The following is a 144,179-nucleotide window of genomic DNA, read 5'->3' on the forward strand; positions in this document are numbered from 1 at the left end:
CTTTTACAGAGACGCCCTGTGTTTTTTCTACAGTGTGCTATCCAATGAAGCAACAAACCCAACTCTGTTGAACTACTCATGGGTTTCTAGTGATCACCGGCTGGAGAATATTATGTCATAAAGAATTTCTCTTATCTTCCTATTAGGGTGAAGGTACAAATTCTCCTTGTTGTTTTTAATGGTATCAAAAAATACAAATAACCTAATTTCCTATTGTTATTTTGTTACATTCTCTCTTGTCAACTTAGCAGTACCCCACCTCTCTTTAAAAGTCACCACCGCTTTGCTAAGGAGAAGCTTCCAGTTTTCCTTTCCTTAAGATAGTGTTTGCCAAGTGGTGTTACTCTGGAAATATTTGGAAGGCAGAGGAGAGGCAGAAATTATTTATTCTCAGGAGTTGGTTGTAGCCAGATGCTTGGGGAAATGAGGGATTTAGAACAGCTCCTTGGTGAGTGCCCAAGAGCTACCTGCTGGGTGGCTGCCACCTTAGATATTTAGTGGAACCTCTCACAGAGCCTCTTGAACATGATGGCGGTTCCCACATCAGTGCTTCAGGCTGAGATTCTCAGTGTCTCCTTCTGAGTGTCTGCCAGCCTAGTTTCTCTGGCTTCCCATGACATCCCATGCTGTTACCCCAGGTCATTCTATTAAAACCCTCTATCTGGATTACAGAGTGTTTCTCTTTCACTGACTGAATACAGATTAATGTAAATAGAAAAGCAGTTAAATAAATTATGGTACGCATGAGGTACTCCAGCAGTTAAAAAATATGAAGTAGGTCAGTGAGTATTATTGTTAAGGAAAAAATTTGTAAGAGAACACATACAGTACTGTATCATTTAAGGAAGTATTTATAAAATTGCAACAGTGGTTGTCTCGAGAGAGATTCTTTGGAGGGTTGGGTGGGATGAATGGTGACATTCACATTTTTCTCTTTAAACTTCTGCATCATTTGCATCCTTTAAATAAAAATCTTAATGATACATTAGTTTTGTAGTTAGAAATAATATCAACAAAAAGAACTAGAAAAACTAAAACAAAATGCCTGATACTTCTTAATCTCAATGGTTGTTGTCTCCTACACAATAACTTCTGATAGTTATGTACAGGACTACAACTTGTATTTTTATCATTACACACACACACACACACACACACACACACACACACACACATCCTTCAGAAACTGTATACCTCAACATAGAATTCTCCTGACACACAATTCTGACTTTCCATTTTGACATTAACATTAACCCACATTTCAATATCACAGAGACCTGGATGACCAATTTCTTCAAATTTTCTTAAATTCATCAGTCTTCTTGTTCTGTTGCTTATTTCTTTCTATTCAACTCCTTTTACAAAGACAGCCAAACTTCTTAAGATGCTTATATTTCTTTCTTATTTTTCTGTGAAAATTCAAGCCCCAAGTCACTATTTCAATCTGATTCCTTCACTCCTAGACAAGGAAAATGCATTCTGTTGGAGGATATAATCCAACTTTCAGACTATTGTTATTTGAAGCTAATGAACTACAACCATATCTGTGTTCTCAGCATACAGCCACTATTTTAATTTTCCATAGTCATCTCTTTTTCTTTCCTGTCCAATATAATTCTGAACTCTTATTTTGTCACTCAAAATTTAGCATGAGAGTCTATTATTTCATTTCATAAATATCTGTCATTCATTCTCTGAAAAACAAAAATGTGGCCACCAAATGAGGGTTCATCCTATTCTCACCTCCTTACCAAAAATATATTTATAACAATTCAAAATTCTTGTCCTAGAGTGTCAAAGGGTAACTCTTTCTTGCTGCCTCACTTTGACCTCTCCGTCTTGCTTAGTTTTCTATAGCTTGTTGCTCAATAGTTTTCTGTCTTCCTTATCCTTGGTAGTGATGATTTCCCCTAAACACATTCAGATGCTTCCCCATTATAGGACTTTTGACCTTAGGCATCCCTTTAATTACTCACTAGAGGTTCTACTGCCTTTTATCAACACTTCTCAGAGAATACTAATTGCTATCTTCACTCCCATATTGCTAATTGGCTAACTGACACCTACATCTACCAGCGCCTGGTTGGCATCCTCATTAATTCTAAGAAATAGTGATGATAATAACTAATATCTACTGAATGCTTACTGTATTCTAGGCATCTTTTAGGCATAGTACATATTTAAATATTTTTATTCTTTCCAACAGCCTTAAAAGGTAAGTACAATTATAATTCTAAGTTTAAGATTTGGAAACTGAGTTATAGAGACCTTAGGTAACTTGCTCAAAGTCACAGTCAATAAGTGAATGAACAAAAATTTAAGCTCAAATTGTCAACTCCAAAATTCAACATCTTAACTATTTGTCACACTGCCTCTCAACTACATACATTAGTGAAATAATTTTATTCTTTAAATAGGGAGGAGATTGTATTTGATTGATACCTCACAGGAATGGGTGATAGTCGATTTTTTATGATGTACATTCTGTAAACTTTACACATATATAAACATTTTTACATATGATACATTTTTAAAAAATAGCCACATCACTGTGGTTAGGTTAAGGATCATCCTCAAGATTCTAATTGGTTCCCTTGCCTTTGGTTTATATCTTGTCTGAATGGGAACTAAAATTTTCCACATGGAAATTTACCCACTGCGTGTGAAACCCTCATTTTACTTTTCGAGGAGTGATATCCCTAGAGCCATTACGTTTTCCTCAATTAGCGCAGTTTAGAAGCTCTGGGTCTTCATGTCTCAGTGGACATCAGTGGGATGAATATTGACCCTCAACAAAATACCACTTTCCAGGGAAGTTTCTAGGTGGGCGACATTCCAGTGCAACTCTGAACAATACCTAGACATTACTCACATTACCTCCTGCCCTTTATCTAGAGGTGGGAAGCTTTATCATCTGAAGGTAGTAAGACTCTTCAGTAGATTAAACAGGGGTAGCTCACTAGGCATTTAGTGTCCACTGACAAACACATGTGGTAAACACTGAGTGACTTTCAGCTAATAGACAGGTATTCTGATAGATTTTATTACTTTCTCCAGAGAAACAATATAATGGATCAATAGTGAAATCCAATTAGAATTTCATTTTGCCTCATTTGGCTAAACAGATACACTCTGTCTATGGAGACATGAATTAACTGTAAGTAAAGAGAATTCCTAATCAGAAAATTTTAAGCTTTGCTTTTCTGATAATACAGCTGTGTATCATCTTCTAGAGAGTGTGCTGTGACCTTAGCACAATTTGCTTAAGAAAAATGGCAAAAGCATATTGTTCCATCAGTTCCAGACTCTAGAGGAAATTACTGTTTGCTAGTACCAGAGGTATTAAGCAGCATTTGGGAATTTTCTTAAATTTATACCATAATAATATTATTTAAGGAAGAATCTCACTTTGATTCACAAGCAAAGAATAGACTGAACTCTATCTTTGAAATGACACCCTTTATAAACACCTTCCGTATTTCTCTCTCATGATTTATTTTCTCCTGGTGTTATGAGAAACTCATTATGCAATTTTGATTTTTCTATTCTATTCTAACATCAGTATCCAGAAGCAACTATAGTATCTCTTCAGCTTAGAATTCTGTTCTCTTAAATATTCATGTAACGAGCTCTTTTTTGTCATTTACTCATCAGCCTAATAGTTACATTCTTAAAAAGGTCTTACTTTAACCATTCACATTTCTAATTTTTGTTTCTTCATTAGAATGTAAATTCTATGAGAGCAGGAACTTTTCATCTTAACATGATACCTTCAGTGACTGTCTAGAATAATGCTTGTTACAAAATATGTGCTCAACATTGATATGGTGAATGGAAGTATCATCTGAACTACATTTTTTAAAGGATGGGGTTGAAATCTGAACCATTTTTGAAATAATGAAATAACATTGATCAGTTTTCCTTTCTCAATAAATATTGATTAGGTAAATGAAACATTACAAATGGTATTTACTGTGAAGACTGAGAAAAAACTTTGACAAATACATGTGATGATTTCCAATTGCCAGGATTCTAAAAATAACTTTAAAAATATTATGCAGGGTTTTATCCCACATTCTTAAATAACTCTATTATATGAAGATCTTATTTTTTCAATTTTAAACTTTAGTTAAAATATGCATTACCACAACCAGATAAAAGATTCAAGTCTAAATTTGTACAGCACAAAATACAAGATCGGACTAACAAGTTAGTGTAAATAAAAAAAAATAAGATCAGGTTTTCCGTTGCTAATTGAAGTATTATAGAATTAAAATAAAAGTAATTAGTATTTTAATTTTCAAATGTGTTTTGTTAAGATTTCCAATTTAAAATATAATCCCCTATACCACACACAGTTGTGTAAGGTAATATGCTTATCTTTTCATTTAATGAAACAGAAATAATGATTATGATTTGGCAATGAGATTCCCCTTGCCATTTTTATTACCTGCTTGCAAATGCCAGTAGGAATTTAGGTTCTGAGCCCAAAAGTTAAAATCCTTACAAGATGGAAATTATTTCCTGTTTTACATTTTGCAAGATATCTTCATTTTCCATGGAATCAGTAAATAAATCATTATTTAACCATGCATAAAAGTGCTTATTGCTCCTCTCTTCTCTTTACCGTGGCAGAATTTAATAAAAAACTAAAACAAAAACAGTAAAACAAATCATGACATACTTCTTTTGGGTATTCCTTCAGTTTCACACATAGCACTTTTTAAGTTTTCAATTTTTTTTAAATTTATTTATTTATGGCTGTGTTGGGTCTTCGTTGCTGTGTGCAGGCTTTTCTCTAGTTGCGGTGAATGGAGGCTACTATTCGATGTGGTGTGTGGGCTTCTCATTGTGGTGGCTTCTCTTGTTGTGGAGTATGGGCTCTAGGCACGCAGGCTTCAGTAGTTGTGGCACATGGGCTCAGTAGTTGTGGCTCGTGGGCTCTAGAGTACAGCCTTAGTAGTTGTGGCACACGCGCTTAGTTGCTGTGCGGTATGTGGGATCTTCCCAGACCAGGGCTCAAACCCGTGTCCCCTGCATTGGCAGGCGGATTCTTAACCACTGTGCCACAGGGAAGTCTATCACACATAGCACTTTTAAAGTGATGATTCTAGTAAAGATTTTTTTTTTTTTAATTTTACTTAGGGTGGATTTCTGTGGACTTACAGGATCCTTGAGGGCTTGCAGTGGCAAGTAGTTTTATTTCATCATGACATTGCTGGACTCTTTTAGGACAAGAATGACTTCTTTTGGCAGGGTTGGTGACAGGATTAGACAGTAAATTGTGGTGGGTGAAGACTGCCAAAATCCAGTGTTTTTTATTATTTATTTATTTATTTCTTTATTATTGGAGTATAGTTGATTTACAATGCTGTGTTAGTTTCTGCTGTACAGCAAAGTGAGTCAGTTATACATATACATATATCCACTCTTTTTTAGATTCTATTCCCATATAGGTCATTACAGAGTATTGAATGGAGTTCCCTGTGCTATAGAGTAGGTTCTTATTAGTTATCTATTTTATATATAGTAGTGTGTATATGTCAATCCCAATCTCCCAAGTTATCCCTCCCCTCCCTTTCCCTCCTGGTAACCATAAGTTTGTTTTCTACATCTGTGACTCAGTTTCTGCTTTGTAAATAAGTTCATTTCTACCACTTAAAAAAAAATACTTGATTGAATTCTGAGGCTGGAATTTAAAAAACTTTTTTTCACTTGCCTTAATTTGTTTACATCAGAAGAAATGAAGCATGTGACTGTGTTCTTCCAATAACTTATAATATATAATCCCCATCAATAGATCCAACAAAACCTAGGTAGGTTCAAAATCTGCATATGATAAAGTAGAATTTACTCCCCTGAATAATCATTTTGCTAAAAGAAAGACTCCTGGCTTTTCAAAAATCTTGTTCACCTTGACACCTAAAATCCCTTCCCAGGATCTCTAATTTAGCCTGGTTACAGGAGCACAAAAGCAGAAATTTGCTGTAGGTACTATTATTTTCTTCATCAACCACTGATGAATATTCTTATTTCTATGCAATTTGAGCAAATCAGGGGAATGTTATACACAGCAGTGAGAGAGGGTTTTTAGGTAAAGGGAGATTAAGGATACCAGTTTGCAGAATTAATTGCATGAATCCTGGGCAGCCCCATGTTCCCTTAGCTGAAGTTATTAATTACAATCACAGAGTATTCTCAGTCCATAGAATTTGGCATCCCTACTGCAGTACCCCACCCCCATTTCTAAGTAACACTGCATGTCCCTACTGTCACATAGGGACCTTCTTGGCTTCGACCCTGCCCCTTAATAAGTCCTAGGAAGAATCTTCTCACCTCTGATGGAAACTCTACTTCTAACCCCACTTACTGGCTGTCTCCTTGCTCTGAAAGGCACTTCTGCTTTCACCATGTTGGATCACACCTGTTAACATGCCCTACCCACCACTCCATAGACCAGAGGCCACTGGCTATTGCCACTGACACAGATTAAGACCTAGTTCACCATGTTGCTTGGAGGTAGGAACAATACAGTTGGCTTGGAGAGACCAGTGCTTAGTTAAAATGGTGTTCCTGATTTTAGTTCTGTCTGCTCTCAGCTTCCTCCCCTTCTCTACAGGCTCAACTTGAGTGTCCAATAGTTTGGTAGATGATCCTGCTACAGTTATGACAGACCTTAAGACATTACAGATGTTTTTGAATTCCAGGATAAGAAAATTATGAATTTTTGATAGGCTATGAAAAGCTATTGTAAAACTTTGAAGGGGGCAGTAAAATGATTAAAGGTGCTCTTGAGGAAACTTGTTGAATAGTGTGACTTTGCAAAAGGAAAAATGGAGGTGGAAACTTTTTTCTTAGATTCCAGTTGAGTAAAAGTGCTTTATCAACTCCAAAAAACAGTGACTGGTAAAGAGGGTTTTATAACTTTATATCCCTCTGTGGAAAAATTCAGAGAAGCAAATTTACACAAATATTTCAGCGAAGAGTTTTGTTTTAATTTTTGTTTTATTGTAGTAAGAACTCAACGTAAGATTTACCCTCTTAATACGTTCTTAAGTGTACAATACAGTAGTGTTAACTATAGGCACAGCAGATCTTTAGAACACATTCCTCTTGCATAATTGAAATTTTACATACATTGATTAGCAATTTCCCATTCCTCCCCTTTCCCTGCCCTGTCCCAGCCCCTGAAAACTACTATTCTACTCTCTGATTCTATGATTTTAAATATTTTAGGTACCTCATAAAAGTGGAATCATGCAGTATTTGTCCTTCTGTGTCTGGCTTATTTCACTTACCTTATGATTTCAAAGTTCATCCATGCTGTTGTATAAAGTAGGAGTTTCTCCTTCTTAAGGCTGAATAATATTCCATTATATTTAAAGACCAATTTTTCTTTATTCATTCATCTGTGAATGGACATTTAGGTTGTTTCCACATGTTGGCTATTGTGAATAGTGCTGCAATAAACACTGAGTTGCTAAAATGCCTTGGGAACTTGTTGTCTTTTGCATTTTTATATGAGTTTTAGAATTTTTTTTTCTCTTTCTGTAAAAATTCATTTGAGATTTTGGTAGTGATTGCATTGAATCTATAGATAGGTTAGAATGGACATTTCTAAAATAATAAGTCTTCCAATTTATGAATAAGGAATATCTTTCCATTTGTTTCCTCTTTAACTGCTTTAATCAGATGTTTATTGTTTTCAGTGTATTATCATTTTACCTCCTTAGTTGTTTATTCTTATTGATTTTATTTACTGTGTTTTTTTGCTATTGTAAATGGGATTATTTTCTTAATTTTCTTTCCAGCATGTGCATTGTTGGCATATGGGAACACGGGTGATATTTATATATTGATTTTGTATCCTGCCATTTTATTGAGTTATTTTATTAGGTTTAGCAGGTATGTGTGTTTGTGTGTGTGTGTGTGTGTGTGTGCATGTGCTACCTGATAACAGAGTTAATTTTCCTACTTTCTTTCCAATTTAGATGCCTTTGATTTCATTTTCTGCCTAATTGTTCTGAATAGGACTTCCCATGCTATGTTAAATAGAAGTGGCGAGAGTGGACATCCTTGCCTTATTCCAGATCTTAGAGGAAATTTTTTCAGTCTTTCATGATTGAGTATGATAGCTTTAAGTTTCATATCAATGGCCTTTGTTATGCTGAAGTGCATTGCTTGCATACCTAGTTTGTTGAGAGTTTTTATCATGAAAAGGTGTTAATATTCTTAAATGCTTTTTCTGCATCTATTGGGATAGTTGCATACTTTTTCCCTTTCATTCTCTTAATATGTTATATTGCACTAATTGATTTGCATATGTTGAACCATTCTTGCATCTCAGAGATAAATCCCACTTGACCATGGTGTATGATCTTTTTAATGTTTTGCTGAATTTGATTTGCTAGTATTTTGTTGAGGATTTTTGCATCTATATTCATCATGGATATTGGCCTGTGGTTTTCCTTCCCTGTGATATTTTTGTCCAGCTTTGTTATCAGGGTAATGCTGGCCTAATAAAATGAGTTTGAAAATGTACCCTCTTAAATTTTCTGGAAAATTTGAGAAGGACTGACATTAATTCTTCTTTCAAAGTTTGGTAGAATTCACCAGTGTAACCATCTGGTCCTAAGCTTTTTTTTATTTAGAGTTTTTTGATTATTGATTTGATAAGCATACTACTTTAATATCTCTTCAGACTTTTTATTTCTTCATGATTCAGTCTTGTGGGTTATATTCTTCTGGGAATTTATTTATTTCTTCTAGGTTATCCAGTTTGTTGACAAATAATTGTTCATAGTAATCTCTTAGGATCATTTTTTGTGTTATTAGTTGTAAAGTCGCATCTTTCATTTATGATTTTATTTATTTGGATATTTTCTCTTTGTTTCTAGTTAGTCTAGCTAAAGTTCTGTCAACTTTTAAATTTTTTTTCAAAGAAGCCACTCTTAGAATTGATTTTTTTCTATTCTTTTTCTATTCTCAATTTCAGCCTTGAGACAGTGAGTGCAAATTTCTTCCTTGACATTATGGACAACATCAGAGACATTGAGATCAAGTGTTAGGGATAAAAGAATCGGCTTTGGTTTTGACAGATTTCTGACACTTACCAGTAAAAGCCATAGTTGTGTTATTAAATTTTAAATATATCCTTTTATTGGTCTGGATAGCTCCATATAGAGCAAGGAGAATGAGCATTGCTATTATAGTGACATAAAGAAAGCAAGGAACAAAAAAATGGCTTGGTACTTAGAGAAAGAAATCAACAGTTTCCAGTGACTTTTAAAACATTGTTTAGCATGTGAGAGCAATTATTGGGTGCTCATTGTACCTCTTTCCCTCCCCTGGGATAAGCTGAGAGCTGGAGTTTTTCGACTGCTAGCTCTGTACTGGCCTAGAGGGAATGGTCATGGTGACTGCCAGTCTGAGCCAACATCTCTCTTCTCACCATCCCTGGGTGGCTACAATATTGCCTTTTCCTCTCAAGATTCTGAGACAGGTTAAACAGAAGTCAGTCCTCATGATAGCCACTGGAAAAGTTGGGGCATTGGACACATGATACAACTCTTTCCCTCCCAAGGATGAGCTAGATCTGTGGGGTTTGCACAGATAGTAGGCACTGTGTGGGAGAAGGATTATGGCAAGAGGGTGTCTGGAATGTCCCTATTGTTCTTCGCTTGTTTGTTTCAATGTCCCTATTGGTTTTGATGTGGCTGGTTTTACACTCACCCAGGGTGCAGGGACCTCTTAACTAGGTTCTGGATTTCTCAAAAACGGAATATGTTTATGTATTATTGTTGAATTGGTGTATTTGTGATGAAAATGGGGGTTGAGGGCTTCCTATTTTACGATCTTGAAAGGTCAGTATCTTTTTGTCTATCTTTACATATTATTTCCAAAATTACTTCACAAAAGTGAAAAATGTACAATATGTTTGTGTTTCTTTCATGTGTGTGTATGTATAAAATCTATACTAAAGATAATTAACTTTTTAAATTTTAAAACATTTTCTAACACAATTTTTTAAATGGCCTCATTATAAAAACTAGTCTAGGAGTCACCAATATTCAAAGTTTTCATAATTCTCTGCAGCTTAAAATTATTTGTGAATATAAGTTCTCATTAACCATTCAAATCTCACATAGAGCACAAGAAGAGAGTATAGTTAAAGGAAATCTGTGTAAAATATTTGGACTTATATTACAGTTAATGACTACATTTTTCTTTTTAGTTGAGTTAAAGCAAACTTAAAAGGCTTTAAATGTCACAAAAATTGTCAAGGAGAATAATTGTGAATGGAATGAATACGGTAGAAAAAATTCATATTCAATAAGGGGAGAAACAAAAGAAAATTACCTGTCAGTGTTAGAGAAAACCCAGAACTAGTGAAACACTGACAAATAAAAACATTAAAGGTTCGAATATATAAATTTTGTCCTGTATATGAGAATGAGTTCCTCTCCTAGCATGTTTTCTGTAGCATCTGTATTTCATTCCCTTTGTATACATCCCAATACGTACCCTAGTTCTTCCAAGCTGATTCATACTCATAGAGAACACACTTATTTTTGTAACATAACAGCTTCATCTATCTGCTTCTGATGATAGATATGGATGACCCTCATTCAAGTAATTAACCAAATGAAAACTTAATATCATGTCATTAATAGACCTTCTACGCCAAAATGAAAGTAAAATCAGTTTCTTTGGATTACATGATTAAATGCTTAAGGAGTCTAAATAGTAACTAAAAAGACATGATTATTTCTACAACAACTTAACTATACTTTCTCTTACAATATACATATATTTTGGTAAAACAGCATGATACATCAATGACTATAATCACAAAAGAGAAAACATTTAGGAATTTAATAACTGACAGACCAATAGATGAATAGAGATGTAACAGCTACATCCTAAAAAAAATATTCACTGGTACTCCATAAGATGCTTTTAAAGGAAAGATACTAGCTTTTCCAAAATGTATGAAAATGTCTTACTGATGGTGTCAGTTGTGTGTGGGTGTGTGAGAGAGGGATTTGTCTTGAAATTCTTTTAATTATTCTTTGATTTCCAACTACAGTTACAATTTTGGAGTTTGGTTCTTCTCATGGTACTGCTTCCTAATGTGACATTCTGCCTGATGTCTTTTTCAGAGAGTTACCACTTCACAGGTTGTTAATCACAAGGCAATCTTCTGTTTGCCAGGGTCTGGCAAAATACGAGAATGAGTCACTTCACTGTAAAATGAAGCTTCTGCAAATCTTTCAAAGACTGTGTAAGTGTGTGAAGTGTTTCTATGTGTATGTGTACCTGTGTGTGTATAGCTGGTTAGCAGCTTGCCCAGTTCATTTTCTCAAACACTACTTATGAATCTTGTGGTAGCACAATAACGGCCACCATCACAACCCTCTGTGTGCCTAGTGCTGGGCTAAATATAGACTATTTTACCTAATTTTCAAAATGCTTTTTCTGAGAAAACGATTATTGTCTGAATTTTTGTAGTGAGGAAAAATTTTGTAGTGGTCATTCGTTCATCATATATTTATTGAATGCTCACTATGTGCAAGACCCTGTATAGGCACTGGAGCAAAAGTGAACAAAAGATTCATTTATGCCCACATGTGTGTTGTTTACATTCTATTGTGATGAGATATGCAATAAACAGAATTAAAATGATTTTTATATTCAGTTAGAAGGTGATTAAGACTGTGAAAAATATAAAGTGAGGAGGAGAGGTGGCAATCTTATATAGTGTAGATAGGTTGATTTCAAAGAAAAGGTAGGCAAATTTTGAGAAAAAGCTTAATGAGATGAGGAAAATATCCTAGGAAGAAAAATCACCAGTAGGAAAGTTTTAAGGTGGGAGCTTGTCTGATATTTGAAGACCATCCTGGAAGACAATGTATCTAATAGAGTGAACAAGGGAGAGAGTAATAGCAGACAAGGTCAAAGATGGAAGGAATAGGGAAACTTGTAGCCTCAGGTGTGCTTTTGAGTGAAGGGCTGACACAAACTTATCTATGTGCTTTTAAAGGGTCATCCTGGTTACTATGCAGAGCACATTGCTATAAGGAGACAAAGGGGGTGGCAGATATCCACGAAGTAGCTGTTGCAATAATTCAGAAAAAGAAAAAAAAAGATAACATGGTAGTGGAGAAGATAAGAAAATTGCCCAGTTCCATGGTAAGTGCATTTGAATTCAGATCTGCCTTACTTCAAATATGCACTTCCATTCCCTGAGTGTTTGGTCCAGCAGTGCTATAACTCAGCCTTGGGACAGTGAGTGCAAATTTCTTCCTTGACATTATGGACAACATCAGAGACATTGAGATCAAGTGTTAGGGATAAAAGAATCGGCTTTGGTTTTGACAGATTTCTGACACTTACCAGTAAAAGCTATAGTTGTGTTATTAAATTTTAAATATATCCTTTTATTGGTCTGGATAGCTCCATATAGAGCAAGGAGAATGAGCATTGCTATTATAGTGACATAAAGAAAGCAAGGAACAAAAAAATGGCTTGGTACTTAGAGAAAGAAATCAACAGTTTCCAGTGATTTTTAAAACATTGTTTAGCATGTGAGAGCAATTCTTTCACAAAGGGCACACTGCTTGGAATCCTTCTTATTGTTCTGTGGAGCATGGAGACTTGGCAGTTACTATACTTATTTAATTTTTGAGTGAGTAGATAACATTTCTGCACTCCAGATGAAATTTCAAATCAACACATTTGAAGTGAATAGATCATTCTTGAGAGAATTTGGAAGAGGCTATGGATACTGAGGAAACATTTAAAAAATATATCCTGACAAAGTAGAGCAATACCAGATAAACAGAATAAAATATATTCATGAATAGTTTTACTTGTTTCTGGAGTAGAAAAAAAAATAAAATGTTTGATGGATTAAAATCTTCTCATATGAATTTAAGTGTATCTATATCGCCATTTTGTTTTCCAAAAATGAATACTAAATAAGTATTTTTTCAACTAATTTTATATTTCATTAGAACCATTAGGATTGTCTCCTAGAAAATCATAGTAATTAGGCATTTACTATGAGAGCATAGATATGAAATGAAAAGGAAAAGAATGTCTGCATATTTGCCTGATTCAGATGATAGTGAAGCCTCACATTTCCTGACTTTAGACAGACAGCAAGGCGGGGGGGTACTTTATGTGCTTGTGTGCTGTGGCTGTGTAAGTACAAAATCAGCACTCAGTGCATTGAAGCAGGAGATCGTCAGATAAAATTTCCTGTATTCAAAAGACAGAGCAGTTTATAAATGTATCAAGGACACACACATACACACACACACACAGACACCTCATACTAGAAAATACTATTGGAGAACATCAATAAATACGTGCTTATACAGTTCTCAGAATTTAACTATTATGATTAAACAGAAATTCTTCTCCACTAGCGTTGTTAGGAATTTCAAATTAGCAATGAAAGAACTGGCTTTGGTTTTCATAGACTTCTGTGATTTAGAGAGGAATGAGAAATATATATTTAATCTCAGTTAAGTAAATAGTGATAAATGATGTCTTATTTTTCCACAGTTGTATATGCTATACATTTTTAATGCAAACTTACACACCTAAATTATTATTTCAGTTTACCCTTCTTAAGACTTCAAGAATTCCAGATCACCCATCACTGGCCCACACACAGCATTTTTTTCTTCAACCTCTATCCTCCTCTATTACTGGTTTAAACGCACCCTTTTTTTCACAGACAAAATCTACCTCCTGTCTTCATTTCCTCATTATCCATCACTACTCAACTCGTTACAGTCTGGCTTTATCTTATCAAGACTCTATTGGGGGCTTCCCTGGTGATGCAGTGGTTGAGAGTCCGCCTGCCGATGCAGGGGACACGGGTTCGTGCCCCGGTCCGGGAGGATCCCACATGCCGCGGAGCGGGTGGATCCCACATGCCGCGGAGCGGGTGGGCCCGTGAGCCATGGCCGCTGAGCCTGCGCATCCGGAGCCTGTGCTCCGCAACGGGAGAGGCCACAAAGGTGAGAGGCCCGCGTACTGCAAAAAAAAAAAAAAGAAAAAAAAAAAAAAAAAGACTCTATTGGAACTTGTCTCACTAAATCTCTGGTATTTTCCTAACTGCAAAGTCAATGAATCCTTTAGTCTTGATTTTCCTTAATTTCTCAGTAGCATGTCCCTCCCCTAGATATTCTTTACTTCTTGAAAAGTCTTTCTGATGAATTTCTTGCAAAGAACACTCCTGATTCTCCTATTATTCTGATAATTCATGTTACACTCTCTTCCTCTTATATACACCCTTTATATTTTGTTTCCCAGATCTCCATGAAGAATCTTCTTTTCCATCTACTTACCCGTACATTTCATGGGACCGTACCCATTTGTTTCTTTCATTTATTACCAAACTCAGGGAAATCCAAATGTCAATAAACAGCCTGAAGTCTAGTCCTCTAACCTGAGAACCAATATGTTTAACCCTCTGCTTAACAAGGGCTTGTGGATTGTCCCATTACCTCACACACATTTTCTCTAATAATAAATGTATCTGTTCTCTCAGAATGATCATCCTCTGGGTAATCTGTACTATAATGAACAGAAGCCCCCTCAACAATTATCCTAACTAACCAAACCAGAAACTCATCCTTCTCAGTGACCCTGCTGTCTAGTCAAGTCACAAAGCTTTGTGGATTTTAATTGGGTGCTACTCCAAACTCTCTGTCACTGTTTTCTTCAATCTCTCATCTTTTTCTAAAAACTTCTTAATGGGATCACTGTTTTGAATCTGGATTCTCACTAACCTTTTTTAGCAGCTACACAGTAATTTTGGGTTTGAGAGAGAGAGGAAGAGAAATTGACAGAGAAGAGAGGGGCAGAGAGAGAAAGAGATTGTTCTGCTATAACACAGTAGCTTCATTTCTAAGATCGTGGGCTACCAACAATCATTATATGAAAAAGTTTTACATTTCGGGGAAAAAAAATGTGCTAAGGAGTTTCCAACTAGTTAAAACTCCCTTCTCCCATAAGAATTTGAATGACAGAGATTTTTTCCTATCTGTGTAACCACATTGAGAAGATCTTCAAGTTAAAGTAGCAAATGTGTCCTCTAGGGAGGTCCTTATTTGCTGGAATAAATATATTAAGATCCTTGGAATATGTTCTTGAAGGTCATAAGGTCCCCAAAGAACATGTGTTGGAAAATGTTTGTCGTTCTGCTAATCACCAGGTTTCTGTTTGCTAAGTATGCCAGCTGAGAGAGAAAAATGAATTGTTTAGGAGAATTCAAACAAAATATTAGCAGCTTTTTAAATGATGAAAGACGGGAATGATAAATTATGTAGCAGAAAAAAGGAACTTTGCTGCTAGTACAGAGATTCTGAATTGGAAACGTCATGACAATTTCCCTGATACAAGTATAATATGAACCTTTTACCCCAGTTACTCTCCTTCCTCTCCTCCAAACAAAGTGTTGTTGGTACAACACAAACAGTAGTCTTTACTCATTTGATCTTATCATATCCAGTTAACTCTATGCGTTCTTAATGCACAGGAGAAATACCTGTGCCATACGAGTGCATTCAAAATGGCAACATAAAACCTAGCTTTGTCTCCTCTCAATCCATACTCTGTAGTCCTCTATTTAAATTACTCACATCTGCTGTGTGCACTTGTCTGATTTTTCCATTATACTGTACGATGCTTAGAGGAAGGACAGAGGCCATACTTTCATCATGTGTCACACTCTCCACAACCTCCCCACTTGTTCCATCTCTTCAGAATCTAAAATAATGCTTTAGATATAGCACATCAGCAATTTTTATATCATTTTAAAAAGTGACAAAAACCCAAGTATCTTAACTTTTAAACCCCGTTTTCTCTACTAACTCTGTTACTATTACCTCTTCTGTATGGAATAAAACAGAAAATAAAACATACATTTTCAAGCCCTTAGAATTATCTTATGGTGAAAATCAATCTACCAAAGAAACAGAGAGGCTTCAAATATACCTCTTATCTGCTTAAGGAATAAAGCAGCCTGAAATCAAATGCTGTTTGCCTAGTTTTGGGGGAATGCTTGCAAAGTTTGATGTAAAAGAATAAACATTTTGGGGAGCTGTGGTAAGCCTTAGCAACCAGTATTTCTATACTCCTTATCTTTGAAACATGATTTTTAAAAATGGATTAGCTCCGTTGCCTGCAGTACCACTATTTCATTGCTTCTAGAAATAGATCATTTGCCTGTAAAATACTTCAGAAATGTTCCACAGGTGTTATTTTGTATTCTGCAATTTCTTCTTATTATTTATAGCTACAAACATTGCATTCCCCAAAATGTTTTTTAAAGTCAAAATTCCAGTACCTCTTTAAGGGCTGTAAACCAAAAAGTATCATCACTGTCACAAATTATTGCTTCATAAATTTCCTTACCAAAACGCACCTTGTGATTATTATTTAATCAGGAAATAATATGTTGTTGGGTAAAAATGTCTACTATTTATTCTCTGATTTTACTAAAGAAAGTCGATTCTGTACAGAATCACATTTCAAAATATAAAGAATGGTTTCTGCTCTCATAGCTCTATTACAGTCATTGTCATATATTAAGGTTTATTCTAATTCCAGACCAATACATGGACACTGCACAAAATAAATAGCTTTTTTAAAAACAGAATGAACAAAATGTCTTGAAGCATGAATGAGTGATTATCATGCTTCTTCATCTCTTGGAAAATTTCTTACTGTTGCTGTTAAGTCCCAGTGAGTTATAGTTCTCTTATACACATAAAAAAGGATAATGGTTATAATCCCACTATCTGAATTTCCACTTTCACCTCTCTCTCTAAAGTTAAAAGTTAGCTTCCAAAGCTTTTAGAAAGCTGCTACCCTTTTCAAACAGCATTTCTAGTACATCAGTCTTATTGATTTATTCATAGTAAATGTTACCCGCTCATTCTTTGTGTGTGAAACTGAAGAAGGCTACATAAGTGCTTCCTACACTCTGGCAACCATCTCAGATGTCACTTGGCTAAACAGTGAAAACATATTCTTTCTGGTCAGGGCAACAGTCAGGCCGGAGAGGGAATATGGGGCTCTCAGTGCCAACCCGGATAAGCCATAAATTCTAGTTTACCACCAATATCAAATGTGAAATGTTTTACCATTCCAGGAACTATTACTTCCAGAAAGTGACAGAGCCTCTCCACTAATGAAAGCATTGATCCTGAACTGAACTCTGAGTGCATGATGTAAATTGGAGGAGTCTTTCTGGAAAAATCCATTTGTGAGTCTCAAAGTCCTTCAGTTTAATATAAGTAAATTCATATCAAAAGAAATGAGTGAGGCAGCTTAATTCTACCACCCAAAGTACAAACTTACAAAGAGGAAAAAAAAAGACCTCTTTGGGTTATACTGAGATATCTCATCTCCCTTTATTTACATATTTACTCATTCATGTTATTTCTAACTTTCTAGCCCTGATTTTGCATTTCCATTTTGGCACATGGAATAAAATGCAATTTTATTCCATGTGCCAATTTATACTGAACTAAATGACTTGCTACCACCTAAAGGTTTATAAGGCAGAGAAAGCCTGCAAAACATTTATTTTTGACCAATAACCAAAGAAAATATGTAAGTTCTCCTTTTTATTGTCTTTGTTGCTTATCCATTGGAAAGAATTAAGTAGGGCCCATATTCCTAACTCCATGAAAAAGCAAGAAGCTAAGATGATTTGATCTAAGTAGTTTGATGCCCAGCACTCATTCTCTAGTTCACCATCTAGAAAGATAACAACCAAACTTATATTATGATAGACACAAATGGTGAAGTTATTATTTTCTGGAAAGCAAATACAACCAAAAATTCTCTTTATTTTTGGTCCTGACCCAATCGATCAGTGATGTGGCAATGGGGCTGGTGTGTAGTGAAGGAAGTTCTAAGCTGATTCTCAGTGCCTCACTGTTAAATATAAATTGCCACGGAGCACCTAACAGTTGAGATAAGCATTTAATATGAAGTTACAGTAACAAAGTCAATATGCTAACATGGGTAACAGAGACAATGTTTGGAGGTGAGGAAAAAATATAAAGAAAATATATTTAAAGGGGAAAATATGGTCCTCTAAGGAAGAAAGAGAAGACAAAATGAAGGTAGGAGGAAAGAAAAAGAAAAAAAAAATGGAAAAGAAATATAAAAGGAGGGCTTCCCTGGTGGTGCAGTGGTTAAGAATCCACCTGCCATTGCAGGGGACACGGGTTCGAGCCCTGGTCCGGGAAAGTCCCACATGCCACAGAGCAACTAAGCCCGTGTGCCACAACTACAGAGCCTGTGCTCTAGAGCCTGTGAGCCACAACTACTGAAGTCCACGTGTCACAACTACTGAAGCTGCGCACCTAGAGCCCGTGCTCTGCAACAAGAGAAGCCACGACAATGAGAAGCCCGCGCACTGCAAAGAAGAGTAGCCCCCGCTCGAGGCAACTAGAGAAAGCCCACACACAGCAACAAAGACCCAACACAGCCAAAACTAAATAAATAAAATAAATAAATTAAAAAAAAAAATTTAGGGCTTCCCTGGTGGCGCGGTGGTTGAGAGTCCGCCTGCCGATGCAGGGGACACGGGTTCGTGCCCCGGTCTGGGAAGATCCCACATGCCGTGGAGCGGCTGGGCCCATAAGCCATGGCCGCTGAGCCTGCGCGTCCGGAGCCTGTGCTCCGCAACAGGAGAGGCCCGCGTACCACAAAAAAAAAAAAAAAAAAAAAAAAAAAAAAAAAAAAATTTAGAAATATAAAAGGAAATTCAGGAAAAATAAAAACTCTAATATATGTTATAGCAGAACTTTTTTGGGGGGGCGGATAGAGAATTTGGCAGAAAAATTGAGGAACTCCCATAGGAAAGGTAATGAAATATTAAAAACTAGAGAAATATAATTTTCATATTTTTTTTGCTTTATAATATCAGGATAAATATGTAATCTAAGTCTAGTTGTTCAATTGAACTAATTTGAAGTTCTCAGTTAACAATCCCAATAACTAATGTGAACAATGTTAACTATAACATTAGCTGAGCTGTTTTTTTTGTTTGTTTCTTCTAAAGATTTCCACTAATTTTATCCTTCAAAATTTAATCCCTGGGATTTTGTTCTCAAGAAATGAAGGGTAAATTACAACCCTTCGTGGCTGTGCCGTGGTCATCCACATGTCCTATTACCACACAAAAATAGTCACATCCTCTTTTATTTTTTTATACAGCAGGTTCTTATTAATTATCCATTATATACATATTAGTGTATACATGTCAATCCCAATCTCCCAATTCATCCCACCCCCACCCCAACCCCCGCCACTTTCCCCCCTTGGTGTCCATACGTTTGTTCTCTACATCTGTGTAAGAGTCATATCCTCTTAAGCAGAACAGGAACACTTTGCATAGATTCAGCTTTACACATTCAAAGGACTACAAAAAATTTATGTACACTTAAGTTGATATCATTCTGGGATATCTACAAAGGATGATGCCTCTGTCACAACTGAATGCTTGTAACACCTTTATTTGAAGAAATTCTGCAGAATTGAATTTATACAATATCTTAATTATACAAACCTAGATTGTTGGTACAGAGTTTTTACTTATATATATTGTCCATCATTACTAGAACGCATAATATATCAGTATTCTGTATTTATGAATGTTAGACTTTAAAAGAATGCTTTATTGGAATGGTGATTTCTTTAAACTTTGTTTACCTCACATGCTATATATATTTGGATCTTAATAAAAAGCTAATAATCAAGAATAGAAAAAGAAAGTTGTAGAGGAATTAAGGAAAATATATTCTGCAGGAACTATGCTCAAGTGAAATGATTTTTAAAATCACTTTGAATAATAAGTGATGATAAACTTATGTGTAAGCATGTTTTAAAAATCATCAGTGTAGAATTAGGAAGAAGAAGGATGGAAATCTGTTCTCCTCTAAGACAGCTTTCTTTATTATGGATAATTCATTAGCTGGTCTAGTTTTGTTCTTATGTAAACAGAATGCTTATCTCATGAATATCATATACTATATCAACATTTTGAACTCTTACTATGTGAATGATACTAAGATCTATTAGGTCCTAAAAGATTTTGAAAATACTTCCATTCATCTTTGGCTGTACTTCCACAATATCTGTTCCAAAACTTTCCCACTTTTCTTAGTTTCATATTCACTGATATTAATTTATTGAGAAATCAAAGTTATCTAAAGTGATGTCTGTCTTCATTCTCTAGTTTCATAGCTCCTTTTTCCTACCCTCTAGCCTCAGGCCCAAAAGCATTTGCACTACTTCCAAAAACTAATTTCTGTACTTAAGTTTTCAGTTATAGCCCAAACTGAGCCCTGTATGCTTCATTTCTTATCCTCCTTTTTAACTTTTAATTTCATCAAACAGGTAAATACTCAACTAACACAGAGATAACGACTTAACCCTGATGCTGTCATTTTATGTTTAAACTACAGCCCTCCTTTTAAGTGACTAATATCTAAGGATTAATATCTCACAATCACTACATTTCCATGCTCTTTATTCTTTCCTTAACTCCCCCATCTTCCAAATTCCTTACTTTCAACTATCAAAACTATCAGGGATTCACAAATCACAAGACTAATAGTTGTTTCCAAGCCCACATTTTCCTTGACTTCCTGGAAGCCAGTTCTGTTTTCTTCTTACTCATTAAACATCTGAGTTCTTCACGTTTTATTTCTCAGTCTTCACCTCTACTTTCTCTGCTCATGAACGAATGCAAAGTGTGTATTTCCAATTGTCTACAGCTACTTGCATATGGGTGTCTTGTCTTATTTTAACACATTACATTTATATCTAAATTCATGACCATAAAATTATGTCTTTACACTAAGGCCAACGACAAGATCAACTCCTAAGTACTAAGAACCTACTTCCCCCCCAATTCCTGGGACCCAGAACACATTAGGATGATGGCTTGCAGAAAGACACCCTTAGACCCTGACTAGAAGAAAGGCCCAAGTGCCCCTCACATTTATCACCTCTGTTCTCTGGAGGGAAGTGAGTCCTGGAGGCTTTTAGGTGGTAATAATGACCTGCTGAGGGGCAAGGAAGCCCCAGCAAGTCTGGACCCCCATGGCTGGTTCTCCCGCCCTACCCACTGCAAGCTCTACAGTAGTAGCTGCGGGTCTCCTGCGCCAGAAGTGACCTTGTTAAAAGAGGTGGTCTCCCGAGGGGGACAGCCGCCCAGGGCCATGCACATCGGCTCCAAAAGCGGCTCATGGTGAAGAGGTGCTGGTCTCTTGGGGAGCGTCTGAGCAAAGCCTAGTGGAGCGTTTGTCCCTGGTGTGATGGAGATCTTCCTCACTGCCTCCATGTGCTCCAGCAACCTGCAGACAAAAGCACTGCCTGACTCAGAAATGCAACAACCTTCCGCTCCTCCTTGGAGAGGAGTTTGCTCTTCGTGCAGTCGTGGCAAAGACGCGCTCGGCGGCGGCTGAGGCGGACTGGGCATGCGCACGGCTTCCACGCAGGCTCCTCAAAGACGCGGGAGGGGCCGCACCGCTCTACACGCCGGACCTGGGCCCCAGCGGAGCGTTGTGCAACGTGTGAGCTCGGTGGACGTCTGGACGACGATGTGGTCGGGAGTGCCCAGTTCATACATTTCCACCAGAAGGTAGTTGGGCATCTGCTCGTCCTCGGTGCTGGAGAAGCAGGACGTGCTGGTGGAGTGCTTCTTGCCCACCGTGTGAGTTTCGTCGGTGTGCACGGTGCAGGGCCCTGGGTGGAGGCCTCTTTCCACAGACTCCGGGCGGCTCCTCGCAAGAACAGCACCAGTGCCGCCGGCGCCATCGCCTTGGCTTGCAGTGCCTTCCCACCACGGCCGGCCCGGCAACAAGGGCTGACTCCTTTTCCCATCTTTGTGGTATCCGCAATCGCGCGAGGAGCCATTTTAATCTGATTGAAAGCACTGATTCCTCCTTCACTTCCAGTCTTTCTAGCCAGACGCAAAACATACCACAGGGTGGCTGAGCCCACTGCTGTCATCCCCAAGGCAGAGAGGGCATTTCCAAAGAAGCTCCTAAGCCTATAGGAAACTGGGATCCTGACGTTCCCTTCGATATTCAGCTCATCTTCAGCTGCTGGAAGCTTCTCTCAAATATATCAGTATTTGAAACCTGCTTTCCGTGCATCAAGGCCAGCCGAGGCCACCCAAACACCACGGCTCCGGGGTGCAGATAGACTTCCACCACATCACTGGGGGGCACCACCTGGACCTTCTTTCTGTATTTGGTTCCTGGCCAGCATCTCGTGGACAAAGTTGGTCCAGGAAATGGTACCCCTGCTAGTGCTGGGCGAGATCAGCCAGCTCATGAGGACAGCAATGACAAACAAGGTGAGTAGATGCTCCCAGTACACTGGTCCTTCCTATCCTTGAGCCTTCTCTCCTCTTCATCATCTTCAAGGGTCCTCTCCTTGGATTTATCATTGTCCTTAGTCCTCTGCTTCCTACTTGAGGTATTAAAATAGTAAGTGCCGCCTAGAAGTTTCCACCTAGAAGTCTGACTGGATTATGGACTACATGCTTTTTCAGCAACAATCCACTGATCCCTTAAAAGGCAGGGGTTAGCAGTTGGCAGTTGCAAGCTCTGTAGCCTCGGCCCCCAGCCTAGGCAAGACCGTCCTGAGGCCTGTGGACAAAATTTAGCCCCCTCCTCACACTCAGGTGAAGAGACCCGGGTTCCAGCCTGAGCCTGGGGCCCTGAAGACACCTAGAATACAGACCAGACCCTAGGGAAAGGATATTTTTTCTTTCTTCGTTGCAATGCTTTTTATTTTTAGAGCAACCAAAAACATTTACTATAAAACCTGTTTTAAAAATGAAAGTAGTAGAAATGAAAACCTCATCATGATTCACTAGATTATGACAATCCAGTTACGAGCTGCAAGAATAATCCTTGCTCTTGAAAAGTGAAAAAAAGAGAGAGAGAGAGGGAGAGAGAAAAATAACCTACATCTATGACCTTTGTGGTAATATCAGTCTAACATATGCATCTTTCAAATGTAGAATGAGAGGACTGAAAGAAAGGGTCAGAAACACAATGGAAAAATTAACACCAATAATTCTTAGAATTTGGTGAAAAGAATAAATTTATAGATCAAAGAAGATCAGTGAACTGCCAGGAGGATAAGTAAAAGAAAACCACATAAAGTACAGCACACCAGAGGCTAAGGGAAAAATATTGAGATCACTACAGAAAAAAGACATATTGTACATAGAGGAATAATGATGTGAAGAACGGTCTAATTAAAAGGGGGGTGGGCAGGGAAAGCAAGAGAAAGGCCAGGACGCATTCTTAGAAAATGAAATCATAAGGAAGACACATTCAGATGTACAAAAGTTGAGAAAGTTAAATTATAACATAACAACATAATGAAGATAGTGTGTTATTGCCTGAGAACAGCATAAATCAATAGAGAATAAAGAATCCAGGAATAGACAAACACTTATAAATTAATTTAATTAAAAATTTTTTCCATTTTATTATTTTTTAACATCTTTATTGGAGTATAATATCTTTACAATGTTTTGTTAGTTTCTGCTGTATAACAAAGTGAATCAGCTATACGTATACATATATCCCCATATCTGCTCCTTCTTGCGTCTCCCTCCCACCCTCCCTATCTGACCCCTCTAGGTAGTCACAAAGCACTGAGCTGATCTCCCTGTGCAATGCTGCTGCTTCCTGCTAGCTATCTATTTTACATTTGGTAGTGTATATATGTCAATGCTACTCTCTCACTTCGTCCCAGCTTACCTTTCCCCCTCCCTGTGTCCTCAAGTCCATTCTCTACATATCCATCTTTATTCCTGTCCTGCCCCTAGGTTCATCAGAACCTGTTTTTTTTTAAGATTCTATATATCTGCGTTAGCATATGGTATTTGTTTTTCTCTTTCTGACTTACTTCACTATGTATAACAGACTCTAGGTCCATCCACCTCACTACAAATAACTCAATTTTGTTTCTTTTTATGGCTGAGTAATATTCCATTCTATATATGTGCCACATTTTCTTTATCCATTCATCTGTCAGTGGACACTTAGGTTGCTTCCATGTCCTGGCTATTGTAAATAGAGCTGCAATTAACATTGCGGCACATGACTCTTTTTGAATTATGGTTTTCTCAGGGTATATGCCCAGTAGTGGGATTGCTGGGTCATATGGTAGTTCTATTTGTAGTTTTTTAAGGAACCTCCATACTGTTCTCCATAATGGCTGTATCAATTTACATTCCCACCAACAGTGCAAAAGGGTTCCCTTTTCTCCACACCCTCTCCAGCATTTATTGTTTGTAGATTTTTTGATGATGGCCATTCTGACTGGTGTGAAGTGATACCTCACTGTAGTTTTGATTTGCATTTCTCTAATGATTAGTGATGTTGAGCATACTTTCATGCATTTGTTGGCCATCTGTATATCTTCTTTGGAGAAGTGGCTATTTAGGTCTTCTGCCCATTTTGGGGTTGTTTGTTTTATGATATTGAGCTGCATGAGCTTCTTGTATATTTTGGAGATTAATCCTTTGTCAGTTGCTTCATTTACAAATATTTTCTCCCATTTTGAGGGTTGTCTTTCCGTCTTGTTTATGGTTTCCTTTGCTGTGCAAAAGCTTTTAAGTTTCATTAGGTCCCATTTGTTTATTTTTGTTTTTATTTCCATTTCTCTAGGAGATGGGTCAAAAAGGATCTTGCCATGATTTATATCATAGAGTGTTCTGCTTATGTTTTCCTCTAAGAGTTTTATGCTGTCTGGCCTTACATTTAGGTGTTTAATCCATTTTGGCTTTATTTTTGTGTATGGTGTTAGGGAGTGTTCTAATTTCATTCTTTTATATGTAGCCATCCAGTTTTCCCAGCACCACTTATTGAAGAGGCTGTCTTTTCTCCATTATATATTCTTGCCTCCTTTATCAAAGATAAGGTGACCATATGTGCGTGGGTTTATCTCTGGGCTTTCTATCCTGTTCCATTGATCTATATTTCTGTTTTTGTGCCACTACCATACTGTCTTGATTACTGTAGCTTTGTAGTATAGTCTGAAGTCAGGGAGCCTGACTCCTCCAGCTCCGTTTTTCTTTCTAAGGATTGCTTTTGCTATTTGCAGTCTTTTGTGTTTCCATACAAAATTATTTTAATTTTTGACAAAGGTGCCAAAGCATTTCAGTGGGGAGGTAAATTCTTTAAGCAAATAATCCTGCATCAACTGGATACACATAGGGAATAAATAAACCTTAATCCCACCTAATAGCATATAAAAACATTCATTTGAGATGGAGCAAAACTAAAATGCAACAGTTAAAACCCTAAAAGTTTGGAAAAAACAGTAGTGCATTCTTTATGCCCCCTGAGGTAGACAAAGCTTTCTTAGAACATAGAAAGGAATAATAAGAAAGAGAAAACATGATAAATTTGACTTCATTAAAATCAGACTTTATCCAAATAGGAAACAATAAAATACACAAGCAAAATTTATAGTTGACAAAAGCCCTGTATAAAAAATATGTAAAGTACTCTTAAGACTCAACAATAAAAAGACAATCTAAAACAATGGGTAAAAAACTTGGATACCTCACAAAGAAAGATGTACAAGTGTGTAATAAACATGAGAAAAAAGTTCAACATTATTCATAAGGAAAAATTTAATTGAAGTCAAATTTATAGATATTCACTAGAATGGCTAAAATTTAAAAGCCTTTTAACACCAAATGTTGGTCAGGATTCAGAACAACTAGTTCTCTCACATGCTGATGATCATGTAAATAATGCACCCTCTTTTAAAAAAAGAAAGTTTGGTTGCTTATTATGAAGGTATATATCTGTCTCTGAAATTCTACCATAAATTTTTACCCAAGATCAATGAAATTCCATGTCTACAAATAGTCTGCTGCAAGAATGTCCAGAGATGCTTTATACAAGAGTCAAAAACGAGAAGTGGCCCTGCTGTCTGTTCATAGGAAAATGCATGAATATTTTGTGGTAAAGTCATATAACAAAATACTACTCATCAATACAAAGAAACAAACTACTAATACATATAAAAATAGATGCTTCTCACAAAAAATGTTGGCAAATGAACCCAATTCAAAAAATTATATGCTGTATGATTCCATTTGTAATATATTCTAAAACAGGCCAAACCAATCAATGATGGAAAAAAACAATTATAACATTGTTTACTGCTGTGGACGGTGAAGGTATTGATGAAAAACAGCCACATGTTAACTTTCTGAGGCGATGGAAATGTTCTGTCTTCGCAGTATATGCATTTGTCAAAACTCATCAAATTATACATTTAAGCTTTGCTTATTTCACTCTAATTAAATTTTATTTCAAAGAAATAAAAAAGAAAGGTAAACAGATACTGAGCTCTAGTTAGTAGGTTTCCTTTTTATTTGTTGTTTAGTGGTATAAGTTACCAATTTTGAAATATCTTCTGTTTGCTAAGTTTGAGCAAATGTGTAATGAGGACCAGATTTCTGCCTTTTTGGAAGAGAGTTAAAAATATTAAAAAGAAAAAAATATCTAGAAGGTGTACTGATGTGTTGGATAAAATTAGAGACACCAATAAGAGCTCTTCAGTTCAGTAGATAGATACAGAGATATGCATATTTTCGACTTCTGTTCACTGTTAAGGTGTAGAAGGTATGAATATACCTGGTGCCCAGTTTTGTTTTCTAAGAACTGTTGTCCATATAAAGGGAACAAGAAGTGTAGCCAATAATAGGGCTGAGCCAGAAAAAGTGAGATGCATGCTTGGGCCATCCTGTAGTGCCAGACATTAAAGAAGTGCTATAAGAATCATGGAGATATGTCAGGAGAGGACCCCATACATTCAGAGACAGGGAGAAAGAGAGAATTTTAAAGTAAAAAAGGAAAACTGTCCACAACTGGTGAGTGTGAGAAGAGCATGAAGCAACTTATCTGTAAAGTTGAAATTAAGACAAGGTGAAATGTAATAAACTATATTCCAGTAGATGTCTTAAAAATGATTGAAAGCCACTAGACTAATCTCTTCAGTGTGTCTGAACTCACCCCTGGAATTCTGACTGCATTCTTCTTTTAACAATACTTTCACAATGAATGATGCCTACTATTTCCTACATCCCTGTCACAACCAGTCCCTCAGAATTCACCTGTTTTCTTCTCCATGAGACTTTTTAGCTCACCATCTTTACACCTGACTGGAGAGACCACTCAGGTGTAATTTATAAATGCTTTTCTTATGTTACTCTTACTTTTTGCTGTCTCTTGTTTTAAAACTTTTGAAGCCATAAGGGGCAGAAATACTATTTCTACTATTGCCAACCCTAACAACTAACTACTTTTCATGAGCCAAGCAGATGCTTAATATTTTCAGTCTGATTGTTTTTCATATGAAAAATCCTATACTAGAAAGTTAAGTTTTTTCATGTTTGGAATTTTTTAAAATCGGAACTCATTTTGTAAATGCAAATGTGTTTTAACTTACGAGTTACTTTAGTTAAGTTCAAACATCAGTCAGTTCATGAGCTTACATTTGCTACTCTCTCTTGTAGAATACAGCCTCTATTATTCAGTGAAAATGTTTTCATACGTTGACTCTATTTTAATCACATTCATCAAAACTACCCAATTTCCTGGTCCTTGCCAGATATAACATGGTCTTGGTGGGCAGATAACATTATTATATGAAAGCCTTTATCTTTAGTGGGTTCTGTACTGACAGGAGGAGAGAGTATGAGCAGATGCTTGCAAACTCCAGTGGCCATCTGCTAAGCCCTGAGCAGCACCCCTGACAGGAGCAGTCTGCAGAGAACTTACTTGTAAAGCACCCACATTGTGAATGAAATGGTTTTAGTGGTCTCTGAGGCTATTGCTCTGTCACTCTTTGTCAGCACTAAAACTAATGTGGAAATAAAAGTAAACAAAGCATCTTTCCTTCCTGTGTTTCCAAAAATATATTGACTTGTTTAAACATCTAACTCTAGTGCAAACAAACATGATTTTATTATAATTGCATTTAAATCTTGATGGAAAACAGACACCTCTCCTCAGATAGCTTTTCCTCTTTAAGATTATGCATACAGGCTTAAAACTGAACTCTATTCTACTCTTCAAGGAGAAGATCCAACTTTTAAAATTTTATAGACGTAATTTTCTCCCCTAGACATACTAAATGCCACATCCTAATATCTGCATATACTAATATTACCTGATAAAACCTGCATTAGTCTGCTAGGGCTAATCTAACAAAATGCTGCAGATTGTATGGCTTAAACCAGCGGTCCCCAACCGTTTTTGGCACCAGGGACAGGTTTCGTGGAAGACAGTTTTCCAGGGGTGGGGCAGGGGAGGGTATGGTTCAGGTGGTAATGCGAGGTAGTTTTTCCACGGATGGGGAGACATGGGGAGCGGCAGATGAAGCTTCGCTTGCTTGCCGGCCCCTCACCTGCTGCTGTGTCGCCCGGTTCCTAACAGGCCATGGACCACTATGGGTCCATGGCCCAGGGGTTGGGGACCCCTGGCTTAAACAACAGAAATTTATTTTCTCACCATTCTGGTGGCTAAAAGTCCAAGATCAAAGTTGGTTGGTTTCCACTGAGGACTGTACAGGAAGGGTCTGGTCCAGGTCTCTCTCCTGGGCTTATAGATGGCGCCTTCTCGGGGTGTCTTCACATGGTTGTTCTTTTGTGTGTGCATGTGTTCTGTTTCCCTGAACTCCTTCAGAGCCTCTTTCTCAGTAAGAGAAATAAGAGCCTCTTATTTCTCTTAATCGTGACTTCACTTTATTCCCATCACTGCTTAGGCATTGTATGGGACCACCTTCCTCAATTTCTCCTCTTTCACACATTTAATACTTCACCATTTAATGGACTCCTATTACAAGCTTGAAATAGTGTTAATTTCTGGAGAGAGAATAAATTTACCCTCATAATATATAGTTAGGAGATGACCTCTGATTGTGTTTATAGTTGTGCATCTCAGGTGGTATTGTATAGTGGCTGAAAGCAGTGATCAGTGAGCATTTAAGAAAACTGGTTTAGCTTTAGATGTGTTGAATTTGAGGAGATTGGAGTTGCGGAAAGGGAAACTGTACAGAAAGGGAAAACTTGGCAACAAAGTTGCATTTCATCAGCCTACAGGTAGTAGTTGAAGTGATTTAAACACTGAAGATCTTAAAGGATTTCCCCAGCAGTTCTGAGGAGGAAGACGAGTAAAGGGCTGACGATGGAATCTTGGTGATCAGGCACTGTCCAAAAATACAGCAGAGGCTGTTCCTGAACTTTAGAATTTCAAAAATTCTTAGATTTTTTTGATATTTCAAAATAAAAATTAATTTCTAGTGTTTGGCCGATTTTAACAGCTTAGAACCTATTTCCCTGTCCTAAAAATCAAACATACACAGGTGAAAGCTGGTGTAGAATAAGTTCATTCTGATGCCTTGGTATCAAATATACACTCTAAACTTTTATCACTTTACCTTTTACCTTTATCCTTGTCAAGTCTCTCTTGTAACTGCTGAGTCCCAGTGTCCCTTCTCAAGTTTAAATTATCTCCATAAATTTTCTTCTCATCCCCTAATTCAGGACCTTTTATGAAGGCTGCTTTACTCACATCTCAGAGTCCTCCATCACTGACATATTCACTTGGGGATCTAGCTTCTCTCTACAAACTAAACTGAATCTCCACTGTTGCTGGTCCCAAAGACAAGCACCCAGACAGTTTTCTTTCATTTTTTTCCCAGCTTTTTTCAGATATAATTGACATATAATGTTATGCAAGGTATACAGTGTGATGATTTGATATACATGTATATTGCAAAATATCTACCATGTTAAGGTTAGTTAATACATCCTTCACCTCACATGAGTACCATTTTGTCATTGTTTTTGTCTTGGTGAGGCCATTACAGCTCTACGCTCATAGCAGCTTTCAGTAGGCAATATCAGGCTGCTAACTATGGTCATCAGGCTGTACCTTAGATCCCTGGACCTTATTTATCTTATAAGTGAAAGGTTGTACCCTTTGACCTGTGTCTCTCTATTTCCCCGACCCCTCAGCCCTGAGCAACCGCCATTCTACTCTTTGTTTCTGTGTGTTCAGTGTTTTTATGTTTTACATATAAGTGAGGTAATACTGTATTTATTTATTTTTCATAGAGAGTTTTCTTATAATGGGTCTAAAGGCAAATCACCGGGGAAACAGAACAATCTAAACAATTTAGATATGGATCGATGGCAAAGATTAGAGTATTTTTAAGTCAACAGTTCTTGAACTTACATTTCTGCCTTCCATTTGAGATAGTAAAATGAAGGTCATTCTGGCTTTGGATTCTGGCTTCATATTTTTGAGAGTAGGATTCCCACCCTCAAACTTATCTCAGTACTCAAACAAAGTAAAGGGGTCTTGAAAACTTTGCCCACTGTATCCATTATGTCTGAAAAGAAAATTGAAATTAACTCTGATGACACAAATTAGACAGAATGAGGAGGTTCTCTATCTCTCTCTTTATTAAACAGGAGACTCAAAGAAAATAATTTAATTTTTTTCCCTAAGTATTGTCTCAAATCCTAGCTTCATATGGGTGAAGATTTATTTTCTTTGGTCAAGTTTTCTTCTCAAGGAAAAGCTGTGGGTGAGGTGAGATATGGGTGTGCAGTGAGGTGCAAAAACTAAATATATCTCAAATAGACCTTTGAAGAAGAGATCTTAGTGTGATTAGAGGAAAAGCAATTCTTCAAAGTTTTATGATCCTCTTTCCTGGTTAGATTGCAGTATGTGTGAAGAAAAAGTGATTGGACATTTCTTCAGATAAAAATAGTTACTTTAACTATTGAAAACCTGATTACAGTTAACTAGCAACTGGTTATTCTTCTCCATGTTATACAAATTCTAGCCCTAAGCCAGTCAGTCTCAAACTCTTCATATCTATCAGTGAGTTATCACTAATCCCAAGGAACCTAGGGTTAACTGTATGTGTACACATCCACATGTACAACAACTATGTGGATAAGAATAAGCAAACAAGAACCTCAAAGCATGTATGTACTGGCTCAGTAGTAGTACCTCTCCATATAGTTTTTATCTTTTTTTTTTTTAAGGCTGGATCTACTTCATTTTTAACACCAAAATAAAGCCAGATGAATTAAAGATTTACATATAAATAGTGAGATAAACTTCATGTATTTCTGCATTGTTTCAATTCTTTTAGCAAGCACACTTCAAAAAATGTTTGAATACAGTAAAATATACATAACATAAAATTTACCATTTTAACCATTTTTAAGTGTACATTTCAGTGGCGTTAGTACATTCACTTTGTTGTGCAACTATCACCACCATCCATTTTTCCAGAAATTTTTATATTCCCAAATTGAAACTCTGTACCTATCAAACAGCTCCCCATTCTACTCTCCCCCGATTCTACTTTCTGTTTCTATAAATTTGACTACTCTAGGTAATTCATATAAGTAGAGTCATACAGTATTCGTACTTCTGTGGCTTATTTCATTTAGCATTAATGTCTTCAAGGTCCATCCATGTTGTAGCATGTGTCAGAATTTCCTTCCTTTTTAAGGCTGAATAATATTCGATTGTAGTTTATTTATCCATTCATCTACTGATGGACATTTAAGTTGCTTCCACCTTTTGGCCATTGTGAATAATGCTGCTATGAACATAGGTAGACAAGTGAGAAAAGACAGCAGAGAGCTCTTTCCCCAAACCTCACCCTACCCCATCCCTGTCTGTAACTCAGGAACAGAGCTCTCACCAGAAACCAAATTGGCCAGAAACTTGATCTTTGACTCCTAACCTTCAAGAACTGTGAGAAAATAAATTTCTGTAATTTAAACCATATGGTTTTGATCTTATTTCACTCATTATTCTATGATGAAATTTTGTATAAATTATCATTAGAATTAGTTTTTTTGTGTGAAGTCTTTAAAAAGGAGTAATTATGGTTAAATGCTCCTTTAATTAATAGTATCTGAAAGCATTTAAAACACTGTTCACTTATCTGTTTCTCAACAAGACAAAACAAAGCCTAACAACTCTGCTGCTGTAAAAATTAGTTTCTTAGGTGTAAATGGTACAGGGGCAGTTCTTCTTGATGATTGTATTTGTGTCATTCTTTAGCTTTATTCATACTTTATCTTGAACTAGCTTCTAAAATCTACCATTGAAAACAGCGTGAAAGCTCCTGAATTAAGTTCTCTAAGGGTGGCCTGCTCACTTTCTCCTGAGGGAAATGAAGTATGCCTGTGGCTGTTAAAGGATGATGTTCTTTATTTATTTCTTCCGAATGCATTTCCTGGTGTAGATGGGAGAACTCAGTCCTTTCAGAAATTGGCTGAACAAATTAAATCAGAATTTTGTTCTTCCCACCTCCTCGATTTCCCCGATCCTTCTCAACGTCTTCTTAATGGATGTTGTCCTTTGAGCCATAATTCATCTGCTACAGAACATGCAGTTTCAAGTGAGGGTAGTAATTTCCTAAGGGGACTTGACTGTCAGAGAAATTCCAACAAAAAACCTAATTTTAAACTTAATGTTTCTTATAAATCACACCTAAGAAAACAAGGGGAGTTTTCCCTTTGAATGCTATTGAAACCAAATTAAACTAAAGTAGAAGAAATTTAATGGTTGGAAAGCATGGGTTGGGACTCAGAAGAAAACATCTTGTGTTTATTTTGTTCTATTCTGTGGTAATTTATGAAGTCTTTAGTTTTCACCCCCTTAATATGTAACATCAATAATTTTATCAGGTGAACATTAAGAGATGCTATCCTCTTTAGGGTGCTACCAGTAGGTGGGCTAATGTTTAACCAGCAAAAGAAAAGAAAAAAATCCAGGAAGTCCTCTCATTTATTTCAAGATGAAGTAAAATGAGTCAGGCATTTTTTTGATGAAAGATCATAATTATTTTATAACCTGAAATGGGAAAATCTGACCATTGATGAAGCCAAAGAGAAGACAGGACCCTCCTCCAGAAACACACATTAAATTGCTTAGGATCAGTACTCCATCTCCTTTCCCCTCCTTCAGGCATTCCTTTCTTAGATCTTTTATCAAATATCTTTACTACAAGGAAAAAATTAGGCTGGACAAATGAGTATATAATTCATAATTTTTCTATTCTAGTAAAGCTTTCTTTCAAAAGATCAGCTGAAGGATAGCACATCACCTGTAGTCTGTGTAGCATTAGAATCATGATAAAGTACAAAACCTCCAGAATTTATGCATAGCTAGTATAACCCTCATTCTTGTTTTAATTAAAAACGTCATACACTGATATTTGGTATTTTCACATGTAGAGATGCAAATTAAATAGTTCCAGCCATTAGAAAAATTTTGATATTTGTTGCAATGAATAAGTGTTACATTGAAATACATTAAAATAAACATGTTGTATATTACTGCTCATTTCTATATTCACATGTTTATGCTTAAACATATATGGGAAGCTGTACGCATAGATAGAGACTCTGTTTCTGAGGACTAACAGACTCAGATTTCCATTTATTAGTTATATGCTTCTGGAAATGTTGCTTAGTCTTTCTAAAACTTATTTCACACTATGCAAAATTGGGGCAGTTCCAAAGGACATTTCACGTGATTTCCCTGACGATTACATAAAATCGTGTGTGTATGTGTGTGTGTGTGTGTATACACACATATATATGTAATTAAAATTTTTGTATCTTTTTTAGCCCCCTTCACCTGTTATGCACACTTCCCCCCTGGCAACCAATAATCTGTTGACACATGACAATGATAGGCCCATAGATGATTCTAGGTATAGGTTTCCACCATAGCTGTTTTTGAACTTTCACAGTTTTTAGTATTGTAAAGGATTACAGAAGACAGTCTTCACAGGGAGCTTCTAAAGTTGGCTACTACTAATAATCCCTTCTCTCCATCATGCTTATTAACGTTAATGTGATTTTTAAAATGTTTTCACTCCTCAGTGCAATGCCTTATTTGACGCTCAGGTATAAATCCTAATTAGTTTAAACTCATTGTGGTAATATGGTAATAAGGCATATGCACAACAGCATCAGTCTGGAAGTGATGCAGAGAGCAAGTCCTTTGGTAAATTCTAGGGAAATTTTCCTCATTCTCAGAAAAGTGAATCTCTTCCTCCTGCAAACTTTGTCATATTTGAATGTAACATCAGGAAATGGCAAAGTCATCTTAGAAACATGAGGAGAGCTCACTTGAGAAAAACTAAGGGCAGGATCATGAAATCAAGTGCAAAGATTAAAACAACCAACTCTGGAATAATTGTACCTTTGTACATTTTACTATGGGAGATATTTTTGGCCTTAAATTTTAATTATTTTGAGTGAAATTTATCTTATTTTGAGTAGAAAGTAATTTCACCCATCCATTATTGGTACAGTTAGCTGAGGAGAAGTGGGGGAAAAAACCTCAGTATTTGAGGTTTGGAGGCTGATAATTTCATTTATCTGGTGTAAAACATTTTTAAACAATTGTTGTATATGGCTCAAAACAGATTCTGTGTAATCATCAAGCCATAGCATTAGGGAAAGTGGAAAGTCAAATTCAAGATGTTGGTGTTTGTTGGATAGTGCCTGCCAAGCACGTGTATGCTTTTTTTTTTGGTAAAAGTAAACAATATTTCAGACCGAAATAATTTTCCAATCTTTGGTAAATAAAATATTTTATATATTAACTATGTATTTATAATTTTCATTCTCTTGACAATTTACTATCATAAAATACTCTGATAATTTTGTGGTCAAACATCTTCCACTCAGGGTGTATATATATATATATTTTTTACTCTTAAAAATACCTGTAGACTTTCGTTTGTCTCAATTAGGTAAAGTACCCATCCTCATACTAAAAACATCTAAAGAATGGTGGTTAAAACATATTTAACTTAATCAACCAGTTGGAAAGGAGGTATAGAATATTCAGAAGCTAAAAACTAATTGAAAAGAGGATCTAGAGATGTCAGCAGAGAATTGAAGCTTTCTTTTGCCTTGAAAACATTTGATAAACCTTATTAACTTTTAGGCCACTGTGGATAAAGCCCACAGCCTACTCAAATGTGTGGAAGCTCATAAGAGACCCTTTGCCCCATTAAACTGGAATCCAAGAATAGTTCATCTTTACTGTAACAGTTAGCTGTAACTGCCCAGCCTCATTTTGAAAGTACACACAGTTCATGACTTCAAGGAGAACTGCTTGTATAAACCTTGGCTCTCAGGAGTAGAATATTTTTTTTTCTTTAGATTTCATAACCACAGGTCAACATCACAGCAGGTTTGCATACCAAATTCACACTGTCTGGATATCAGGCAATCTCAGGTGTACAATTTGTTGGAGGTGGTATGGCATCCATATAAAATGTCAGAAGCAGGAGCAATTCTCTTCAGAGTAAACTGCCTTCAACACTGGCCTCAAATTTGTCCTCAAACAAGGCTCAAAGAAATGAGCTTATGGTGTAAACAACACAATCAAAAAAATGGGTAGAAGACCTAAATAAACATTTCTCCAAAGAAGACATACAGATAGCCAAAAGGCACATGAAAAGATGCTCAACATCGCTAATTATTAGAGAAATGCAAATCAAAACTACAATGAGGGATCACCTCACACCAGTCAGAATGGCCATCATCAAAAAGTCTACAGATAATAACACTGGAGAGGGTGTGGAGAATAGGGAACCCTCCTACACTGTTGGTGGGAATGTAAATTGATTCAGCCACTATGGAGAACTGTTTGGAGGTTCCTTAAAAAACTAAAAATAGAGCTACCATATGATCCAGTAATCCCACTCCTGGGCATATATCTGGAGAAAACCATAATTCTAAAAAATACTTGCATCCCAATGTTCATTATAGCACTATTTACAATAGTGAGGACATGGAAGCAACCTAAATGTCCATTAACAGAGGAATGGATAAAGAAGATGTGGTACATATACACAATGGAATAGTACTCAGCCATAAAAAAGAATGAAATAATGCCATTTGCAGCAACATGGATGGACCTAGAGATTATCATACTAAGTGAAGTAAGCCAAAGACAAATATCATATGATATTGCTTAAATGTGGAATCTATAAAAAATGATACAAATACTCATGAATACAAAACAGAAATAGACACACAGACATAGAAAACAAACTTATGGTTACCAAAGGGGAAAGAGGGGGGGATAAATTAGGAGTTTGGAATTAACATATACACACTACTATATATAAATTAGATAACCAGCAAGGACCTACTGTATAGCACAGGGAACTATATTCAATATTTTGTAATAAACTGTAAGGGAAAAGAATCTGAAAAAGTATAGATATGTACATAAATTATATATATATAATATATATATATATAATATATATATATAAAAAACTGAGTCACTTTGCTATACACCAGAAACTAACACAAGATTGAAAGTCAACTATACTTCAATAAAAATTTTTTTTTAAAGTTGAAAGAAAAAATCAATGAACCAAATGCAAATTGAAAAAAAACAGATAAAAAGATTAAAATGAAAGATAAGGAAAATGCTATTTATAAAAACTTGTGGTATACAGCTAAATGCTACTTAAATAAAAATGTATATCTTTTATGTATATAACAGGATATATGAAAGTTAGCATATAAACAAAAAACAGATTATGGAAATAAAAAAGAAAAATATAATAGAGAATGTCAAAATTGCCTTAACAGTGTCTTCATTGACAGTTACCAAAATAGAAAAACATTTGGTGAGGATTAAGTGAAAAAATAAGGGATTTCAAAAGAAAATGGACCAAACAGTGTTCTGCAAATGTAAATATAAAGTTATATTTACTAAAATTGATATCAGTAGAGAAACTTGCATTTATTTCCCAGTAATTTACTAAAACTGGCCCCCAAAGAAAAAGTAATCTTGTAATAATTTATTAATATTTATATATATAAATATTTATCAATATTTTGATATCTTACAACAAATTAACAGTCCCAGATTTTGTTTCCAGTGAATTCTACCAACTTTATAAGGAGCACCTAGTTTCAAGCTTGCTTAGACTATTTCAGGACCTTTATCTTATTGTATGATAAGTACAGCCTTGACCCAAAGACTGATGAAGACATAACCAAACGGAAAATTTTATGCTAATTTCATTCATGGTTATGAATGTAAAAATCTTAAGTTAGACCTTTGTGGTATGAATCATGAATCTGGAAATAAAATTGGATTCATTTCAGGAATTCAGGGTTTATTTAACCTTATAAAATTAAATAATGTAATTCACTAGCATGTTAGAGAAAAATAATTCATAATGTTCACCTAATAGGCACAGAATATATATTTTCATGAAATTTCAATCCATCTGTGATAAAAATTTAATCTAATTATAAAAGGGTATTTCCATTGCCTGATAGTCTTATCAGAATAATTAAATTGTTTAACACATTCAAAAATAGTATAAGTTTATTTTTCACTCACTTAACAGTTCAGGGTGGATTCACATTGTTGAACAGCTGTCCCTTAGTGACCTTAGGGGGCAGTTGCTTTATCTCTCATCATGTGCCTTTAAAATAGGATGACCATATAATGTGTTATTCAAAATGGGATATCTTTGACAGTGACTGGGGGAACTACGAATCATTCTTTTAGAATGCCAGTTTTAAGTCATTATTACCTGAGACAAACTGAGGTAGGTGGTCATGCTTCAGAAGGATCCTTCTTTGGGCATAACAATTTGTGTCTTTAGGGTGGGTCATAGAGGGTGAAAGAATATAAATATTTTACCTGAAAAGTTTTAATGGACAGACTTGACATTATATACATCAATTTTAATCAGCTTCATTTGCTGGAACTTGTCACACAGCTTATGGAACTGCAAGGTTGACTAGGAAATTTGGTCAAATTTTTTGCTCATAAAGTAGTAGAGGATAGATTTTCATCAACAGTTAGTGATCTTTGCTATACATAATATATCTAAAAAAACATGGAGCAAATATTATACTTAATCATGAAATATTACAAGAATGGTAACTCAAGATAAAGAGCAAAGCAAGGATACACAATCTTATTTAATATTGTTTTGGAAATGCTACCCAGAGATAAATGAGGCAAGAGATACAAAGATTGAAAAATTATTCAAAAGTGTTATTACTTTCAGATAATATGTTTGTTTTTATAAAAACCCCTAAAATACTATATATAAATTATTAGATGTGCAGAGTTTAACATGGATTCTGGATACAAAATTAACATTAAAAATAACATCCACACTCCAACAATAAATGTTATTAAAAATCACATAGACGATTTGCTACAGCAGCATTAATAAAATGAATATACATAACAAAAGCTGTATAATATCAGTATGGAAATATTACAAGCCTTATTAAAATATATTAAGTAAGACCTAAGTAAATTGAGACATATAACATGTTATCAATTAGAACACTTTATATTAAGATATCAGTTCTCAAGAAGTTGTCCAATAGGTTCAGTACAATACATATTGAATAAAATCCATAATAAATAAAATCAAACAAAAATCTGCAAAGAATTTCTCTTGACAATCTGAATCATACACACACACAGACACACACATATGTAGCAATGCATGGAAGAGCACACACACACAGACATGTATCAATACATGGAAGTGCAAAGAGCCCAAAATAATTAAGATACTGTTTACTTTTAGTAAAATATTTCACAGGGTTTTTTTTCATAAATTACACGTGACTATATTTGTTATAATATTTTTATTCTATATATTTTATTTTCTCTTCCCAATATTTTAGAGAAATAATAAAAATGTTGGCTAGTTCAGTACATCAAATATTCACGCCAAACTTCTGCATGAGAATTCTGTGAGAGATTTGACCAGGAAACAGTAAAGGATCCAGATTGATAGTATTCACCTGTAGAAAGAAAAAATGCAAATAGATTTCTCGGTTTCACAGATCTTTATCTTCAACTCATGTTGTTCTCTTGAGTTACAAACTTGTATATCAAGCTCACTCACATCTCTATGTAGAAGTTGCCTGGACACTTAAATTTGTTTAAAATTGACCACATTATGTGTACATCTTAGCTCCTCATTGCACAAGATCTAATTCAACCAGCTGTCAAAGTAGACTCCTGGATATCACTCTGGAATCTTTCTTTTCCTTTCTGCTACCATCTCTCCTACTGTATAAAAATCAATCACTTGGGCTTCCCTGATGGAGCAGTGGTTGAGAATCTGCCTGCCAATGCAGGGGACACGGGTTCGAGCCCTGGTCTGGGAAGATCCCACATGCCGCGGAACAAGTAGGTCTGTGAGCCACAACTATTGAGCCTGCGTATCTGGAGCTTGTGCTCCGCAACAAGAGAGGCCGTGACAGTGAGAGGCCCGCACACCATGATGAAGAGTGGCCCCCGCTCGCGGCAACTAGAGAAAGCCCACGCACAGTAAAGAAGACCCAACACAGCCAAAAATAAATAAATAAATAAAAATAAAAATTAATCACTGCCAGAGGGAGGAACACTCCCAAACTCATTCTACGAGGCCACCATCACCCTGATCCCAAAACCAGACAAAGATGTCTTAAAAAAAGAAAAATACAGGCCAGTATCACTGATGAACATAGATGCAAACATCCTCAACAAAATACTAGCAAACAGAATCCAACAGCACATTAAAAGGATCATACACCATGATCAAGTGGGGTTTATCCCAGGAATGCAAGGATTCTTCAATATACGCAAATCAATCAATGTGATACACCATATTAACAAACTGAAGGAGAAAAACCATATATGATCATCTCAATAGATGTAGAGAAAGCTTTTGACCAAATTCAATACCAATTTATGATAAAAACCCTCCAGAAAGTGGGCATAGAGGGAACCTATCTAAACATAGTAAAAACCATATATGACAAACACACAGCCAACATCATTCTCAATGGTGAAAAACTGAAACCGTTTCCTCTAAGATCAGGAACAAGACAAGGGTTCACCACTGTTATTCAACATAGGTTTGGAAGTTTTAGCTACGGCAATCAGAGAAGAAAAAGAAATAAAAGGAATCCAAATTGGAAAAGAAGAAGTAAAACTGTCACTCTTTGCAGATGACATTATACTATACATAGAAAATCCTAAAGAGGCCACCAGAAAACTACTAGAGCTAATCAATGAATCTGGTAAAGTAGCAGGATACAAAATTAATGCACAAAAATCTCTTGCATTCCTATACACTAGCAATGAAAAATCAGCAAGAGAAATTAAGGAAACACTCCCATTTACCACTGCAACAGAAAGAATAAAATTCCTAGGAATAAACCTACCTAAGGAGGCAAAAGACCTGTATGCAGAAAACTATAAGACACTGATGAAAGAAATCAGAGATGATACAAACAGATGGTGAGATATACCATGTTCTTGGATTGGGAGAATCAACATTGTGAAAATGATTATACTCCCAAAAGCAATCTACAGATTCAATGCAATCCCTATCAAATTACCAATGACATTTTTCACAGAACTAGAACAAAAAATTTCACAATTTGTATGGAAACACAAAAGACCCTGAAGAATAGCCAAAGCAATCCTGAGAAAGAAAAATGGAGCTGGAGGAATCAGGCTCCCTGATTTCAGACTATACAACAAAGCTACCATAATCAAGACAGTATGGTATTGGCACAAAAACAGAAATATAGATCAATGGAATAGAATAGAAAGCCCAGAGATAAACCGACGCACATATGGTCTCCTTATCTTCAACAAAGGATATACAATGGAGAAAAGACAGCCTCTTCAATAACTGGTGCTGGGAAAACTGGACAGCTATATATAAAAGAATGAAATTAGAACACTTCCTAACACCATACACAAAAATAAACTCAAAATGGATTAAAGACCTAAATTTAAGGCCAGACAGTATAAAACTCTTAGAGGAAAACATAGGCAGAACACTCTATGACATAAATCACAGCAAGATCCTTTTTGACCGACCTCCTAGAGAAATGGAAATAAAAACAAAAATAAACAAATGGGACCTAATGAAACTAAAAGCTTTTGCACAGCAAAGGAAACCGTTAACCAGATGGAAAGACAGCCCTCAGAATGGGAGAAAATATTTGCAAATGAAGCTATTGACAAAGGATTAATCTCCAAACTATACAAACAGCTCATGCAGCTCAATATCAAAAAAACAAACAACCCAATCCAAAATTGGATGGAAGTCCTAAATAGACAATTCTCCAAAGAAGACATACAGATGGCCAACAAACACATGAAAAGATGCTCAACATCACTAATCATTAGAAAAATGCAAATCAAAACCACAATGTGGTATTACCTCACACCAGTCAGAATAGCCATCATCAAAAAATCTAGAAACAGTAAATGCTGGAGAGGGTGTGGAGAAGAGGGAACCCTCTTGCACTGTTGGTGGGAATGTAAATTGATACAGCCACTATGGAGAACAGTATGGAGGTTCCTTGAAAAACTAAAAATAAAACTACCATATGACCCAGCAGTCCCACTACTGGGCGTATACCCTGAGAAAACCATAATTCAAAAAGATACATGTACCACAGTATTCATCACAGCACTATTTACAATAGCTAGGATATGGAAGCAACCTAAATGTCTATCAACAGATGAATGGATAAAGAAGATGTGACACATATATACAATGGAATGTTACTCAGCCATAAAAAGGTATGAAATTGAGTTATTTGTTATGAGGTGGATAGACCTAGAGTCTGTCATACAGACTGATGTTAAGTCAGAAAGAGAAAAACAAATACCATATGCTAACACACATATATGGAATCTAATAAAACGGTACTTATGAACCTAGTGGCAGGGCCGGAATAAAGAGCTAGATGTAGAGAACAGACTTGAGGACACAGGGTGGGAAGGGGAAGCTGGGATGAAGTGAGAAAGGAGTACTGACATATATAGATTACCAAGTATAAAATGGATGGCTAGTGGGAAGCTGCTACATAGCACAGGGAGATCAGCTCAGTGCTTTGTGACCACCCAGAGGGGTGGGATAGGGAGGGTGGAAGGGAGATGCAAGAGGGAGGGCATATGGGCATGTATGTGTACATATAGCTGATTCACTTTGTTGTACAGCAGAAACTAACATGACATTGTAAAGCAATTATACTCCAATAGGGATTAAAGAAAAAAAGAGTATTATATATTTTAGCCAACAAAAACAACAAAAATCAATCACTGCCAGAAAATAGATTTGACAGTAAAATATTTTGTCATTCTTTCTGCCATTTTTAAATCCCCATGCACTGGTTCAGGCTATTATCGTTTCATGATGATTACTGAGACCCAGATTTGTCTAGAGGTATGCCCCTTTAATCTGTGCTTCTCACTGTGTATAGAGTACAGTTTCTAAATCAGAATTGATGAGATCACTCCCCTTTCAATTTTCTAACACTTCAAGTGTTTTCAGGAAATATATAAATCCAATTATATAGACAGGGTAGATTAGGCTGTAGAATCAAATAAATTCCCCGAAGTATACAGTGGCTTGGTGACAGACTGTGTTAAATTTCTTGCTTATGAATCAGCCACATGACTGTTACTAGCTTTTTAGATAGATCCCTGCTCTATACTGATTCAGGGACCCACGTTTTTCCTGTCTTCTGGCTCTTTGTAATCTGGTTCAAGCCAACAGAAAAAAAAAAAAATCATGAATAACATAATAAGGCACTGCTGCTTTCTAAAAGCCTAGAAATGACACTCATTTTCTGTTGTCTGGAAATTAGTTCCACGGTAACATCTAGCTGAAAAGGAGCCTGAAAAATGAAGCCAGGCTGTGTGCTCAGGAGAAAGAGAAGAACATGGATTTTGGTAACCACTTGGCTTTGAGGATTTTATGATCTGGTCCTCTGGTCCTGCTTGCCTTACAATGTCTCTTGCCATTTCTGGCTCCCTGCAAGTCTCTTCTCTAGCCGTGATGAATTACTGCAATCCCTTACATTCTCTTTCCCCAAGACTTTTTTTATGTATTGGCATTTTCTTTTTCTTTCTTTCTTTTTTTTTTTTTTTGATTTTTTACTTTATATTGGAGCATAGTTTATTAACAATGATGTGTTAGTTTCAGGTATACAGCAAAGTGATTCAGTTATACATATACATACATGTATCTATTCTTTTTTAAGTTCTTTTCCCATTTAGGTTATTACAGAATATTGAGCAGCGTTCCCTGTAGCATTTTCTGATTGAATTTAACTTTCCACCACAGGCCCATTGTTAGGAGTTGAGTTGTGTCTCCAAAACTCTTATTTTGAAGTCCCAAATCCAGTACCTCAGAATATAACCAGACTTGGAGATAAGCTATTTAAAGAGGTGATTAAGTTAAAATGAGACTCTTAAGAGTGGCGCCTAATCCAGTATGACTAGTGTTCTTACAAGATGAGGAAAAGATACTCGGGAGGCCTGCATATAGAAAGACCATGTGGTGACACACTCAGAAGGTAGCCGAGGAGAAGGTCTCAGAAGAAACCAAACTGTAGCTTTAGCTAACACCTCTGTCACTTCTGTGACTTTCTTTATGGGCTGACAGAGATGTGATATATGAGTGTATGGGCCAGCCTAAATCAGGTGAGGGTTGAGGCAAGAACAATGGAAAGAAAGTAAGAAAACAATGTGAAATTCAGACATCTAAATCCCTTGCAACCGATTTCATGATAGGAAGAGGACTGTACCTCAAGATAGCCAAATCATAATGTAAGGTGATGGATAAACTCTGATGAATAAAAGCTAATTGTTTCTACAAACTTTGAACATATACATGGTTAGCTGATACCTTCGCACATTACGCAATACTGATGCATGGTTTTTGCAAACTGCAATTGCAGTCTTGGGGTGTGGGACCCTAAGAGCCCTGCACTATGCCTTGAAATAACATGGTTGTATTTTGCCTGAGCAGGTATAAATTATAAGATAGACACAGATTTACTAGCACTGGTAATTTAAATGTTGTAGCCATTAATGTTATTTAAGAGGCTTGGTGAATAATAGCTAACCCATTTGTACCTCTTGTCACCAGCCTTCTCTTAATCTGCTGAGTAAACAAGATCATTGAAATTTTGGTTGTGAATATTTCTGTGCTACTATATTCTATGGCTTAGAACACAGATAGTTTTTTCCTGCCTGCTCTCTTAAGCAGATAAATGCATGATCTCAAAAGTTATTAGCATATCAGTGTAATTGACTGTAATAAAAAATGAAAAATCCTAATAGCATTCCTATATGTCATTCCCATAGACCTCAATTATTCAGAAGTTTCATAATGCTGCTGCTGCCTAGCAGAGTGTAACCCATTAAATATGTAACTGGGCTAAAATATAAAAGTTTCTCAAATGCTCATAGGATAAAATCATGGTGGTGTTTTAAAATTTAATATTGCTTAACCTGCAACACAATGAATTCCTCTGCCCAGATATAAAGTTTATGGTGTGAAAGTAGAAATTAATCCATTGTGTTTTGTAAAACTGGTCACACCAAATTTTTATTTTTCTTTCTTTGTTCAACTTTTGATTTCTGCTCTAAATATGCAGTTTGCTCTAACAAAGTTTGAAAGTTTGAAAAGAAGAATGGGCATCTAATAAATTATTGTGTGTGTTATTCTTATCACAGGTGAATAAGATCAAGAAAAATAAAATACGGTGAAATTAAGTTGTTATATATTTCAAACTTTCATCTATCTGTCTATTGAAGAGCAAAGAACCAAGAGTAACCCAGACACATTTAAAAAAGAATAGAAAAAATTAAAGCACTTCAAAGGTAATTTCTTATAAGCTTTATGAAAAATAAACATGTTAGTTATTACATGTTAGGTAATGTTCAACAAATTTATTATCTAACAAATATGTTAGGTAATGTGCTTTTTTATCATTTTAAAATAAGCCACATTTTTGTTATATATGCTTAATATTTTATAAAATAAAGTATAAGCAATTTTATTTGACAATGAATATGGATATATACATGAGGAAATATGCGTCTACTCTGTGTAGTAATCAAAATCTGTAATTTAAAAATTGTAGAAAAATATAATTATATATGTCCATGGGACTTTAACAAGACTATAGATAATTTGTATTCTAAATATTATTCTTGAAGAGAAGAGCAATATTTCCAAAATGAACTTAAACTAAGAACATTATTATATTCAGAATCCATTCTTTACTTAAAAATACTCTCATCATTTTTAGAATTTATAACGTATTTCATACAGCTGCTTTCCCTCCTTAACCTTTTTATAGATATGGGCATTTTGGAAAACATTCTGAGGGGAGTTATGTAGACGAATTGCTTTGGGCACCGAGTCACAGAAAGGTCAGAGTTTTCTGTTCTCTCCCTCCCTCCCTCCCTCCCCCCTCCCTCTCTCCCTGTCTCTCTTTCTTTTTTTCTTCCTTCCTTCCTTCCTTTTTTCTTTTTCTTTTTGTTTTAAATACAGCCTGGAAGCATAGATACGAGGGTGAGAGATGATGAGAAAAGTAAACCATTCAGGATTTGGGAGAGATTTTCTAATTTAAGATGCTCAAAGATAAATTTTCTTCTTTCTAATATAATCAACTGAGAATATCTTAAAACAGGCTAGGACAACAGTTGTTACTGGTTCATGTGGAGAGGATTAAGTCATAGGATAGTTCAATTTAGATTTCAGTAACAACATCAATCTTCATTTTCTACTTTCTTAGAAAGCAATGTTGGAAAACAAGAAAAGCCGCAATATCAGTCTCCTTTCTTGGTTAGGGCAGTGATATCAACAACTTTCAAATAACCTGGCCTGTGTGTTCCTTTCAAAAAATAGTACTGAATGGTACTCTTTGTATGCATTTCTGTTTGTTTCATTATATTAATACATCTTTACTTACATGGTATCAAAGTGAAAAAATTAAAAGTTATGCCAGTGCCCCAAAGGTGCACATACCTTCGTGTGTTCACATGCACGTGCACACACACACATGTACATACTCCCCAAAATCTAGTGTGTGAAAGATATTTTATTCCATGGCTTTTGGTTAAATGGAGCAAATCAAAGGGATTGAAGTAATAATTAACCCCCAGTTAAAGTATTTTTTTCTCATGGAACATTTGGAAGAAATCCACTTGATTCTACCTTCAAAGAAGCAGTCATATAAAACACTTCTTCACTATCCTGGGGGTTGAGACATTTCAAAACTATGAGTAATTCATAGAATCTGTTGGCAAAATACATAAACTTCCAAAATACATACACACATGTGGACACACGTGTGCACACGCTCTTTTACTGTGCTGAAAAAGACATCTGAAATAAAGGATTATGTATATTAACAGTATGCTAACTGAATTTTTTAAGGTCTGACAATACTTTAAAATTGAAATGAGAGAATCAAGGACATTTCCAGGTTAAAATAAGTTGGGAACTTCCCTGGTGGGGCAGTGGTTAAGAATCTGCCTGCTAATGCAGGGGACATGGGTTCGAGCCCTGGTCAGGGAAGATCCCACATGCCTCAGAGCAACTAAGCCCACGTGCCACAACTACTGAAGCCCGCGTGCCACAACCACTGAAGCCCGCACATCTAGAACCTGTGCTCCACAACAAAGAAGAAGCCACTGCAGTCAGAAGCCCACGCACCACAAGGAAGAATAGCCCCACTCGCTGCAACTAGAGAAAGCCCATGCACAACAATGAAGACCCAACACAGCCATAAATAAATAAATAAATAAATAAATAAATAAATAAATAAATTTAAAAAATTACTTTGTATTAATATAGTATGTTTGTGACAATTAAGGAACCAGTATTGATATATCATAATTATTAACTAAAGTACATACTTTATTCAGATTTCTTTAGTTTTGTTTAATGTTCTTTTTCCTGTTTCAGAAAACTACATTATGTTTATTTATTATGTTTCAGACTTCCTTGTTTTGGATGACCTGGACAGTTTTGAAGCGTACTGATCAGGTAATTTTTAGAATATTCCTTAATTGAAACATTTGTGAAAATTTTATCATGAATGGGTATTGGATTTTTCAAATAGCTTCTCTGTATTCATGAACATGATTATATGATTTTTTTTTCCTTTAACTTGCAGATATAGTAGGTGAAATTTATGAAGTTTGAATGTTGAAACAGCCTTGTATACTTAGAATAAATCCTACTTTGTCTTGGTGAATAATTCCTTTTATAGTTTGTTGGCTTTGTTGAGGATTTTGTGTGAATTTTCTGAAAGAGTTTGGTCTGTAGTCTTTTTTCTTGTTATATTTGAATCTGGTTTTGTTTGTGCTGTGCTGGCATCACAGCATGAGTAAGGATTGATTCTCTTGCTTTTATCTTCTTGAAGAGATTCTGGAGAATGAACATTGTTTCTTCCTTAAATATTTCATAGTATTAATTAGTGAATTCATCTAAGTTTGGTGCTTTCTATTTGAAATATTTTTCAGTTATTGATAGAATTTTTTTATAGGTAACAGGCTACTAATGTTACCTATTTCTCTTTGAGTGAATTTTGGTAAATGTGATATTGGTCCATTACATATAAATTTTCAATTGTATATGCATAAATTTATCTATTATTTTCCCTTGTTAACTTTTAATGTCCACATATTAGTAGTGATAAACCACTTTTCATTTCTGGTATTTGTAATTGTATCTTATCTATTTTTTGTTTGTTAGCCTCACTAGAGATTTATCAGTTTTATTCATGCTTTATTAAAAAAAAAAAAGCTTTTGGTTTCTTAAATTTCTCTTTTTTTCTCAATTTTGTTGAGTTCTGCTCTAATTTTATTATTTCCTTTTTTATTCTTGTTAACAGTATACTAATTGAATCTTTTAAGATCTGAAAATACTTTAAAATTCAAATGAGAGAATCAAGGACATTTCCAGGTTAAAAAAATAAGTTGATAGTAGAGGACAAATTTACAGTTTTTAAAAAATTTTAGACTTAATTTGCTCTTCTCTCTCAAGATTTCTAGTGCAGAGCTTAAGTTACTGTTTTCTTATACTCCCTCCTTTTTAATACATATATTTATTTGAAAGTGCATACTTTAATCTGCAGATATTTGGGAATTTCCAGATGTCTTTCAGATGTTGATATTTAGTTCAATTCCATTGTCTGAGCACTTAATTTGTATAATTTCTATTTTTTTTTAATTTGTTAAGGGCTTTTATGGCCAATAATACTGTTTAGTTTTGTGAATGTTTCACGTGAGATTGAAAAGAAGGTATATGTATTATGCTATCATTTGTATGCTGTATTCTATAAATGTCAATTAGATCAGGTTGGTTGATAATGCTGTTCAGTTCATATCCTTATTGATTTAATTCATGCTTAACCAGTTACTGAATAAAAGGGCATTGAATTCCCCAAGTATAATAGTGCAATTGTCTATTACTCCTTTAAATTTTAACTTTAGCTGGATGTATTTAGAAGCTCTTTTGTCACATGCATACACATTTAGGATTATGATACCTTATTGGAGAATTGATCCCTTTATCATTATATAATGCCCTCTTTAAACCTGATATTCATCCTTGTTCTGAAGTTGATTTTGTCTGAAATTAATACAGCTACTCCAGCTTTCTTTTGGTTATTGTTAGCATGGTATACTTCTTTTTTTTCTGTTCTTTTACTTTTAACTTAGTGGATTCTTTGTATTTTAAGTGTGGTTCCTTTACACAATGTATGTTTGGGTTAAGTTTTTATCTTTCTGAAAATCTCTGTCAATGGTGTAGTTAGGACGTTCACATATAAAGTGTTTATTGATATAGTTGAGTTAATATCTTGCATGATCAAATACATTGTATTGCTTTGTGTATAGTGCAGGTAACTTAGAACTGAGAATTCTCAAGTCCTCCCTCCTGTCCCTTGTGACTTTGCTATCATTCATGTCACTGATCTGTGTGATATACTCACTCAATACATTATTACTGTTATTGCTTTAAAGTTATCTTTTTAGATCAATTAAGAGTTTGAAAAATAAAGAATTTATTTTACCTTTATGTACTTCTTCTCTGACACTCTCCTCTTCTTCTCTATGTCATTTCTTCTTCTTTTTCTCTGCTCTTTCTTTTTTTTTAGTATTAAAATTATTTTTATTAAAGTGATTAGAATTTTATTTAAAAACATGGTACATATTTATTATTCCTTTACAGTGTTTCTTGAATCATCCCATTTTTTCCATTCCCATTGCCAACACTCAGATATATATTCTTTTTTTTTCAATTTGATCCATAGATGTCTTTTTTTTTATTGAAGTATAGTTGACTTGCAATATCATATTAGTTTCAGGTGTACAACATAGTGATTCAATATTTTTATAGATTACACACCCTCCAAAGTTACTACAAAATATTGACTATATTCCCTGTGCTGTATATTACATCCCTGTGACTTAGTTATTTTATAACTAGCAGTTTGTACCTCATAATCCCCTTCACCTTTTTTTTTAATTTTAATTTTTTTAATTTTAATTTTTTTTATTATTAATTTCTGCTTTATAACAAAGTGAATCAGCCATACATATACATCTGTTCCCACATCCCTTCCCTCTTGCGTCTCCCTCCCTCCCACCCTCCCTATCCCACCCCTCTGCTCTTTCTTTATCTGAAAGCCCAACTGCGTATATGTTACATCTTTTGACAGTCTCACAGCTCTTGGACTTAACCGTTCTGCTTATTTATTTCTTTATTTTTCTTTGCCTTTCAGTTTGAAAAGTATCTATTGACCTATCTTCAGGTTTATGGATCCTTTTCTGATTTGTATGGAATCTACTAGCGATCCCATGAAAGGCATTCTTCATTTCTGTTACTCTGCTTTCTATGTCTAGCGTGTCTTTCATTGCTCCTTAGAATGTGTACCTCTGCTTATACTACCCATTTTTGATGCATATTATCTACTTGCAACATCTGTGTCTGAGTCTCATTCTGGTGATAGCCTGGTGTCTTCAGAATATTTGTGTGTGAGTATGCATGTTTGTCCATTGTGTCGTGTGTGTGTGTTTGACTTTTGGCCTGCTTTGTAACTTTTTGCTGAAAGCCAGACATGCTGCATCAGGTAAAACAAAGTGAGGGAAGTAGGACTTTAGGGTCCGGATTTTAATTTGATGAGGAGCAGCAGAGTATATATTGTGAGTTATAGTTATATTTCCTTGGGGCTCCATGTTTCTCTAGTGTCCTTGATTTTGTCTTTCTTCCCTTTTGGATTTCCCTGAGTATTCTTACTCAGAAAGAGTATGTATTGTATCTGTAATCTTCTGTTACTACGTTGAAATTTTACTGATGTGGGTAAAATATGGGTGGATGACAGACTTCTATAGTCTTCTGAATGAATCTCAGTCTTTTCATGGACCTGTGTCTTAGGCCTGTGACCCTCACAAGTGTTTATACAGTGGCGTGGCATTTATTCCTGGTTCCTTTTCCTTTCCCTAACTGAAACATTCCCATTCTATTTACTTAAAGCTCTCACTGCTGTTGACTATTTTGCTTTTCTTATTAGGTGAGACAGAAAGTCTTGAGGATAACGGAGTGGAATAAAACTCCCTTTCTCCTAGCTACCATAAGGCTCTGACAGAGTCTTTTCTGCTAAAGAATAAACCTTTGTCATGGAAAATGCCCTTGGAATACTTCACAATGATACTCTCCTCTCATTGCCAGAGCTACAAAGGAATCTTTCTCCAGTCTTCACTGTGAGAATTTGATGAGGTTCCTGGAGGGAGAAAGCCCATGAAGCTGTGGGCCCTTGTAAAACTCTAGCTCCCTTCACTTTCTCATCTGCATGCTACTCTACACTTATCTTCCAGCAGTTCAACAAAATTGCCATTTAAGTGTTCCTACCGGTTATGGCTCTAGTGGCTTTTCCCCCAGGTAAGCAGCTCCAGGTTGCTCTATTACTCTGGATGTAACTGTCCTCCATATTTCAGGGCAACAGTTTGTTCTCCAACTTTAGTTCTCTGATGGGTCCAAGAAAAGTCGTTGATTTCCAGTTTGTCCAGACTTTATTCTTAACATAAGGGCAGGGCAGACAATTCTAAGTTCTTTACATGTTAAAGCTGAATCCAGTCAATTTGGTTACACAATGGAATATTACTCAGCCATAAAAAGAAACGAAATTGAGTTATTTGTAGTGAGGTGGATGGACCTAAAGTCTGTCATACAGAGTGAAGGAAGAGAAAAACAAATACCATATGCTGACACATATATATGGAATCTAAAAAAAAAAAAAGGTTCTGATGAACCTAGGGGCAGGACAGGAGTAAAGACACAGATGTAGAGAATGGACTTAAGGACACGGAGGGGGAAGAGTAAGCTGGGATGAAGTGAGAGAGTGGCATGGACATATATACACTACCAAATGTAATAAATAGATAGCTAGTGGGAAGCAGCCACATAGCACAGGGAGATCAGCTCAGTGCTTTGTGACCACCTAGAGCGGTGGGATAGGGAGGGTGGGAGGGAGACGCAAGAGGGAGGAGATATGGGGATATATGTATATGTATGGCTGATTCACTTTGTTATACAGCAGAAACTAACACACCATTGAAAAGCCATTATACTCCAATAAAGATGTTTAAAAAAAATAGGCCTATTTGGTCCAGTCATTCACTTCTCTGATTGCATATTCATTTGCAAAATGTGAAGCAGCACATCTTGTATAGGTATATTGTGAGAGTTAAATTCAATGATCGATATGAAAGATTTTTGTGAATTAGTACTATATAAGTACAAAACATATGTCTTGATATTAGTGCCTTTTTATTGCATTCTGAGTTCAGAATAAGCTCTTGTTTTGTGATAGATCTATTAGATATAGATAGAAAAACCTACTTTCTTAACCCAATGATTTTATATACTATGGTATGCTGAATAGTGGCCTCCCCAAAAGACCACATCCTAATATGTTACCTATATGGCAAAAAGAGACTTTGCAGATGTGGTTAAGGATCTTGAGATAGTGGTATTATTCTGGGTTAGCCAGGAGGGTATGATGTTAATCACAGAAGTCCTTGTAAGAGGGAGGTAGAAGATCAGAGACACTGGAAAAGAGAAGGCAATGTGATGATGGAAACAGAAATTGGAGTGATGTTTAGAGAAAGTGACCATATGTCAAAGACTACTGGAGGCTTCTAAAAAGTAAAAATGACAAGGAAATGAGTTTTCCCCTAGATTCTAGAGGAAACCAGCCCTGCTGACACCATGACTTTAGCCCAGTGTTACTGATTCCAAACTTCTGATCTCTGGAACTCAAAGAAGATAAATTTGTGCTGTTTTAAGGCACTAAGTTTGTGGTAATTTGTTACAGTGACAACAGGAAACTAATATATATACTCAGAACTAAGTAAAAACATGGTGTGGTAAATGAGTTCTGTTAGGTTTCTTGAGGCCCACAGGAATTTTCCCAAGGGTCAGTGATTTGGGGAACTTGAGCTCACAGAGTTAGGAAACAAATATCTGTATTTGGAGAAATTCTTCAAACAGGACCGAAAGTGAGTTCTATTATAATATTCTAGCAAACGTCATGCTCCCCTCTCTCTCCTCTTGTTCTCTCTCTCTCAAGCTCTCAAGCTCACTTCTCTCTCTCTCTCTCTCTCTCTCTCGCTCTTTCTCTCTCTCTCTTGTCCTCTCTCCTCTTATCCTCCTTTCTTCCAAGACACACACACACACACATGCATGCAAACTACCTTTTTTATAAATCCTCTCTGTGAGGGAGGCTAAGCGCTGGACTCAGGCATTGTGATGCTTTATAGGGGTTAAGTGGGGTGTTCCTAACTCTGCCACCTGTTCCCACCAACTGTTTTACCTTTGGAAGCATGGATATCTGACCCAACTATACATACAAGTATTGAGGATGGGTGCAGGGGTCAAATATTTTTATATACTTGAAAAAAATCAATGTCATGAGTAACATTAGTTATTTTGGTATACTCTAGCCTGCCTTTCCTTGAATATTTTTGCCCCGAGATATTTTGATGATTGAAAAATGCACAACTTTCCCTGCTCTACCTTCCTCAGGAAAATATTTTTAAGTGCATTGCCTTAGTGACTAATCAATCATATTTTATACAAATGGTCAAAAGCCTTGGAAGTTTTATATGTATATATACATATACATGTAATGGCTTTAATGAAGCAGTAACAGATATGTGAGATATCAGCAAAACCTGTAGACTGTAATTCTGTGACCTATGTTCATTTGCAGTGTTCATAATATAAATATAATTATAATGTACTCCACTTATATTACGCTTGAGTACAACACTCCCAACAAAAATATCTGCAAAGTCGACATATCAAACCCAGTGTATTTTTTTAATTACAATAAGGCATTCTTGAAGGATAACTAGTGCCCCCAAGGAATAAAATGAAGATTAGGCAAGTGTGTGATTAAAATGGAGGCCCAAAAATGATTACATTCTCTATGCATTTATTCTCCATAGGGTGCACAGCCCCCTAAGAGTAAAACAAATACTTTCTAGAGCTGAAAGTCTTCCATTTGGAAAGAAATGCTTAAAATAACAAATTGTGTTTGTTTTATCCTCATATTTCCTTGACATATAGAAGAGTTATATTTCCTCATCACATTTCAATAAAAAGCTTCTTTTGAAAAAAATTATATTTTGTCACTGCAAGGTGTATTGGACTAGAAAAATAGGACACAGAAATATATTGACACTAAAATCTATTGAAAATAAAGGGGGAAAAAGGATTGAAAAATAATGGTGTTTTAATGTAATAGTTTATTTAGAAAATTAAGTAGATCTTATCTAAATACTAGTATTATTATTAGTATGTCTTTTTGTTGTTAAACATTGTAGATTTAACTATAATAGTCACCAAATGCATTGTCTCTTTACTATTCTTATTGCCATTACTGAACCATATGCTGTATCTGTACCTTGGCATCTCTACCTTTGTAAATTTCTTAATCACCTGCACACCTTTTTCTTTCTCACCAAAACCTATACTTCCTACTGCATACACTGTTTACATTATCATCTTCTGTATGTAGCTAAAGAAGAAAACCATAATTGGAAGTATATTTTTTGTTAAGTTTTTCTGTTTCTTAGAAATGGTTCATTTAATGTTCCTTCATATTTGTTATTTTTAAAATTGTTTCATGTGCTTTTCCTCTGGATTTACTTTTCTTCTAGCTGAAGTACATCTGTTTCTAGTTCTTTAAATGAGAGATCACGTATTCTAAGGTTTCAGTTTTTATATATCTTCAAGTGTCATTTTGCCTTATTCATGAAAGGTAGACTTCTGGGTATAAAATACTGGGCTAACTATCATTTTTCTTCTATACTTTATGCTTTGCTGTTTTTTGTTTGGTTTTTGGCTGTGTGGCTATATACTTTGAAATTATCACTTAATGATCTTCTGGTTTTGTTTTTTTGAAAAAGTTAGTAAGTAAAGTTATTCATTGGTAGACATTGTGTTCTTTATTCTTAGTATTATGAAGTTTCATTAGGATTTCTGTAGGCAAGAATTGCTTTTTATTTATTCTGCTCACTAATTAGAGTTTCTTTCAAATGTGAAAACTTGTGCTTTTCTGTAATTCTGGAAATTTCTAAGCAATCTTCTTTTCAAATATTGCTGCTGTATATCCTCATTATCTTGTTTCTGGAAGTCCTATTAGATGACTACTAAATCCTATCATCTGTGCTCTTATTTTCTTGTTATTCTTTCAAACATGCACATACATACACATCCATATTTGAATGTGGTATAGAGTGCTGTTGGAGTTGCTCAATATTATCTATTAATTCATTTATCCTCCCATTGACCATATCTAATAGATAGATTAGCCATTTCTTAATTTTTAATTTAAATTGTATATATTTTTAAATTCAGGGAATTTTATTGCAGTCTTTTGCAGGAGCCTTAGAATGTTTCTGTGGTTGAACATGGCTAATTTTGCTTTGATTCTAAAACTAATTTTATCATAAATGGTGACTACTTAAAATATCTGGACAATTTTGTAAAAGTCTAGTATGTAATAATGCAGAGTTGCAATCTTGCTGGTGAATGGAATTATAAAGTGTAAAGAAAAATCAGAACCTGAGTGTTTTATAAGGAGCCCTGAAAATATTAACCTCATCTTTTGTTTTGTGTTTGTTTGTTTTATAAATATTAATTTTTCAGTGTTACTGAGGTATAACTGAAAAAGTAGGGTTGTAAGGTTTTTAAAGTATACATGATGATGATTTGATATACATATACATTGTGAAAGGATTCCTCCCATTTAGCTTATTAGCACATCCATAACCTCACACATACACACACATTCAGTGAGGATATTTAAGTTCAACTTTCACGAAATTTCCATTTACACAATAGAGTGTTAACAACTATAGTCGTCTAATGCATGTTATATATTAGATCTTCAGAACTTATTTATCTTATAGTTAAAAGTTTGTACCTTTTTAACCAACCTCTCCCTGTTTCCTATACCCCTCCAGTCCCTGACAACCAGTTTTCTAATCTCTTTCTCTGTTTGACTTTTTTTTTTTTTTTTTTTTAGTTTCCATGTGTAAGTCATACCATTCAGTATTTATCTTTCTCTGTTTGGCTTATTCATTTAGCATAATGCCCATAAGATCCATCCATGTTGTCCCAAATGGCAGTGTTTCCTTCCTTCTCATAACCCGGTAATATTCTGATGTACATATAAAGTACATCTTCTTTATCCATTCACCCACTGAGGGACACAGATTGTTTCCATATCTTGGCTGCTGTGAATAATGCTACAATAAAAATGGGAGTACATGTATCTTTCAATATCATAATTTCTTTTCTTTGGAGTATGTACCTAAAGTGGGGTTTCTGGGTCATATGGTAGTTCCCTTTTTAATTTTTTGAGGAACCTCCATATTGTTTTCCATAGTGGCTGAACCAATTTACATTCTCACCAACAGTGTAGGAGCGTTCTCTTTTCTCTAATTCCTTGTCAACACTTGTTATCTCTTGTCTTCTTCATGATAGCCATTCTGACAAGTGTGAAGTGATATCTCATTGTGGTTTTGATTTGCAGTGCCCTTATGATTAGTGATGCCGGGCATCATTTCATGTACCTCTTGGCCATTTGGATGTATTCTTGGAAAAATATCTGTTTAGTTCCTCAACCCATTTTTAAAATGGATTGTTTGTTTTCTTGTTACAGAATTGTACGAGTTCTTTATATATTTTGGATATTAACCCCTTATCTAGTATATGGTTTGCAAATATCTTCTCCCATTCTGTAGTTCATATACAGACTTCCTGCCTCTAAAATCTGTGGTGTTAACCATTATGTTACCCTATATCAAAGGTTGGTTATTTGTTCTAGTTAGGCTCATTTTATGTTCAGATGTTGTTTATCAAAGCCATTGTGGGAGACTAGAAAAAAAATAGAGTCAGAATACTTGATATAAAGCAGTTGTTTTTGACCCTGTTATTAATATAAGAATCACCTCTATAGCTTTAAGTAAACTGTAGTCCCTAGGTCTTGCTTCCAGAGATTCTAATGGCATTTTATATATGCAGAGCATTGTTGATAATTTTTATGTGCTAGTGGGTGTGGGGAGTGGTGGAGGAATGGAGAGAACCACAGGTATAAATGCTTGTCTGTACTAGTTGACAGGTTTTAGATTTGGGGATTATAATCCTACAAAGCATGAGGTTCCTAATCTGTGAAACGGAAATGAACAACACCTATCTTATTACCTTGCATGATTGTGGTAATAAATAAATGAAATAATGTATTTACGACACATTTTACCAATTAGTACATACTTGCAAATAAGTTACTGTTCTTACATATCTTCTAGATCCCTTTATCATAAAATATCAGTGTTGCTCCCAATTATGTAAGTCTAAAGCAACAAGATATAATACTCAAAGAAGATCAATACCATACTGAAGGTGAATTTCAGCTCTGTTAGGCATTCCTCCCTACATCTTCAACATAAATATTGCAATAGCCCCTGTTGTGGCTACACTTTTGAAACCTTTTCCTTGTGCTTTTTACATCAGACAAGATTCATCTTTCAAGTGTGAAGCTTCCCTATATGAAATATAGTATATGGAAGTAATGGGCAGTTAATCATATAGGTAAACTCGGTAGTTATTCTTAAACTTACTTGCTGTGATTATGTGCCAATTCTAATGTGACTCAGAATGTCAGTGTGGTAGCGATTATCACAAATTTACATTCCTTTTTTGTCAATGACTGACAAGTAGGGCACCTTGTAGAAAACTGTAAAGGAATATTTATCTTTTTTTTTTTTTTTTTTTTTGGTTTTGTTTTTGGTTTTTGCGGTACGCGGGCTTCTCACTGCTGTGGCCTCTCCCGTTGCGGAGCACAGGCTCCAGACGCGCAGGCTCAGCGGCCATGGCTCACGGGCCCAGCCGCTCCGCGGCATGTGGGATCCTCCCAGACCGGGGCACGAACCCGCGTCCCCTGCATCGGCAGGCGGACTCGCAACCACTGCGCCACCAGGGAAGCCCCAATATTTATCTTTTTAATGAACTTTTTGGTGGTGTCACTCTTGAAGAATGGGTGTATTCTTTTACATTATAACTAATCCATTGTTTTACTTTTTAGCATTTCCATTTCCTTCCCTAATTTAGCCTTAAGATAACTGGTAAACAATCTTTCAATACAGATAAAATCAGCATTGTAATCTTTTCTTTCCTTGGTTCATTGAACAAACCATCCTTAATTTTTGAGCAAAAATCAGAGACTTTCCACTCATGAGATAATGCAAAAATTTCAATAATATATCTACTTTATTATATATGATTTACAAGTAAATATTATAAATGCCTTCTGATCTATGTTCAAGTAAGTATAGTAATCATTTTATCATCTTTCTAAACTTCAAGTTAGAAGATGTACACTTGTGTTTAGAAAACCACCATTGCAGATGACAGAACTGGCTTTATTTGAATGTAAAATATGCAGATATACAATTGTCCATGTCATTGCTTTAACAGGAAAGATATGTGTCATGTGTAATTGAGAATTCACATGAGCCACATTTCTGTCCAACTCATCTTTACCTATATCTGGCCCTTGGCATTCTGGGTAAAACAGTTGACTCTCTCTGTATCATTCTCTCCCAACCCCATTAGCTGTAGTATTTTGCAAAGCAGCCTAAGAGCATTAGAGCTATCAACAACATAGCCTCTGCTTCTATCACTGATTCATGTGTGTGCTACTTCGTGGCAAAGCTTACCACTTTTACCATCTCATCCTCAGTTCTTGATGTGTTGAAAGCTGGCCTTTGGCTTTATTGCATAACAATGGCCAATATCAAGACATTTTTTCCCCTATTTTTTGAAAATGCATTTTCTGTTGGCCTGTAGCCATATGCTCTTCCTGGATTAAGTGAAGAAATTTCCTTAGCAATTTGAAAGCTTACTGAGCTGATTTTGTGAAAGTGCTTCATTCAGTGTGTCAAGTACGTGATACCGTGGGTCTTCTGGATATGAAATGTGGACTTCTGATTTGCTTTCATGAGCAGTTCATCGAAGAATGTTTCTGGGTGTTGCTGTTGTTGTTTTGTTTTGCTTTATAAAATGTGCTGATCATAACATTTTAGATAAGTGCATGAATCATGTTTGACTAAATTGCTAAAAAGCAAATGGGAGATGGCAACAAATACATGAACATTTTGTGAACAAGATGCTCCCTGTGTTAAGCTATTTCCAATGTAAATTATTCCTCCTTGGCAGTATGATTCTGTTCAGTTTTAAATTTTGATGGTACTATAGAATTTTATAGTTAGCAGAGGACTTTGAAAACGTTATTTTTAACAATAAGGAACCCAACAGTGAAGAAAGAAAGCATTCAACTCACATAAGAAATACAGGTAATTAATAACAGACTGAGAACTAGTACTCAGGTCTTGTCATTTTCTGTTTAGTTTCCTGCTTTAACTTTTAAACTATTTATCCAAGTAATCTATTTTAGAGACATATAGGAGCAACTATTTCATAATGACTAAAATTTCACATTTAATTCATTTGCTTGTTGCTTTTGCAAAACACACATACAAAAATAAAATGAAATCAAATAAACAAACAAGTATATTGCTAGCAAATACTAACATTTGGTTCAGGGCAAATGTTTCTTGTTTTCTGTTTCATCTAAAATAAACGTTGGCTTAGCTATATTTTGTGTAAATGGCATGTTTTTAGCACATCAATAAAATTTTATTTAATTTATGTGCTGCAGCTGTCAACTACATGCAAATCCTGTTAGTGCAGTGAGATGGAAACCTTTCCCTGAAATCTTGTTAAAAATACCTCTGGGAATTCATATTCATATCCGTTTAAGAGAGTGGATAAACAGAATCTGCCTAGCATAATTGGGGGAAAAAATCAATAAGATTCTCTTATCAAATGTCCTCTTTGCTTTCTGGTTATTGTTAGCACAGTAACTATAGAGAAGGAACTATTTCTAGTCTTTAATCTGTTCTGTTTATTTTCAAAATTGTATTATAGTTCTTTTAGAAAGTAAAGACAAATATCCTATGAATTTTGGATACAGATCCATTACTTCAATGGATCATCAGCCATTTCATAAGTTATCTTAGAGATGATATTGTAAAATTAACCTCTGATTTTATGGGACACTGGAGTTTAGAGAGAGTTAGTCTTTACTCAAGGCTGCTCAGTGGAGAGCAAGATGAAATTTTAACCTAGGGATCTGATGCCTCTGTGCACTTTGACACTCTACTTCACCATCTTTGATGACATACACATCTTTGATCCATTCAGAAACATTTGATCACTTAAATAGTGCGATTGATTCAAATTGAAAGCATCTGTTGATTAAAAAGGCAAATGTATTTTTTTAAATTAAAATAAATATTAATAAATATAAATGAATAGAACACTTTTAAAGACAAATTTTAATGATAGCAAATTGACTGTATCTTGTTTAAAATTCAGCAGGTATTATTGACTTAGCTTGTGCTGCTATAAGATACCATAAAGTGGGTGGCTTATCAACAACAGAAATTTATTTTTCACAGTACTGTGGGCTGGGAATTCCAAGATCAAGGTACAGGCTGATTCAGTGTCTGGTGAGAACTCTTCCTGGTTGCCGACAACCATCTTATTGCTGTGTCTTCACATGGCAGAAAGCAAGCTAGCTCTCTGGCCTCTTCTTATAAGGACACTAATCCCGTTCATGAGGGTTCCACCCTCATGATCTAATTATCTTCTAAAGGCCTCACCTCCAAATACCATCACACTGGGATTCGATTTTCAACATATGAATTTTGGGGGCGACACAAACTTCAGTTTGTAACATTATGGACAAAGCTGTAGGTGAGACAAGTCCTTTTCTCTCACACCTTGAAATGGTTTACATAATCATTTAGAGACACAGCCGACAAATACCTGTGTGAGGGATCAAATAGCTCCTCTCAGAAGCAGGTGCTCTGGTGCTACAGGCCTGAAAAAAGGCACAGGTGGTTGAGCCAAAAGAGCAGGAGAGATACTAATTCTATGAACTGAAACGCTAAATAAATATTTATAGATGCAAATAAAATATGTTAAACTAAAATATTTGAAATATTTAGACTTTTCTTTCACCCCATTCATAATCCCTATCGAAATAGTGAGTTAAATGATCTATTTGGAGTGTAAAGTAATGCAGTTATAATGCCAATCACTTTACCAAACTCAAATTCAAAATTGGGAACTGAAGATAGGATTTGTAAATCAGTTTTAGAAGCCTCCAAAATGCTTTGATTCTATATCTCTCTATTCCAAAATAGCCACTAAATTTACTGAAGGCAGAATAAACATCGATTAAATAGCTTGGGGAGCAGGATATATCAATAAAACTATTTTAGGAGTAGATAAATAATGTCTTTAATGCTGTGACTGTTTCTTTTTTTGCGGTAAGCGGGCCTCTCACTGTTGTGGCCTCTCCCGTTGTGGAGAACAGGCTCCGGACGCGCAGGCTCAGCGGCCATGGCTCACGGGCCCAGCCGCTCCGAGGCACATGGGATCTTCCCGGACCGGGGCATGAACCCATGTCCCCTGCATCGGCAGGCGGACCCTCAACCAGTGCGCCACCAGGGAAGCCCTGTGACTGTTTCTTGATTATGGTGTTTTGATTATAGTGACACTCAAAAGATCAAAAACATAATCTTGTGGATATAAACCTGCAAAGTTATGTCTCCTGGTGTAATTTCTAACAGCTTTCCTTACTTAAAATAGACACTGTTATCAAATAAATATATTCCATTTCAATTACTTAATTTTTATAATATCCTTAAGAAAACAATGTGAAACATTTGATCCTTTAAATGGGTACATCATTTCTGTAGATCAAGTTGAAATAGATTAATTTAATTTTAAAATATAGTTTTAAAGTTGTAATTCAGAACTGGGTATCCTTAAGTGCATTTCCGCTAATTAAAAAAAAACACACAATTTTAAATGTTGGCTTTTTTTTATGATTCTGCTGATGAGAATGAAGAAAGTGCAGTTAAATGATTGTTAGCTGTGGAGGCATAAAATTTGATACTATCAACTAATCAGTATGCTCAGTCATCTGTTCTCTCTTTACGTCTAAAAATGTAAAGGCATTTCTGTAATACTGCCTTCTGTGTTTATCTGAAGGTTATATTCAAATTCTTAGCTTTCTAAAAATCAAGTACACATCAGAAACTCAGAGGAATATCCCATCTATCACCACAGTTTTTATCTTCAGCAAAAGCATGTATTTTTCCTAATAAGATATTCATAGGATCTGTTAAATTCATTTTTTGAGTTCTAGATTACATCAAAATATGGCAGTAGATTTGAGTTTTGCAGATGACTGCATCAAAGAATGAATGATTGGAAACCCAACGTGCTATACTATTCCACGTCTCATGTTTTAAATAGAGAGAGGAATGCCGTAATCTATAATTTAATTCAATGAGCTTTGAAGTAGAATGGTACATACTGCTCTTTCTAGTTTAAGCAATACAGCCACAGAATTTTTATTTGACAGGGATTGGGACACCATCCCATTTCTTATTGATTTAAGTTTAACAACAGATAGACATCTCATAAGGAAGGAAAACAGAGAGGGTGATAGAAATGTTACCTGGGGAAAGAATGTGTCAAATGCTCTCAAGTAAATTAAAACTATAACATTTGAGGTTTTGTCTTGTTTTGGTAAATGCTATTTTTGTTAATTTTTTTTCAAGTCTCCTCTTTATAATGAAATAAGAATTTGAGTACCTAGGCAACCTGTTAAGTCTCCTAAAGATTTTGGTGTTTAGAACTCCCTGGTTATACTATGCACATAATGAATTGTCCCCCTTGATGTGATAAATTATGTATTAGAATAATGGACATATCAATCAGTGGAGCTGTGTAAGTGAAACACACAGCTTTTGGCAAAGCAAATTCTGCATGTTTACATTTATCACCCAAATGCCTTGACTTTGATGTAGATCTTTGAGATGCATTTATTAATCATGATTTCATTAAAAATGTCAGCAAACTAATGACTTTTATTTGTCAGAAATATTGCTGATGATATACTGCTGGTATCCAAAAACACTAATCTTCTTTTTGCTACTTAGCCTTCTGTGTGATTGTTAAACAGTAACTTGCATGAGACATCATATTTTAGATTACTAGAAAGGTCTTGGTGTCAGAACTAATCAGATTGTTTATTTGCTGATAGCTGAATGGTGTGACTTTTTCAAGTACAGTTCCAGTTAGATGTTCACTTACATCTGTTGAAGAAGGAAGAGTTGTACTCTAGGAGAAAATGAATGCTTTTACTGTTATTATGAATGGAATGATTAATGGTATAAATTGTTAACATTTTAATATATTTCAGTGATTATGAAAAACTTGGTTTGAGTAAACTACTCAAAATAACCAAGTGTATTTTCCTTTATGGCCTCTTTTTCTTCTATAAATAAAAATACCCATTGTGATACAAAATCTAAGCAAGTTACTCTGTGGGGAAAGAAAATTGAACTTTTCCATAGTCCCAAAGAATTTACAGTCTACTTGGCTAGACAAAAATTGTTATTATGGAAAGTGATAGACTAATAAAATACACTATATATTTGTGAAATACCTATAAATAATAAAACAAAAAATGGGAAAATGAATAATGCAAAACATAGTACTGTTGCTTTAGAAAAGAAGAGAGATCTTTGTGATTTTTTTCTATAAATTATATTTAGTAGATACAGTTTATAATTAGACTAATAATTTGAAGTTCCCCAGGAGAATCTATTTCCTGGTGTTTAGAAAACAATCACTGAAGTACATTATTGAGTCAGTTTTAGGGTATGATATTAACTTTGTAAGTTTGTTTTTCTATTTTCATAAAAGGTAAATTATTATAGCTTCATTTACTAGAACTTACTTAAAGAATGGCTCAGTTAATTTTCTAGGTAAAAAAATAAGTGCTTTGTGTGGTTTTATTGCTAATTAAACTCACCCAGGTGAAAATGTTCTTAGGCTCCACGTTAAGTATCTAAGAGTCCTCAATCTGGAATTGGTGACCACATATTTTTCTGAGTAACTAGACATACACTTGGCACTTGTAAGAGCCAAGTCTCTTGCTGGATCCTATCTGTTTCTCTCATACATTCTCTTGTTGATTTTCATAAAATGGAATATTTCCTTAACTCACATTTCTTTGTTGTTACACATAGATATAAACCAGAAGAAACTTATAAAGTTGAAGTGAATTGCCTCTGAAGGCAGGTCTTTGTTTTCTTTATTATAATCATTTTAATACATTTCAAGTTATAAATTAGGGGTGTGTGTGTGTGTGTGTGTGTGTGTGTGTATATATATATATATATATATATATATATATATATATATGACTTTGATTAAAAAGTAAATACCTGCTTTTAAAATGAGCCAGTAGAAGAGCAAGCCAGTCAGAAGGAAGAGAAAATAAAAAGATCTGGAGGCAGGAATAAGCTTAGTGTGTTCAGGTAATTGTGGTGGGGAAGGTGGGAAAGAGATTGCTAGAGTATAATGGATGAGGAAGAGTCATCACAGTGAAAAGAGGAGCAATTGAAGAATAGGAGAGCATAAAACGACTCCTGTGAGGTGTGTCTCTTCTTCCAGGTTGCTTTCTGAAATCAGTTGTTATCTGGAGATGGTTGACTACTCCCATGTTCAGTCCACACTCAACTATATCCTTCCCAATTGATTCCAAAGGCCATCTGGGAAAAAAAGATGGTTTCATCTTTGTCCTAGGTTTCCCCTGTCCTAGCAAAGGATTTGAAGCATAATAAATCCACAAAATGTAATTTGCTTTCTTTTTGTTAATTGGAGATCGAAGAAGGCCTTAGAGATGTAGTTGCAACCCATAATTTTATAATGAAAAGATGAAAACAAGTAGTAAGACAAATATCATTTGGTAGAGTTGGGATTATAACTTATGATTCTAGTCTCCTAATGCAGAGTTGCAACCTTACCTGACATTGTTAAGAGTCTAAAGGGAAATAATGCCATTTGCAGCAATATGGATGGACCTAGAGATGTCATACTGAGTGAAGTAAGTCAGACAGAGAAAGACAAATTTCATTCAACTTATATGTGGAATCTAAAAAAAAAAAAAAGAAGGGGCTTCCCTGGTGGCGTAGTGGTTGAGAGTCCACCTGCTGATGCACGGGACACAGGTTCGTGCCCCGGTCCGGGAGGATCCCACATGCTGCGGAGCGGCTGGACCTGTGAGCAATGGCCGCTGAGCCTGCACGTCCGGAGCCTGTGCTCTGTAACTGGGGAGGCCACAGCGGTGAGAGGCCCGCGTACCGAAAAAAAAAAAAAAAGAATACAAGTGAACTTATTTACAAAACAGAAATAGAGTCACAGATGTAGAAAAAAAACCTATGGTTACCAGAGGGAAAATGGGGGGGAGGGATAAATTGGGAGATTGGGGTTGACATGTACACACTACTATATATAAAATGGATAACTAATAAGAACCTACTTTATAGCACAGGGAACTCTACTCAATACTCTGTAATGACCTATATGGGAAAAGAATCTGAAAAAGAGTGGATATATGTATATGTATAACTTATTCACTTTGCTTGTACATCTGAAACTAATACAACATTGTAAATCAACTATACTCCAATAAAAATTTTAAAAAAAGCACACAGGAAGTGGAAAAAAAAAGTCTAAAAGGATGAAGCCAAAATATCCCTAAAAAGCCAAATAAAATTTGGGAGGGTCCAAGAAATTTTGAAAGGTCTTGAAGAGCTAAATTTAATATTAGAATTTTTAAAAAAGAACAGTTTTTAAAAAGGAAGTTTTGTTGTTGTTGTTTATTTAATCAGTTTAATGATTATCAAGTGAGAGTCAGAGAAAGATGTGTTTTTCAGTTTTTATCTTGGATGAAATGCACATCATCTTGACCCCATAATTCTATTTTTCCTAAATGAATCTATTATGTTTTGTGATGAAAATATCAAGTCATCAAGAAATTAAAGAAGCATCAGCAAAGGGAGACTAGGACAGGGGTTCATTCATGGTAAATTTTCATTTTATTTGTCAGATTTTAGAAATCAGCTGTTGTAATGCATATAAAGAAAAAAAATAAATGTTTAAATATTGTAAGAATTTAATTTCCGAGAGTGTGCACTCTTACTTTTTTGGGTATCATCCTATGTGTAATTATCAACCAAATGAGAATAAAATATTATTCTTTTTTTAACATAATTTCCATGCTTGCATCATGTACAATGTAGTAAAATTAACCACCTTAGCATGTGTTATGTCTTACTAACTATTTCATTTAAGTGTAATGGCGTAAGGAACATGACATTAGGTTGTTATAAGGGTAGTTTATGTAAATGCTTTCCATGGAAAAAAAATTTAACCTGGGCCTGAACTATGGATCAGTAAACTTCAGGTTATTTGGAAGAATATGCTTCTTATCTTGAGGCAGAAAATGCACTTTATCTTCAGGAAGCCTACGTAAGTTTTTGGCTCATATTCCTAAAGTACCCTGTTTCACTTCTGTTCTATTTGCTTAATCTGCCTAATTTGAAAAAAAGTTTTCCTTTTCAACACAAGTGCTATTTTAATAACTCCCTTAAGGATCCAGGGAGAGAGAAAATCATCAGTCCAACTTCCTCTATGGCTTCTGTGGCTGAGAGATGAGCCTGTTAAACACTCTATGTTGATACCAAACACCTAAGGTCACTGACAGGGATTAGAGCAAGAGAAGGAGAGGAAGACTGTCTCTAACAATGTGGGAGGTGGCGGCTGTGAATGAGGCCTGGGGACTCATATCTTTGTCAGCCACACATTGTTGAAAGTGGGAATCTTGGGATGAAGCTAGAATGAACTTCTTCGGAGCAAAAGCTGTCAGAGAAACTGAACAGTAGAATCCCTCATTTATAAGTAAGGAAATTGATGGCCGAAGAAGGTATGTTTTATATGACAAGTTTGTGACAGGTATTATACAGTTCTGAATTTATAAAAATCTGAGCCCATTGCTCTTTCATTTTGTCCATCCAACTAGTTAAAATTTAAATAGCATTTATTTATCAGGAGTCTATTTTGTGCCATTAATTTCCTTATTGGAAATTGACAGTGAGCCACAAAAACCCTGTTCCTACCCTCATAGAAGTTACTTTATGTGAATTAGATCGACAGATATTTGTGTAGTAGCTATTAAATAGAATTTTCAAAGGAGGCTTTAAAATACTGTGAATATTTTTCCTTCAAACAGATGGTACATTAAATCACCAACAGTCAGAAACTCATTTATCCATTTTCCTCTAATCCTTAGGCCAGTTGAAAAAACAAATCTTGCAATAAAATTATGCTATTATATTCCAAGTTTAAAATTAAAAAAAAATTATATTTCTTGAGAAGTCCAGAATTATCTTCCAGTAAAACCATTATTAAAACCAATATGATAATGAAAAAATTGGTAAAGACTTTGACTTCACGGAAGTTTTTCCTCCATTGAGCATTTGACTCCCATGCATAAAAGACAGAATGATAAGGAATGAATAATAACATCTTTGGAGGATGTTGCATTGCTTGAGCAATATAAGAATGCAAATTAAAAGCATGCCTCAGTTTTACACCTCACAAATTATGGTGGTGGACACAAATTCCCTGGCTCCAAACAATGAAAATTTGGTCACTGTGAATCAAATGAGGAATCAAAATATCCAAAGCTGAATTTTCAGTTAGGCAATTTTGCCTATAAACTGTTCAAATTACATAGAAAGAATGATCTCAGAATTGAAAGCAATGATTTTGTCCTTAATTACTTTAATATTTAGCTTAATTTTCTGTTTTCCTTGTCCTCCAAAGATAATTACAATGAACTACCCCCACTCTATTCCCACCACAAACATATGGAAACAAAGCAAAGATTCACAACTCTAAGGAAGGAACAGAACCCTGAATTAGCTTCCCACTTTCCACTGATATATTAGCCCAGTGATACTGACCTCAGTTCCAATATTGTGTGCAGCTTTGTATGTTCTGCTTTTGTGTATTTTCTTAGTAAAACCAGGGTGTTCCAGATGCTCCAAAGGAAGGCTTGATAACATATTTACAGCATGCAGCCTGGATAATAATGTGGTTTGTGGATGAGAAAATGTCCAAAATTGTTACTATCATGAAGAAAAATAGAGCGGATCATTATCAGAATCACTGATGCTGCTAGAAAAAAAGAGTAGAAGGAGTATAAGATTTTATTTGCATCCGTACTTTACTTTCTGTTGATGAGTATATTATATAGGAACAAACTATTCATTTTAAGATTGCTCAGGCATTTTTGGTGTTTCACTGAAAGAAACAATACAAAGCAGGTAATTGAGAAATGTACCTATAAGAAAATGATTTATATCTGGGATATACTTAATTCTAAGGAGTACCTGATCAAGTGTTATTCCCATAACACTTTTTAAAATAATGATAACAGATGGAATTATGATAATGATTCTACACTAAAGACACATTATTTCCCTTAATAATCTTTAAACTTCCTAGAGTGTAACGCACAGTGAACAGTAATCTTTCTTAGGTTAGACCACGCACAGTGTTGTTTTCAACTTGTTTGCCCAATTTGGCAATATTATCCCTACTGCACATATCAGATGTGGTCTACCAAATAACAATTAATAATATTAGGAATGCTTCTTAATGAGGAGGTTAATGAAACTGTTAAGGGAGAAATCAATGGGAGTCATACAATGAAATACAATGGATATAAATTTTCTATAGATTAAGACAAAAAAATTTAATCTAAGATAGTGGTAGGACCTAGATGAATATTTTATTAGTAAATCAATCCCATATGCACAAAAATGTAAATGATAGGCTATGGGGGTTCAAATACTAATTTTTAATTTCCTCCTAACTATGACATTTTAAAACCCTGCACTAACTCTGTTCTCTTTTGTTTTGAATTTCTCTTCTATTACTGATCCTCTTGTGCCTAATTCACACTATTCATGTCCACATTATCATGTTCTTGGCTGACCATGCCCTTTAATTAGTATCCATATTACTATGCACAGAGAATTCGAAGTCTCTAAATATTCAAAGTTTACAATAATTATATGTTTTTCAGTCATACTTTTCAAAAGGGTTATTTTGCTCTAAACACCATTTTTAAAATACTGCCATCAGTATTTTTGTGTGTGTTAAGAGGGACAGTTCATAATTTCTCTAATAAAAAACCCCAAAATCTCAGTGTCTTAAAACAATTTCTAATTTCATAGTTTAATGAAGGTCAAGTGACTCTCTGAGGCATCTCCTCTATCCTTTTTTCCAAATGTTACATTTCATCTTTCTTTTTATACATAGAATGCCCTCACTTTTGCCCTAAGAGTGACAACACAGAATTTCATCATTCAGTCTCCACAGATCAAATCCAGAATCTCCAGTTTATCCACAGTTTTTCTCATCAAGTCCAGATATTTCTTTCCTGAAAAGTAACATATGAATAATTATAGACAAATTATTGCATGCATGTGCATTCATACACACACCCTAAATATACAAGGATGTAACAGGGGAAAAAATAACTTGAATGAAATCTCCTGCTTGGAAAGGGAAAGAATGAAAGGCATGCAGAGTTTCGGCTCACCTGATTCTTGAAATCCACAGAATCTGTATAATGATACAAGTGTCCAGACTTCTTCCACTGTATGGCTTTGTCATATTGTAACTCTTTGAATTCACCCCTGAGGACTGAGGCCAATATATTATGCAAGAGAATAGAGGACATTTCAGAAATCAGACTTAAAATGTCATATTCCTGTGGCCAGAACAAAGTCACACTTAGCAGCAAGAGGTAACTGGTAATATATTCTTCTTGTGGGATGAGTGGAAAAATGAATTGGTTTGAGAAAAATAAAATTATATCTGCCACACCAGAATTGCTTATGTTTCTTCACCCAGGACTCTACAGTTCTGCTCTTTTTTTAATCTGAAATCAACATATTGTTCCATCTATACTATGCTTTCTTCATCAAAATAAGAGTAATATCTTTAATGTTAACTCTTTATTGCTGGAGTAATAAATTCATGATTGAATCTAAACTGGGGTTTAAACCTAAACTTAGGTTCTTAATCCTGCCTTAGACAGTAACAAGAAAAAAAACAGGATGCTTTTTATGTAACATCATCAGTATCTTCTCTGACTACAGTGGCAAAGGGGATTTTAGAATTTGGAATTTATCTGCCCTTATCTGGAAAAATAGCAGAACTGGTTAGACAGGTGTCTTACCTGAATGCTATTAGCCAACGTTAAAATTATCTAGAATTATATCTGATAAAATGTTAGTTTAGTCTTTTGGGTCAGATAAATATGCTCTTTCTACTCCACACGTGTGTTTTTCACCCAGTGTTGAATGCATTGGCTGTGAAAAGCGTATCTACAATTTGGTCCAAACCATTTCCTCTCTTATAATCTTTCTTTATATTAAAAGATAAACTGAGCTAGATTAGAATTTTCAAGAGTTTACAAAGCTAGAGAGAGGCATGGACATATATACACTACCAAACGTAAGGTAGATAGCTAGTGGGAAGCAGCCACATAGCACAGGGAGATCAGCTCAGTGCTTTGTGACCGCCTGGAGGAGTGGGATAGGGATGGTGGGAGGGAGGGAGACGCAAGAGGGAAGGGATATGGGAACAGATGTATATGTATAACTGATTCACTTTGTTATAAAGCAGAAACTAACACACCATTGTGAAGCAATTATACTCCAATAAAGTTGTAAAAAAAAAAAAGAGTTTACTTGATTAGATAGATTTTAATCCTGCAGTGGCCAAAGCAAAAGTGACTAACAGTGCTCTGCCGACTGGAGTTATGGGAAATGCTTTCATAGGGCAGAGCAGACCCGGAGGCACAGCAAGGACGTTGATTGGCTGTAGCTTAAGCCATTGCCTTATTTAGGAAAGCCTAGTTTGCTGTTTGTGATTGGTGGTTTTTAAATTTTTTTTTTCTGAGATATGAATGCATTTATGGAATTGACTCTGGTGTAGGTTTTGATTTGCTTATATAGGCCACCAAGGCATTAGTGCCATCTCAGTCTAATGACTTGTTTAATCACTTTAACGTGCAAAGATATAGGCACAATATTAACAACAAGAAGAGATGAAATCATTATTTTTAAGTTTGTTCGTATTGATCACATGGTTATGTATAGAGACATTTCCTAAGACATTTAAGTAACTGTGATGCCCTATAAAATACATGCTCTTCTGTGTTGAAGTGTAAAAATGAATGAGTGTAATCTACTGAACCAAAAATAATTTATCCCTAGACAACAGACCAGGGGTCATTACTTGATGTCATTCAGTCATATGCATTGTCTAGCACAGGATTTTCTGAATTGAGCAGGTGTCCCATCTTTAAAGTAGGGAGTACGCATCAGGATTAAGTGCTTTAAAAACAGCAGTGACAAGAAGAAGTCATTTTTATACCTGATTGGAAGTTATATCTTGGAGAATGCAATGTTGAAATTAAGCTTTGTTCTGAAATTCTGAATGTAGAATCACAGCAGGTCTTAATCCTGTGCTAAAATTCTCTACAGTGCTTTGAATTGAAACACTTTTGCATTTTCCAAAACATTGAATTAAAAAAATAATAAACTTCTAAATGATATTTAGATAGCTAAGTGATATCAAAGATAATCTGAAAATTAAACCTACTTCTTTATTTATATTCAGTCCATCTGAGCATAGCTTAAATTTTTCATCTAACGTCCATCCGACAACCTCAACCAATTCTGAATAAATCTCACTGTGAACAAATATTTATAAACTCTGGTAATAGCATGAGACAAATCCATTGTCTTAACCCACCATTTGGATAGTATGTCCTTGAAATTACTATACTTCTTCAAAAAAAGATCTGAAGTTATTTATATACTTTCTCCTTAGGAGAGTTTACAGTTTTAGTTGAAAGAAATAAATTCAATAATTAAGCCTTATCCATTTTCCTACATATTTATTTAGTCTCTAGAAATTTTTGTATTATAAAATTTGTCATTCAAAAACCTTAAGCTTCAAGAAATCAAAACATACATTGGGAAAAGGAGGAGAGTCTATTAGGAAAATACAAGGGTGTGGGACCAAGGAAGATGACACATTTTCTTTTTCACACACATGTTCCTTCTTTCCTTGCTCGGTCCATGAAGGAACTTTTTCTACTTCACAGTACACATGGTATGCGAAAAGCAACCCAAACCATGGCTTATACCTCAAATTCACTTTATGTAATCCCAGCTAACTAGAAGAGCTAGGGAAGAGATTTTACAAGAAGGGACTGTTTTGGATAAAATTTGTTCAAAAAATATGAAACAAAAACAAAGAAAAAATCACTTTATTTTTCCATAGAAAGCTTGAAACTCACTGTCAAAAGCAAATCTAATTGTGTCTTCAGTTCTTATTCCTCATAATACAAACTTTAAAGACTGCACAGATTTTTTTTTTATATCTACATATATATGCAGTCTTACATAGAAGCACATATACATGTCAGTTCTAACCAAGAATAGCTTTGAAGGAATTTTCCTGGAGTGAGAAATAGAAAGTTTAGTTGGAACTAAAATTAAATAAAAGAAATGGATTAAATCTATTCTGGGCAATTTTTTGAAGCAGTTTGTTTATTTTATTGAAAAATGTCACATCATAGCTCAACAGATTGTTTTGTGTTAATCTACCATATTATTTCAACAGAGGTACTGGTTTCAAAAAATATTGCTCCATTTAAATGCTAATATAGATACCGCTATGGAGGTCTCTTAACAATTATGGGTTCTGAATACTCTAGTTATAGAATATTTGGCCTTTATAGATAAAGTTCCTTTACTTTAGTTAGAACACTGTATCTATAAAGGGAAAATGACTTTGTCACTCTGTTGGTTCCTAATATCATTAAATATTTATTAAGATTCAACAGTACATTAAGCATTTATAAAGTAAGAATAGAATAATGTTTACTTTAATTAACCTAGTATCTAAAGTCTCTTCAGGGAGATGGATGTACATTACACACGCTTATGTGTAGCTTTTCTGGTCATAGATAGGATTCAGAATCACAGTAGCTCAGGTATGTCATCTTTTATTATTATGGAATTAGAAAAAAAGACTTAACAATTTACCTAAGTCCATGATAGTAAGCTCCTTAAATTGTAGACCGATATGTCTTTGAGATTGCCCTTACTGCTTGCACAGTTGTGTTCTTTCTAATTTTTATTTTGATATTTATTCCACTAAACATTGTTGATATCCACATTGATCAAAAAGCAGTATGTATATTTATGGGTCACATTAAGATGATATAATTTCTGTGTAATGTAGTGAATCACCAACTGTTAGAGCCTCATGAGACTTCTAAGATAAACTCATTCACTTTGCCAGAAAAAATTTATGGCTTAGAGAATTTAAGATCCATTGACAGTCCAATGCTTTTATCAACCTGTCAGTTATGAGGACAGACAGACAAGTGATCGTCCTTCTATTGTTGAAATATTTCTTATACTTATGTGGTAGATAGTTCACCCTTTAAAGTGAAACATTTCTCATTGATTTCAGGGTTAAATGTTTCTGTTTTAATGTTAATAATATAGAAATACACATAGACCAAAGACTAGAAATAAATTTCTATTCCTACTGTTTCTAACCCAATAATGGGAGAGTGGGAATGACTTCAATACTACCATGTGCTGAGAGATGACTCAACATTCTCCTAACAGTCTTCTCTTTGAATCACTGTGAAATCAGTGCAATAAATCATGATACCATTTGGCCTCCACATTACAGGAAAGGGTTATTTGCCTATTAAGTTTGCCTTTGTTCTTTTCTTATCAGGCTGTGATATGTCCAGTGGAACTACTTGGTATCCAAAGGCTAATATAGAGATGGAAATCACCTGTTGTACTTGGTGGTGAAGATGGTGATGATGATGATGATGATAATGATGATGATGACGGATGTGGTGGTGGGAATGATGATCATGTTATATAACATTGATCTAGGACCTCCTATAGGCTAAGCATTGTTCTTATTATTTTAAATGTATTATCCCATTTGTTTATCACAATAGTTTTATGAAGTAGCTACTATGGTTATCCTCTTTTTTACCTCATATATAGAGAGGGAAAGTACCTATATTCAAACACTGCACATCTTACTGTAACATCCTCATTCATCCCATTTATAGAGTGTATACTCATATTTATTAATACTCATCAATATATATGACATATATCTTATATACTTATATGTTTATATATATAATATATCATATGTTTAGTTTAAAGAGTTTACAGTTAATTTGAAGATCTCAAAAAATAAGTTATTGAATTCCAGTTTGAGATCTGCATTTTTATATCACCAGTAGAGAGCATCTATGTGTACTATCTTGAAGTGATCACTCTTTTTTTAGTGTGTGTGTGTCACTGATTTTTTTAAAATAGATCTTTATTGGAGTATAACTGCACAATACTACACTAGCCTCTGTCACACAACAGAGTGAATTAGCCACATGCACACATACATCCCTATATCCACTCCCTCTTGAGCCTCCCTCCCACCCTCCCTATCCCACCCCTCTAAGTTGTTGCAAAGCACCGAGCTGAACTCCCAGTGCTATGCTGCTGCTTCCCACTAGCTATTTTACATTTGGTAGTGTATATGTGTCGATGCTACTCTCACTTCACCCCAGCTTCCCCCTCCTCCCCGTGTCCTCAAGTCCATTCTCTATGTATACGTCTTTATTCCTACCCTGACTAGGTTCATCAGTACCATTCTTTTTTTTTTTCTTTACATTCCATATATATGTGTTAGCATATGGTATTTGCTTTTCTCTTTATGACTTACTTCACTCTGTATGACAGACTCTAGGTCCATCCACCTCACCAGAAATAACTCAATTTCGTTTCTTTTTATGGCTGAGTAATATTCCATTGTGTATATATGTGCCACATCTTCTTTATCCATTCATCTGTTGATAGACATTTAGGTTGCTTCCATTTCCTGGATATTGTAAGTAGTGCTGCAGTGAACATTGTGCTACATGTCTATTTTGAATTATGGTTTTCTCAGGGTATATGCCCAGTAGTGGGATTGCTGGGTTGTATGGTAGTTCTATTTTTAGATTCTTAAGGAACCTCCATACTGTTCTCAATAGTGGTTGTATCAATTTACATTCCCACCAACAGTGCAAGAGGGTTCCTTTTTCACCACACCCCTTCCAGCATTTATGGTTTGTAGCTTTTTTGATGATGGCCATTCTGACCAGTGTGAGGTGATACCTCATTGTAGTTTTGATTTGCATTTATCTAATAATTAGTGACGTTGAGCATCCTTTCATGTGCCTCTTCGCCATTTGTATGTCTTCTTTGGTGAAATGTATATTTAGGTCTTCTGCCCATTTTTTAATTGGATTGTTTGTTTTTTTGATATTGAGCTCCATGAGCTTCATATTTTGGACATTAATCCTTTGTCCATTGTTTCATTTGCAAATATTTTCTCCCATTTTGGGGGTTGTCTTTTCATCTTGTTTATTGTTTCCTTTGCTGTGCAAAAGCTTTTAAGTATCATTAGGTCCCATTTGTTTATTTTTGTTTTTATTATCATTACTCTAGGAGGTGGGTCAAGAAAGATCTTGCTGTGGTTTATATCAGAGTGTTTTTCCTATGTTTTCCTCTAAGAGTTTTATAGTGTCTGGTCTTACATTTAGGTCTTTAATCCATTTTGAGTTTATTTTTGTGTATGCTGTTAGGAAGTGTTCTAATTTCATTCTTTTACATGTAGCTGTCCAGTTTTCCCAGCACCACTCATTAAAGAGGCTGTCTTTTCTCCATTGTATACTCTTGCCTCCTTTGTTGTAAATGAGTGGCCATATGTGCATGCGTTTATCTCTGGGTTTTCTATCCTTTTCCATTGATCTATGTTTCTCTTTTTTTGCCAGTACCATACTGTCTTGATTACTGTAGCTCTGTAGTATAGTTTGAAGTTGGGGAGCCTGATTCCTCTAGCTCTATTTTTCTTTCTCAAGATTGCTTTGGCTATTTGGGATCTTTTATGTTTCCATATGAATTGTAAATTTTTTTGTTCTAATTCTGTGAAGAATGCCATTGGTAATTTGATAGGGATTGCATTGAATCTGTAGATTGCTTTGGGTAGTAGTCACTTTGAACATATTGATTCTTCCAATCCAAAAGCATGGTATATTTCTCCATCTGTTTATGTTATCTTTGCTTTGTTTCATCAGTGTTTTATAGTTTTCAGAGTACAAGTTTTTGCCTCCTTAGGTAGGTTTACTCCTAGGTATTTTATTCTTTTTTTTTTTCCTTGGCGGTACGCGGGCCTCACACTGTTGTGGCCTCTCCCGTTGTGGAGCACAGGCTCTGGACGTGCAGGCTCAGCAGCCATGGCTCACGGGCCTAGCCGCTCTGCAGCATTTGGGATCTTCCCAGACCGGGGCATGAACCTGTATCCCCTGCATCGGCCAGCGGACTCTCAACCACTGTGCCACCAGGGAAGCCCAGTATTTTATTCTTTTTGTTGCAGTGATAAATGGGAGTGTTTCCTTAATTTGTCTTTCTGATTTTTGGTTGTTAGTATATAGGAATGCCAGAGATTTCTGTGCATTAATTTTGTGTCCTGCAACCTTACCAAATTTGTTGATTAGTTCTAGGAGTTTCTGCTGGCATCTTTAGGATTTTCTATGTATAGTATCATGTCATCTGCCAACAGTGACAGTTTTACTTTTTCTTTTCCAATTTGTATTCTTTTTATTTCTTGTTCTTCTCTGATTGCCATAGCTAGGATTTCCAAAACTATGTTAAATAATAGTGGTGAGAGTGGACATCCTTATCTTGTTCCTGATCTTAGTGGAAATGCTTTCAGTTTTTCACCATTGAGTATGATGTTTGCTGTGGGTTTGTTATACATGGGCTTTATTATGTTGAGGTGGGTTCCCGCTGTGCCCACTTTCTGGAGAGTTTTTATCATAAATCAGTGTTGAATTTTGTCAAAAGCTTTTTCTGCATCTATTGAGATGATCATATGGTTTTTATTCCTTAATTTGTTAATATGGTGGATCTCATTGATTGATTTGCATATATTGAAGAATCCTTGCATCCCTGGGATAAATCCCACTTGATCATGGTGTATGATCCCTTTAATATGTTGTTGGATTCTGTTTGCTACTATTTTGTTCAGGATTTTTACATCTATGTTCATCAGTGATATTGCTCTATAATTTTCTTTTTTTGTGGTACCTTTTTCTGGTTTTGGTATCAGGGTGATGGTGGCTTCACAGAATGAATTTGGGAGTGTTCCTCCCTCTTCAATTTTTTGGAAGAGTTTGAGAAGGATGGTGTTAGCTCTTCTCTAAATGATTGATAGAATTCGCCTATGAAGCCATCTGGTCCTGGACTTTTTGTTTGTTGGATGATTTTTAATTACAGTTTCAATTTCTTTACTTGTGATAGGTCTGTTTATATTTTCTAATTATTCCTGGCTCTGTCTTAGAAAATTGTACCTTTCCAAGAATTTGTCCATTTCTTCATGGTTGTCCATTTTATTGGCATATAGTTGTTTGTAGTAGTCTCTTATAATCCTTTGTATTTCTGTGGTATCAGTTGTGATGTCTCCTTTTTCATTTCTAATTTTACTGATTTGCATCCTCTCACTTTTTTTCTTGATGAGTCTGGCTAAGGGTTTATTAATTTTGTTGATCTCCTCAAAGAACCAGCTTTTAGTTTTATCTATTTATTTTTCTTATTTTTATTTTTATTTTTTTGGGGTACGCAGGCCTCTCACTGTTGTGGCCTCTCCTGTGGCAGAGCACAGGCTCTGGACACGCAGGCTCAGTGACCATGTCTCATGGGCCTAGCTGCTCTGCAGCATGTGGGACCTTCCAGGACCGGGGCACGAACCTGTGTCCCCTGCATCAGCAGGAGGGCTCTCAACCACTGCACAACCAGGGAAGCCCCAGCTTTTAGTTTTATTGATCTTTGCTATTGTTTTCTTCATTTCTCTTTCATTTACGTCTGCTCTAATCATTATGATTTTTTTTCCTTCTACTGACTTTGGGTTTTCTTTGTTCTTCTTTCTCTCATTGCTTTAGGTATAGGGATAGATTGTTTACTTGAGGTTTTTCTTGTTTCTTGAGGTGAGATTGAATTGCTATAAACTTCCCTCATAGAGCTGCTTTTCTGGCGTCCTGTAGGTTTGGGTCATCGTGTTTTCTTTTTTTTTTTTGCTTTATAACAAATTTAATCAGTTATACATATACATATGTTCCCATATCCCCTCCCTTTTGCGTCTCCCTCCCACCCTCCCTATCCTACCCCTCCAGGCGGTCACAAAGCACTGAGCTGATCTCCCTGTGCTATGCGGCTGCTTCCCACTAGCTATCTACATTACGTTTGGTAGTGTATATATGTCCATGCCGCTCTTTCACTTTGTCACAGCTTACCCTTCCCCCTCCCCATATCCTCAAGTCCATTCTCTAGTAGGTCTGTGTCTTTATTCCTGTCTTACCCCTATGTTCTTCATGACATTTTTTTTTCTTAAATTCCATATATATGTGTCAGCATACAGTATTTGTCTTTCTCTTTCTGACTTACTTCACTCTGTATGACAGACTCTAGGTCCATCCACCTCATTACAAATAGCTCAATTTCATTTCTTTTTATGGCTGAGTAATATTCCATTGTATATATGTGCCACATCTTCTTTATCCATTCATCCGATGATGGGCACTTAGGTTGTTTCCATCTCCGGGCTATTGTAAATAGGGCTGCTATGAACATTTTGGTACATGTCTCTTTTTGAATTATGGTTTTCTCAGGGTATATGCCCAGTAGTGGGATTGCTGGGTCATATGGTAGTTCTATTTGTAGTTTTTTAAGGAACCTCCATACCGTTTTCCATAGTGGCTGTACCAATTCACATTCCCACCAGCAGTGCAAGAGTGTTCCCTTTTTTCCACACCCTCTCCAGCATTTATTGTTTGTAGATTTTTTGATGATGGCCATTCTGACTGGTGTGAGATGATATCTCATTGTAGTTTTGATTTGCATTTCTCTAATGAGTAAAGATGTTGAGCATCCTTTCATGTGTTTGTTGGCAGTCTGTATATCTTCTGTGGGAAATGTCTATTTAGGTCTTCTGCCCATTTTTGGATTGGGCTGTTTGTTTTTTTGTTATTGAGCTGCATGAGCTGCTTATAAATTTTGGAGATTAATCCTTTGTCAGTTGCTTCATTTGCAAATATTTTCTCCCATTCTGAGGGTTGTCTTTTGGTCTTGTTTATGGTTTCCTTTGCTGTGCAAAAGCTTTTAAGTTTCATTAGGTCCCATGTGTTTATTTTTGTCTTTATTTCCATTTCTCTAGGAGGTGGGTCAAAAAGGATCTTGCTGTGATTTATGTCATAGAGTGTTCTGCCTATGTTTCCTCTAAGAGTTTGATAGTGTCTGGCCTTACATTTAGGTCTTTAATCCATTTTGAGCTTATTTTTGTGTATGGTGTTAGGGAGTGATCAAATCTCATACTTTTACATGTCCCTATCCAGTTTTCCCAGCACCACTTATTGAAGAGACTGTCCTTTCTCCACTGTACATTCCTGCCTCCTTTATCAAAGATAAGGTGACCATATGTCCGTGGGTTTATCTCTGGGCTTTCTATGCTGTTCCATTGATCTATCTTTATGTTTTTGTGCCAGTACCATACTGTCTTGATTACTGTAGCTTTGTAGTATAGTCTGAAGTCAGGGAGCCTGATTCCTCCAGCTCCGTTTTTCGTTCTCAAGATTGCTTTGGCTATTCGGGGTCTTTTGTGTTTCCATACAAATTGTGAAATTTTTTGCTCTAGTTCTGTGAAAAATGCCAGTGGTAGTTTGATAGGGATTGCATTGAATCTGTAGATTGCTTTGGGTAGTAGAGTCATTTTCACAATGTTGATTCTTCCAATCCAAGAACATGGTACATCTCTCCATCTATTTGTATCATCTTTAATTTCTTTCATCAGTGTCTTATAATTTTCTGCATACAGGTCTTTTGTCTCCTTAGGTAAGTTTATTCCTAGATATATTATTCTTTTTGTTGCAATGGTAAATGGGAGTGTTTCCTTGATTTCACTTTCAGATTTTTCATCATTAGTATATAGGAATGCCAGAGATTTCTGTGCATTAATTTTGTATCCTGCAACTTTACCAAATTCATTGATTAGCTCTAGTAGTTTTCTGGTAGCATCTTTAGGATTCTCTATGTATAGTATCATGTCATCTGCAAACAGTGACAGCTTTACTTCTTCTTTTCCGATTTGGATTCCTTTTGTTTCCTTTCCTTCTCAGATTGCTGTGGCTAAAACTTCCAAACCTATGTTGAATAAGAGTGGTGAGAGTGGGCAACCTTGTCTTGTTCCTGATCTTAGTGGAAATGGTTTCAGTTTTTCACCATTGAGGACGATGCTGGCTGTGGGTTTGTCATATATGGCCTTTATTATGTTGAGGAAAGTTCCTTCTATGCCTAATTTCTGCAGGGTTTTTATCATAAATGGGTGTTGAATTTTGTCGAAAGCTTTCTCTGCATCTATTGAGATGACCATATGGTTTTTCTCCTTCAATTTGTTAATATGGTGTATCACGTTGATTGATTTGCGTATATTGAAGAATCCCTGCATTCCTGGAATAAACCCACTCGATCATGGTGTATGATCCTTTTAATGTGCTGTTGGATTCTGTTTACTAGTATTTTGTTGAGGATTTTTGCATCTATGTTCATCAGTGATATTGGCCTGTAGTTTTCTTTGTGACATCCTTGTCTGGTTTTGGTATCAAGGTGATGGTGGCCTCGTAGAATGAGTTTGGGAGTGCTCCTCCCTCTGCTATATTTTGGAAGAGTTTGAGAAGGATAGGTGTTAGCTCTTCTCTAAATGCTTGATAGAATTCTCCTGTGAAGCCATCTGGTCCTGGGCTTTTGTTTGTTGGAAGATTTTTTATCACAGTTTCAATTTCAGTGATTGTGATTGGTCTGTTCATATTTTCTATTTCTTCCTGATTCAGTCTTGGCAGGTTGTGCATTTCTAAGAATTTGTCCATTTCTTCCAGGTTGTCCATTTTGTTGGCATAGAGTTGCTTGTAGTAATCTCTCATGATCTTTTGTATTTCTGCAGTGTCAGTTGTTACTTCTCCTTTTTCATTTCTAATTCTATTGATTTGAGTCTTCTCCCTTTTTTTCTTGATGAGTCTGGCTAATGGTTTATCAATTTTGTTTATCTTCTCAAAGAACCAGTTTTAGTTTTATTGATCTTTGCTATCGTTTCCTTCATTTCTTTTTCATTTATTTCTGATCCGATTTTTATTTCTTTCCTTCTGCTAACTTTGGGATGTTTTTGTTCTTCTTTCTCTAATTGCTTTAGGTGCAAGGTTAGGTTGTTTATTCCAGATGTTTCCTGTTTCTTAAGGTGGGATTGTATTGCTGTATACTTCCCTCTTAGAACTGCTTTTGCTGCATCCCATAGGTTTTGGGTCGTCGTGTCTCCATTGTCATTTGTTTCTAGGTATTTTTTAATTTCCTCTTTGATTTCTTCAGTGATCACTTCATTATTAAGTAGTGTATTGTTTAGCCTCCATGTGTTTGTATTTTTTACAGCTCTTTTCCTGTAATTGATATCTAATCTCATAGCATTGTGGTCGGAAAAGATACTTGATACAATTTCAATTTTGTTAAATTTACCAAGGCTTGATTTGTGACCCAAGATATGATCTATCCTGGAGAATGTTCCATGAGCACTTGAGAAAAATGTGTATTCTGTTGTTTTTGGATGGAATGTCCTATAAATATCAATTAAGTCCACCTTCTTTAATGTATCATTTAAAGCTTGTGTTCCCTTATTTATTTTCATTTTGGATGATCTGTCCATTGGTGAAAGTGGGGTGTTAAAGTCCCCTACTATGATTGTGTTACTGTCGCTTTCTCCTTTTATGGCTGTTAGTATTTGCCTTATGTATTGAGGTGCTCCTATGTTTGGTGCATAAATATTTACAATTGTTATATCTTCTTCTTGGATCGACCCCTTGATCATTATGTAGTGTCCTTCTTTGTCTCTTCTAGTAGTCTTTATTTTAAAGTCTATTTTGTCTGATATGAGAATTGCTACTCCAGCTTTCTTTTGGTTTCCATTTGCATGGAATATCTTTTTCCATCCCCTTACTTTCAGTCTGTATGTGTCTCTAGGTCTGAAGTGGGTCTCTTGTAGACAGCATATATATGGGTCTTGTTTTTGTATCCATTCAGCCAATCTGTGTCTTTTGGTGGGAGCATTTAATCCATTTACATTTAAGGTAATTATCGATATGTATGTTCCTATTCCCATTTTCTTAATTGTTTTGGGTTCGTTATTGTAGGTCTTTTCCTTCTGTTGTGTTTCTTGCCTAGAGAAGTTCCTTTAGCATTTGTTGTAAAGCTGGTTTGGTGGTGCTGAACTCTCTCAGCTTTTGCTTGTCTGTAAACGTTTTAATTTCTCCATCAAATCTGAATGAGATCCTTGCTGGGTAAAGTAGTCTTGGTTGCAGGTTTTTCTCCTTCATCACTTTAATTATGTCCTGCCACTCCCTTCTGGCTTGTAGAGTTTCTGCTGAGAGATCAGCTGTTATCCTGATGGGGATTCCCTTGTGAGTTACTTGTTGTTTTTGCCTTGCTGCTTTTAATATGATTTCTTTGTGTTTAATTTTTGACAGTTTGATTAATATGTGTCTTGGCATATTTCTCCTTGGTTTTATTCTGTATGGGACTCTCTGTGCCTCCTGGACTTGATTAACTATTTCCTTTCCCATATTAGGGAAGTTTTCAACTATAATCTCTTCAAATATTTTCTCAGTCCCTTTCTTTTTCTCTTCTTCTTCTGGAACCCCTATAATTCGAATGTTGGTGCATTTAAAGTTGTCCCAGAGGTCTCTGAGACTGTCCTCTGTGCTTTTCATTCTTTTTTCTTTATTTTGCTCTGCAGCAGTTATTTCCACTATTTTATCTTCCACCTCACTTATCCGTTCTTCTGCCTCAGTTATTCTGCTATTGATCCCATCTAGAGTATTTTTTATTTCATTTATTGTGTTTTTAATCGATGCTTGATTCATCTTTAGTTCTTCTAGGTCCTTGTTAACTGTTTCTTGCATTTTGTCTATTCTATTTCCAAGATTTTGGATCTGGGAAATAGAATCTTGGATCATCTTTACCATCATTATTGTGAATTGTTTTTCAGGTAGACTGCCTATTACCTCTTTATTTGTTAGGTCTGGTGGGTTTTTATCTTGCTCCTTCTCCTGCTGTGTGTTTTTCTGTCTTCTCATTTTGCTTATCTTACTGTGTTTGGGGTCTCCTTTTTGCAGGCTGCAGGTTCGTAGTTCCCGTTGTTTTTGGTGTCTGTCCCCAGTGGCTAAGGTTGGTTTAGTGGGTTGTGTAGGCTTCCTGGTGGAGGGGACTAGTGCCTGTGTTCTGGTGGATGAGGCTGGATCTTGTCTTTCTGGTGGGCTGGTCCACGTCTGGTGGTGTGTTTTGGGGTGTCTGCGGAGTTTTTATGATTTTAGGCCACCTCTCTGCTAATGGGTGGCGTTGTGTTCCTGTCTTGCTAGTTGTTTGGCATAGGGTGTCCAGCACTGTAGCTTGCTGGTCGTTGAGTGAAGCTGGGTGCTGGTGTTGAGATGGAGATCTTTGGAAGATTTTCGCCGTTTGATATTATGTGGAGCTGGGAGGTCTCTTGTGGACCAGTGTCCTGAAGTTGGCTCTCCCACCTCAGAGGCACAGCACTGACTCCTGGCTCCTCAATTTGGGATGATTTGTTGTCTATTCTTGTATTCCACAGATGCAGGGTACATCAAGTTGATTATGGAGCTTTAATCCGCTGCTTCTGAGGGTGCTGGGAGAGGTTTCCCTTTCTCTTCTTTGTTCTCACAGCTCCTGGGTCTCAGCTTTGGATTTGGCCCCGCCTCTGCGTGTAGGTCGCCGGAGGGCGTCTGTTCTTCGCTCAGACAGGACAGGGTTAAAGGAGCAGCCTCTTCGGGGACTCTGGCTCACTCAGGCCGGGTGGGAGGGAGGGGCACGGAGTGCGGGGCGAGCCTGCAGCGGCAGAGGTCGGCGTGACGTTGCACCAGCCCGAGGCGCGCCGTGCGTTCTCCCAGGGAAGCCGCCCCTGGATCCCGGGACCCCGGCAGTGGCGGGCTGCACAGGCTCCCGGAAGGGCGGTGTGGACAGTGACCTGCGCTCGCACACAGGCTCCTTGGCGGCGGCAGCAGCAGCCCCAGCGTCCCACGCCCGTCACTGGGCTCCGCGCTTTCAGCCGCGACTCGCGCCCGTCTGTGGAGCCCCTTTAAGCAGCGCTCTTAATCCCCTCTCCTCGCGCACCAGGAAACCAAGAGGGAAGAAAAAGTCTGTTGCCTCTTCGGCAGCTCCAGAGTTTTCCCGGACTCCCTTCCGGGTAGCTGTGGCACATTAGCCCCCTTCAGGCTGAGTTCTCGCCGCCAGCCCCAGTCCTCTCCCTGCGCTCTGACCGAAGCCCGAGCCTCAGCTTCCAGCGCCTCCCGCCCCGGCGGGCGAGCAGACAAGCCTCTCGTGCTGGTGAGTGCCGCTCGGCACCGATCCTCTGTGCGGGAATCTCTCCGCTTTGCCCTACCCAGGTATGTGGGGAGTTTCTTGCCTTTTGGGAGGTCTGGGGTCTTCTGCCAGCGTTCAGTAGGTGTTCTGTAGGAGTTGTTCCACATGTAGCTGTATTTCTGGTGTATCCGTGGGGAGGAAGGTGATCTGCGCGTCTTACTCTTCCGCCATCTTACCCGGAAAGGGTCATCGTGTTTTCATTGTCATTTGTTTCTATGTATGTTTTTATTTCTTCTTTGATTTCTTCAGTGATCTCTTGGTTATTTAGTAGCACACTGGTTAGCCTCCATCTATTTGTGTTTTTCACAGTGTTTTTCCTGTAATTGACTTCCAGTCTGATAGTGTTGTGGTCAGAAAAGATGCTTGATATGATTTCAGTTTTCTTAAATTTTCTGAGGCTTGATTTGTGATCCAAGATGTGATCTGTCCTGGAGAATGTTCTGTGTGCACTTGAAAAGAAGGTGTATTTTACCCCTTTGGGTGGAATGATCTATAATTATCCATTAAATCTATCTGGACTATTGTGTCATTTAAAGCTTGTGTTTCCTTATTTATTGTCTTTTTGGACGATCTGTCCATTGGTGTAAGTGAGATGTTAAAGTCCCCTACTATTATTGTGTTAGTGTTGATTTCCCCTTTCATGGTTGTTAGCATTGCTTTATGTATTGAGGTGCTCCTATATGGGTACATAAACATTTATAATTGTTTATCCCTTCTTCTTGGATTTATCCCTTGATCATTATGTAGTGTGCTTCCTTATCTCCTGTAACAGTCTTTATTTTAAAGTCTATTTTGTCTGATATGAGAATTGCTACTCCAGCTTTCTTTTGATTTCCATTTGCATGGAATATCTTTTTCCATACCTTCACTTTCAGTCTGTATGTGTCCCTAGGTCTGAAGTGGGTCTCTTGTAGACAGCATATTTATGGGTCTTTTTTTTGTATCCATTCAGCCATTCTGTGTCTTTTTGTTGGGGCATTTAATCCATTTACATTCAAGGTTATTATCGATATGTATGTTCCTATTACCATTTCCTTAATTGTTTTGGTTTTTTTTTGTGAGTCCTTTTTCTTCTCTTGTGTTTCCTGCCTAAAGAAGTTTCTTTAGCATTTGTTGTAAAGCTGGTTTGATGGTGCTGAATTCTCTTAGCATTTGCTTGTCTGAAAAGCTTTTGATTTCTCCATGGAATCTGAATGAGATCCTTGCTGGCTAGAGTAATCTTGGTTGTAAGTTTTTCTCTTTCATCACTTTTAAGTATATCCTGCCATTCCCTTCTGGCCTGCAGAGTTTCTGCTGAAAAGTCAGCTGATAACCTTATGGGGTTTCCTTTGTATGTTATTTGTCATTTTTCCCTCACTGCTTTTAACATTTTTTCTTTGAATTTAATTTTTGTTAGTTTGACTAATATGTGTCTTGGTGTGTTTCTCCTCGGTTGTGTTCTGTGTGGGACTCTCTGTGCTTCCTGGACTTGGGAGACTATTTTCTTTCCCATGTTAAGGACGTTTTCCTCTATAATCTCTTCAACTATTTTCTCAGACCCTTTGTTTTTCTCTTCCTCTTCTGGAACCCCTATAATTTGAATGTTGTTGCATTTAGTGTTGTCCCAGAGGTCTCTGAGATTGTCTTTAATTCTTTTTGTTCTTTTCTCCTTATTCTGCTCCTCAGCAGTTATTTCCACCATTGTGTCTTCCAGCTCACTTATTCATTCTTCTGCCTAAGTTATTCTGTTATTGATTCCTTGTAGTGGATTTTTCATTTCAGTTATTGTGTTGTTCATCTCTGTTTGTTTTTCTTTAGTTCTTCTAGATCTTTATTATTTCTTGTATTTTATCAATCTGTGCTTCCATTCTATTTCTGAGATTCTGGATCATCTTTACTATCATTTCTGTGTATTCTTTTTCAGGTAGATTGCCTATTTCCTCTTCATTTATTTGGTTTTGTAGTTTTTTACCTTGCTCCTTCATCTGTGACATATTTTTTTGCCATCTTATTTTTTTTTTTTTTTTTGATGAGTTGGATTGTGTTTCCATCTTACTGGTTGTTTGGCCTGAGGCTTCCAACACTGGAGTTTGTAGGCTGTTGGGTAGAGCTGGGTCTTGGTGCCGAGATGAGGACCTCCAGGAGACCTCACTCTGATGAATATTCCCTGGGGTCTGAGGTTCTCTGTTAGTCCAGTGATTTGGACTTGGAGCTCCCAATGCAGGAGCTTCGGACCGACCCCAGGTTCATGAATGAAGATTCTGCAAGCTGCGTGGAGTGGCAAAAAAAAAAAAAAAAAAGTGGGGGGAGAACAATCACAAAGTAAAAAATAAAATTAGACTAGGAAATTAACAGATATGTTAGAAAGAATATAAAAATAAAAATATAGATGAAAAAACAACCAGAAGGTAAAACAGAACCACAATAGTAAAAGAGAGGAGAAGAAAAAAAAAAAGGTGGAAAAGGCCTTGGCTGTGGAGGGCGGGGCCTAAGCAGGGGTGGGGTTTGGGTGGTGGGCGGGTCCTATGCTTAGGACCCCCAGGGATGAAAAAGGCCCTTGGGGGGTGTGGGGTGTGGACCTTAGGCTCAATGGAACAGAAGGGGCCCAGATGTGCCTCCTGCCTGTGGTCTCAGAGGGTGGGGGCCCCACCTGGGAGCCCAGCAACTTCCTGGGCTCGAGTGGGCAGGGCACACGTCCTCGGCTCCTCTCCCTCTCGTCCGGCCCTGGAGGGCCCCTCCTGCCTGCCTCTCCTGCTGTCCCCCCACCTCCCTCCTATGTCCCCAGGACCCATGTGGCCTGGAGGGGGCTTTAGAGGGCAGGGAACCTGGCCTGGGAGCTCAGCAGGCTTCTGAGGCTCGAGTGGGCAGTGCCAAGCCCTTCACTCCTCTCCCACTGCTCCAGTCCTGGAGGACCCCTCCTGCCTGCCTCTCCTGCTCTCTCCCAGCTTCCCTCCTATGCTCCCAGGACCCACGTGGCCCAGAGGGGGCCTCTGAGGCTATTGGACCCGGCCTGAGAGCTGTGCAGACTTCTCCAACTGATTGGGCAGGGGATACACTGAGCCTGCTTCCTCCCGATCTGAACCCCCAAGGGTCCCTCCAGGCGTGGGAAACACTCCCCCCTCTAAGCCACCCCTCAGGGGTGCCAGTCCGTCTGACCTCCACTTCTCCCCCCCTCAATCCCCCCACATCCTACCAGTTTGCTTGGGGGTTCCTCCGGTCACCTTGGGTATCAAGGTCCCCCACCAGCATCCTGCAGGCACCCTAGTTGTGGGGATATGCAAACTCCGCGTCTTGCCACTCCGCCATCTTGGTTCTGCACCTGTGATCAGTCTTAATAAGGTTCTCTTACACTGTCTTTAAGGGCTGTAGGTGAGAGCATTCTGTTTAATATAAAATGTTATGGCCACCTTAATTTATTTTATGCAAAGTAATAAAGACCATGGTGCAATTTCCAGTAATTTACACTTTCAGTCATTTTCCTTCTTAGACAATTTTACCTTTACATTTTAAATTATTTTAGGTAAATTTAGTGACTCAGTTATTCATTTCACAGTGTTTGGGAATAATTCAGTGGTCCAAACATCTTATAAAAGTATATATTGATATGAGCTGACTCTAAGTCAGACTAGATTAAAATGGGAGGTTATTTGGAAATTTCCTACCATTTGTATAAAGTGAGTTGCACTTACTTTATCTTCAGTGTAGCCTGAAATGAGAATTTGCTATATAAAGCATATTATTTGCTAAGATTAGGGTAGTTTGACTAGATGCAGAATAAATAGTTAGGTATTGCAGGCTGTTTAAAGAGACAAGTTCAATGATTGAAGACGATCATCTACTTTTACCTTTTCCCCAGCAGGTACATATGCTCCCTCTAATACAAATCATGTAGTTCTTGTTATGGACTGAATGTTTGTGTGCCCCACAAATTTATAAGTTGAAGCTCTAACCACCAGTTTGGCTATATCTAGAATTGGGGCCTTTAAGGCAGTGAGGTTAAATGAGGTCACAAGGGTGAGTTCCTGATCTGATAAGATTAGTGTCCTTAAAAGAAGAAATATGAGAGTGTTTCCTGCTCTTCTCTGTCTTTCTCTTTCACTCTCCCTGAGTGCCCCAAAAAGAATTCATGTGAGAATACAGTGAGATGGCAGCTACCCCCAAGATGGGAAGAATACTCTCACCAGAAACTGACCATGCTAGCACCCTGATCTTGGACTTCTTGTCTCTAGAACTATGAGAAAGTTAATTCCTGTTGTTTAAACTACCTAGTCTGTGGCATTTTGTTGTCTCAGACTGAACAGAGTGATACAGTTTCTAAATATAATTTTTCCCCTGTTTCTTTTCATATCACTGTACAGTAAGGTATTTTTGTACTAAAATTATTGGGGCAATACCTTGGGTTGTATTTAGATTTTGTCTTTCATCTCAATTTAGCTTCCAGAGTTATTATGTTTGACCTTAGCATAGTATTCAGGGATATAGGCGTTGACTGCAGACTGTGAGAGTTATACCTCCTTAGAAGAGGTCATCAAAAAATGTGACTGCCAGTTGACCTGCAAGCTGGACTGGGCCATTGGAGGCTCCCCACACCTTCCCCTGTCCCTGGAATGTGTGTTCCGCTTGCCTTCCCCAATCCCAGAAGCTGCTCCAAGGAGACAGCTTTGAGATGGAAGTGTGATGTTAAGACTGTCTGGGCCTAGCTATGTGATTGAACCTGGTTAAGGCCTCCTGTGTATGTGACTGAACCCAGTTAATCTTAATTTTTAAGATTCTGGTGGACAGGTGTGGAAATCTATTCATCTTGCAGCTGCCTAATATAGGCCTCATAAGTAAATTCCCTTGCTTTTTAAAATTATCAGCTGCCAATCTGGAGTGTTCTGCCTTTCTCTTCAGTGTCTCTGCCCACTGCATAGGGGACCAGTTTCAGATTACACCTGGGAAGCTCCCATGAACCAGCATACCTAGAGACGTGTATCTTTCTTTTTAAATACTCAGCTCATTTTTTAAATTGTTTGATCAAATATTTTCAAAGTCAAATGTGAGAAGCCAAATAGTTAATACTTAATTGTCCCTCCAAAGCTTTGTAATAGAAAAATAGAAATGAGAGATATTTATTTCCAAGTTTAGAATAGGGTTAGGGATGCTGAAAATCATTGGGTTGTCTTTTCACACAAATTGCATACTTGAAAAAATATCCTGGAACTAATTTAGATAGCAAGATATTCCTGAACTCAGTTATACATTCACCTCTTAAGCTCCCCTTCAGATTTTACTATTGTATGTGGCCAACAGAGGACTTAAAGCAGATCGAGTCTGGCAAGGCCAGCATGAGGCTTTTCTATATTGGTTGTGAAACTGAATATTTAGACATTTCAGTTAGTTAGTTGTTTTATATTGTTACCTTTTAATAAACAGCTTCTGAAAGTATATTCTACTTCTGAAATAGTCTTATTTAAATAAGAAGGAAGTAGGTCTTTACTCTTACTAAGGCACTGGCAAATCTTAAGCGACCTGAGAAGTCTTGATAATCTGTATGAACAATATTTTTTGAGAATACTTATTTAGAGAGATTACAATATTGGAAAGCTCCTAAAGAGGTCATTAAATTCTTAACCTATACTAGACAGAAAGGTGAAGTAAGATTTCAATATATGGACTAGAGAACTCTAGGCTGTTAATGCCAATGTTATAGCTGTGACATTATATGAGACCTTATCATCTTTATTCACTGCTATACCATAATTAGTATAGCTGTACCATTAGGATAGTAAGGATTAATCACACAGGCTATCAGTATTCTTTGTAAATAAGCAATCACTTACTTATAGGTGTAGTTAATATGATATTGATTCACCAGCTCATTGTGGAATCAGTGTCAAATCTCGACATTAGTCAGGTAAAGAAATTTTTCCTCAAGGCTACAGCCTAAATTAGTGAATGGCTTAATATTTTCTGATTTTATACAAAACTATTTTGTAAAGTTTGACAGATTATAATTTAGATTAAACTATTTTGATGGATTCTGGAGGTGGAAGTTTTTCATCTTGGTTGAGGTTCTCTCTAGAAGTATCTACCTCTGGAGAAATTAGATTCCATTAACTGTCTGATTCATTTAACCTGCAATTCTCAGAAAACAAACACATTCGCCATCACCAGAGGCTGAATATTTGAAGAAGAGACCACTTTGGTTTTATAAGCCTGTGGATTTTTTTCATCTGCTCAGTGTGCTTAGGTAAACTGTATCTATTTACTCTGTGCCATAGAAGGACTGTAAAAAATGCTTCCACTTTTTGGAACTTATCCAAATTAAAGAAATTAAGTTTCCATAGAAATACAGCTGACTCCAGTCAGCTATGTGCTCCAATATATCTGTGTTTTCTAACTTGTTCTCCATTCTAAATATGCTTTTCTTCTCTGAAATGCCTATCTCCTTTGTGCGTACAGTTATTTGGTGGTCCTTTATTTTATCTGCCTGCCAAAATCCACAGAGAAAGGAAACGTGCCATCCTTACAACTTGCATAGGCAAGTTTTGAGATTTTGCAACTACAGTTGTGCATGTATTGAACGCTCCCCTTCCTTCTCATGCATTTGCATGTGGAAATTGCATGCTTTATTCAATCCCCTAAATAATTCAACTTTGGGGTGGAAAAAACAGATGCTTGAATGTATATTTACTGACTTTTTACGTGAAGTCATTGTAAAAGTCAAAAAAATATCAGAGGTTCTCAGAACTTTATGTTTAGGCCACTTGAAAAATGTTTCAGGTTCTTCTCTTCGTTCCTTCTGTTTTCTGCTCCGCATTGAATGTGAAGAATGTTAAAAAGCCAACATTCTGCCAAAAAGCAATTACCTTCATGAAAAGAGCTTGAATAGATATCTAAATGGACTTACATATGCTCATTTACATTATGTGTATTTTCACTAAAATTATGCTTTTAAATATAGTACAAGTTTATAAATCCTGAAAATAACTGGCTTTGTCACCTGGAAATTTTCTCTTCAGTAACCACGCCCTCCACATGTATACTGCATAACCTGAGAAGATACAGAGTAGATAATGAGAGATACTTTACACCAAAGGAAAGAAAAATTTAAAAAAACACAATGATTATATTGTTTTCTTTATTTTATAACCTTTCTATAAGATTCTTTAAAATTACTACAAAGTATAAAACTAAGAGTAGGCTAAAACATGAGAACTGCAAAGTCAAGATCATGATGTAGGAATCTCTGTGTTAGTTCAGGATAGTTGAGTTATGAGGGTAAGATAAAGCCAAGTGTGGAGTTAAGAGCACTGAGCTATGCAAGCTATCACCTCCCCACAGGATCTTTTTTCCATAAAACCTCCTAAGATCACTGAGAAGACTGATGTCTTGTACTAAATTTACCAGTGGATATTGCTGACCTGACTTTGTAGTTACTGTGGAAATTCTATCAGCTTATGTAAAGTCTCTCATTGGAGAAATTTATCTTTTCTGACAGCCACATAGTATTGTGACCATGAAATAATGGGATATAAAAGGGTCTGTCTTCATATACTTGGCAGTGAATTCTTTATAAACATCTCCCTATTCTGTGGTGATGGGAAAACAAAACAAAACAAAAACTCAAGATTTGGGGGGCTGGTTTTCACTCATGCTTTATCGATTACTGTTTTATGAAAATTGGCCAAACCTTTATCTCTTTGGATTTCAGTTTTGTATTATATAAAATAGAAATTAATAGTCCTTGTTTTTCTTTGTACTTCACAGGAATTTTGTAAGTAATCAGAGTTTTTAAAGTTTGTGTGTATGTGTGTGTGTATGTATGTGTGAATTAAAATATTTTGAAACATGTAAACATCTAAATGTTAGGTAAGAGAAATAAAAAATAGCCCAAAAGGAATATTTTCTTTCCATAGGAGGGTCATTTCAATTTTAATATTTTTAAATCTTTTGATTTTATATAGTACTGTACATTCATTCTTCATGTCCAAGTCAGTCAAACTGAACGTGATTTTATTGAGTGTTTATAGCATGCGTGTACTGGACTAGGCTGGCCTTTTTAAAAATTTAATGTCTACACTTAGTCTGTGGTTATGCTTTCTATTTTGCTGGAAATGAGATTCTCTTTTTGAAACTGTGACACTGGTATTTTGATCACATCAGGCATCTTGCTTCTTTTCTATCATACCGCTATTTGCTTTACAAACAAACATGGTTGTTTCTCAGCTCCCACAGCTGTACACTCCACTTGCTCTATCATTTTAGGTCATTACAATTTTAAACACAGGGGGCCTTGACAAATCCATTCATGAAAGGTATGTTTCTTATTTTTTTCTATTCTTGTATTCAAGTCCAGGAGATAAATGTTATCCCTCCTCTTGAACTTGGAAACATGGGGAATATCGTCCTTCATTCTCCTCTCCAAATCTCACTAGGTTTAGAGAATGTGGTGTTAATAGAAGGTATTTTCAGCATCAGTAACATTTTGGAGGCTGAGTGTCCTTGTCATTTTAATTCAATCTTAGGAAAGATGGAATATTTTCCTTCTTGAAAAGATGGGTAACTAGTATCAGAATTACATATAAGTAAGTTGCTTTTCAAATATTTTCAAATAGCATGCTCTAAATGGTAATATTAAACACTATATAGCTATCCCGAAGGTGGATTGCATATATCATCATTAAAACTAAGACAGGTAGAATAATAAATATTGCCTCATATAGATAAGGTCCAGAAATGTCTGTAGTGTTGTGGGTAGTCATCTCCTGGAGTATAGGGGTTTAACATGGAAATTCTGATATATACTGGAATAAACTTTGAAAAAAATAATTTGTTCATAGATGATGTGTGTTCATAAGAAATGCTAATATATGCATTTAATAAGTGGTTACTGTGTTTCCTATAGTAAGTGTTTTTTTACATGGTATATTATATAACCTTAGGTGTTATATAAAAATAAGTTTTACTTTATAGCACCTATTAAACACCTATTTTTATTTATTTTTTAACATCTTTATTGGAGTATAATTCCTTTACAATGCTGTGTTAGTTTGTGCTGTATAACAAAGTGAATCAGCTATATGTATACGTATATCACCATATACCCTCCCTCTTGTGTCTCCCTCCCACTCTCCCTATCCCACCCCTCTAGGAGGTCACAAAGCACCAAGCTGATCTTGATCTCCCTGTGTTATGTGGCTGCTTCCCACTAGCTATCTGTTTTACATTTGGTAATGTACATATGTCAATGCTACTCTCTCACTTTGTCTCAGCTTACCCTTCCCCCTCCCCGTGTCCTCAAGTCCATTCTCTACATCTGCGTCTTTATTCCTGTCCTGCCCCTAGGTTAATCAGAACCATATATATATATTTTTAGATTCCATATATATGTGTTAGCATACGGTATTTGTTTTTCTCTTTCTGACTTACTTCACTCTGTATGACAGACTCTACGTCCATCCACCTCACTACAAATAGTTCAGTTTCGTTTCTTTTTATGGCTGAGTAATATTCCATTATATATATGTGCCACATCTTCTTTATCCATTCATCTGTCGATGGACACTTAGGTTGCTTCCATGTCCTGGCTATTGTAAATAGAGCTGCAGTGAACATTGTGGTACATGACTTGTTTTGAATTATGGTTTTCTCAGGGTATATGCCCAATAGTGGGATTGCTGGATCGTATGGTAATTCTACTTTTAGTTTTTTAAGGAACCTCCATACTGTTCTCCATAGTGGCTGTATCAATTTACATTCTCACCAACAGTGCAAGAGGGTTCCCATTTCTCCACACCCTCTCCAGCATTTATTTTGTTTGATGATGGCCATTCTGACCGGTGTGAAGTGATACCTCATTGTAGCTTTGATTAAACACCAATTTTTAAATGAGCGACTTTGAGGTATTAAGAGCCGGTTGAAATTTCCACAGCCAAAAAGATGTAGTTCCCAGATTCAAAGTGAGGAAGAAATTTTGCTCTTATCCACTTAGGTACAGCTTCCTTCATGCCTGAAGTCTGTCCTATTTCCTTTATACCTCTTCCTCATGGAGCAGACATAAAAAATAAATAAATTAAATGAATTGACTTTCTTTAAAGATTTTAACTTCTCTCAGAATATTTCAGTACATGTACATGTAATGTAGATGGCAGTGATGCATATGGCAGGATCAAGGTCTGTATCTGTAGGACCATACTTAAGGGAATATCTGTATTCAAGTGCTTGGTCTACTTCATTTGTCTCTCCATCTAGAACTGGAGTTGACATGCCTCTTACACATATTCCATTTATCTGTCTGACTGTTATTTGTCAGTTTCTCTGTCTAGCAATCTACTTTAATATGCATCTAATGTGATGGTATATATCATTGTTCATCCTCAGAATGCTTGCTATGTCCTATTTCATTTTTCATTTCCTTCCCCATCTAAAAGATTTAATGATTTCTAAAATAATGGCAATGGATGCAGTTCATACTCTAACAGGATTAATCTGATATACTTGAGACTATAGTAGTATATATTTTGTTCCACTTTCCTCTGTTTATTTAATTGTGCTTATAACATTATGCATGTAGATATAATACTGAAATCAGGAGTGATTGAATTAAGTATACACTTACTATAAATATTTATTTTCATTGTAAACACACATCTATAATTTTATAGGTATATTAACCTCAAACAATATGTTATGTCACTATCGCATCATATCTAACTGGTACTTCATATCCAGTTCACTGGGTTACAATAAAGTGTTTTAAAGGGCATGACTTTTGTCCACAGTGCTTTATCATGAGATTCTAAGAAGCTGATGTAAGCACATTTAGTTGAAGCAGGAGTAAATTCTTATAATGGCTAGGTTGGGCAGTAGACCCACTGGGGTGTGTAACTCTCCTCCAGTCATGACTTACAACCTTGGGCAAGATACTTAAATTTTCTAAAACTCAGTTTTCTCAAACAGAAATCACAAAAGTTGTCTCAAACTGTCACTATGGGATTTCTGCTTCTAGCTATAATGGAGTAATTGGCACCAGATTACTAGACTAGCTCTCCTGGAAAAAAAAAAAATTGTTTTTCAGATATTGGACATAAGCAGCATTATTCTATGAAATCTAAGAAAAAGCAAATCACTATGATGATCCTACACTTTGCCTGGAGGCACTTTCCAAATTGCAGTGCTGGGAAGTAGCGCTGAGGTTGTTTGCAGAACCCTTGAAAGGTTAGTAAGGTAGAGATTAGACTTCATGGCAGCAAGGTTTGCTGAAATTTGTGTGACGGGGTGTTGAACAGAAAAGAAGGTTCACAAATTCATATAGGAGTCTCTAAGTTTTTGATCATATAATAAATATATGGTGAAGATACAGTGTGAGTCTCCATAGACTGACAGAGAAAAATTACCTTGGAGCAGTGGAAACTGCACAATATACTGGGATATATAAAAATTCCAAACAAGCAGTCAGGAGACATATTTAAACACCACAGGCCTTCAGTTAAACCCCTGTAAGGCCATGCCTCAGGATTAAGGTGATTCTCATGAGAGATTTTATATGCCTACCCTAAACAAGCTAAAAATAAATATCCTAAAGATAGAGCTGACCCATTATTAAATTAACTACCTGACGCCCCCCCAAAAAAACTTAAGACAAAATTTATTCGCAACATATAGCATTTATAATGTCCAGCATACAACAAAAAATTACTAGATATGCAAAGAAGCGGAATAAATCTAACTGTATTACAAATATATGCAACAACCTTATTGACTGGGGTGACAAAAATAGTGCTGACCTAAGTAACTTTGGAAAGGACTAGAGTCTGTTAGTCCAAAGGCAAATAAACTGGGCATAGGCACTGTACACTAACTGATGAAATTCCTTCCATTAAGGGTGCAGGTTAACAATATTGATACTCTATTCATGTACACAGGACTGAAAAAATTGTGTAAATTAATGGCATTTAGAGGGAGCTAAGGTTTTCACTCTTGGAATGGAAATTTACAGATAAGCCTGAGCAGGAGGCTAAAATGAGCCATGGGGTCATGAATTCTAGATGGAAACATCAAAATGAGTTTGTGCATAGTTTATTATAGATGCAGATGGTTACATATAGAAATATATATAGATAAGTGAAAATACATAATAGTAAACAGGCATATATTTCCAGTCTCTTTCAGCTGAAAGAGCCTTGAAGCAAAGACTCCAGTAGCAGCAAGCATCCCCAGCACTCAAATCTTGATGTCTAATACCATTCTCCAATAAAAGGCTCCTTAGAGAAATGGCTGATTTAGTATTGGTGCCCACAATATACAAAATATAAAAGATGATCATGGAATATGTTATAAAAAACATCGACTCGACCACCACACACATTTATGGGAATATGGCAAAGATGCATATTTGGTGCAACTGAAAGAACTCCCAGCATTTTGAGCATAAAGTAAAATTGCATAATGACCCCGAATAAAAATATTTATGAGTCCATACTGATATGAGTAAATGATTTAAATATGTAAATAAATGGGCAGAATAAAAAAATCTCATGTGTAAAACAATTCAAATAATTTATGTATAGACATATTCTGCCTTCGAGGAAGTTGTGCATAAATCCCCACTTCTTAAGTGTGGACTGCCATAGAAACCTTCTTCTGAAGAGTACAGTATAGGAAGTGAGGAAAAAAGAGGAATTTCAGAGTGTGAGAAACTTGGCAAACGCTACCTCAGCCATGTGATTAAGGTCAACAGAAATTGTGTTAATTCATGTTGATAATATGTACCCTTATTATGATGTGATGAAAATGGCACTTTACCTTTGTGGTCTTCCTCTCCAAACACATAGCCCTACTGTAAGCATGAGAAAAATGTCAGCAAAATCCCAATATTGTACCTGAACAGTCCTCCTGAAAACTGTCCAGATCAGCAAAAATAAGGACAATCTGAGAAATTGTTACAGATGAAAGGAGCCTCAGGAAAAAATCACAATCAAATATAATGTCATATCTTGGATGGGATCCTGGAACAGAAAAAAAGGCATTAGGTAAAATCCAAGGAATTTGGAATAAACTATGTATTCTAATTAATAACAATATATCAATGTCACAACCACATGACATGAGTAATGCCAGGCAAGAGCCATCCGTTTGAGAGTTGTCAAACCACAAGACTATGAGAAATAATAATTTGTTGTCTTAAACCAATAGTTCATGGGTAACATGACTGGTTACTCAACAGTAAGTAACTGAAATGGAAGAATCCTCCTACAGGGAGAAACAAGTGAAAACAATAGCAGCAACAACAAAAACAGCTGCAAAGATCACATACACAAAATTTTAAACATCCAGGAAATAACCCATAATAAGGAAATTCATATGGCTCAGAGGGTTAATGACCTCAAGAACCTGTGACAATCGATAATCTGAAAGAATACATATTATGTAATAGGGCTGTGCTAAGGGCAATAAATCAGACTGTCTTTGTATTTTACTGGTGATATAGGAGCATATTCTAATCAAAGCTGAGGCATGTGAATTATGAACAGTGCTGGATATATGTTATAAGGAATGCAAAGTATATGACTTGAAGTGAAATAGTATTTAATAAAACTTAGTATCATTTATATTTAGAAGCCAAGGGAGTAACCAAAAGTTCTTATAATAATCTAATTAACTTGACTATACTAAGTACTTTTACTAGTAGTTTGTTTTCTTTATAGCAACAAACTATGCTAGAATAATAATTATGTATTTAACTATATTATCATTAACTTGCATTGTTTTAAAGTATCAATTGACTGAAGAGAACATGCTAGCTTGAGAATATAAGCACTATTTATTACATCATTTCTTGCGAAATGATATTCTGAATATTAAAGAACTAGGTTATAAACAGATAATTAAATGTGAGAATTAATTTTGTTTAATGGGGCTCAATTACCTTACGTGAACAATATAAATCATTTAAGCTTTGTTTTAATTTTTTTATTTTTCACTATTTCTTTTTATTAATATTTTTATTGGAGTATAATTGCTTTACAATGGTATGTTAGTTTCTGCTTTATAACAAAGTGAATCAGCTATACATATACATATATCCCCATATCTCCTCCCTCTTGCATCTCCCTCCCATCCTCCCTATCCCCCCCAGGTGGTCCTGCATATTCAAAAAGTCCATGATTATCATCTATGAATAATAAATAGATATATTTTTAGTCAAATTACCTACTATATAGAGGAATGCTAACGTTGCTTATCTTTACAATGAACTTTCAGTTGCAGGTCAAGCTGTAGCTAAGCATCTGCTGTGGCCATATGTTATCTCAGTAGATTGCCACCAGGTGAAATTCATTATGAGATACACCAAATTCTAAAAACTATCACGGGAGATATGCTATAATACATAAGGTTTTCACCAAATTCTAAAAACTATCACAGGAGATGCTATAATACATAAGGCTTTTCCCTGCTTGACCTCCCAGTCCCAATGGAGGAGGTAATTCCACATTTCAGCTAATATTATTTTGGTTCCTTCCATGAAGCTGGAAAACATTTCTTGCAGTATAGAATCTCTCACTTGCATCTAGAAAGTGAGTATAAGATTAACAGTTGGAGAAAGAATTTACTCACCATGGGAAAATATTTTTGAGGGCTAGAAAACAAAAGTGTAAAGATGACAATATTTCCCTTTTATTACTATTCATGCTAGCCTGACCTTAAGTTTCTCACTTCCAGAGACTCCCAAAGGGTGGTTAGATTTTTCAGCTATTTTGAGGCACCCATGGTAGTTTAGCTACCTTCTATAAACCATGAACATGCTTGATTCAGTTAGGTGCTTTCAGTCCCTTAAATTCTTAGAAGTTTTATATCATACTTAAGCTGTTATGTCTGTTTTTCATTAACATAGATCAGTTTATTTGCTTTTAAATAAAATGAAGTCTCAATCTTTCAACAAAGTATATTAGAATATATTAAGATAATATAAAAGTACAACATTAATATATTTACCAAATAATAATTTTAAAATAAATGGAAGTATGTAATTTTTCATATTTAAGTTTTCAAACAACAGATTGGCAAAGAAGAGGAATGGAGAATTTGAAGTGTGGAAAACATCAGCATAGCTGAAAGACTATCTTCAAATAGAATGTAGCATTTTACATTTAAAAAGTACATAAAAAGCATGTATCTTTATGTTAAAACAACATCCATTAAATTGCTAATTTTTAAGAGTTAAAGCCCTTTCTAATCTGGTCACCTGGAAGAAGGAAGTTTATTATGTTTGTATTAAAATTGGGAAAATGATCTCTGGTAGACAGAATTCTAAGACACTTCAAGTGTTCTGCCCCCTGATATATGTGCCCTATGGAATTCCCTCCTCTTGAGTGTAATGAACCTGTGCATATGATGGGATGTTATCCCTGTGATTAGATCACCAATCAGTTCAGTTTGACTTGATCAATAGGGAGATTTTCTTGAGTGGACCTGATTTAGTGAGGCAGGCCATTTAAAGGAAAGTGAAGCATCAGAAATATGCCCCTGTGTTAGCTTTGAGGACAGCAACTGCCATGCTGTGAAGGCCATGGGATAGAGAACAATGAGTGGCCTCTTAATGCTGAGGGTCTCCATCCTTTAAAATTATAAGGGAATTAATTTTGCCAGTAACCTATGAGTTCGGAGAAGGACTTCACATCTAAAATGGGATTGCAGTCCCTGCCAAAGCCTTGATTTCAGCCTGTGGAGACAATGGATAGAGGTCCCTACTATTTGAACTATTTTACTGCTTCAGGGCAGGGACTATTTTACAGTAGTGGGGTTCAACTTCTAGAATGTGACTTCAATGTCAGTTTGGGGTGGAAGAGATTCATTCACAATCTGGAGAAATGTTTCTCCAAGCTGATTAAAAGCAAGGACTGGGAAGACCCCTGTGGTTCCTTGGAGTCCCTTCATTGAGAATCGGGGGGTTGTAAAGGCTGGCTAAGCAAGGTGAAGGCACCTGAAGTGCATAAATTTGCAAAGAATCTCTTTTCCAATGTCCTTGCTCTTTGCACTAATAGCACAAAGTAGCAGGGTTTTGGATTCATTAGGAAGCCCTCAATTACTGGACTTGAAGATTAAGAACTTTGGTGGTCTTTTTTTGAGGTGACAGCTGGAGTGTGAGAGAGCTGGTTGGCCAGATTAACTAAATTTGGAGTGGACATAGTTCCCCATTCCATCCTGGTCCTTTTTACTGTAAAGCAAAGATCCTGGTTCACCCCATTAATAAATACAGATTTAAAGCTATGTGGGTAAAAATCAACATTTGAAGGAAGACCAAAATTTTCTTTAAAAGCAATCTGAAGTTGATTACAGTAGTCATGAACAGGTTCATTAAATGTGTTGTGTACAACCTGAATTCTGTTCCAATCAACAGGCTTTGGAAGATCCCTAGGAATTGCTCAGTGAAGTCGCCTAGCAATTGCCCAAGACTGATTGTATCATATATCAGTGGGCTGGTCTCCCAGTTGTTATTCTTAGAGACCTTTCAGGATTTTCCCAATTAATGATTTTCATCCAATGCTGGGCCTGACCTTCACTTACAAGCATATGAACTGGCTTATATGCATCAGGGAAACCAGGTTGATAAGTTTGTATGACTGTATTAAATTCCTTAGCAAATATGTGAGGGTGAGGATCTTTGGTTACTTTGGGAAAATCTTTGACTGTGGCTCTTAGTTCAGCTTTAGTCCAGGGAATATAAGAAATTAAAGGGTTAAGCTGCTGGGTCCTCAGAAGTCTTAATTTTAAAGGGACAGGTATGTAAAAGTTCAGAGGAAAAGAAAGTAGAGACAGTTTTTGAGAAAAGGAAAAGGGGGATTTGAGGGTATAGAGAAGGCATAGGCAGCATAGAAGGGAAGGAGGAAGATGGTCTCAGTGGTGGATTCTGGCCGCCAGGAGCCAAAGAAGAGAGACAAGATGGTGGCAGAGGCTGAGCCTAAGACAAGGAAGCCAGGGAAGAAAAGCCTTGAGCTTTGGGGGCCTTTTTTATCTTTCTTTAATAATTTGTTTGCCTCAGTTAATCTTAAAATCTTGTTTTGCAGAGAGGCAATTTTAGGCTTCTGATAATGTTTGGAAGCTTCAAAAACACCAATCACAATAAACATTCCAATAAGTTCTGAAAATTTTAAGCTATCGTAATCCAGTTAGGTTTTACGGTTATTAAGTTTGGGGATTTCAAAAGTTCCCCATAATGACCATTGATATTCTGAATTGTTTTTGGTCAGGTTGGTCCATTTATTTAGAAAGGCATATGAGGAAGGATCATTGTTTTTAAACATAAAATCAGCCAGAATCCTTGTAGCTGAGGGCACCCTCAAAATATTTCGATAATTGGAATCCCATTTCTGAGGGGTTTTTCTCTCGAGTAGAAGAACAGTTTTCCAACAGCTTAATAATTTACAGCTCAAATAGTGCAATGCAGTCAGCTTTCAAGCTAATCCCAGCCAATTCTAAGGAAATAGCTTAGTCCAAGAAGAGTCATGCCAAAGACTTTTCAGCCAGTTTCCATAGAATGACCCCTATTTCATAAGAATGGGCTGAAGGCTGGACAACTGGTACAATTTTAGTGAAGCAGCCCCTTTTCTTAAAGGAATGGGCCAAAGGTATTTTCAGCCAGCTTTGGTTGAAACACTCTGATGTCAAAGTCACACCGAAGTACCAAACAAGTACCATATACAGAAGAAGGCCTTAACCAGAAAGACGAAACCTTAAAATAGATCCTGAATAAAGCCTGGAGAGCTTCAAATGCAAAGAGCGTGTGAGCTTGGATTCAGGAGAAAGAGATGTGTGTTCAAACACCAGGGTCAGTGAGAAAAGCAGTGAGCAACAGTGGGCTCAATCACAGGGTATCACACCTATTTGCTCACCAGCCCTGGAGCATTTGTGGGTCTTCACTGGTCCCTGTATGGACCACCAAAATGTTGATCTGAAACAAAGAGACTGCCAGATGTTTCTCCAGCAAAGATAAGTTTATTCAGTATTAGCAGAGAATCACAAGTATCAGCAAGCCATATGCAAGTGCCTGCATGGCAATGGAAGGAGAACACTTAAAAAGAGAGGAAGAGGAAGTTGGAGGGCTAGAGTAAACAAAGAGTCCATGGCTTTTGATTGGCTGAGTTCTCGCCAGGAAAGAAGAGGAGTCTTTCTTCTTGGGCTCTGCGATTGTCTCAGGGTGTGAGAGCCCACCTCCTTCTGGTCTTCTGACTCTATTTAATTGAGGTTTCTGCTTATCATTTAATTTTTACAGAGTGCTATACATTTGGAAGGCATGAAGTCTGTATTTTGAGGTTGAAAACATAGTAAATGAATGACTAACACACATGTGTTATATATTATACATTATATGAATATCATATAATATATAATTAATCCTCCCTGGGAAGATCATAATAACAGTCTTTCTAAGATTTAAATCATCTAACACTATGTGAAATGAATCCCCCCACTCTCTCTATATATATATATTTACATGTATATATAAATATATATAAAATAACTGCTCAAAACTCAACAATTCAAAGTGTTAGCCATCTTATGTTTAAGAGAGAAAATATTTGTATGTAACCCAAGTCAGAAGGCAGGAGGGCACCACTTAATAGTTCTGGTTGTGGAGCCACGATGAATGGTTTAGAAATGTCAACTCTACCTCTTACTGCCTAGATACTTCTAAGCAAGTCATTTATTCTCTCTGTGCTTCAGTTTCTAAGTCTCTGAAATGGGGATAATACTGACTTCTTGTGTGTTAATTCTTTGAAGGCTGCATGAATTAAAGTGTGTAAAATCTTTGTTTCTTACACATAATAAATGCTTAGAATTAGCTTTACTATATGTCAGGAGGACCTGAAGTGCAGTTATGCAAGATACTACAAATGTTCATTTTTTTGGTTATTTCTAGGGAAATCATACATAAGTTGAAATAATTCTTCTCAAAAATGGAAACTCTAAAAATGAAGGGTTATGTTTCATGCATGCTATGCTTAATTTGTTTTGTCAAGGTTTTTAAAGAAGATGATGTTGATTTTTAATATAAAATTAGTAACTGATTTTTGCTCTATTGTATTTAGTGTTCTTATTTCCCCTTAAAGTTACTGTATCTGTGTGTCTTTTTTTTTTTTTTTTTTTTTTGCCATACGAGGGCCTCTCACTGCTGTGGCCTCTCCCGTTGCAGAGCACAGGCTCCGGATGCTCAGGCTCTGGACGCGCAGGCCCAGCAGCCATGGCCCATGGGTCTAGCCGCTCTGCGGCATGTGGGATCCTCCCAGGCCGGGGCACAAACCCGTGTCCCCTGCATCGGCAGGCAGACTCTCAACCACTGCGCCACCAGGGAAGCCCTCTGTGTGTCTTTTAACTACCCTGTTTGGTTTTATCATGTGGTCATATTCCCAGTTTGCTCCGTTGTTTATAAAAGTGCCAAACTGAGTTCATCAAAGGAATAATAAATACTCCATATGACATTCATTATTTTGATTTTCAATAAATAGAGTAAATTGCATCCACACTTTGTTCCTCATTTCACTTTGAAATGAAACAGATAGTTTTTCCAATGATTATTCTGCCTTCTTATTGACAGTAACTGGTCTCTTACATGAATGTCAAATAATGGTTCTATTTTATAACCAAAATTGTAAATTTTTATCAAATGCAGGCATCAGGTTATTAAATTGATGATCTCTTTTATGAAAATTGGCATTAATTGGGCAATACAGCAGAGAAAGTACATACTGCCCCTATAGGAGGCAGACTAATGCATTTCCTCACCCCTAGGGTACCCACGTCCTAATCCCAGGAACCTGTGCATATATTGTGTCACATGGCACAAGGTAATTAAAGTTGCAGGTGGAAATAAATTTGCTGAGCAGTGGACCTTACCATAAGGGGGTTATTCTAGATTATCGGGATGGGCCTAATGTTACCACTAAAAAGTAAAAGAGAAATGCAGAAAGGGAAGTTAGAAGGATGCAATGTGAGAAGGATTCAATCTGCCTTTTTGAATTTGGAAAAGGTGGTCTTGATCCAAGGTGTGAGGGGAGCCTCAAGAAGCTGGAAGAGAAAGGGAACAAATTCTCCCCTAGGCCTTGTAGAAAAGAACTCAGTCCTGTCAGGCCCTTGATGTTGCCAGAGGAAACCTGTCAGACTTCTGATCTACAGAGCTGTAAGACACTAAATGTGTCTTGTTTTAAGTCACTCTTTGTAGTATTTGTTACAACAGCAATAGAAAACCAACACGGTGCCCATCTTCTGAGGGGTACCCTCCTAGCTGTCTCATAGTCCAAGCAGACTGGGTGCAAATCGAGCACCTATGACCACAGACAACACTTAATTTTTAGACAGTGTATTTGGCTGAGGAGGAATATTTCCTGAGCCTCCGTTACAGAAATGTTACGAGTGTGACAACCAGTCTACCGACAGGACTGCATAGAGCTGTTGAGGCCAATTTTATAAAACCCCAAGCCACTTCCTTTTCAGGAAAAAAAAAATGTTAGCTTAACATATCACATGAATCTATTTTATATACTTTGATAGTTTTCACAATAATTTTAAATTTTACTCAAATTGTGATAAACATCATACAGTTTTCCATTTTCTGCTTGACAACTTAGAGATAGGGTCCCTAGATCCATTGTTCAAAATGCTGTATATGTATATATATGTATATATATGCTGTATATGTATATATAGATATATAGATAGATATAGATTTACATATTTAAATTATATATATTTTAGCCTTTTGAAGACAGGAAAAAAAGAGGCAACATTTGGGTTTAGTTTTAGAAATATATGGCTATATTCACGTATGAATTTGCCCTACTGAATTGTAATGTGCTTTTTCTTCCTTCCATCCTCTCACAAGAACATTCTTGCTTTGCTTGCCAGCATTTGAAAAGGAATGAAAGAATTAGTTCGTAAGGTGTGAAGCAATAGGAAATTCCTTCCTAAAGTTGTCATGTTATCTTTCTGGCCACCTGGCCTATGTTCTGACATGAGAGAGACCAGTTTAGTTTATGTAAAGCTTGAACACATCAGTTCTTCAAGAGAAGGCTAAGAATCTAAAGGAAGTACTTCACTGCTTCACAGACAAGTACTTCACAGACAAGAAATTACTGTGACCTTGACTACATGTTTCATTAATAGTGAACTATTTTCATTTCAAGTGTCTTTTTATATTAAAGCAGCAGGTTGTGTTGAACGTGAAACCACGGAGAGAAAATGTGACATATTTAAGGATTGTCACTTTTCATTATTGTAACTATTGAGACTATTTGGTTTATTTCCAGAATGACAATGTCGTACGTATTAGAAAAAGCAACCTAAAATGTGGCAAACATGTTTTAAAAAGGTTTACTTTTAAACCTTTTAAAAATATTTTTTTCATCTATCAGATAAAGCACTGGCTTATGAGTAATTATTTTAATTTTTCTCATTTATCATCTCTCTCCTCTCCCTTAAAGAAGCACTGCTAACCAACTTCATAATGGATTAGTATATTGCTTCCTGCTGCATTAAAATGTGGCATGTGGCATGGAATCGACAAATTTAAAATTCTTACAAAATGGGGATAATACAAGCAGGAGTCAACACACATAATTCTTACCATGTCAAGGCAGTGTTTTAAGCATTGTTTATGTACTAATTCACTTAATTGTCACAAAAGGTCAGAATATCGTGCTTGCATTTTACACAAGACAGGTGAAGTAACTTAACCAGAGTCCCATAGTGGATCTGGTAAGCATAACAATGTTGCTAATAGAGAAATTTTCTTTTTTTTGCTTTTACCAAAGCTTATATTAAAATTAGTTTGGCTCTTTGGTTGCAAATAACAGAATAAATTCAAGAAAGAAAAGGCAAAACAGTAAAAAAAATACGTATATTTTAAGGGCATAGTAGCATCTCATGGAACACAAGGATAGGAGGTCCTAAAAAAGACATTGAAACCATGCAATAAGAAGCACTGAGAATCTTTATTTCCACCTTTCATTTCTTATCTTTCTCTTCTGCTGCTTTAGTCTGTCTTCTCTATAGACTAGTCTTTTCTGTTCCCTTATCTTCATGGTCCATAGAAACTAGCCACCATAACTCTCATGACCCGTCTCTTCATTCCATGACCAATCCATATGAAGCTTGTCCTAATTATATATTCTTATGCTGAGAAATTAGATTGGTCAAACTTAGCTTAGGTACCCATCTCTGTCAAAACAGTTCTACTGTTAATAACTTCATTTTGAAATACCTTGAATATAAGAAGTAGAAGAGGGGCAATTGACTAGAAAATTCCATAATTTAAGTAACTGGAATCTTCCAATATAAACTAATATATTTTAATATGCTAATGTATAAATTATATATTGTTAATTCAAACTCATGTGATACCAACGAGAGGCTGATGATCTCTTTCTATGCAAATTATATGACTAAACAAAAGAACATCAAAACTAGAATAAGAAGCTCTTCTTTGGCTTCCAACTCCCCTCTAACAAGCACACACAAAGGCTTTCCACAGAGAAACTCAATAATATGAAGAATATTTATATTGATTATATTAAATTGATATACACTTGATTGATACACATTTTTGTAATGCATTTTGGAATAAATATCGCTAAGTGTGAACAAGCAATTCACTAAAATCCCATGATTCTTTATTCTCTGTTCTTTGGTTATATGGAAATTCTTGATTTAAAAAAAAAAAAGAATTCCATTATTACATATATATGATAAAAACTAAGCAGGTGTAATTGGAACAGACCATTTATGGTACTTCCTTCTACACAAGTATCATAAATATTTGAACAGTATCTTCCTGACTAGATACTGTTGGAAGCTTACTATGAAAAAACTAAATTCTGCTAAAACATAAATCTTAAGGATTTGGGGGCTTGCAACACACTCTAGAAGACTCTCAGTGGCCAAAAATAGTACTAAGCTTATGGGAATGGTAGGGTTCTCTGTGGGGTGGAGGGATTAATTGTGTCAGTACCAGCAGGAGATAAGACCATGGCCATGGGATGGTCCCATATCAGCAGAAGGAAATGAAAGTTCTCTCCGAGGGAAAGCATCATTAATTTAGGCCCCAGGTTTCCACAGTCAGATATCTCACACACACACACACACACACACACACACACACACACACACACACAATCACCACGAACAAGAATCTGTGGGACAAAAAAGCCACAGCAGATTTAGACTCTCATGGACTTCAATGTTGACATTTCAAGAAATGAATATAAATTAACTTTAAACTCTATGAGGAGAAAAAGGTAGAATAATGAAAGTGAGCCAGCAGCAAGTAAATAAGGGGGAAAAACCCCCACAAAGTACTATATGGATTATATTATTATTTTTAAAAATGAAAAATAAGTAAAATGAAACAATATATTGTTTAACTGTAAACGTGATACAATATAAATAAAAAGGCCAAGGATGATAAGTTTAAAATTCAGGTTGTTATTACCTCTTGACTGGGAAGGGGGCTATCAGGGATTTGGAATCCTGAAAGAGGAAAGTGTTACATGGAGAGTGATAGGGTCCCTTGTAGTAAGTTGCAGTTCTTAAATTGTAGGTTCGCAGGTACTCTTTTATGCTTCAAAACATATATGCATGCCACAAATATTTTGTATATATATATCAAATATTTAAAAATAATAAAACTCTGAAAAAGGAATATATTAATTATATAGGCTAATATAAAATTAAATACTGTTTTATAAACTAACTTTAAACTTTGTACTTTAGATTACACAGGAACACAGGGTCTAAATGGGTGTCTCCCGGGGAGCCATATATTCCTGAAAGTCCTGAAAATTTCTATTTCTTCTCCCACTCTTCCTCCTCCCTCTCCTCCTTCTTCTTGGTGGTTCCCATGAGAAAAATTTAAGTGTCTGCATTTACTTCAATTTTAAGTTTAAACAATGTAGTATATTCTGCATTATTTCAATGGTTACCTTAGAGCTACACAGTTAATTACAACTATAATGGCAACATTACAGAATGAATTCAGTAAGTGGATTTATTTTATGATTTGTTAAGTCAATGAATCATTTTACTTTTTAATGGTTTCAGGTTAATGAAAAAGAATGGAGGCTGAGGAAAAAATAAATAAAATATTCTTGCTAAGCCAAGGTCATGGGACCTCATGGTATAAGTCACTTTAGAGTAGTTTGAATAATAACACTAAAATTGATTCCAGAATGGAATCATCACATACCTAAAACTAGAATAAGTATGTGGAATTCAAAAAACCCATGTTGGTGTGGCAAAATTGTTCTTGTATTTTAAGAGGTGATTTAGCTTCAGCAAAACATTATCTGCTACATTACATCAATTTGTTATCTAATTCCTCAATATTTAATGTACTTTAAATTTAGTAATTTTTTTGGTTTTGTAGTTGTGTAAATAGTATAATAGTTTCTTACTAGTTTCATGTTTGTGTATATTTAATAGACTTTAAATAATTTGTCATCACTGAAAGACATTTTTTAAAATTAAACTTATGAGTAGTTTAACATGGTTGAGATCACCAGATTAAATCTGGAAAAGCTCCATTAATTTTCAAGAGTGGTGTATTTCTGTTGACTTGACTTCTCATTTCAAAATCTGAGGGACTCATAATTAATAGAATAAAAATGCCCAGCTCAAATTCCCATTATTACTAAAAGGAAATTAAGCCAATACTATTAGGTAGCGGGCAAGGAGGCAAACATGTTTTATGCTCCTACATTGAACATCGTATAATGTCACTTTTAAAATTTTTTATAAGAAAATTTGGAAGATGTTATATGAACTTCTCATTAGAAAAGTATTATAACTAGTTCTGTAAAATATGACTAATATTTTATATTCTTGCACAGCATTCTAGCTCACTGAATTTAGCCTGTTACATTCAAGATATTCATGTTTATTTTTATGAATTGATGAATGAATGAACAAATGATCAAATAAGTGAACAAATCCTGCAGGAATCTATTTTATATCTTCAACATCACTCTCTTTCAACAGAAGATGTATTCCAGGATACTAAGTGTCAGAAACTGATTGCATCTTTTGGTCTATGGCCTGATTCTTTCATGCTTCCTTTAATCTCTTCGTGTTTTCTTGCTCAGATGCTTCTTATTAGTGCATCTGGATATAATTAAGTATCTAAGATGCCTTCTGAAGCCAGTGTCATTTCACTATTATATAATAAAGACTTTAAGTAGAACAGCTTAAGTTTGACTGTGATGTGCAATAGATATGACATTCCAAAGATGAATCACCATTTGAAGAATCTACAAAGAAAATTTAAAATAATTAAAATAAGTTGATCTTAGTGTTTTGAATCCTCTCACCTCAAGTATATAAGGGATGAAGAGAAATAAAGGAGAGAGAGTTTTGGGGGAGAAGATATTGGGAGGAAAATATTTTTTAATAAAAATGTGATGTGATATTCTCTACCTCCCCTCCTCCAGGTAGGATGTGATATTCCTTCCCTCCCCTTCTCCCTCTCTCTGCTTAAACATTCATGGGGGGTGCAGGCTCTCACAGGGATCTATAGAAAGCTTAATACATTACGCCTTCATTTGGGAGGCAGGGTGGACTAGGATCTGACTCTCACCTTGGAACTCTTGTAAAAGAAAAAGGACTTAATAACTCTTCGGAGAGTGATGCTATTTTGGGGTCGACCTACATACTCCCTGGATACGTCCTAACAATGGATGAATGCCTGTAGGGTTCCCTCCTAGCTGATGTGAAGTGCGTAGAGAGCAAGCCATCCTGACTTCTGTCCAAGAGCGCCACCTGGAGTCACGGAGGGAATGAAGCAGCAAGAAGCTGAAGATGCATATTCAGAGCTCAGGAAAGAGTGGCAAAGGGCCACCTAGAACAAAGTCAAGAGAAAGGCAGGGGGGAGAGAGGTGGCCTGCAGAGAATGTCAGAAGAACTCAGAAAAGAAACCCTTGCAAAATATGTCAGGAAATTCGAGCTGAATGATGGTTAAAGTAAGAACTGTCCTTACCTTGAAAACAGCATCTAGAAAAGAGGGCAGGGAAGGAGTTGTTTGTGAGAGAAGTTTAGATGAATAAATAGACAAGCCAACTATACCATTTGTAATCTTGAAGGCATCCAGCCTAAAAAAGGCTGGTGTTAATATGAAGTCATAAAATACGTTATTAAATCAAAATTCCTCGTGGTGATGAATATCTTGGACTAAACATTCTAATTACTGAATTGTGTCTGTGAACAATTTAAAGTATCCCTAGAACAAATTTTACCTAAGAGTAGGCAGGAGAACCCTGGCAATTACCACACTAGGTATATTTTAAAGGGGCAATGGGTGATCAAAGTAAATTTGCATTTTGGATACATCAAAAAGAGTTGTTCAACCTCCAGGTTACATAAGAAAATGTAAAACTTTTCTTAAAAAGCTAATTCAGTTCTCTAAACTGTCAAAATAAGGGGCTGTGTTCTTTGACAAGTTTGCATTTGGTTTTATTTCTATTTCCTCTATTTCTTTTGGATTTATTGCCCAAATTAGGTGTCTTGACCAAAGCTGAGAGTGAGGGCAAATATCACTATCACAAAAATTCTGTTTCTAAGAATAAATAGGAAATTTTAACAAACATTTGTTATTATCACCACTTAACTTTTAAACATTTTAACAGTTAAGTATTGAAAGCTTAATGTTATAGCAAAGAACAGCAACTTCCTCACTGTCACCTGCCAGATTCCTGTTGTAGACACTGTAATGCACTTTTGAAATATTAGATGCTCATTTTCAGCTAAGGTCAGGGAGAAGCAAGTTTTTTTTTTTCTTTCCTCCTTTATAGTGAGTGTCTGAGGTTGTCTTATCTTTTCTTTAACTTATGGATTTGGAGATATCTTCCATGGTGAGATGCAGTTTCATTTAAGCAATCTGACAAGTTAAAACTTTATACACTGCTTGCAGAAGAGACCGTCTGAATACGTTTCCAAGCAGAGTTAATGCTGTCACTTTCAGTTGTTTGTTTTAAATTTCTTTTATATTTGCTCCACTTGCTGCTTTAAAAAATCACCTGAGTACTCAGTCATAGGTGTATAAATTTGGCAATGGTGCCATGTAATTGTTTATCAAGAAAAAAAGTCATCTGAATTTTCATCTACATTTCTGCTTTCATTGCACACCCATTAACTTTAACATCTTTGCTACAAAAGATATAGATGAAGTCTTTACAGTAGGTCTCATGAAAGAAGTGCACATATTTTGGAGATATATCAATATCATATTTCATCAGCAGCTACCAGCAGTTGAATGACTTCTTGTATAAGTGTGCATCAGTTGTTATTGAGCTCTGCAGTGTTAGTATTGCTGTTTGCAAAGTAACATATTTAAGATTTCTATTGCTCAAGCAGCCTTTTCACACTGTAATAGCAGCTATTACATCTTGTTTGAACATTTTGTGAAAATATGACAAGATACTTACAAAACGTTTTCCATATCATTAGGTTTACATAGGGCTAAGGAATATGAGGAAGATAGATTGGTTACCAGCTGGCTTACAAACAGTATTTTTACTTTCTCTTTTGCTGTGATATAATTGTTTTATGAACACATAACTGCAGCATGTAGACAAAACAACATATATGCTTTTGATACTTGGATTTATCTTTATCATATTTATCTCATTGTGACAGGAAACTGATTTTCCATTCTATAAATTTTTTTTCAATCATATTGCCATGTTGTTAGTTGAGTAACATCCTGAAATCTCTCATCAAGCAAGTAAACAGAACCTCAAGTTAATCGTAAATTGATGACGCTTTCTACATAAAAATTCCTTCTCCATTTCATAATATCTGATGTGTTATAAATTTAAATAGCACAGTTTATTATATAACTAACGTTAGGTAAGAATTTTTGTGCTACTGCAGTAATTTGAAGAAAACATCGTGGTAGCACAGGGGAACCAGGAACAAAAAATGTACTGGTGATGGAAAACTTTTGAGAGAGAGGGTATTTTAATTTGGTCAAAAAGAATGAGTAAGAGTTTTACAGACTAAAAGCTATAAAATTATTTGGCTCTGCCCTTCCTCCCTCTTTCCCTCCTTTGTTTCCCTTCATTCTTTTTATAAGCTGTATCATTGGTTTGGGTTTTCCAAAGTTTCCAGATGTCTATGAATAACTAGGGATTCTTCCTTCGTGATAGGAGTATGTGTTATGAATGTCAGGCATAGTGTCTCAAAAAGAACATTGAGTATTCTCATTTCTTTTCGTGGACTGTTTGTAAAAGAATCGATTTAAAAATATATTATACATGGTTATTTATATTTCACGATTAAAATGATCGTCTCTGGTGACTGTCAAATTGTGTCCAAATCCTGGTCTCACTACATAGCAGTTACGTGATTTTATGCTATTTTCATTTTGTTAACAGAGGAAAATAATGGCATTTACTTGATAGAGTTATTGTGAAGCTAGCCCTCATCCCTGCTGTCGTGAAGAAGCAGGAGGCCAAGAAGGTGGTAAATCCCCTGTTTGAGGAAAGGCCAAAGAATTTTGTCACTGGGTGGGACATCCAACCCAAAAGGCACTTCACCTATTTGTGAAATGGCCAAGTTGCATTGAACTGCAGTGGCAAAGGGCTATCCTCTATAAGCAGTTGAAAGTGTCTCCTGCAGTTAACCAGATCACCCAGTTAACCAAGCCTTGGACAGCCAAACAGCTACACAGCTGCTAAAGCTGGCCCACAAGTATAGATCAGATAGAAAGCAAGAGATCGTTGACTCCAACTGAGAAAAAAGCTGCCAGCAAAGGGGATGTCCCCACTAAGAGGCCACCTGTTCTTCGAGCAGGGGTTAATACTGTGCCCGCCTTAGTGGAGAACAAGAAGGCTCAACTGGTAGTGACTGCACGTGATTTGGATCCCATTGGGCTGGTTATCTTCCTCCCTGTCCTATATCTTAAAGTGGGCGTTTCCTACTGCGTTATCAAGGGCAAGGCCAGGCAGGGGCATCTAGTCCACAGCAAGACCTATCACCATCACCTTCACACAAGTTAACTGAGAAGACAAAGGATCTCTGGCTAAGCAGGTGGAAGCTATCAGGACCAGTTGCAGTGACAGATATGATGAGGTCCACTGTCACTGGGGGAGGCAATATCCTGGGTCTGAAATTGGTGGCTCACATTGCCAAGCTGGAAAAGGCAAAAGGCAAGGAACTGGCCACCAAACTGGGCTTAATGTATACTGTTGAGTTTTCTGTACATAAAATACAAATTCTCCTTTAGCCAGTATTGATTGAGAAAAAAAAAAAAACTAGCATAGAGTATTTCCATTAACACGTATGGCTTACACATGTTAAAATAATCCATTGATTTATTTTATGAATTTATTTGTTTGTTTTTGTCTGCGTCGGGTCTTCGTTGCTGCGTGTGCACTTTCTCTAGTTGCAGCGAGTGGGGGCTACTCTTTGTTGTGGTGTGTGGGCTTCTCATTGCGGTGGCTTCTCCTGTTGCAGAGCACAGGTCTAGGTGCATGAGCTTCAGTAGCTGTGGCTCATGGGCTCTAGAGCACAGGCTCAGTAGTTGTGGTGCACTGGCTTAGTTGCTCTGTGGCATGTGGGATCTTCCCGAACCAGGGCTTGAACCCATGTCCCCTGCATTGGTAGGCAGATTCTTAACCACTGCACCACCAGGGAAGTCCCAAAAAATAATCAATTGATTTCTAACTTTCGTGTATATGCTATTTTTGATATTCACTTCCCTGGTTCTTCATTTTAGATCAAGAATTATACCCTTCTCCCTTTTATCTTTCTCACGTGTTCTTTTTTTTTTAAGACTTTAAAAAATAAATAAATTTATTTATTTATTTAGTTTATTTTTGGCTGTGTTGGGTCTTCACTGCTGCGCGCGGGCTTTCTCTAGTTGCAGAGAGCAGAGACTACTCTTCCTTGCGGTGCACGGACTTCTCTTGTTGTGGTGGCTTCTCTTGTGGAGCACCGGCTCTAGGCGCACAGGCTTCTGTAGTTGTGGCTCGTGGGCTCTAGAGCGCAGGCTTGGTAGTTGTGGCGCACGGGCAGTAGTTGCTCCGTGACATGGGGATCTTCCCAGACCAGGGCTCAAACCCGTGTCCCCTGCATTGGCAGGCGGATTCCTAACCACTGTGACACCAGGGAAGTCCTCTCACATATTCTTTACAAAAGCTTACACTGTGCTTTTCAATATCATTTCAAGAAAGTACTTATTTCTTAGCAGTCATTCAGTATGCAGAGATGCAGTAGACTCTTGACTCTAAACCTGTAATTTGTCTGCATTTAAAAAATACTAGAGGCTAATATTTTTACTTTCAATAAAACCAATGTCACCTTGTTTTTCTATAGAACCATTAAAAGGTCTCTATCAGCATCTTTACCAAAGATGCTTCCCTGTCCTTGTAATTTGTGCTTCAAATACTTTGCTGATTGTGCGTTCACTCAGATGATATTTTGAGTCCCATTTATAGTAGATCTTTGACTGTCCTTTAAACTAGGTGTAAATCTGTTTTGCCCCTAAATGTAAAACATTTGGGAAATGTTAATCCCGAACACTCCTTGTCACTGTTCTCTTCCACACTTCCATTGCATTGTGCCGTTAGAAACGGGAAGAGTTGAATGTGTGTGTATACATATATATATATATATATATATATATATATATATATATATATATATATATATATATATGAATGTAGATAAATTAACTCTACAGGTTTTTAAGAAATTTATATTTAGTGAGAAAGAGAAAGAGACAAAAAATTAATTCAAGAAGCTCATACCATTACGTGTCATGCTGTAGAGCGGTGATAAATGCTATGGGGATATAGGAAGCAGAGAGGACAATAAGTAGTGACAGAGAGTTGCTATTTTTCACTAGAACTGACAAAGTACTCCTCTCAGATAAAGTCACTTTTAAATAAAACCTTGATGAAAAGGAGGGAATAGCTGTGTGACTCTTTGAGGCTCCAGCATTCCAGGTAGAGGAAACAACAAGTACAAGTCCTTGAGGTAGGAGCATGATTAGAAGAGTGTTCAAAAAACACAAGGAGAGTGTTTCCCTGGTGGCGTAGTGGTTGAGAGTCTGCCTGCCGATGCAGGGGACGCGGGTTCATGCCCCGGTCCGGGAAGATCCCACATGCTGCGGAGCGGCTGGACCCATGAGCCATGGCCGCTGAGCCTGCATGTCTGGAGCCTGTGCTCCACAACAGGAGAGGCCACAACAGTAAGAGGCCCACGTACCGCAAAAAAAAAAAAAAAAAAAAAAAAAACAAGGAGAATAATATGGCTGGAACTTAGTAACGAATAAAGATGATAGCAGTTTAAGTCAATGTCAGTCAGGTGGAGAAGGTGTGAGAGACAGTTTTTCCTGAATGTATTGAATTGAGCACCTCTGCTTTTGACAAATTTGTGTGTGTGTGTATATATAAAATAGGGGATTGAAATATGACACCCCAAAATATGCCCCTTATTTTGAGCTGAAGGCATTTGAAGTTCAACAGATGAGAAAGAAGCTTTCCCAGAGTTTCCCTTATCTGACTAAACCTTTGAGATATGAGTATTGCCATATATCCCCTTTCCTGGGAAGTTTCAAGACCACAGTGAAGAGGAAAAGTTGGCACTGAAATGGACCAGCATAAACATTACTCCATTAATTTCCCTCATATGTTTGCCTTCACAGTTTGCCACATTGGAAGCCTAAAGTCTTTTCTTTCGTCTGTCACTTCTCTACACATTTATCGTTAACATTTTAGATAAGCTAAATTTCTAACCATTCCTTTAAGTTACTCATCACTGAGTTTCTCCTGCAAGGATGCACACTACACACAATAGTAGACCTCCATTTGTTTTTTCTATTGTTAATCTGTCTTTTGTCAGTCTAATTCACAGGGTCCCAGCCAGAGAAACTAGGAGGGTGGAGGAAAAAGGTTTTTTTTCCTTCTCTACATTTTTTGCCATCTTTAAATGAAAACCATAGATTGTTTAACCAATGTATGCATAGTGTTTTTAAAGGCAATATACTATCCTAACAGTAATATGAAGGAAAAATAAAAATAAAGTAACCTATAAAAGTATGCATTTCAATACAAAAGCACAACTATACTTTATGACACAATAAAGCTGCTAGATGCTTGCCCTCATATGTAGAATTACTGTGACCCTTGCAGCTATGCCTGTAGTCTGTATTGGCAACTCAACACTACAGACACTTTAGGTTTTGGCTTTGTGATTGCTCAAAAAAGTGAACAATGCTTGCTTGGCAAAGTTTTGATGAAAACACAGTCCTAACTTCACCTGATTTGCATAATTTTTGTCTTCTCTGAATGGGAAAGTAATTTACATTTAAAGTGGTGTTTGGGTCTAAGCCAGACAATAAAAAAATACTGAAACATGCAGGGCAATTCTTTGTTGTGTGGTATTGTCTTTGAATTTCAGAACTCCTGCTCTCTTACCTTACCAAATACAGTGAGTGTGTCACAGTCAGTGGGATAAACAAAGCACTTCGAAAAATTTCCAAAATTCTCCCTTGCATCTTGAGAAAGATCTTAGTTTTAGTCTATTCTAAGTGTAATGGGAAACTGTTGTAGTCTTTTTTTTTTAAAACATCTTTATTGGAGTATAATTGCTTTACAATGGTGTGCTAGTTTCTGCTTTATAACAGAGTGAATCAGTTATAGATATACATATGTTCCCATATCTCTTCCCTCTTGCATCACCCTCCCTCCCACCTTCCCTATCCCACCCCTCTAGGTGGTCACAAACCAAGGAGCTGATCTCCTTGTGCTATGCGGCTGCTTCCCACTAGCTATCTATTTTACATTTGGTAGTGTGTATATGTCCATGCCACTCTCTCACTTTGTCACAGCTTACCCTTCCCCCTCCCCATATCCTCAAGTCCATGTTCTAGTAGGTCTGTGTCTTTATTCCCATCTTACCCCTAGGATCTTCATGACCATTTTTTTCCCTTAGATTCCATATGTATATGTTAGCATACGGTATTTGTTTTTCTCTTTCTGACTTACTTCACTCTGTATGACACACTCTAGGTCCATCCACCTCACTACAAATAGCTCAATTTCATTTCTTTTTATGGCTGAGTAATATTCCATTGTATATGTGTGCCACAAGCAATCTTGAGAATGAAAATGGAGCTGGAGGAATCAGGCTCCCTGACTTAAGACTATACTACAAAGCTACAGTAATGAAGACAGTATGGTACTGGCACAAAAACAGAAATATAGATCAATGGAACAGGATAGAAAGCCCAGAGATAAACCCACGCACATATGGTCAACTTATCTTTGATAAAAGAGGCAAGAATATACAGCAGAGAAAAGACAGCCTCTTCAATAAGTGGTGCTGGGAAAACTGGACAGCTACAAGTAAAAACATGAAATTAGAACATTCCCTAACACCATACACAAAAATAAACTCAAAATGGATTAAAGACCTAAATGTAAGGCCAGACACTATCAAACTCTTAGAGGAAAATGTAGGCAGAACACTCTATGACATAAATCACAGCAAGATCCTTTTTGACCCACCTCCTAGAGAAATGGAAATAAAAACAAAAATAAACAAATTAGACCTAATGAAACTTAAAAGCTTTTGCACAGCAAAGGAAACCATAAACAAGACCAAAAGACAACCCTCAGAATGGGAGAAAATATTTGCAAATGAAGCAACTGACAAAGGATTAATCTCCAAAATTTACAAGCAGCTCATGCAACTCAATAACAAAAAAACAACCCAATCAAAAATGGGCAGAAGACCTAAGTAGACATTTCTCCAAAGAAGATATACAGATTGCCAACAAACACATGAAAGAATGCTCAACATCATTAATCATTAGAGAAATGCAAATCAAAACTACAATGAGATATCATCTCACACAAGTCAGAATGGCCATCATCAAAAAATCTAGAAACAATAAATGCTGGAGAGGGTGTGGAGAAAAGGGAACCCTCTTGCACTGTTGGTGAGAATGTAAATTGATACAGCCACTATGGAGAACAGTATGGAGGTTCCTTAAAAAACTACAAATAGAACTACCATATGACCCAGCAATCCCACTACTGGGCATATACCCTGAGAAAACCATAATTCAAAAAGAGTCATGTACCACAATATTCATTGCAGCTCTATTTACAATAGCCAGGACATGGAAGCAACCTGAGTGTCCATCGACAGATGCATGTTGTAGTCTTTTGAAGAAAAATGACATGATCATATTTGTATTTTAAATGAATCATTCTGCTGATTAAATTTTAAGCTTTAGAACATGAGAATTAAAAATCACAAACAAGTGGAATATTTTATATACTTTTTGTTAGTTTGTTTTGCTTTTCTTTTTATTTTACCCTCAATATTTCAGAATAAGGTATTTTAGGGAAAATACTGAATTCATTTAAAACAAAAACATTTTACCAATTGTTCTGTTTATAATACCTAGTTATCAAGTTTAAACATTATTGTAGGGAACTTCAGTTTGGCAAAGTTCAAGGATGGAGGCAGTTGGGCAAACAGTCGAAAACTGCAGATTTGGAATTGATATTCTTGAGTTCTAATAATGTCTGTATTATTAACTGCTGTGTTAAAGTGGGCAGCAGCTTCTCCACACTTATACATATAAATCTAAAATCGTGTTCTACCTCTTAATGACCCCACATTATAATTAACAGTATATTTAGGGGGGTAAGTAATTTCCTTTTTCATTGCAAGAAAATACATAATCCAGCAATGAACCAAAATAATGGGGATCATTTTGGCTTAAAAATGACTTTCTGTTTATCCTTCTCCCTCTGACTGCTTATATCTCCTGATACAAGCTTTTCCACACCATAATTCTTCCTGACCAGGGGAGCCAGGAAGACTACTCAAATCAAAGAGATATGTGGTCCCAGTGGAGACAGCACTTCTCTCTGAACCTAATATCATACTCGGTTGATTCAGAAAATGGTTGTTTAAGAGAGGTGTTTTTTCCTAGGCCCAATTCATCAAATATATCAGAAAACTTTTCACACTAAAAACCTGTGCTTAGCAATAAATCACTGAATAGTATCTTAAGAGAGGAAAAGAAAAGCTGCATTTGTTGTTTCAGCAGTTAAATCAGTCAGGAAGGACACACCAATTGAGGAATTTTAACAGTCAAATCTTATTTATGAACAATCTGCTAAGGTCACCATCCAGTTTATCATTAATACTGTATATGAAAGCATTTGATTTGATGTTAATGCCCAAATATTAACATATAGTATGAAGATTAGTAAGAATGTGGGTCCAGGATCAAACAGCAATTGCATATATAGTGTTAGGGGATGTGTGGTATTTCGCTTAAAAGTGGGGACTTTGGAGGTTGGCCACCTGGGTTTAAATGTTAGCTCTACCACTAACCAGATGTGTTACCTCAAGCAAGTTGTTTTTCTTTTCTAAACCTCAATTTCTCTCTCTGTAAAGGGATTTCTAAGTACATGTTTGTTGTGAGAACAAGATAACCCATGCACTTAAAATATATTTGGTGAACAGGAACTCATAGATAAAGATTTGGCACTACTGCTATAATTTAGAAGATTAGGTGTACTAGATATTTATGTTTCACTTTAAGAAAGAGGAACAAAATTTTGACACAGGATGAGTGGGGATATATAAGTGTTTGCTACATGGTGCTGAAAAGATGTATTTTTCCTGTTGTATAACTGTGATGCTTAAATAAGTTTTTCTTTTCTCTTTTAAAGTGGAAGAGCTCACATCTGAACTTAAATTTCTTTCTGCTGAATAGGCAGCTTTTATTGTCACAGCAGGGATTAAGGACCAGATGTATTTGTTGACAGTACATAGATTCTTAAATACACTTGCATACATGGCTCCAGTCCATGCCCTTTTATGAATTTCCTAATATTTAAAGACAAAAAAACAATGGCCATTGTTAATTTGATGGCAACAATTAATTTTACAATGTCCTAGAATGGAACTGAGGAGATAAGAAAAAAATTACCATTAAAAGCAAAGGAAGTTAGAGTATGGAGATTATTTAGAAAACAGAAAACCTCTGCTTTCACTGAAGCCGTTTAAACAAATTTACCCAAATTAGGCTTTTTTTTTTTAAAGAAGATGTTGGGGGTAGGAGTTTATTAATTAATTTATTTATTTCGGCTGTGTTGGGTCTTCATTTCTGTGCGAGGGCTTTCTCTAGTTGTGGCAAGCGGGGGCCACTCTTCATCGCGGTGCGCGGGCCTCTCACTATCGCGGCCTCTCTTGTTGCGGAGCACAGGCTCCAGACGCGCAGGCTCAGTAGTTGTGGCTCACGGGCCCAGTTGTTCTGTGGCATGTGGGATCCTCCCAGACCAGGGCTCGAACCCGTGTCCCCTGCACTAGTAGGCAGACTCTCAACCACTGTGCCACCAGGGAAGCCCCAAATTAGGATATTTTACTAAATAATACAAATAACTGCTTCCATTTTAAACTTCAATTTTAATAGACATCTTTGGTAGAACACATTAAAATTTCCAGAGAAGGTAGAATAAAGAAAGAAGTTATAGACATTTCCTGGTAGGTGAGACAAAATCTTTTTCAAAATCTAAACATTAACAAATAGGCATTAAAGTTTTTCTTAAAAAAAGAGAGAGGTAGGGAAAAAGCTAAAATAATCCAAGATACTTTATTAAAGTTGAAAAACTGTAAAGCAACACACAAAAGACAAGAACATTGCAGAATATTTATCATATCTTGAAAGATTTTAGTAATACTGTTTTCATGGTCCTTGAGAAACAAAGGCAAAGAAGATATGGCTCCTGGCTTTAAGTTTAATGTGTTGGGAAGCAAATGAAGAGTTACAAGAACATTGATGAGAATTAAACTGCAGGTATTTATACTGTGCTGAAAGACTAAAAATCATAAGAATTTGATGGGAAATAGGAATTAATGAAGGGATGAAGTCAGGGAAAGAAACATTTAAATTGAATTTTGAAGATGCACAGTAGTTACTCTGGATCCTCCAGGAGACCTGTGTTATAAGCAGAGAAAAGAGAAAACAAATATTTGCAAGTCTGCAGTGACACTTGGGAAGTTATAATAGTCTGAAATGAATAGAAGGTACATTCAATGGAGTGGAATGGCCAGAGGATGATAAAAAAGGAAAACATGAATATACCTGACCTTCACATTTCTTACAAAGAGACATTAGAACTCTAGTGCCACAATGCTTAAAACTGTTTTCCGGGACAATGTTTTTCCACTTTCTGATGAAAAGTCTTCCCTTAAATCACTTAACTAACCACCCTTCCCACAGCATTGCTCAAGGGAAGCCCCATCAATAGAAGACAGCTTATTGCATTTTTTAAAGGTGAGTCAGCATGTAGTTCTTTGGGAGGGATATTTACCGCCTTCAATCACTTAAAAGTATAAAGAGCTGATAGATACTTCTTTACTGAAGTCCATTTTGATAGGCAAAGACATATAAAAGATGCTAGAGATGAGATTTCCAGCAAGAGAATGAAGCAACTCTTGTGAGTAAGGGAAGTCTCACTTTTTCTGTTTGGTCTCTGGTGCTTATCCTGTTCTTCAGTAAAGCTGAGAAGAGAATCTGCTTTTTTATTTCTTTATTTTAGTTCATTCACACAGTTTTTTTCTGGAAAATTTAAGCTAAACCTTATTTATAAAGTTAAATGTCATCCAACGTCATGGTAGAAAGACATACCAAAAAATAAAGTAAAATTATATGTCAAAATAAACGATGTTGTCTTTGCAAACTCATGTTAGCCTATGAATGCAGGAAAATCAAAACCTGCTATTACATTATTAGAACTATAAAAACACTAACTATTCATCAAACTGAATTTTGGGGGGAGGGGAGGACTGGAGGAGGATATGAGGACTAGAGTATTACTTTTTATGGTTGTTCACTCCTCTGTTTTATGTTATTTGTCCATCAGGTGTTTAAGAATTTATTGTGCTTCTGTTGTTCAATATCTATACTGTAACGTTTTGCTATTTTTTTCTCTGAATGATGTTCTCATCTGTTAGTGCAGATAGAGTTGTCAGCAGCGAGAGTAGCAGAAGGAATCACCATGATGTTCTGGAAACGTTTGTAAAGACAGAAGGGTCTGAGAGTCTCAGGAGGGATGAGGACTCTCTCTTCAGTTACCATTTACCCAGACACATACTTGACAATATTGATTAGGTGCTTGCTGTTTATCCCGTGACTTATTTAGGCAAGGGTATGCAAACCTGAATGAAACAGAGTCCAAAGCCCCAGCGGCGGCTCCACCGCGGAGTCAATTTATGCATACACCAAGGTTGCTAAGGCCTGGTTGCTAAGGCCACCTCGTCCCATTCTCCCCTCCTCTCCCTTGTTATTAGTGTTGGTAATTAATTTGAACAAGCCCCTCACCTCCACTTCAGAGTGAATGGGGCGAAGGGAAGTACTGAATATGAAAGTGAAGGTGACATTAGGGTACTACTAAACCAAATGAGTTCCCTATACATTCATGTTTCTTTGAGAAAGATATTTTCCTTCGGTGGTGTCACATTCAAGTGTTTCTATTGCTAAGAATTTAAAAGTCAATGTAGACCACGGTGCAGTACTAATGGCTTTAAAGCAAAGTTTTGAGATCTCTAAAATCAGATGAAGGAGATCGGCTAGGATTGATAATTTTATTTGTCTGAAGATAACTGCTCTCTCTATATGCTCTGCCTTAAAATTAAGCCCACACATGTGCATATTATATTTTCCACAACATATAATATTAAAGTATTTCTTTTATATTTTGGAATGTAAAAATTAAGTGGGTATGCCAGATATATAAATGTATTCCAAGGCAAAAGTACATGCAATAGTGCATAAAATAAGTGGGCTCCAAAAATTCTATTAATGTAAATATATGATCAGTATAGTCTTTAAATATGATATCTGATATTTCTTTAAGATATTTGAGGTAACTTCGCCTGCCTTATGAAAATAATCCACTTGCAAAAACTATTCTATGTGTTACTAAATGTCAAATGTTTAAAAGGAAGTATCTGCCTAGCTTATTAAAAGTCAATTAAGCAAACTTATGTTTAACTTTCTATTAATACGTCAGTGAATCTGCACTGCATAAGGGACAGAGGATTTTATCACCCTGGTAGAAGTGGGAACCTGAAAGCTATTGAGAACTATAGATTTCCCAATGTATCATAATTATAGAAACACCTGTGTTAAATAACTCTGAGTTGATCCACTCTAAAAATATAGAGTGCTTAATAGTCCTGAGAAGCAAACTCACTGCCAACAAGCCACAGGTGTTCACCACGGGAAGCCATAAAAAATGTGAAGATGAAGGATGTGATGACATTTCCCAACTCATAATATATATATATCCCAAAATGAACTTATGCATCTATAATTGAGTTGGTTTTTGAAAATTGTTAATGTGGCATTTAGGTTATTTTTAAAAATAAAAAGCCATAAAATTTCCAAAATGTGCATAATATATGTTTATAAAATTGGATGCAAAGGGATAAAATCAAGCTAGAATCAAAGGTTTACCTTTAAAAACTTTTTTTCTTATTAGTGATAGCACTTGAATTGCCTGTTTCCTATATTGAATCTAAAGTTTATGCAGATAAGTAATTATGTGAATGAATCTTCATTATAATAAAATATAGATTTTTAAATTTTATTAATTCAAGTAACAGCCTTCAGATGGACTATTTGCTGCAATAAAAAATTATAATCATGCTTCACCTAAGATTTTGTTATTGTTCATATAAAACGTTGTAACCACAGGGAGCCGTAATCAAGTTGCTCTGTATTTCTTTAACATGTACACTAATCTTTCTAGTTAATTCCATTCAGCATAAAAATAATACTTACTAATGCATTTTGCAAGCTTTATTAATGCCTTCCAGACACTCATGTTTGTTAACTGAACACATTTGATTATCCATGCTGATGGAAGACTATAGAAGCACGGATAACTAAAATAGTAGGTGGGCTTCCCTGGTGGCGCAATGGTTGAGAATCTACCTGCTAATGCAGGGGACACGGGTTTGAGCCCTGGTCTGGGAGGATCCCACATGCTGCGGAGCAACTAGGCCCGTGAGCCACAACTACTGAGCCTGTGCGTCTGGAGCCTGTGCTCCGCAACAAGAGAGGCCGCGATAGTGAGAGGCCCACGCACCGTGAGGAAGAGTGGCCCCCGCTTGCCACAACTAGAGAAAGCTCTCGCACAGAAATGAAGACCCACCACAGCAAAAATAAATAAATTAATTAATAAACTCCCACACCCAACATCTTAAAATAAATTAAAATAAATAAAAATAAAAATAGTAGGTAATTCAGAAAATGCTGTGCAGTCAAATGCACATAAACAGAAACATATTCACACATGTTTGTTCAAATATATCTCCCCTTTGTCAGTCTTGCAAGTAAATGATCCAAAGTAGTTGATGAAAGAGAAGCGGTTTCTGCCAAAGTACATGCAGATAATAAAATATATGTGCCATCATCTGACTAAACACAGAAAGAGAAGAATGTCTCTGTTTCTACCTCTAGAACCTAATCTATGAAATTATGATTCCATGTAGGTCATCCAAACTTTCCTCTAGGTTGGTTCCATCTGAGGTGGTCCAGTTGTAATACCAGGGTGTTACCAGTCTACAGGGCAAAGTATGGGTTAAGGTTATAAACCAGTTTGATTGGTAGTTCTGACCAGTAGACCAGAGTCAGCACAGTGGACTATAAAGGAGAAACAGAAATAATTCAAAATTCTTACATTTTTAAAGTACATTATTAAGGTTATTTGTTTAACTACATCAAAAAAATGCCAGTGGTGTAAATAAGATAGAAGTTTACTTCTCTTTTGTGTTAAGCATGACGTGCTAGGAGTGGCAAGGTGATAAGTTTCTTTGCTCCATCAGGTCAGGTAGGCATCGGGGCTTCTTGTACTTTGCTGTTCAGGCCCCTACTGCCAGTCACCTCGCGACATGACCAGAGGTGGTTCACCACAACCATGTCCACTTCTCAGCCCGCAGATGGGAGAAGAGGAAATGGAGGACCAGCAGTTTCCATTCAATGAAGGTGACCTGGGAGGAGCCAGTATCCTAGTTCCCAGAATTTAAACACGTGTTCCAGGCTGGCTGCAATGGAGGCTGTGAATATAATCTCCAACTAGGGGCTCATTTACTCAACTAAAATGTGGGAGTTCAAAGACTAAAGAAAGAAGAGAAAAATTAATATTTGAAGATAATTACAGTCTTTCCCAGAAGAGATAACAAAGAGAAAAGATTACAATAAATTATAATGAATAGCCAGGACATTTTTTCCCCCAGAAATGCTTGAAATCAGGTCAGATTCTGAGGAAAGAAAATGAGACTACCCCTATTGATTGTAAGAAGCTCCCTATGGAAAGATTCTAAAAATGTTAAAAGGTCCCATCTTCCCTGTTGAAACAGTGACCATCATTATTTCTAATAATTGAGGCACTATATTCTGAAAAAAATTGTTTGAAATTCATATTATGTAGAAAGTCAGAGCTTAAAGGGATAGTAGTGTTCATATTTTCCAGTGTTTTCCAAGATATGTTCCCTTGGATACTAGTCCAGTGAAATGGTTATTGGAAAATTTGTTTTCTTATCAAATAGGTTTGGGAGACATTGATTACTGTGTCTCCAGACAGTTATAAAGTCTAAGCATATTAATAAATATTGCAACACATAGTAAAGAGAACTAGTTAAATGCCTTATTCTAAATGCGTTAATCACATAATTTTTATTCAAGTAGCACTTATCAATGTATTTTGAAATAGCCTTTTGAGGAAACTGATTTAATCCAAACTCTTTACTTTACAAGATATTATAACAAATGAGGACAAAGCATTTATATACCTTAATGAGAACTAGATAAGTCAATTAACCTAACACCATGCAGTGAAGTCTCAGCTTTTAGTATAAACAATTTATTGATTTAATCCAGTTGCTCAGCAGACTATGGTTCATGGGCTAATTCTGGCCCACTGTCCATTTTTATAAAGTGTGATTGAACAGTTGTACTCATTCATTTATTTATTGTCTATAGTTCATTTCTCACTGCAACAGCAGAGTTGAGTAGTTGTAACAGAGATCATATGGCCCACAAAGCTTCTAATATTTACTATTGGGTTTTTTACAGAAAGAGTGTTTGTTGACCCCTGATTTAATTCATTCAGAAATATAAGTTAAATATGAGTCAGTATATCTCAAGTACCCCAGTATACCTTACTTTGAGAAGAAAAACAATTTGATATGGAATTGAATTAAGCTCGAGGAAAACTTTTGGAAGCAGTAATTATACTTCTCTCAACGTAAGTGTTTTTTTCACAAAAATTATTGGTGAGCAATTCAGATGAATAAAATTTAAGATCTCTCAACTGAGTTTTATCTGTTACTTGAAACCACTAAACTCCATTGGTGCCATTGTATTAAGCATTGATGATGTGGAGATGAATGAGCCATAGTACCAGCTCTCGAGTAGCTCACTGTCCAGCAGAGAAGATAAAAAAGAAATCCATCAAGTATTATATGATGACAAGATCTCTAATAATGTTCACCAAACTCTATCTAAGAAAGGGGCATTCCACATTATTTTAATGTAGCTTTTCCCCCTTTTCTCTAACAGTTAACATATCACATATACATCAGGTACTGTTCCAATATACTAACTCATATAGTAATCACAACAACTGTAAATATATTGCTTCTCAGTCTGAGAAGACACAGATCTAAGGGGGAGAAAAAGTATTTTGCTCAGAGAGAACAGAATGTGCCAAGACACAGTACAGTAGAGGTGCTGAAACAAGAGAAAGTGAGCAAAACTTCTTAAGTTTTCCTTTCAAATGCAGTATCAAGGATAGGAAACAAGAGTGTATGAATCAACTCAGGAGAGCATCTTGTCTAAAAGATTTTGTCACAATCAGAAGAAGGATAATAAAAAATGTCAAGTGTCAGAGGGCAGATATTGATGTAAGATAAATTCAGAGACAATTCTTAATATCATTATTTTAGTTTAGTCCATTTTTATTTTATGGCATTAGATGTGGTGAGATCATACTGTGAAATTTCTGAGTGGCTCCATGATGGTTTGAATTACTTCACAAAGCTCCACATGATGGGTAATTCCCTCAAACTATATAGTTTATGTACAAGCTGTCATTATTAAGAATAGTTTAAATAAAATAATGGTTTAGGAAATTATATTTTATACATGTACATGGACATTATGTGGATAGACTGGCATTGATAACATATCAGATTATCTTAAGGGGTTATCTAGTCTACTATCTTAATTTACTCAGAGTGTTTAGGCAAGATTTATAAAGCTACACAGCTAATTCCATCATTATGATTTCCAAAATATTAGAAAATCTTTATACTGCAGTATACCAACTTATATTAGTTATAATACAAAGTTATGTTTTACTGAAATAGAGTATTCTTACATTTAAAATGTTAATTCTATCTTAATTAACTACGTCTAAATTTATAGCTAGTATTTTTGAAAAGCATTGTTTGGAGTAGACATTTTAAAATGCCATAGGTAAAGAATTCAACTTGTTAACAATCGTAAAAGATGCATTTCAGTAGACATAGAGATAAGTGTGTAATTTTGGAAGAACAGCCTCTCAAATTGTATACAAATGAAATGAAAATAATTTCTGCCAGTCATAAAATTAAGCAAACATATTTAGTTACATAGTAAAGACAAGTTTGGCAAACTTGCTAGAAAGTTTGGCAAATTTCCTTGCTAGAAAAGTAATCAAATATTGAGATCAATAAGTATTTACATGGTACTTGGAAAACCAGAGGCAGTCTTTCTCCTGTACCTTAGACTGAGTACAACTATACTAAAGAATAATGTCCAATTCTGAGCTCTAAAATTAACTTAAGAAAAGATTCATGAGATAGGATTGAATAAATATGTGGTTACCCAATAAGAAATGTGAGAATATCCTTGAAAGAAAACCAAAATAAATAACAGTGTTTAATAATATTTATTTTAATGTTTATATATTATAACACTTGAGAGCAAATGAGAGACGAATCTGCAGCCTGAGGAATGTATGTTCATGAAAAAGAATGCAAATAGTAAGCATGGGATTACTTTTAGTAAGATTAGTAAGAAGAAATACGGGATTAGTAAGAAGATTCACTTCCCAAACTCCTCTGTTGAAAAACTAGGATTGGTCATATCTGTCTGGGATAGTATCCTAGAGAGCCTGTGATTCTGGGATGGATAGAGAGTTAATGAATAGTGATGCAGCAAGCATATTAATAAAACAAGACATCTGTCATTAGAAAGATCATCTCATACCTAAACTTTGTCATCAATAGATTATAATGTTCTCAAGGGGGAAAAACATGAAACAAAACTATGTAATGTTCATCTTCCATTGTTCAGTGGTCAAAATAAGTATTCTAGAACCAGATTGCCTGAGTTCAGATCCCAACTCCCCATTTTATTAATTCTGTTACCTTGGGAGACTCAATTAATGTCTCCATATCTTGTTTTTAACATCTTTAAAATGGGAATAATATTGAAACCTGTCCTTTGATTTGCTATAATATTAACTTTTTCATAGAAGACTATCTGACACAGATTAAGCCTTACAAGTAAGATATCTCTAATGGCATGTACATAATAGACAACTCTGTCAATGCTTTTTAAAAGAATTTTTATTTTATATTGGAGTACAGTTGATTAACAATGTTGTGTTAGTTTCAGGTGTACAGCAAAGTGATTCAGTTATACATGTATCTATTATTTTTCAAATTATTTTCCCACTTAGGTTATTACAGAATATTGAGCAGAGTTCCCTGTGCTATACAGTAGGTCCTTGTTGGTTATTTTTTAAAATATAGCAGTGTGTATATGTCAATCCCAAACTCACAATCTGTCCCTCCCTCCACCCCACCATTCCCCCTTGGTAACCATAAGTTCATTTTCTATGTCTTTTTCTCTTTTGTAGTAAGTTCGTTTGTATAATTTTTTTTAGATTCTACATATAAGTGATATCATATATTTGTCTTTATCTGAATTACTTCACTTAGGATGATAATCTCCAGGTCCATCCATGTTGCTGCAAATGGCATTATTTCATTCTTTTTAATGGCTGAGTAATATTCCACTGTATATATGTACCACATCTTCTTTATCCATTCTGTCAGTGGACATTTAGGTTGCTTCCATGTCATGGCTATTGTAAACAGTGCTACAATGAATATTGGGGTGCATGTATTCTTTCGAACCATGTTTTTCACTGGATATATGCCCAGGAGTAGGATTACTGGATCACATGGTAGCTCTGTTTTTACTTTACTAAGGAACCTCCATACTATACTTCATAGTGGCAGTACCAATTTACATTCCCACCAACAGGCTAGGAGGGTTCTTTTTTCTCCACATCCTCTCTAGCATTTATTGTTTGTAGATATTTTTGTTGATGGCCATTCTGACTGGTGTGAGGTGATATCCCATTGTAGTTTTGACTTGCATTTCTCTAATAATTAACGATGTTGAACATCTTTTCATATGCTTCTTAGCCATCTGCCATTTGGAGAAATGTCTATGTAGGTCTTCTGCCCATTTTCTGATTGGGTTGGTTTTATGATACTGAGCCTCATCATCTGTTTATAAATTTTAGAGACTAATCCATTGTCAGTCTCAATGTATGCAAATATTTTCTCCCATTCTGTGGGTTGTCTTTTTGTTTTGTTTACCGTTTCCTTTGCTGTGCAAAAGCTTTTGAGTTTAATTAGGTCCCATTTGTTTATTTATTTTTTATTTCCATTACTCTGGAAAATGGGTCCTCAACAAAATACTTGTAATCCAAATACAACAATACATTAAAAGGATCATACACCATGATCAACTGGTGTTTATCCCAGAGATGCAAGGATTTTTCAGTATCTCAGATCAATCAGTGTGATACATGACATTAACAAATTGAAGAACAAAAACCATATGATCATCTCAATAGGGTGCAGAAAAAGCTTTTGAGAAAATTCAATATCCATTTATGATAAAAACTCTCCAGAAAGTAGGCATAGAGGGAACTTACCTCAACATGATAAAGGCCATAAATGACAAACCTATAGCTAACATCATAATCAACAGTGAAAAGCTAAAAGCATTGTCAGGAACAAGACAAGGATGTCCACTCTCACCACTTTTATTCAACATAGTTTTGGAAGTCCTGGCCATGGCAATCAGAGAAGAAATAGAAATAAAAGGAATCCACACTGGAAAAGAAAAAGTAAAACTGTCACTGTTTGCAGATGACATAATACTATACATAGAAAATCCTAAAGATGCTACCAGAAAACTACTAGAGCTCATCAATGAATTTGGTAAAGTTGCAGGATACAAGATTAATACATGGAAGTCTGTTGCATTTCTATACACTAAAAATGAAGATTGAAAGAGAAATTAAACACCCATTTACCGTCACATCAAAAAGAATAAAATATCTAGGAATAAACATACATAAGGAGGCAAAAGACCTATACTCTGAAAACTATATAAAACGCTGATGAAAGAAGTCAAAGATGACACAGATGGAAAGATATATCATGTTCTTGGATTGGAAGAATAAATACTGTCAAAACAACTGTAGTGTCCAAGGCAATCTACAGATTAAATGCAATCCCTATCAAATCACCAGTGGAATTTTTCACAGAACTGGAATGAAAAGATCTTAAAATTTGTATGGAGACACAAAAGACCCCAGATAGCCAAAGCAATCTTGAGAAAGGAAAACAGAGCTGGAGGACTCAGGATACCTGACTTCAGACTACACTACAAAGCTTCAGTCATCAAAACAATATGGTACTTGAACAAAAACAGAAATATAGATCAATGGAACAGGATAGAAAGCCAAGAAATAAACCCACGCACCTATGGTCAATTAATCTATGACAAAGGAGGCAAGACTATACAATGGAGGAAAGACAGTCTCTTCAATAAATGGTGCTAGGAAAACTGGACAGCTACATGTAAAAAAAAGGAAATTAGAGCACTTTAACGTCATACACCAAAAATAAACTCAAAATTTAGGTATTTAGGATTAAATACCTAAATGTAAGATCGGATACTGTAAAACTCTTAGAGGAAAACAAATGCAGAACACTCTCTGACATAAATGTCAATGTTTATTTAATAAACTGAATGATAGTATAAAAGAAGCAAGGTTCTTATCCTAAACTATATTCCAAAGACTTTAGTGCTGTTTATTTATGTACATATGTTCCTTGGTTATATTTATATTAAAACCCTGAAGATATTCTGAGTGAAAGTATAGACACGAGTAAGATAGGCACTTGCAAAATACATGGACTCTTTCGAGTTCTTATAGTAGCATTTATTGCCCTGAAATTTGGGGGTAAGGAGGTAAGAAAAGGAGGTCTTGAATCTGAATCTTAAACCAGCCTTTTACACCATATATATTATGGAATAAATAGCAAGAAAGTATATTCTCTGTTGATATCTAGGCAATTTTCTCAGAATTTTGTTTTCTGCTCACCAACGAAGAGCAACTGGGTTGGAATGTGTGTAAGCCTGGAGACTCTTGGACCTTTAACATAAAAATTAAATAAGAAGAGAGCCTGATCAGACTCTTCCAGCCTTTCTTTCTGCAGAGAATCTCAAAGAGCAAGGCCAACTACAAAAGTAAAGGTACCCACCTATCTCAATTTATCATTTAAAAAACATGAATTGGAAAAAGAGATCCAAATACAGAGAAAAAATAACATATCTATGCTTAGTGATATTTAATTTTTTCTTCTTTCTCAAAAGTTCAACTGCCAAGACTGATGATCTTTTTTTTATACTCTTGGTTATAAAACTGGACTTAACCTGATTTTAAACACCCAACAGCTTTTCATTGATGGAAATACCACCTGAAGAAATAGAATTCAGGGGACTTCCCTGGTGGTGCAGTGGTTAAGAATCTGCTTGCCAGTGCAGGAGACATGGGTTAGAGCCCTGGTCTGGGGAGGTCCCACATGCCACAGAGCAACTAAGCTCATGTGCCACAACTACTGAGACTGTGCTCTAGAGCCCACGAGCCACCACTATTGAGCACATGTGCCAAAACTACTGAAGCCCCACGTGCCTAGAGCCCATGCTCCACAACAAGAGAAGCCACCACAATGAGAAGCCTGTGCACCGCAACAAAGAGTAGCCCCTGCTCGCTGGCACTAGAGAAAGCCCACACGCAGCAACGAAGACCCAATACAGCCAGAAATAAACAAATAAATAAATTTATTAAAAAAAGAAGAAGAAGAAGAAGAAGTAGAATTCAGGCTGTCCAGAATCCAAAGCCTCTTAAATGAATTGTGTATCTGAAAGATAGTTAAATGATTCACTCAAATTTATAATAATCCTTTGGTAATATTCTGAATTTTTTTGCAAAAGATAGACAGGCAGGCAGGAGCCAGAGAGAGTCCCCAGTAGTGTTAAAAGAAATCAAAATGGTTTAATCACCCTGCCATAAAGTGAGATTGGCAAAGTTTATCCCTTGAAAGATATGAAATTATCATTTACAGTTGGGTGCCTTCTTGGAATTTCAATACAGTAAAGCTAGTCCCCAGATAGTAGTAATGCTCTGTCTTTCAGAAAGTACAGATGACCCTTGAGAAACACAGGTTTGAAGTGTGTGGGTCCAATTATACATGGATTTTTTTCCCCAATAAATATGGTACCTGTATTTTGATTTTACAGATGTTTAAATTAACTAAATGTTAGGAAAAGTTTGTGCTCAATTAGAGACCACAATATGTGGAATCAAAAGAATTATGGTTTGACCATAATTCAAAAAGACACATGCACGCCAATGTTCATTGCAGCACTATTTACAACAGCCAGGTCATGGAAGCAACCTAAATGCCCATTGACAGACGAATAGATAAAGAAGATGTGGTACATATATACAATGGAATATTACTCAGCCATAAAAAGGAACGAAATTGGGTCATTTGTAGAGACGTGGATGGACCTAGAGACTGTCATACAGAGTGAACTAAATCAGGGAAAAACAAATATCGTATATTAATGCATATATGTGGAATCTAGAAAAATGGTACAGATGAACCGGTTTGCAAAGCAGAAATAGAGACCCAGATGTAGAGAACAAACATATGGACATGAAAGGGGGTAAGCAGGGGGTTGTTGTTGGTGGTGGTGGTGGGATGAATTGGGAGATTGGGATTGACATATATACACTAATGTGTATAAAATAGATAACTAATAAGAACCTGCTGTATAAAAAAAAAAATTGTGGTTTGAGTCCTGATTCTGTCCAAACTGTTTCAGCTTCCTACCCTTGGGTGAATCATTTATCAACTTCTTTGTTTTTGAGGCAGAGATAGCAGTAGGTGGATTTTCCACTCTGTGAGGTTTTGCACCCCTAATCCCTGTGTTATTCAAGGGTCAACTCTATTTTATCTTTTCATAACTTCAAAAATTATTTTGTTTTTAATCACATTAAAGGAACTAATATCTAGATCTGTTGTCTGCTGGTGTCTTTCTGTTACATTATCATAATTGTTTGTGCAAAACCACCGTCTTCTCTGATAGAGGGGGAAAAATAAAGCTGCTGAAACTGGTTGTTTGGATTCTGTAATTCTAGGTGGAGTAGTCAAGGAATATTTGTGTCCTAAGACCCAAATCCATGCATGCCCTTATAAGGAAGTTCTTGCTGCTAAACAGTACTCCCATCTATATCTCAGCTTCCAAGTTCCCTGAGTCAGTGGAACCAACCAATCCAAGCTCAACTAAGAGACTCTTGCCTTTTGTTCCTCTCCTCCTCTCATGACCCTAGCACACTTCTTCACTTAGAACTAAGGACACAGTAACACTTTCATGCTTCTACAAGTCAGGCTCATTATGTCATTCAAATTTTCAGCAACAGTCCTGGAATGCATGCTAAAAGAGTGCAGAATTTATTTGATTCTATTTCAGCCATGCTATATATCACTAAATATCTTGAAAAACTTTCAGGAAGGCTTTTGCTATGTTAGCGTGTTGCCAAAAGAAGTTAGTAAATATAGTGAATAAAAGCCAGCTAAATATTGTCATATTTATCAAGTGACTAATAGACTAACACATTTTATTTTTATTTCTTAACAAAATAAGTAATCTGATGAGAAGTAACTCTTGGCCAAGAGCAAACAGTTTCCTGATACTGTGTGTTTTGTTCTCTCACTTTGCTATGAACTAGTAATTTTTCATATATTTTGGGTCAGTTACTTTTATAGTGTGAAAAATATGTATTAGTTTTTACAATTTCCCTTCATTTTCTATTTTACTGAGTGTGTATTTAATTGTGTCTGTGTCCCAGTTCCTATACTGGCAGCACTGTGAGAATTCTGTATTTCTCCATTCATCAGTGGGTTTCTCCAAAAATCTTCAAGGAAGTTCAGTCTGTCACACCTATGACTCATTCAGCCCTGATCTTTGGGGATTATTCTTCCTATTGCAGACTTTCTGACTAAAAGATAATTCAGTTTACAGTGTTGATTGTAACAGAAGAAAACATGAATTATTTCTTGCGTTTCATAAGCACAACAGTTATGGGGAATGGGATAAAACACTTAAATATAGTACACTTAGGATGTTTTAAACCCTCAGGAATTAGAGCAGGTTTTATGACTGTGTCAGATAAAAATGGTATTAAAATATTTGTCAGCCCTTTACAGCATCTTTAGTTTAAAATAAAAAGTGCCTTTGGAAACAGCAATACAAAATTAAATGTTAACCATTTATAATAGAAATTTGGCAGTAATATCAAGAGAATTAATAAAGTATATACTCTCATAATTAAATAATAATTCCATTTCTGGAAATGTGGCCTAAAAAATAACCCAAAGTGGAAAAATATATATGTAGATATCTATTGCATTGTAATAGAGACTGTATGATTAGCACATACTTTAATTCTCTGGAGCCCCAAATAACATATAGCAATAATGAGCAAATATTAAAGTATAATAAATTCATGACTATACTCAAAAGATGACAAATTTCTCTATAGTTCAGAAGTGGAAAACTATTCTCACAGTGTTATGTGGGGGGTAATCCCATGAAGCTCATGATTTTCAGCAAGAGCCTTGGAGATTTTGATTCCAGTATGGTGACTATCACCAAATTTCCCATCATATCACTGAGGACTCAGTGAGGCCCATCATTTTATATTAGGATCTGGGGCTGTACTCCTTTAAAATGTAGAGACAAATTGTGGCAGCTCTCTGGAGTTGCCACATCTATAAAACTTTGTCAGTAATAAGTTTGAAAGAAGGAGGAGGTGGCCAGAAAATGGGATTTGTGCCAAGGTGTTCACTGTTTCAGTGAAAAGATCTATGACATTAATTATATGATATGAGGCTAGAAAATCTCATTCTCACGAAGGAATGCACAAGACTGGACGTGAAGTGGCAGTTGACCATAGTGGAAGCATAACCAGATACACACACACACACACACACAGATTGAGAAAGAGAAAGTGAGAGCATGCTCACATTCAAGATGAATATTACAACAAAAAACCTCTTCAAAGAGCTTGAAGAAAACTACCCACTAAGATCCAATTGTCATCAATTTGTCTCAAAATAAGTGTAAGTTATAGAATACTCTAAAAATAATTTAAAATAATTATGTTTAGTTTCCTCCAAGTGATAATGGAAAAAATAGCATACACAAAAATGATAATTTGTGATATGGAAGTAGCAGATACTAATCAAAAACAGATATTTATAAACATAAACAATTAATATTAGGAGTGAAAATTATAGCCATTGAATATTAAAAAATAGTATCACAGTATTTGTGGTGAATTCTAGAAATTACTCAGTTAAAGAAAGCATTAGAAGTATGGAAGATAGTGTTGGTTAATTTACCCAGGAATCTACACAAAGAGTTAAAGAGATAAAAGAATAAATAATATGTTTAAAGCATCCAAAAATAGTTCTAGAAGTCAAGAATATATGACTTATTAGAATTGAAATATTTGAAGATATAATAACAGGTTTTTCTAGAATTGAAGAAAAACTGGCTTAAAATTCAGTGAGAGCCCATTAAGATAAATAAAAATAAATACATTCATTTTCTAAGGAAAAATCTGAATGCTAAATAAAAAAGAAAATCTAAAAAAAAGCAATACAAAAGACACCAATTACATATCAAAGAATAACATTCAACAGTGAGTTGTCATCACTTTGGCAACAATAATATTGAGATGACTGTCAAGCTAGAATTCTACATCGAGCTAAAGAACAGTCAAGATTTAGGGTAAAATTACATTTTCAAACATACAAAAGTGAAAACAGTTTAGAGCATACATATTCATGCTGAATCAACTATTAAAGAATACTTTTCAGAAGAGTAAAAGTAAATGCAAAAGGAAGGAGTGAGATGCAGAAAACAATGGTCATAAAAAATCAATATGTGAGGGGCTTCCCTGGTGGCGCAGTGGTTGAGAGTCCGCCTGCCGATGCAGGGGACACGGGTTCGTGCCCCGGTCTGGGAAGATCCCACATGCCGCAGAGCGGCTGGGCCCGTGAGCCATGGCCACTGAGCCTGTGCTCCGGAGCCTGTGCTCCGCAAGGGGAGAGGCCACAACAGTGAGAGGCCCGCCTACCGCAAAAAAAAAAAAAAAAAAAAAAAAAAAAAAAAAAAAAAAAAAAAAATCAATATGTGATAACTGGATAGAACTGATGTGGTGGGTAGTTAAAATAGGCTAAGTTTATTCCATTTAAAGGAGGATAAATTACCAAATAACTTTAGAGTTTGTGAGTTGATATGTTTCTGTATGTTGAAAAATTATGGGTAATTACCAAGATACAGAATTAAATTTGCAGCTGTCAAACTAGCAGAAGACAACACATGGAAAAATCATTATCAACCTACTAGAAATGAAGAAGACAGGGTGGAGAGATAAGCATGCAAATCAAAAACTATGGAAAGGAAACAGAACACTCAAACTAAGATAAAATAAATACATTATATCAATAATTATAGTACATCAAAAGGATTGCATTCACCTCAAATTGGTGTTTTTAAACTTGGCTTTTGTTTGCTTGATCTACTCATAAAAGAATCGATAATAAATGTTACACCTAAAACTATGAAAACTAAGTCAAACAAAAGATAATCAAATAAAATATGAATATTACTATGGGATAGTATATTAGTTTCCAAAAATATGCTATTGTAACAAATTACCACAAATTTAGTGGCTTAATACAACACACACATATCGATATACATTTCTGGAGGTCAGAAGTCTAAAATAAGTTGAGGGGCTAGTTTTTTTTTCTGGAGATTTTGTTTCCTTGACCTTTCAGCTTCTAGTGGCTCTCTGTATTCCTTGGCTTGTGGCCCCTTCCTCCATCTTAAAAGCACATCACTGCAGGCTCTGCTTCCAACATCACATGTACTTTTCCTCTGACTCTGACTCCTTCTGCATCTCTCTTATAAGGATTCTTATGCCTGCATAATTGAGGATAATCTGATCAGTGTCAGATAGTCACATCTGCAAAGTGTCTTCTGCCATGTAAGGTAACATTCAGTGGTTCCAGGGATAAGGACATGGGAAATATTTGGGGGCTGTTATTCAGATTAACACAGACAAAAAAATGAATGAGACTTATTAATTGGAGAAATATAACTCTTGTACAGAAGATAATGTTAATCAAAGTATGATAATATTTGTATAAATTTGAAAAATAATACTATAATACTTATAAGTTCATATATGTATAGTGTGTATATAAATGTAAATTTATAAAATATACACACAAAAATTCATACCAATTACCTCTAGTGAGAGAAACATAGAAAAAGAAAATAAACGTTACTTTTGCTGTAAATTTTTATTTATTTTTAACAAATATCTAAACAATTATGAAAATTTAAAATTTGCTGATTTCAGATGCATGATTGACAGAAGTTTATTATTACTTGGATCCTTTATCACAGTTGCTTTTACTAATATATATTAAAACAATCTAAACCTTTAAATATGTTTTAATGGATGTATAGAAACTTCAAAGAATATCATAACATTGAAAATGATTGAGAAGTTTCTGTAACACATGAAAAAGTCTTATGTTTACAATATATGTTTAGAAAGATTACATAATTAAATTCACAAATGTATTATACATACACAGTTATGCACTAATTTAGAATAGTTCCTATGCCAAAGCTTTTACTTATATGTGTTATCCTATTTAATTTTCACTACTGCCTTCTGAGTTAAAAATTCCTACACTTATGATACCCATTTTACAGGTGAAGAAACTAAGGAATAAAATAAATGAGTAGTTAAACATGATTTCAAACCTATTCTGGCTGACTCTGAGCTCACACTCTTAATTCCTGTGCAATATTGTCTATATAGCAAACAAGAATTACAAAACAACTATGTTTAGGAAAATATTTGAAAAACAATAGGTCAAAATGTTAATGGTAATTGTTTTAGATTGTAGGCCTATGAATGATTATTTTTTCCTGTATTCTCAAAATACTCTATAATGAAATGGCATTTTGTATTTTTTAACTGATGAAATATTAATTTTATGCAGGTGTAAAAGTGATAGTGCCGAACATCAGACACTTCATTTATAGCACATGTGATCTGAAGCAAAATTAGGTTAATTAGGAAGTATCCATTTTAAGAATGATAAAAATCTTGGAAGAAACTGTGATTTTGGAACAACTGTTATTGTCTTATTAAAAGAAGTCCATTAATAAGTTCTGAAGATACTTATTTGATACCAAGGCATATAGTTAATGGATATACTTATAAAATAGCTAAATTTTACTTTCCTCTCTAATTTTCTAACAGTAAAATTTCTTACAGAGTGTTAGGGATACTACATACATGGGGAATAAAATATGGGCCCTCCAAATTTTAATTACTTTATTATTGCTGGCAGTGCTATGTCTTTTTTTTTGAATTTTTCTAGAAGTTTTCCATACTCTTGCAACATAAAACATTTTTTTCTTAGTTTCTGCTTTATACCAAAGTGAATCAGTCATACATATACATCTGTTCCCACATCCCTTCCCTCTTGCATCTCCCTCCCTCCCACCCTCCCTATCCCACCCCTCCAGGCGGTCACAAAGCACCGGTCACAAAGCACCGAGCTGATCTCCCTCTGCTATGCGGCTGCTTCCCACTAGCTATCTACCTTACGTTTGGTAGTGTATATATGTCCATGCCTCTCTTTCGCTTTGTCACAGCTTACCCTTCCCCCTCCCCATATCCTCAAGTCCATTCTCAAGTAGGTCTGTGTTTTTATTCCTGTTTTACCCCTAGGTTCTTCATGACATTTTTTTAAAATTCAATATATATGTGTTAGCATATGGTATTTGTCTTTCTCTTTCTGACATACTTCACTCTGTATGACAGACTCTAGGTCTATCCACCTCATTACAAATAACTCAGTTTCGTTTCTTTTAATGGCTGAGTAATATTCCATTGTATATATGTGCCACATCTTCTTTATCCATTCATCCGATGATGGACACTTAGGTTGTTTCCATCTCTGGGCTATTGTGAATAGAGCTGCAATGAACATTTTGGTACATGTCTCTTTTTGAATTATGGTTTTCTCAGGGTATATGCCCAGTAGTGGGATTGCTGGGTCATATGGTAGTTCTATTTGTAGGTTTTTAAGGAACCTCCATACTGTTCTCCATAGTGGCTGTACCAATTCACATTCCCACCAGCAGTGCAAGAGTGTTCCCTTTTCTCCACACCCTCTCCAGCATTTATTGTTTCTAGATTTCTTGATGATGGCCATTCTGACTGGTGTGAGATGATATCTCATTGTAGTTTTGATTTGCATTTCTCTAATGATTAATGATGTTGAGAATTCTTTCATGTGTTTGTTGGCAGTCTGTATATCTCCTTTGGAGAAATGCCTATTTAAGTCTTCTGCCCATTTTTGGATTGGGTTGTTTGTTTTTTTGTTATTGAGCTGCATGAGCTGCTTATAAATTTTGGAGATGAATCCTTTGTCACTTGCTTCATTTGCAAATATTTTCTCCCATTCTGAGGGTTGTCTTTTGGTCTTGTTTATGGTTTCCTTTGCTGTGCAAAAGCTTTGAAGTTTCATTAGGTCCCATTTGTTTATCTTTGTTTTTATTTCCATTTCTCTAGGAGGTGGGTCAAAAAGGATCTTGCTGTGATTTATGTCATAGAGTGTTCTGCCTACATTTTCCTCTAAGAGTTTGATAGTGTCTGGCCTTACATTTAGGTCTTTAATCCATTTTGAGCTTATTTTTGTGTATGGTGTTAGGGAATGATCTAATCTCATACTTTTCCATGTCCCTGTCCAGTTTTCCCAGCACCACTTATTGAAGAGGCTGTCCTTTCTCCACTCTACATTCCTGCCTCCTTTATCAAAGATAAGTTGACCATATGTGCATGGGTTTATCTCTGGGCTTTCTATCCTGTTCCATTGATCTATCTTTCTGTTTTTGTGCCAGTACCACACTGTCTTGATTACTGTAGCTTTGTAGTATAGTCTGAAGTCAGGGAGCCTGATTCCTCCAGCTCCGTTTTTCGTTCTCAAGATTGCTTTGGCTATTCGGGGTGTTTTGTTTTTCCAAACAAATTTTGAAATTTTTTGTTCTAGTTCTGTGAAAAATGCCAGTGGTAATTTGATGGGGATTGCATTGAATCTGTAGATTGCTTTGGGTGGTAGAGTCATTTTCACAATATTGATTCTTCCAATCCAGGAGCATGGTATATCTCTCCATCTATTTGAATCATTTTTAATTCCTTTCATCAGTGTGTTATAATTTTCTGCATACAGGTCTTTTGTCTCCTTAGGTAGGTTTATTCCTAGATATTTTATTCTTTTTGTTGCAATGGTAAATGGGAGTGTTTTCTTGATTTCATTTTCCGATATTTCATCATTAGTGTACAGGAATGCCAGAGATTTCTGTGCATTAATTTTGTATCCTGCTACTTTACCAAATTCATTGATTAGCTCTAGTAGTTTTCTGGTAGCGTCTTTAGGATTCTCTATGTATAGTATCATGTCATCTGCAAACAGTGACAGCTTTACTTCTTCTTTTCCAATTTGGATTCCTTTTATTTCCTTTTCTTCTCTGATTGCTGTGGCTAAAACTTCCAAAACTAAGTTGAATAAGAGTGGTGAGAGTGGGCAGCTTTGTCTAGTTCCTGATCTTAGTGGAAATGGTTTCAGTTTTTCACCATTGAGGACAATGTTGGCTTTGGGTTTGTCATATATGGCCTTTATTATGTTGAGGAAAGTTCCCTCTATGCCTACATTGTGCAGGGTTTTTTTCATAAATGGGTGTTGAATTTTGTCAAAAGCTTTCTCTGCATCTATTGAGATGATCATATGGTTTTTCTTCTTCAATTTGTTAGTATGGTGTATCACATTGATTGATTTGCATATATTGAAGAATCCTTGCATTCCTGGAATAAACCCCACTTGATCATGGTGTATGATCCTTTTAATGTTCTGTTGGATTCTTTTAGCTAGTATTTTGTTGAGGATTTTTGCAACTATGTTCATCAGTGATATTGGCCTGTAGTTTTCTTTCTTTGTTACATCCTTACCTGGTTTTGGTATCAAGGTGATGGTGGCCTCGTAGAATGAGTTTGGGAGTGCTCCTCCCTCTGCTATATTTTGGAAGAGTTTGAAAAGGATAGGTGTTAGCTCTTCTCTAAATGTTTGATAGAATTCGCCTGTGAAGCCATCTGGTCCTGGGCTTTTGTTTGTTGGAAGATTTTTAATCACAGTTTCAATTTCAGTGCTTGTGATTGGTCTATTCATATTTTCTATTTCTTCCTGATTTAGTCTTGGCAGGTTGTGCATTTCTAAGAATGTGTCCATTTCTTCCAGTCTGTCCATTTTATTGGCGTAGAGTTGCTTGTAGTAATCTCTCATGATCTTTTGTATTTCTGTAGTGTCAGTTGTTACTTCTCCTTTTTCATTTCTAATTCTATTGATTTGAGTCTTCTCCCTTTTTTTCTTGATGAGTCTGGCTAATAGTTTGTCAATTTTGTTTATCTTCTCAAAGAACCAGCTTTTAGTTTTATTGATCTTTGCTATCCTTTCCTTCATTTCTTTTTTCATTTATTTCTGATCTGATCTTTATGATTTCTTTCCTTCTGCTAACTTTGGGGGATTTTTGTTCTTCTTTCTCTAATTGCTTTAGGTGCAGGGTCAGGTTGTTTACTCGAGATGTTTCCTGTTTCTTAAAGTGGGATTGTATTGCTATAAACTTCCCCCTTAGAACTGCTTTTGCTTTGTCCCATAGGTTTTGGGTCGTCTTGTCTCCATTATCATTTGTTTCTAGTTATTTTTTGATTTCCTCTTTGATTTCTTCAGTCATCACTTCGTTATTGAGTGGTGTATCGTTTAGCCTCCATGTGTTTGTATTTTTTACAGATCTTTTCCTGTAATTGATATCTAGTCTCATAGCATTGTGGTTGGAAAAGATACTTGATACAATTTCAATTTTCTTAAATTTACCAAGACTTGATTTGTGACCCAAGTTATGATCTATCCTGGAGAATGTTCCATGAGCACTTGAGAAAAATGTGTATTCTGTTGTTTTTGGATGCAATGTCCTATAAATATCAATTAAGTCCATCTTGTTTAATGTATCATTTAAAGCTTGTGTTTCCTTATTTATTTTCATTTTGGATGATCTGTCCATTGGTGAAAGTGGGGTGTTAAAGTCCCCTACTATGAGTGTGTTACTGTTGATTTCCCCTTTTATGGCTGTTAGTATTTGCCTTATGTATTGAGGTTCTCTTATGTTGGGTGCATAAATATTTACAATTGTTATATCTTCTTCTTGGATCGATCCCTTGATCATTCTGTAGTGTCCTTCTTTGTCTCTTCTAATAGTCTTTATTTTAAAGTCTATTTTGTCTGATATAAGAATTGCTACTCCAGCTTTCTTTTGATTTCCATTTGCATGGAATATCTTTTTCCATCCCCTTACTTTCAATCTGTATGTGTCTCTAGGTCTGAATTGGTTCTCTTGTAGACAGCATATATATGGGTCTTGTTTTTGTATCCATTCAGCCAATGTGTCTTTTGGTGGGAGCATTTAGTCCATTTACATTTAAGGTAATTATCGATATGTATGTTCCTATTCCCATTTCCTTAATTGTTTTGGGTTCGTTATTGTAGGTCTTTTCCTTCTGTTGTGTTTCTTGCCTAGAGAAGTTCCTTTAGCATTTGTTGTAAAGCTGGTTTGGTGGTGCTGAACTCTCTCAGCTTTTGCTTGTCTGTAAACGTTTAATTTCTCCATCAAATCTGAATGAGATCCTTGCTGGTTAGAGTAATCTTGGTTGCAGGTTTTTCTCCTTCATCACATTAATTATGTCCTGCCACTCCCTTCTGGCTTGTAGAGTTTCTGCTGAGAGATCAGCTGTTAACCTGATGGGGATTCCCTTGTGTGTTATTTGTTGTTTTTGCCTTGCTGCTTTTAATATGATTTCTTTGTGTTTAATTTTTGACAGTTTGATTAATATGTGTCTTGACGTATTTCTTCTTGGATTTATTCTGTATGGGACTCTCTGTGCCTCCTGGACTTGATTAACTATTTCCTTTCCCATATTAGGGAAGTTTTCAACTATAATCTCTTCAAATATTTTCTCAGTCCCTTTCTTTTTCTCTTCTTCTTCTGGAACCCCTATAATTCGAATGTTGGTGCATTTAATGTTGTCCCAGAGGTCTCTGAGACTGTCCTCTGTTCTGTTAATTCTTTTTTCTTTATTTTGGTCTGTATCAGTTATTTCCACTATTTTATCTTCCACCTCACTTATCCGTTCTTCTGCCTCAGTTATTCTGCTATTGATCCCATCTAGAGTATTTTTCATTTCATTTATTGTGTTTTTAATCGATGCTTGATTCATCTTTAGTTCTTCTAGGTCCTTGTTAACTGTTTCTTGCATTTTATCTATTCTATTTCCAAGATTTTGTATCTTGAAAATAGAATCTTGGATCATC

General features: G+C 35.9%; 1 pseudogene across 1 annotated transcript; it reads left to right on the forward strand.

Moving 5' to 3' along the window:
• Positions 1-22,342: 22,342 nt before the first annotated feature.
• On the forward strand, positions 22,343-113,415 carry LOC307051323 (large ribosomal subunit protein eL8-like; annotated as a pseudogene). The gene is made up of 3 exons: positions 22,343-22,405; positions 109,747-109,880; positions 112,592-113,415. The product of its transcript is annotated as a large ribosomal subunit protein eL8-like (transcript).
• The last annotated feature ends 30,764 nt before the right edge of the window (positions 113,416-144,179 follow it).

The sequence above is a fragment of the Hyperoodon ampullatus genome (genome assembly GCF_949752795.1).
Source record: "Hyperoodon ampullatus genome assembly, chromosome: 4".
Classification (NCBI taxonomy): domain Eukaryota; kingdom Metazoa; phylum Chordata; class Mammalia; order Artiodactyla; family Ziphiidae; genus Hyperoodon; species Hyperoodon ampullatus.